The sequence below is a fragment of the Podarcis liolepis genome (genome assembly GCF_965112155.1).
Source record: "Podarcis liolepis genome assembly, chromosome: 14".
NCBI lineage: Eukaryota > Metazoa > Chordata > Lepidosauria > Squamata > Lacertidae > Podarcis > Podarcis liolepis.
In genome coordinates, this window is record NC_139569.1 from 9,888,125 (window position 1) to 10,025,901 (window position 137,777).

General features: G+C 46.5%; 2 protein-coding genes across 7 annotated transcripts; one reads left to right on the plus strand and one right to left on the minus strand.

Annotated features, from left to right (window-relative positions):
- Positions 1-858: 858 nt before the first annotated feature.
- On the plus strand, positions 859-74,129 carry LOC310692819 (multidrug resistance-associated protein 1-like). 5 transcript variants are annotated; one of them, XM_083474129.1, is made up of 33 exons: positions 859-1,404; positions 22,023-22,199; positions 22,713-22,838; positions 23,939-24,076; positions 25,301-25,426; positions 31,109-31,170; positions 32,368-32,499; positions 33,833-34,060; positions 35,695-35,872; positions 37,099-37,260; positions 38,296-38,388; positions 39,073-39,276; positions 41,974-42,120; positions 43,299-43,386; positions 44,034-44,106; positions 44,462-44,588; positions 45,234-45,410; positions 45,769-45,936; positions 46,440-46,617; positions 48,439-48,456; positions 48,555-48,578; positions 51,862-51,946; positions 54,052-54,190; positions 57,587-57,794; positions 58,946-59,256; positions 61,238-61,437; positions 63,021-63,147; positions 64,168-64,269; positions 65,661-65,807; positions 66,973-67,131; positions 68,832-68,998; positions 71,120-71,314; positions 72,772-74,129. In XM_083474129.1, the coding sequence occupies exons 1-33, from the start codon at positions 1,354-1,356 to the stop codon at positions 72,878-72,880; spliced, it is 4,626 nt and encodes a 1,541-aa protein (XP_083330255.1). In that variant the 5' UTR covers positions 859-1,353; the 3' UTR covers positions 72,881-74,129. The 5 variants fall into 5 exon arrangements, with proteins under 5 accessions (XP_083330255.1, XP_083330256.1, XP_083330257.1 ...); XM_083474132.1 differs by lacking the exon at positions 859-1,404 and adding an exon at positions 6,718-6,863; XM_083474130.1 differs by lacking the exon at positions 48,439-48,456.
- Positions 74,130-76,563: 2,434 nt separating this feature from the next.
- Positions 76,564-90,490, minus strand: LITAF (lipopolysaccharide induced TNF factor). Of its 2 annotated transcripts, XM_083474556.1 has the most exons (5): positions 90,235-90,275; positions 86,883-87,131; positions 82,411-82,595; positions 80,708-80,864; positions 76,564-78,105 (listed from the first exon to the last, which is right to left on the minus strand). In XM_083474556.1, exons 1-5 carry the CDS (start codon positions 90,258-90,260, stop codon positions 77,997-77,999), a joined length of 726 nt encoding a protein of 241 aa, XP_083330682.1. In that variant the 5' UTR covers positions 90,261-90,275; the 3' UTR covers positions 76,564-77,996. The 2 variants fall into 2 exon arrangements, with proteins under 2 accessions (XP_083330682.1, XP_083330683.1); XM_083474557.1 differs by lacking the exon at positions 86,883-87,131 and having other exon boundaries at positions 90,235-90,490.
- Between the last annotated feature and the right edge of the window lie 47,287 nt (positions 90,491-137,777).

A 137,777-nucleotide genomic window follows, 5' to 3' on the forward strand; every position in this document is an offset into this window, starting at 1 on the left:
CTTTATAAAGAGTGCAAGCTAGAAGCACACGGGCTACTGATTCAATGCTGCCATCTCCACGTGGACATAAATGCTTTCGTGGTGGGATTTTTTGAAACCGACCTTCAAGCACAACTGAAGGCAGTCTATCCAATCCAGTCTATCCAAGTGTGTCTGTATTTTGGAATTGTTACAATTTTGCAAACAGGGGGCCAACGTGTCAAAATGACTAGATGGGAAATAATCATATCATGGGCAAAATGTCCTTATTATCGCGGCCAAATTAGTCTGTCGCTCGATATCATATAGGCGCTAATTGTATTATTATTATTGAATTATTATACACACACATATATACACACACATTTATATATTCAGTATAGAAATAATTCAATTAGACAGCACCTATTATTGAATTATTATACACACACATTTATATATTCAGTAAAGCAAATAATTCCATTAGACTGTGCCTATTATTATTGAATTATTACACTCACACACACACATATACACACACACACACACACACATATATACACACAGACATTTATAAGCAAATAATTCCGTTAGACTGTGCCTATTATTATTGAATTATTACACTTTCGTAGTGTAGTGTAATACCCGTAGATTTTCACGGGTACAGGAATGCAGGTTTTGGTGTCTTCGGGTGTCTTCCCGTGTAAGAGTTGGGGTGTCTAGGCGACGTTTCGACGAGGTCTCACTCGTCATCTTCAGGCTGGTGCTTTCGGCTTCTTGTTACTGGAACAGAGCAGGATCTCAGTGTTTGAGTTCCTATAAATACTGTTGAGGGGGTGTGGTGTATAGCCTCCAACGTTCTGGGCAGAGAGGAAGTTCCCAGGAATATATATATTCAGGAAAGCAAATAATTCAATTAGACAGCGCCTATAGGATATCGAGACACAGAATAATATTATATTTAGATAGTATATATATAGAAGCCATGACTGTTTAAAGCGGCACCGTGGCGCTTCCACCGCACTGTGCAGACGGGCCCCTATCCAAGAGCAGACCCCGGCCGAAACCAACGGGGCCTGCTGCAGCCCAGGGGGCCTACTCTGAGCAAGGCGCCCGTGGACCGCTACGTCGCCTCCTCCCCCCGGGCAGAGAAGCGGGCGAGGGCCGGGGAGGAGGAGGGCGCGCCTAGGCCGCGACTCTGAGGCAGCTCCTCCCGCGCCGGAGGGGGGCCTCTCCCTCGCCGCCCCCGACCGCTCAGCCCAATCAGCGCTGGCCCGGCTCGGCCGGCGGCTCCTCCTCCCCGGCATACGCTTCCTTTCCCTCGAAGCCGCCGCCGCCGAGCGAGGCAGAGCTTTCGCCGGCCAGCCTGGGCAAGCGCCGACGCCGACGCCCGCCATGGACGTCCAGCGGCTTTGCAGGGGCCCGGCCGGCTCCGAGCCCTTATGGGTGAGAGGGTGGGATGGGGGAGAGATGGGGCAGCAGCCCCGGACCCAGAGGCCGGGCTTTGTGGGGCTTGAGGGGGGTCCCGCCTTGCCTGGCAGCGGCGAGGCAAAGCCCCTTTGTGTGCGCCGCCTCCACCCTCAGCAACTGGGATTCAGTGGGGAAACTGGGAGGGTGAGGACAAAGACACCGACCCCCATATCTTCCCCTTTCTCTTTGCATCTCTCCCTCCCCCGGTTTTATTTTTCATTTGTTTATTACAGAGCTTGGAAAAGGTGCAGGGTTTTTTGTGGGGGTGTTTCTTTTTTTCCTGATAATTTTTTATTTTATTGGTGGCGGGCTGTGTGTTTAAAGGCAAGCAGCAGCGAGGAGGAAAAGCTGCAATGTTTGGGGAGAGGTGATTTTGTGTGTGTGAACTCTGTGCATGCTCTGGGGAAAAGGAGGTCTTTATCCTGGCAGCTGTGAACTGCCCCCAAGACCTACAGAGGAAAGGCGGTATGCAGATTGAACAGGCCAATAAAGAATTGGGAGATGATCCACTTCCTTTGCCCGACTGCACAGTTCAACTGTGGAACTCGCTGCCACAAGCTGTGGCAAATGGGGATTGGAAAAATTTGCAGGGGGATAAAGCTGCCAATGGCTCCTAGCCATAATGGTGGCTGTGCTGCTTCAAGGCTCAGAGGAGGCGCCATGCGTCTGAATTTTAGTCTCTTGAGTTACAGAAGGCCAGTTGCAATTATGTCCTACTTGTGGGCTGTTGGGGTTTCTGGTTGATCCCTGTGGTAAATGGGATGCTGGACTTGTGATGTTCTTACCTTAACTAGGGGAGTAACTCCCCATTGAGGACACAGCAGGGCCTGCTCATGAGTAAGCATATTTAGGATTTGCACTGCTAGACAGCCACACTTCACACTCATTAACCTGGGAGTAAGCACAGTTGCATATGCTTCTGAGTCATGTGTGTGCATTTTGGGCTCCATTACTGTTTTTCTGCTGCCTGCTTTAGTCTGTAATTTACACACACTGTACATGTTTACTTGGAAGCAAGTCCCATAGAGCTCAGTGAGGCTTACTCCCAGGTGCGTGTGCATGGGATCATAGTCTTTCATATAAGTGGGCTTAACAAATTATGTTTAAAATTGCATTAGAACAGTCAGCAGTCCCCCATCCCCCTTCATTGCCATGAATAGACTGTGTTAAACTCATTCCAAGATCCCTGCATTGCGGGGGTTGGACTACATGACCCTCATGCCCCCTTCCAACTCTACAATTCTATGATGTTGCCAACTGCTCACTGAATGCAACCTGGAGCAAAGAAATCAGGTTTGCACCCGCTCTGCTTTTGCCTGCTCTCTTTCAGAATCCTCAGGTGTTCCCCTGGCCTGCTTCTAAACGTGGTACGGTTTTCATAAAGCAGAAAAAGGGAGAAGCCTTTGCAACATGTCTGTTTTTTAAAAATATCTGTTGGATTTGCTTTGCTGGGACTGGCCGCCTGGCAGTTGCTATTGTGGCTAATCTCTGGTTCATCTTTTGTAGAAGTGTTTGCTTTTGTGCTGGTGTCATGTTTAACACGTCACATGGAAGCTGTGTGTTTCAGACGGCATGTTTTACCCTCTTGCAAAACTTCAGAAGACGCCCTGAACTTGTTTTGCATTCCAATTCCTTTTTCTTGTTCTGAAGTGGCTTCTATCCTTAATGTGGTTAGGGTTGTCTTTGTTACGAAGCGATGTGATATGTTACACACACACACACACACACACACACACACACACACAACTGTGTGCACCAACAGCTTATATAACAGGCCCACACCTAAGAGATTGTAATATTGGAGTACAGGGCAAGGAAGTGGTAAATGCTGCTGTCTTAACTCCTGTTGCTTTTCTAAAAAACAAAAACGTGTTTTTGCTGACTTCTGCATCTGTTCCTTTGGATTTAATTTCTGTGTGCAGAAGCTACTTAGGCTGCAATCTTGTGTACCCTTAACAAGAAATAAACCACATTGAACTCTATGAACTCAGACTTTTGTCTGAGTAGACGTGTAGGTTTGCATTCTTAGTGGAAGTTTCTTTATTTCTGACATACGGTATATTTGTTGGCACACGTGTTTTAGAGAGAATCTGACACTTGGGGGCAAATACCACATTTTTGGCTCTATAAGACTCACTTTTTCCTTCCTAAAAAGTAAGGGGAAATGTGTGTGCGTCTTATGGAGCGAATGCAGGCTGCGCAACTATCCCAGGAGCCAGAACAGCAAGAGGGATCGCTGCTTTTGCTGCGCAGCAATCCCTCTTGCTGTTCTGGCTTCTGGGATTCAGAATATTTTTTTTCTTGTTTTCCTCCTCCAAAAACTAGGTGCGTCTTATGGTCTGGTGCGTCTTATAGAGTGAAAAATACGGTACTTTTACTTTTCTGCTCCGTACTGCAATAATGAGTCTTAGTGCTCTTGAGTGATGCAGGTATGTGAAGTGAAGTGGCATGATTCCAGTTCGGTGAAAGTTTGCATGGAGAAATTATGTCTCATCATGACTTTCTCTTTAGAATTTCTTAACCAGTGAAAGCTGGCGGTAGTTGGTTTTACTTGGTTCTTGTCATTCGTGTGTTGTACATTAATAAAGTGGCTTTATTATTAAATAAAGGGGGCCTTATTTGCTTAAAAGCATTTATGCTGCATAATTTTTGTAAGCTGTTTGAGGGTTATTTTTTTAAACAAGCAAGCAGTATATAAATTGCATGAAAAAAAATGAGCGAAAAAATAATTTTCTGAACCTCTAAGCAATGTACAGTCTAAAATAACAAAACTCTGTAATTGAAACAAAAAATGCAGCCTAAAACCAGTAAGCAACAGTATGAAAAGGAAGTAAAACAGAAATTCAGAAGATTCAGACACATGAAACAGAGTCCTATCTTGTGGGCCAGGGAAAACCTGAAAAGAAGTATCCCATAATGTGCCATTTGATTCTTCTTTAAAAAAGAAAACTGGAAAATCCAGGTGTTCAATCTGGCACCTCATATATGCAGAGCTGCCTCCCCTAGCACTGACCCTCCGCTGTCTAAACCAGCTGTTCCCAAACTCTGGATAATTTTGGCCTACAATCCCCATTGTCCCCAGTCACCAGTATCAGCTGCATGCATCAGCTTCTAGTTTAGCCCTCCCCAACCTAATGCCCTCCAGGTGTCGTTCAGCTACCGCTCTCATCCTTTCCCATTGGCCACGTTGTCTGGGGCTGATGGGAGTTGTAGGCCAAAACCACTGGCGGGTGCCATGTTGGAGAAGACTTGGTCTAACTTTTGAATTGGGGCAGAGGCACCTCTCGCAGGCACTTGTGTGGCTCCGTAACTGCTATACATTAATTGCACTGTGTGAAAAAGGAGCCTTGCCACCACCAGGAAGCCTGGCACTAATTTGCATGCACCCATTTGATCTGACGTAAAGCTGGGTGTGTCAACCTGCCTGCTCCTTTAGATCAGCTTCTGATGCCTTGTGCACACATCCATTCTTTGAAAGAGATCAAGTTAGCTTTCGTCAACCTGGTTCCTTCCAGATGTTTTAGACTAAAAAGTTCAAATCATTGGGGAAGGCTGGGTTAAGTTACCAGAGTGGAGCCTTGTCCTGTGTGGCAGGCACCCTGTTTATGAAACTCCCCCCTGGGACATGGCAGTAAATTGATTGCCTGGTGTTTTATGGATCCATTAAAGCATCTGTTGGCAAAGATTCCTGCTTTTTCACGCCTCCAGAGGTTGGCTCGATGTCTGTTTTTCCTCCCTTTGCTGTTTGTACTGTTCTTGCGTCAGACTTTTGTGGGTGTTTTATAATCTGATATTCTGCATGAGATTTAAATTACTTTGATGGAATATTTTTTAATGGGAAATTTGGGATATAAATGAGTTAAATACAACATTTTATAGCTTACCATTGGGGGCTACCATTTTTATGCTTAAGTAAGAACAAAAAAAAGTATTCAGCTGTTAGTAAGATATTGGTGGGAAATTTGAGAGAGTGATTAAAATGGGCATCTCTGTCAGCCACTTTCCTTTTTTTTACCTTGTGTAAAAACTTCCTCCATGCTGAAATTTTAATAATGGTCATAAGCAGGGTGGATAAAAATCAATGATTTTTTAAAAATAAAAAATGGATTTTTTTTATTTAAATCATTTTTTTATTATTTATATTGGATTTTCAAAATAAAATGTTTTTGGAGGAAAAAATATTTCTAAAGATAGTTTTCTGTTTAAGTTATACGTATTATAGTCCAAAGGCTATTTATCAGGAAATAAGAATTTGTTTTAAGTTTTTCATGTGTGCTGAAACTCAGCTTAAGTTGGGTGTTTTGTTTTGGGGTTTTTTTAAAGTTTAACCACATCAGTTAACAAACATGGATGCATATGCTATAATGTTATTGTTTGAGTTAAATAAGTGGTTTAAATTGTTATTAAGGAAATGATTATTTTTCTCCTTCCAATAAAGTACAGCAGAAAAGTTGTCCAAATATAAACAGTTAACTTATTAAACCTCACAATAATTTCATAATGATCTGTCTATGCATTTCTAATAGTATAACCAAATCAGTAATTTTTGATATAACTGTAAAAACTGCTCTGAAAATTTATTATTCCAAAAATGAAACCTTCATCTGGTTGTAAATATTAAGATTATACCAGCAGGAATGTCTTTATGTAAAAAAAAAATGATTTAAATCAAGTCTTACTGACTAGTGATTTAAATCGTGATTTAAATCAATTTGATTTAAATCAGATCCACCCTGGTCATAAGGGAATTTGAGAATATGCCCAATACTGTGGGTTACTGCTTAGGTAACTGGTTTGTCTGTCCTCAGACTTGTGCAAGGGTGTATACAATGGGGTTCCTCTCCCTCATGCAAATATTATGATTTACCACTTGCTGTCTACCTACATCTGAAAATTGCACAGAAGACTCTATATATAAGTGATCTGTCGCTGTTGGCTGAATGAGCGTTCAGAGCACCATTTGCAACAAGAAAGGAGAGAGGCCTGACTTACTGGGATCACAGTGCTCCGTGTGTGTGTGTGTGTGTTCATGGGGGTGCGTCCCTGCCCTGAGGTGCTTGCAATTGCTAAGCCAATAAATAGGTTCTTGCTTTCCTGACTGGGTAAAGAACCAGTGGCTTTGAAGTCTCACTTAGCTGCCCTTGTAAAGTCAGGATAAGTTGTAGCTTGCTATTTTGGCCGAAGGTTTGTGACTAATGAAGGACTTCTGAAGGTTGGAACGCCTTGATAACTGGACCCACCGGCTGGGAAATAGTTATTGCACAAGCCAAAGTTGCAGCGGAGACTTGTTGAAAGGGAGGTTCCCTGTGGAGACTCAGATTTTCCTAGAAGGCACTTCTTGTGTGTTCTGCCTTGCTTGCGATGGCAGTGTTGGTATTACTGGAGGGATGCATGCCTTAAATCAGATTCCAATTGTGTGCAGCTAAACAAAATTGGTAAGGGGTGTTTGTGCAATGCTTTCTAGAATACTTCTGCTATGAGGCAGCTCTGTAAATTAAGCAGGTAAATAGATGTGGGGAAAACAAAATGTCACTTGGAGAAGGATCTGAAATATTTTCCTGGAAGCTTGAATTTGTTTTACAGTCGTACCTTGGTTGCAAAACGCCTTGGAACTTGTATGTTTTGGCTCCTGGATGACCGAAAACTGGAAGTGAGCGTTCTGGTTTTTGAACAATTTTCGGAAGCCGACATCCAGCGTGGCTTCCAATTGACTGCAGGAAGCCGCGCCTTGGTTTTTGAATGGTTCCGGGAGTCGAACGGACTCCCGGAACGGATTCTGTTCGAGAACCAAGGTATGACTGTATTCTGGATTCTTTCCTTTGATGTTTTAACATGTTGTAAACCGCTTTAGGATTTTTTCCTTTAAAATACAAAGCGTAATAGAAATGAAATAAATAAGAAAAAGAAATTTCATTGAGGGGGAAACAGTGCCTATACTTTCCATTGCAGCACCAGTAACCCAGGTATAAGTTGGCCTGGCGCCTGGGGAATTTATAACGCTGCTCCCCTCTAGTAATTTGCTGTTTGCATTCCTGTACCTGCTTTGATTTTGGTGGGAATTTGTGGGTTCCTAGTTCCACTGTAGAGCTGCAGTATTATGCACTCTAGACTAGAAAATATAGGCCTACTTAAGCCAGTTAGATGGGCATGGTGTGAAACAAGTTGTGTCATCTTCCTCAGCCTCACGGTCCGTGCTTTTTTTCTAAAAAAAATGTTTAGGGGTGCTCTCATTTTCCTACTCATATGGAAATACTGCCCCTCAATGAGGCCAAACATTCACAAAATGTTTAGGGGTATGTGTACCCCTGCATCCCCCCAGAAGAAAGCACTGCTAAGGGTAACTATTAGAGTGCCAAGAGCCCAAAGTATTCATAGACAGAGGGGACTGCCTGCTGTGCCTCTGTGTGACTCACTGCTCTGGTCTTCCTTTCTGTGTGCCTCCATCTGGGAAGGGTAATTCTTCCTCCAGCCTACATCCCCTGTGTTTGCATAATTCAGTCACTGCTGACGCAGACAGCGAAACAACCTTTTCTCCGTGGAGGCTACCTGTTGCCTCTCTGTAGCAATTGCTGATTTCAGATTGCCTCCATCTGGTTAGAAAGCATCCTTCAGATGGGTGACTCTTGCAGAGACGGGGAAGGTGGGCCTATCTGCAGATGGAGAATTCTTAGTCTTCCACACAAGTTAACTGTTTCAGGTGTAAGACCATGTCTCTAACATTGATTCCCAAAACACATGAAGGCCTAGATGTTTCAAGAATGCAGTCATCGGAAGAAGCCTTTCAACACTGAGTTGGCTGTGGGCAGAAAGAAAGGGAGTTTATTGTTTGTTGAAGGTCATGCTAACTCCCTGCTAAGTTTCCTTTCTTACAGTTTTTAGCAAAAGTTTCCATCGGTGCAGTATGCAAAGTTCAGCGTGTCTAGTTTTCAATATGTGTGGACGTCCCTTTCCTTATACTGTAGTAATTGACTGAACATCATGCACTCTCTGTCTCGCTTCTGTTTTTGGCTTTTTTCCAGAGTTTGACAAGAAAGCCAAAACCTTTACCCAGTTCCATTTAAGTCCTGCCTTGGTGGCCTTAATTAAAGGAGCAATTACTGTTTTCTGATTCTGCTGTTTTGCCTGCTAACTTGTAGTCGTTCTAGTAATGATTGAAAAAAGAATGGCTTTGTCCTGTTTCTCTTTAGGAATGGAGCTGTGAGGCTGATTGTAACAGCCTGAGTTCCCAGTGAAAACGGATAATTCACCTAAACAGGCTCAACTGAAACAAATTTGAGTTGCAAAAAACTCAAGCCTCTTAGTGCTCTTCCCTTCCTACCAGATTATCTCCCCACGTAGCATGGGTTGCCATCACAGTTTTGGAAATTATAGCTGAACTGCTGGGATTGGGAATAGGGCCAATGGTTAAATCAATAAACACCTCTTCTTTAATAATACTGAAAGTTAATATGCATATGGGGATATGTGCCAGGCATATAGGATTATTATAAGTTATACAAGTATGTTGGAGGCTGAACAGTAGTGATGACTGTGATTTATTTATGGCGAGAAAGATGATTAATTGGAGCGAATGTGCCATTTCTCTAGAACAGGGCAGTCCAACTTTTCGTACCAAGTGGGCCACAAGAGTTATTCAACACAGAACTCTTGGGCCACACGCTTAATTAATTTCCACATCATAAATTAAAAGGGTTCATAATACATTTAATATACACAATATATTTAAATATATGAATTTTTAAAAATATTAAACAGAATTAATACACAAACAGATGGTAAGGGGAGAGAGAAGTTATGCTGGCCACATAGCTGCGATAGCTAGGTTGGTTAGAGCGTGGTGCTGATAACACCGGGGTGGCCGGTTCAATCCCCGCATGGGACAGCTACATATTCCTGCATTGCAGGGGGGTGGACTAGATGATCCTCAGGGTCCCTTCAGGCAATGGCTTTTTCCACCTGCCTTGTCCCACCTGCCTTGCCCCACCCTCTAGCCCTAGGAGCCTGCAGAAGGGAACTGCTGCTGCAGGCATTATGTATATGTGTTGCTGATTTTTTGAAGACCTGAACAGTGTGGAAGATTATGAGTCATGAGGATGGGGAACGTGTTTGTATGAATTCAACAGTGCTTAGTTTACTTTTGGTTGCTGTTTGTTAAAGCTTTTAATGCTGCTTTATAGATTAAGAATGCTGTGAATCCTATAATATGACTTCTATTGTAATTTTTTATTGTAATTATGCCATTCAGCTTTTTTTCGAGCTGCTTTGTAAATAGTGTCTTATAGATTGTAATCATTTTACAGGTGATTTCTTAATTATTCTATATGGTTTATGTTGTATTTGATTTTATATTAGGTTATCGTTTATTGTTTGTAAGACAGTTTGTGGTTCACGTGAATGAAAAGTGACATGGAAATAAAATCAATCAATCAATCAGTGACGCACACACACAAAATATAATTTTAAGGCTTTAAGATGTTTTTCTTTGAATGTTGCCAAACAGGCCTTGAGAGCTGGACCATCCATCTCTAGAGCTTTTGCTTTTTTTGAAACTGCCAAATTCCTGGAGAAAACATTTAACGGATCGGCTCCTATGTGTCTCTGCTAGAGAATATTTTTGCTCCTCAGGGATACCCTCTTCGCTTCTCCCTGGTATTGTTAGTTATATTTATGCTGCCCTTCCTTCGAGGAGATCATGGGGATGCATACGAAAACTCCTCTGCATTTTATCTTATTTGTACCCTGCTCAGGTAGGACTAGGAGACAAGAGATTGGTCCAAGGTCACCTGGTGTGTTTCATGGCTGAGTGGAGATCAGGTTCTCCCTGATTGTACTCTTAATACTCTAACCATTACCCCTTCTCTGGTAAGCCTTGCAAGCTTCAGTAGTTCAACAGGTTTCTCATATAGGCAGAGAGCCATGGTTGCATTTGAACCTCCTTTCCCCCAAAGTGTGAGCACGAGGCACATATTGCTTGTGAGGCATCTGATCAGCCACTTTAGGACTGGGATGTAGGCCTTGGTTCAAGCCAGAACAGCTCTTTTTGTGGATTTGTTTGTTGTTGTTTAGTCATTTAGTCGTGTCCAACTCTTCGTGACCCCATGGACCAGAGCACGCCAGGCACTCCTGTCTTCCACTGCCTCCCGCAGTTTGGTCAAACTCATGCTGGTAGCTTCGAGAATACTGTCCAACCATCTCGTCCTCTGTCCTCCCTTCTCCTTGTGCCCTCCATCTTTCCCAACATCAGGGTCTTTTCCAGGGAGTCTTCTTCTCTTCTCATGAGGTGGCCAAAGTATTGGAGCCTCAGCTTCAGGATCTGTCCTTCCAGTGAGCACTCAGGGCTGATTTCCTTCAGAATGGATGCGTTTGATCTTCTTGCAGTCCATGGGACTCTCAAGAGTCTCCTTCAGCACCAGAATTGAAAAGCATCTATTCTTCGGCAATCAGCCTTCTTTATGGTCCAGCTCTCACTTCCATACATCACTGCTGGGAAAACCATGGCTTTAACTATACGGACTTTTGTTGGCAAGGCGATGTCTCTGCTTTTTTGTGGATTTAGCACCCTCTTTACAACTGTGCCACTATTCTCCTGCATTTTACCTTATATTCAGATAAGGTGCTGAACTTTTGTGTGCTTTTCTGCCTCCGCCCCACAAGGAGAGATCGGAAGCTTTTGCTTCCATTTTCAGTGTTTTGTCTGAACCCTAAACTGTGGTTAATCTTAACTATGGTTTGTTGTTAGCTGGTTTCACTCAAACATACTAAAGAATTGCCACATTTGTCTGGGTTTGGATACAGTGGTAAACTTCAGTTAATTTAAAGATAGAAGCGAGTTTTTCTCCTGATCTTCCCATGACTCCTTCTTCCATGCAGCAACAGACTTTCTACCCAGCTCATCTTTTTGTTTGTTTCCATGGCTTAGTCAGTGCTTTTTTCCGCAGATATTCATGACTCATGATTATGATGAATGCTGTGCAAGGAGAACTAAAGTTTGGAACTGTTACTGCACAGTACTTAAAAAATAATTATTATTATTACTGTGACATAAAAATGCTTGGGCTAACTCTCTTTAGGACAAGGCTGTTCTGCTTTTTGAAGTCGTGCAGGAAACATCTCTTCCTGCCACGAGAAACTGCGCATAGCAAAATTCTACCTTTTGCACCGCTGTTGGAAGGAAAACGTGGGCCTCTTACCTTGCTTGACATCCCTGAAAAAGAGACCGCTGTTTAAAGGGCTGCAGTTTGTTCCAGTAACCCGCTGAAATAGAATGGGAAAGAAAATCTGTTTACTCTGCATTTGTGTGACCAACGCTGGAGCAATTTGTTTGAGGACTATCGCTTCTCTTTGGGCTTTAAATGCTGAGAGGGTGCCTTCGCTGCCTGCTGGTGGGCACTGTAGCCTTCTGACTCTGGCTAATCAATAGCACCGCTGTCAAAGCTGATCTGGACATTTCCCGTGTGTTTTTGGGCTGCTGATCTGGTGCTCTCCCCGTGAATGCCGTTTGCAGGAGAGGAAACGAGAGCGGTGGGGAAAAAGGCATTGTTTGAAAAGGCCAGTGCTTTTAGTATGTGGCACTACACACAGTAGTGTGGCGCGGGGGGGCGCTGTGGGTTAAACCACTGAGCCTAGGGCTTGCCGATCAGAAGGTCGGCGGTTCAAATCCCTGCAACAGGGTCAGCTCCCGTTGCTCGGTCCCCGCTTCTGCCAACCTAGTAGTTCGAAAGCACGTCAAAGTGCAAGTAGATAATTAGGTACTGCTCTGGCAGGAAGGTAAATGGCATTTCCGTGCGCTGCTCTGGTTTGCCAGAAGAGGCCTAGTCATGCTGGCCACATGACCTGGAAGCTGTACGCAGGCTCCCTCGGCCAGTAAAGCGAGATGGGCGCCGCAACCCCAGAGTCGTCCGCGACTGGACCTAATGGTCAGGGGTCCCTTTACGTTTTACCTTTACACACAGTACCGTGGTATCTTGGGTTACAGACGCTTCAGGTTACAGACACTTCAGGTCACAGACTCCGCTAACCCAGAAATAGTACCTCAGGTTAAGAACAGGATGAGAACAGAAATCATGCAGCGGCGGCAGCAGGAGGCCCCATTAGCTAAAGCGGTGTTTCAGGTTAAGAACAGTTTCAGGTTAAGTACGGACCTCCGAAATGAATTAAGTTCTTAACCCGAGGTACCACTGTAGAGGCAACTCTGCTATAAGTTACATTTGAGTCAAGCTTATTGTCCGCATTCTTTCAGCTTAATTTTTGTTTTGTGGAGTCCCCCCCCCCCCACATGCCTTTCATATACCCAGTAAATCTTGCCCTTACAACAAGCTGTTGTTTCATCAGTTGCTTGGCTTTTACAACTAGCTCACTCTTGGGTTCACAACTCCAGTACACCATGACCCTTTCTCTAGGTATTTCCCATTTTTCCTTTCCCAAGAGGTGCCATAAATCAGGACACTTTGTAGAATTTCCGTTCGGCTCAGAAGAGAGGAACTGTGCTCACTTAATAAATGGTTTTCTACTTACCTGTACAGCCAATGTGTCAGTATCTTTGTTACTGACACATCCATGAATTTCCTCTGAATCTTGTGCCTGTTGCTTTTATTTTATTGCCGGTATTATTTCCGCCTGTGGAACTCAGTGCAGCATTTACAAGGGGTCTGTTGAGATACTGAGCCAAACTCAGTTGCTTAGCTTCAGCGTAGTGGCTGGATCATGTGCCTTCAGACTGCTTTTCACAATATCTTTTACTTGTTTTTTCCAGCAAGCGAATTCCCTTGTGCTTCTGAATTGGGCAGGCTGATTTCAAATCTGTTTTATAATGTAACTGCAGGGCTTAATGATGCACGATGCAGATAACAGTGTGATTGCTCTTATTCTGAGATAAGTGAGTTGCTCTGTTAATATGTCCTAATAACCTTGCAGAAACAGATCTGGCCGGATCGGATCAGATAATAATGTTTGCCTACGTAGTTGATGGTTGCTGCAAAGTACATACATGCAGGCTTTCTGATAGTGACTTTTCTGTGTCCAGTGTCTGATATGCAAAAAAAAAAAAAATGTAGTTTACTAATTCGGGTTATAGTTGTCTTCAAAGGATTAAAATTCTAGAAATACCTGTTGCGGTCTCCATTGGTGCACACTTCTGTGGACGGGTGAACAGTAATATTAATTGGCTGTTAAGCGTTTTGAACTCGGAACCGGCAGCTTTGCTTTGTCCACCTTTTTGGCTTGGAATTTTCACCCGACATTGCTCATCTTTTTGAGCCTCTTTGTAGCAACTTGCTTGCTCTTTTCTATTTCCTCTAGTTAAAGCTGCAGATTGCCAGGATCTTTCAATTTGGTGCTAGGAACACAGCAAACTTCTGTGTGTAGTTAACCGGTGTAAAAGCAAAATAACAGTGGCAAAGGTTGTTTTGAGGTGCTGTTTGAGGTAAAATGCATGCAGCAGATGTTCATTGATTTGCAGAGATAGATTTTCCAGGCGTTTTCTTTGCAGAAGACCTGGTTGAATTGCCAGTGGCTGTAATTACCTGCAGGATTTTTTCAGGGAGGGGGCGGCAGTGTTTGCCATAGGGATGGCACACCCTGCCATGAAGTAGCAGCATATTGCAGTAATTTCATTTTCGATGCATTGCATCTCATTGCACAGTTAAGTCATAGAAAATACCTGTGGAAGAAGTTGGTGGGGAGGTGTGTATGGTTTTCTCAAGGTGGTCAAAGTTTTTTGGATGTGCCCTCAGATGACCTTTAAGATGACCCTGTTCAGCTGAGGATTCTTCCTTGGGGAACCTTTCCGCAAATCACCCACCTGTTACTTGTTGCTTCGGCTCCCCCCAAATATAACAGGGGTCAGAAGGGACCTGCTTTAAGAGCCGGTGTTTGTTTTGCTCCCAGGATCCATCCCAGGTCATGGTATTCTAATAGTTCAAAACGTCAGAGGTGGAGAGAAATATACAAGGCTCATCCCACTTGAATAATCTGCTTTGTATGCCAAATAAAAACATTAGTGCCTAGCAAAGCACTGGCACTAGCTAATTAAGGCCACGCTTGCACAAGCAGCAGATAAGGTGGCAAGTCTGTTTCTGGGCAGTTATCGCTTCAGGCAGCAAGTGGGAGTTTGTATGGCTGGATGTTTCCCTGTGAAGAAAATTCCCTTTATGTAGATAAGCAGCATGTTGAGAAAGCTAGTCTAGAACTGTCATCTCCATGATAATCTTATTTTCTCTCTCTGGGATTTTTCTTTCATATATATATATATATATATATATACACACACACACACACACACACACACACACACACAGTGGTGCCCCGCAAGACGAATGCCTCGCAAGACGGAAAACTCGCTAGACGAAAGAGTTTTCCGTTTTGGAGGTGCTTCGCAAAACGAATTTCCTATGGGCTTGCTTCACAAGATGACAATGTCTTGCAAGTTCCTGCTGTTTTTTTTCTCCCCCCCTTTTTCTAAGCCGCTAAGCCGCATATCAGCTGATCCGATCAGCAGATAAGACGCTAAAAGCCGCTAATAGCGCTAATCCGCTAATCCTTCAATGGGCTTGCTTCGCAAGACGAAAAAACCGCTAGACGAAGAGAATCACAGAACGGATTCTTTTTGTCTTGCGAGGCACATATATATATATATATATATATATATATATATATATATATATACACACACACACACACACACACACACACACACACACCTTCCGCTCAGATTTTGGATGAAGGAACATTTTTGTGTGATTTCCCCTGCCATGAACCTCAGTCTGAAGCAGCAGAGCAGAGAAATGGGCTTCCCAGGTTGACGAGCTCCATGTGCCCCTCACTTCCCGCTAGATCAGCCTTTTTCAACTTTGGGTCCCCAGATGTTTTTGGCCTACAACTCCCATCATCCCTGACCACTGGTCCTGTGAGCTAGGGATCATGGGAGTTGTAGGCCAAAAACATCTGGGGACGTAAGGTTGAGAACCACTGCGCTAGATCATGTGCAGAAACTGCCTTCTTGACCGTTGGTCTTGTCCGCTCAATCCACTGGAGCCTGTCTTTGCACGCAGGGGAAGTGCCTACTAACTCACTGAGAGTTTGAGACCCATTGGGACCCCTCCCCTGGTTTAGCTGGCCAGTCAAAGCCGTTTCCTGGAACGTGGCTGCTGTTGCCTGCTGGCAGCTTTTGGGAGCCACAGGCGAGAGCCAAGTGCAGGGTGGGGACCAAAGATGGACAGACTACTCCAGAAGGAGCACAACGTGTCGTCCCCCCACCAGAGGTACTACCCCTCCCCTAACACCCCATAAACAAAATGTTCATGGACTGAGGCTCTAGTCTGCTCCAACTCTCATCAACCCAGCCAACATGCCCAATAGTCATGGACCATGGGTAGCCAATGTGCCCTCTAGATGTTGCTGCACTTCAGCTCCCATCAGCCACAGCCAGCTTAGCCAATGGCCAGTGATGATGGGAGCTGCGGTCCAGCAACACCTTGTACTAGCCCATCCTTGTACTAGCCCTTGAAAGCTTCTGCCACCTGAAGACATCTGAAGGCAGCCCTGTTTAGGGAAGCTTTTAATGTTTAATAGACTATTGTATTTTAATATTCTGTTGGAAGCTGCTCAGAGTGGCTGGGGAAATCCAGCTAGATGGGCAGGGTATAAATAAATCATCATCATCATCATCATTATTATTAATAGTCTGTTGCAACCAGACTGCTGCTGTTTTTGGGTGCCTTTCCAAGGGATGAATAAGCAGGTGTTGACCCTAAGCTCATCCTTTAAATGTGGTGTGAGTTACCAGATTATTGCAGGATTGACAGTGCGTGCAACTGCCCTGAAAGGCTGAAGTACTGATAATGCTAGCGGAAGTGGTGCGAAAGCTTCAGTATCTCTGGAGGGCACAGGAAAGGGCAGGAAGGGCACCTGCCTCGTCTTCGTTATGTTAATTTTTAAAGTAAGATCTGGTGTAGGGGGGGGGTATGTGCATCCTTTTGCAGGCTCAATAAGCTTCCCAGATTGAAAAGGCAGGTGCTCAAACGTCAGGCATAGGCTGGGGTTGAAAGATGCCTTGCTATATTCAGCCCCTGGGAAGGTTATGTGAGGCTTCACTCAGCGCCGGGTTCACCCAGGGTCACCCACCACCAAATAAAATGTGAGTCATGCTTTCACCCCTCCTCTACTTTCCAGAGGCTCCTCTTAACATCTGCAGAGCTGTCAACAAAGGAGTGCAGATTCAGGTCATGCAAAAACGGCTTCCCGTCTCTTATCTTTCCGTTGCCCCAGTGTGCAAATATAGTCCCTTGCATTTGCCCTGCATTTTCCTTCTTTTAGCTCTGAGCATTCCTGTCTTTAAAAATCTTCCCCCGCTTCCTCATTTAACAAAGTCTTTGGTTTCCCCCTCCCCTCTTATATATACTTGCTGCAATCACGTAAGCTGGGGCGTGCTTCTTCTGTGAGAAGGGAGCTCACATTCTGGGCTTAATCTCCCCGTGGATGAATTCTAAGCAGGTTGCTGAGTGACGGGGTCGGGTATAAACTTATTATTTTTAATGAGTTGTATCCTATCTTAGTCCTACCCTGTGGAATCCGATGAACATGGCTAACTTAGGTCTGTTGACTTGAGTGAATCTGAGTTGAACTTGGCTGGACAAACTTGTTTTATTCTCTACTTGATCTCTGGAGTTTTTGTTCAGACCAGGATTTCCTTTTCCCAACAGGGCAAGGGGCGGGGAGCTTGATGGCAAGAGGGTGAAATTGGTACACAACAGAACCAACATTCTTAAAGCTAAGTGTTGATATGCTCTGTAACGTAAGCTCTGTGTTGCATCACAAATCCTGCAAGGAATGCTGTAGGCGTGGGTTAGCAATAGCCAAGAAGCCTTTGCTGCAAAAGACATGCGGTTAGGGGAGTGAAATTCTATACACGCTTTTAAGTCCTGTTGAACACGATGGGATTTATTTCATTGTATGCGTTCTTGGGATCAGGCTGGAAGGCTTGTGAGCGCAGCACCAACCATGCAGTGCAGACTTAACAAAAGCCGCAAGGTACTTTGTACTCCTCGTCCGATGACTGAACTACAACTCTCCACTTAAACCAAAAGCAAAGCTGTCACCTCAAACCTGTGTGTTTGTATAGAGATTATGAAAGCTGCCAGGCTGTATGAGTCTCTGAAAAGGTGGAGATATCAGCCCTGATTTCCAAGAAGAATAAACTCTGTCCTCATTGCAGAGAGGTGATCCTTAAATGCCTTTTGCTAGATGTGCTACGAAACTATGAAATTGTTTTAGAGTTGTTGTGTGTGTTTTGTAACGGTGCTGAAATAGCACACTGTTATTTTGCGTCATTTATATACTCTTCTCAGGTTCCCCAAGAATTTGGAATTTCTAAACAGAGAACAGGAGAATAGGGGAGCTAGGTGGGCTGAAGTGATGGGAACTTGCAGAATATGTGCCTCTTCACCCAGGCTTTTCAGGGTGGCTGATTTTGTTTTGACCACCTGGAATTGATGAATTGCCACCACCTGTGCTGTCCTTTGGCCTGATTTTAATTTTAAATTTTTCAGACATTGTTTTCTTTGTGTTCAGCCCTGGGATTGCACACAATAAAAAAATCAAATCGATATGAACAGCCATGAATAAGGACAAGGAGTTGCATCGGGCACTGAATCCCTTGCCTTGTGCCAGTACATCTCAGTCCCCATCTTGGGCACCAAATTCCACGCATGGGATGGGACAGGAGACCATTGTACACTGCAGGCACAGACATCATGTCCAGAACCCTTATCTTTTTTCATTCGGGAAGGTTTCGTGTACCTTCTTTACCCTGGCTTATAGAAGCCTCGGAAGGTGTCTCCATGAAAAACAAGAGTGTGTGTCGTGAACTGCCCTTTGATCTTCGGATCAAATTTTGATCCAACTTCCCATTTCCTTTGGAAGGTACTTTCTCTATTCTCACCATCCTTCTGTTACGGTTGGCTTGCTGCTCAATTGGTTGGGAGCTTTTTAATCTTTTGTTTTTTTCCATTAAAATAGCTTTCCCTTTGCCCACGCTCTGCTCATAATTAAAAATAGCCAGCAAATCTCTCTCACAGGATTTTGGAGGGGCTACCGGGAGAGCTAAGCTAATCTCGTTAGGGCATTTCTGGCATTGCTGTGAAGTAATCGGATGCTGTGTCATTACAAGCGCCAAAAACTCAGTGGGTGCGATCTGGAAGGCGCTTTTTTTGCTGGGCGTCCTCCTCTTGCTGAAATCAGGCTGGTGCTGTGAAATTCCTTGCAGCCTCTTGCAATGCTGGAAGGACCCCCAGCATAGAATTTGATAGGCTTCATAGAGAGCAGAGCTGCTTACAGGTGAAATCTTGCAGGGTAGGAAGCAACTGTATTATTACAAGGTTGCTGAACTGAGTTGGCTAGAACTTTGATAATATCCGTTACTGCCAATTTGATTAGCACTCTGGCACGGCTTGTAGGTGTGCTTTTGAAGACGCCAGTGTAGGTTTGAAGATGGCTTGCCAATCAGAAGGTCGGTGGTTCAAATCCCCGCAACGGGGTGAGTTCCCGTTGCTCTATCCCAGCTCCTGCCAACCTAGCAGTTCGAAAGCCATTGCAAGTAGATAAATAGGTACCACTGCGGTGGGAAGGCAAACAGCATTTTTGTGTTCTTGTGCTTCCGTCACGGTGTCCCGTTGCGCCAGAAGTGGTTTAGTCCTGCTGGCCACATGACCTGGAAAGCTGTCTGTGGACAAACACCAGCTCCCTCAGCCTGAAAGCGAGATCAGCGCTCAACCCTATAGTTGCCTTTGACTGGACTTAACCATCCAGGGGTCCTTTACCTTTTTTTTTTTTTTTGGAAGATGCAGGGTGATTTTCCCCATGGAATGCACCAACACCAACACTACCCTTCTCCAACTTTGTGACCTCAGCGTGTGTTGAGATTACAATTCCCTGAAACCCTGACCATTTATTGGCTAGGGAAAATGAGTATTGGGCCCAAACATCTGAAGGGAACAGGTTAGGGAAGTCTAAGCTTTGGCACCCAGGTACACACATCCATAAGAACATAATAAGTGTCTGCTGAATCAGGCCAAGGGCCCATCTGTTTCCACATCTGGGTAGTCATCGTGGCTACACAGATGCTTATGGACCCGGGCACCAGAACACTCTTCCCTTCCTGTGGATTCCAGCAAGGGGTATTCAGAAGCATATTGTTTCCAGGTTTGGGGGCAGAGCACCGCCATCATAGCTGCTCCTCATGTTTGTCCAGTGCTCTTTTACAAGTCATCCCAATTGGGGGCTATCACTGCCTCCTGCATGTGAGCGCTCCATAGTTTATGCACTGCCTAAAGAAATATTTTCTTTTATCCGTCTCAGATCACCCAGCGTTCAGCTTCATTGCATGTCCACGAGTTCTAGCGCTATGAGAGAGGAGGAAGGAAACTTCCTTTCTGTCTGCTTCTGTTCTATGCCACGTACAATTTAATCCACCTCAATTGCATCTCCTCTCATTCACATCTGCAACCATTCCTCGTAGGGGAACCGCTCCATCCCCTGTTGCCCTTCTCCGAACCTTTCCCAACTCTTACAAATATCCCTTTTGAGGCGAGGCAACCAGGGAAATGCTGTGAATTGCCATTTGCCCAAATGGCTGCAATAAGTCAGAATCGCTCTGTAGATTACCTAGTAGGAAAGCTTTGCAAAACTCAGTGTTTCGGGTTTTTTGGAGAACAGCTATAGATCAACAACAGAGCACCTGCTTTGCATGCAGAACGGCACAGGTTTGTTTCCTGGCAACCCTATGTATGGCTACCCGAAACCCTGGCGAGATGCTGCCAGTCAGTGTTGACTGTACTGAGCTAGATGGGCCAATAAGCCCACTTGTGTTGTTGATTGTTGTTGCTGTTTTTAAGCGACAAAATAACTCACTTTTATGAGTGGAGCAGTGAACTTTTAGGTCAGTGTTTGGAGACTTGACTTGCACATGACTGGAGGAGCATAATGTTTCTGAGTTGGCATGAACCAGACAGACAGGAAAACCACTAAGCAAAGGGCCTGGTACAAGCACCATCTCAACAATACAGCAGGTGACCCTGTTGCACCCAGTTTGTCTGGCCTCAGGCTAATGAGACAGAGGAACAGGAAGCGAGCAGAGGAGCCTCCCTTAAAAGTTTTCTTGCCCAAAGACCGTGTCTGGTCTCAGTAACTTCGCCTTGATGCTCCTTGCCTGTTACGCCAGAAACATGAGAGTTAAAAAGTGACTTTCAGAAACGGAAAACAAATCTCGCTTCCAAATTCTTCCTCTGTTTCCCTGAGCAGCAGTGATAGCATCAGTCCTGAGTAAAGTTGCAGCATCTCAGTAAAATCTAATCTCTAGATTATCTCTTGTTATTTGTTGACAAGAGTATTGCAGGCAATACAAAGCAGCAAACAGCGTAAATAGATAAGCATTGGCACAGCCGTATCAGTAAACAGTAAGCAATATAAATTTGTCAGTCGATAGAAGCAAAAGCCGTAGCAGACACAACTAGCAGTGTGTGGCACTAGCAGTGAAGGTATAAGCAGCACATGAAATTCAGATATAGTTTCAAGTATAAATAGAGCCAGAGCAAGCTTAAATAGAACAACAGAAGAGGAGTAAACACCTCCCCAGAAACACACAGCCACCCACTTGCAAGGAAATGTAGTCCCATGTCTCCAGCAAAGGCCCAGGCAAGGAAGGAAGAACCCCCTCCAATTGAAATAGAAAGGTGATTGAAAAGAAACATAGGAAGCTGGCTTGTAAGAGCTCATTGGTGCATTTAGCTTCTCTCTACACTGACAGGCAATAGCTCTCTGGGGTTTCAGACAGGGAGGAAGCATGCCAATGCTAACTTAATTACATAAATATATCTGCTAACAAGGAGATTCGCCTTCTCCTGACAGCATCTTTTTTTACCTTTATCACCTACAAGGGAGGTATTCAGTGGGCGCAGCTCTCTCGCTTCCTCGCATTTCCATGCTGGAAAGAAAATCTTCACTGCTTTTTGGGCTTCCTCTTTGCCCTTCAGCCGTTAAAGGCATACATACCCCACCAAGTAACATTGCTTATCAGCAGGACCCAATCCTCAATGTATTTACTTTCATTGACCTTTCAACGTCACCACAAGAGAATAATGCTACTGATTTGTATTACTGTTGTTGTTTATTTGGCGGCGATTGATCGATCGATTCATAAAACTTTTGTCCAAATGGCATTCCTGAGATAGCTCAGTTGGTAGAGCATGAGACTCTTGATCTCTTGGTCATGAGTTCGAATCCCACATTGGGCAAAAGATTCCTACATTGCAGGGGGTTGGACCAGATGACCCCATACGCTCCCTTCCAAGTCTATGATTCTATTCTGCCTTTTGATTTGAAGGCCCTCCAGGTGGCCTGCAAGAAGCGGGAACAGAGGGAACTGTCTTATGCAGAGGCAAACCACAGGCCCATGTAGCCTAGTATTGTCTGCACCGACTGGCAGCAGCTCTCCAGGGTTTCAGGCAGGGAACATTCACATCCCCACCTGGAGATGCTGAGGATTAAACCCAGGGCCTCCTGCAAACTCTACAGCGTGCTAACCCGTTCCCTTCTTTTCTCAGGACTGGAATTTAACATGGTACACCGAGAACCCAGACTTCACCAAGTGCTTTCAGAAAACCGTCCTCACCTGGATCCCTTGCATTTACCTCTGGGCTTGCTTCCCAATCTACTTCGTGTACCTCCAGCGCCATGACAGGGGATACATCCAAATGTCACATCTCAACAAAGCCAAAACAGTAAGTGGTGCATACATGCTCCGATGAAAATAAGGACATCCCATTCCATAATGATAATTTTACTATTTAGACTCCACACATCTTACTGGGTTGCCTGGGTAGCGTCCAACATATATAAAAACATAATAAAACATTAAACATTTTAAAACTTCCCTATACAGGAATGCTTTCAGACGGCTGGGGGGGGGGGCTGTGTCGGATAACTTCCTACCCTCCAACATTTCTCCAATGAAAATAGGGACATCCTAAGGAAAAGCAGGACATTCCAGGATCAAATCAAAAACTGGGATGGCTTCTCTTAAGCCCCTGGAAAATAGGGACACTTGGAGGGTCTGCATGATATATATGAAAGCTAAAGTCTTCAGAATCAATTGTTCCACCAGCCCAGTCCATTTGCGCGCGCACACAAAGCAGCTCCATATAAAATGCTGCTAAGAGAGCCTCTTCTCCTAATTCTATGTTTCATGAGGACTATTTATCTGAAAACGATCTTTTCCCCCCTTCCTGTTTCAGGCCTTGGGCCTCTTATTGTGGATAGTCTGCTGGGCAGACCTTTTCTACTCTTTCTGGGAAAGAAGTCACAACATTTTCCGAGCTCCTGTTTTTTTAGTCAGCCCTACGATTTTGGGCATAACAATGGTGAGTGAAAATGATGTTTTATTCTACTGCAGCTTCATTTTAGCAGCAGAACTTGTTTTGTTTGTAACCAAGGACAATGAGGAACAGCTAAAACGAGCCGTTTCCACCTATAGGACATCTCGTTATGCTTGTGTCCTGATTGCAAATCCGGGCAGTAGCTTGGTCCTGCCTTGGTGCAGCCTTACCAAATCGGATTCCTGCACAACTCCTGATTAGAGAACCAAGGAGGAATGGCTTCAAAAGTTAATGGACTATGTGGAAATGGTAAAATCTAATGGACTACAGCAGAAATGGTGAAATCTACAGTGATAAAAGAGACCAACTGTAGACCCTTTTCGGACTATTTGAAATACTGTTATAGTCAAATGAAAACACGGGCAGGGTTCAAATCACGAGCACAGAATGAAAACAATGATAAGTGAAATAGAAGATAATTATATTAGATTAAAGTATGTCATATAAAGCAGTAGGTATAAGGTGGAAATAAAAACATCACAGGAGTAAGGGTGGGAAGTCAAAATTTTAAGAAAAACATATGCTGAAATATAAGTAAATTTTTAAAACCTGTGAAAATCAATAAAAATTATGTCTAAAAACAAAAACAAAGTACAGTTGTACCTTGGAAGTCAAATGGAATCCATTCCGGAAGTCCATTTGACTTCCAAAACATTCAGAAACCAAAGCGGGTTTCTGATTGGCTGCAGGAAGCTCCTCCAGCCAATCGGAAGACGTGGAAGCCACGTCGGATGTTCGGCTTCCAAAAATAGTTTGCAAACCAGAACAGTCACTTCCGGGTTTGCGGCGTCCGGGAGCCAAAACGTCCGGGAACTAAGCTGTTCGAAAACCAAGGTACAACTGTAGATCAATAAATATCATAAAGTTGGGAGGTACCCTGAGAATCATCTAGTCCAGTCCCTTGCAATGCAAGAATATATGGCTGTCCCATATGGGGATCGAACCTGCAACCTTGACATTATCAGCCCCGTGCTCTAACCGACTGAGCTGTGTCCAAGGGGAAGATTTGTGGCCTTGTTCTTGTTTTGCTTTGCCATCATCGTTCTGATGGAACAGTGATCTCCTGCCCTTTGATTTCTCCACAGCTGCTTGCCACATTTTTGATACAGTACGAGAGGATGAAAGGAGCCCAGTCTTCAGGAGTCATGTTGCTCTTCTGGCTTATTGCGCTCCTGTGCGCCACCGTAACTTTTAGATCCAAAATTATGCACGCCTCAAGTACGGTAAGCAGCCTCCGCTAAGCACAGATGACTCTTTGGAATCGTGAAGGGAATCGGTTGCTTGTTTAATGATTAAACTCGGGATTCTTCTTGGCAATCTCTGTGCAGCCACACAAGTGAGTTAATGACCCATTAAACCTCATTCCGAAGCGTTAAAGGCCACTAAAGCGTGCTCCCTTTCCTTTTTCCCTTTTTGTTTGAAACTCAAATCAAAGCCTGGATGAGCTTGTCAAGGGACTATCAAAACAGCCCTACAGCCTCCTTGGAAGTGCAGTTCAGAGATGCCCCCCCCCCCCTGGACCAAAGCTGTGGGCAGCGGCTGTTGAAAGAGCTGGGGAAATGTTTTGTTCTTTCCCCTGACCATTATGCGGAGAATTTTCTGCGTTTTTATTTTTTTAAGATGTGTTAACTAGTGTGTGCATGCGGTTGCACATTCTAGCACGCTGTAAAACGCAAACACTTCCATTTGCTACAGCTTTTTTACATTATTATTATTATTTATTTCTATACTACCCATCATAAGCTCTCAGGGCAGTTCACAGAATAAAATGCAGGATAAAAACAAGTAAATAATGAAAAACAAAACAAGCCTCGAGGAAATGGTTCGTTCTCAGGTGTGTGCAGAGCTGCCTCTGAACATGGCGAGTCTATAGATCAGGGGTCAGCAAACTTTTTCAGCGGGGGGCCGGTCCACTGTCCCTCAGACCTTGTAGGGGGCCAGGCTATATTTTGAAAAAGGAAAGAAAAAATGAACGAATTCCTGTGCCCCACAAATAACCCAGAGATGCATTTTAAATAAAAGGACACATTCCACTCATGTCAAAACACGCTGATTCCCAGACCATCTGCGGGCCAGATTTAGAAGGCGATTGGGCCGGATCCAGCCCCTGGGCCTTAGTTTGCCTACCCATGCTATAGATTGTCATGGAATAATAGCCATTGGAATCCCCTTATCTTCCTCCTCATTGGACTTTTCTAACCCCCTTCAAAACCTTCTAAAACTGTGGCAGTCAGCACATTTTACGGCGTACCATATTCCATAAATTAGTTACACCCTGTGTGAAGACGCCCTTCTTTATCTCTGCCCTGAATCTCCTGCTGATCAATTTTGTCTGATGCGCCCAAGTATTGATGAGAGAGTTTTCTCCATCTCCTTTCTCTACAACGCATGTTATTTTGCTGGTTTCTGTTAGTCCGCTAACTGCAGCATTCAATGTCTTCTTCTAGGGTTCCGAAGTCGATGTTTTTCGTTATATTACATTCTACATCTATTTCGCTTTGGTGCTAATCCAGCTGATACTATCCTGTTTCCCTGAGAGGCCGCCTTTGTTTTCGGAAACAGTTCATGACCCTGTAAGTGATTTTGCCTTGGGAGGTGCCTCTCTGAGGGACGCCTGGGAATTTGCTTAAGTAGATTGCTTCTAATAATTTTGTGAGTGATTGATTTTCAATTTTATACATTTCAGTAATTTTATACTCATTTTAGCATTTGAAAACTTGTCTTCCTTCCCCTTTTTTCTGTGGTTCCTTAAATGTATTTTTTAATACATTCTGCATATCCAAATTAACTTAATTTGCTCATTTATTCATCCGCTTTAAATATATACGCCTCTAAAACTGCAGGTTATTACAGTCATCCTGTCAATGTTCTTACCTGTTTGCTTCTAATGATTTTGTTTGACCATGCTATATGCAAACAAAATCTTAAAATAAGAATTCTGGAACTCTCTTCTTAGAGTTTCCAGAAAGAAGCAAGTTTATTGGCCGAATTGTTGTTGGTGGTTTTGTTTCTTAAAGGTCATTTTCTTCCTATTTTTCTGGTCCTATAAATACTGCAGCGTGGAAACTTGTGTGTCTGTGTATCCTAAACTGTTGTTCAAAAATCTCTGCAAAGAGGCTCACGAACCGGGAAGCGGTCATTTCTGGTATCTCGTTTGTGCACAGGCCTTCTCTCTGTTTCGTGGGATTAGCACCATTTCCCTGGCTTGACAGTTGTGATTTAGCTCTTAATTAGGTCCAGAGTTGCAAGTTCTTATTTTTAGACGGTGATGTACCTTGTGGACTTAAATGGCCTCTGGTGGTTTATGTATTTGCTTAGCCAGACCATGATACTGATTTTAGTGAACAGGTGAGCTGGTTTGGGAGTTTGAGCTGGGACTGAGCAGCGGGATAAAACTGGAAAAAGAGGAGCAGTCAGCGCTATTCAGCTTACTTCTCCCGATAGTAGACTGGTTGAAATCAGTGTCCCTAACTTAGTCACATTTCAGCAGGTATATAATCGTACCTTGGTTTTCGAACAGCTTAGTTCTCGAACGTTTTGGCTCCTGAACGCCGCAAACCTGGAAGTGACCGTTCCAGTTTGCAAACTATTTTTGGAAGCCAAATGTCCGACGGGGCTTCCACTGCTTCTGATTGGCTGCAGGAGCTTTCTGCAGCCTATCAGAAGCCACGCTTTGGTTTGCGGACATTTTGGAAGTTGAACGGACTTCCGGAACGGATCCTGTTCGACTTCCAAGGTATGACTGTACTTTGAATAAAAGTTACTTGCATAAGTATCTGATTTATACCAAGTCAGGCCCATTGGTCCATCTAGCTCAGAATTCTCTACACTGACTGGCAGCAGCAGCAGCAGCAGCTCTTCAGGGTTTCAGGAAGGAATTATGTACCAGCCCAACAGGAGATGCCATTGAGGGTTGAAGCTGGGATCTTCAGCATGCAAAACAGATGCTCTGGCTCTGAGCTGCAGCCAGCAGGGGCATTCCAGACACACACGAGAACAAACTTTTGGCTTGCATACGCTTCTCCTTCCTTTCACACAGTGGCTCAGTTGAGACGATAATTCTCCTTCCCGCTGCATGCTGGTTTCAGCACACTGTCACTGGGTAGCTCAGTTGGTTAGAGCATGGTGCTCATAACGTCAAGGTTGGAGGTTCAGTCCCCATACGGGACAGCTGCATATTCCTGCATTGCAGGGGATTGGACTACAACTCCCATCATCCCTGAGCTCTGGCCTTGATAGCTAGGGGTGATGGGAGTTGTAGTTCAACAACATCTGGGGACCCACAGGTTGAGAAAGGCTGGACTAGAAGATCCTTGAGGTCCCTTCCAGCTCTACAATCCTATGGTTCTATGATCCTGGCTTTTATTAAGCCAGAGTTCCCTGTTACATTTGAAAAAGGGGAACTGTGGATTAATGTCAATAGGTTAACGAATTAGGAGAAATAAGCCGGGATACCCTGGAATGATTGCCCAACCCAGCCACTGATCGATGACTTCCTGGTTCGGTAGCAATTTCTACTTTCCCAGTTCTTTCAATTAGTAAACTGTGAAACCAGGTTTGAAAAGTTGCTAATCTCGGAGTGCCAAGAAAGAACAGAATATGTGAACCCAAGATTCCTTTGGTTTTATTTTTGTTACGCCCAACCACCACTTGATGTAGTGCTTGAAGAACCCCTGTAATGGGTGCGAATTCTTACAGTAGTCTTGTCCCTGTAGCACTGCTGGCTGATTGCATGCTGCGGTAGAACACTCTTCCGAAATGGAAACGATGGCAAACGATACTCTTAATAGGTAAACAAAACAAGTTAGCAGTTATTCTGGTTAAAAACTGGATAGGACTTCTAGGTTAGAAATGTTCTCCAGAAGGAAAGGCCTGTGTTCAAATCTTACCCACTCTAGGGACTTGCTTTCAGTTCCCTGTTTGTGAGTAGAGAGCTACCTCACCCGAGTGGTTGCAAACCTGACGAGATTATGGTACTTGCTGCTGCTGCCCATTTAGAGTTACATTGTTTAAGTAATATATCTTAATGAAGACTCTAATGAATGGTAATGTAATCCAAGGCAGAATTTGCTTGGAACCTGAACTCGGGTCTTTTTGGTTACAGCGACTGTTTTGCTGTGAATTGATTCATTTCAAAAGGGGGGGGGGGCATTTCTTCCTAATAGGAATGCAATCAGTCAGAAAGAGCAGTCAAAGCCCTTCATCGTGTTTGACCTGTTGCCACTGACTTCTGCCAACATAAATATTTGTCTTCAGCCTATTCTCTGCCTCTTTTGATCTCTGGGGCAGATAAAATCTTGCTCTCTGGCTCTTGCAAGTAGCTTAGTTTTGATAGATAGCAAAATGCTGCTGGTGGGGCTGGCGAGCAGGCGGCCCAGGCTCCCCTTCCCGTTGTGCCTGTTCATCCTTTCCCCAGATCCAGAACTGAGAATCTCACTGCCTTTAAGCCATATTCATCAATGGCCACTGGCTGTTCCGGTAGTTCAGAGGGGTTTCCATGCAGATCTGCTTTCTATTATTTTTGGGAGTTGTCCGTATGGTGTTCTTCCATGGAAAACTTGAGCACACGAAGGAATGCGATAATGCAGGAGGTGCTTGGCTTCTTCTATACTTCACAACAACGCTCTCGGTAACCAAGCGGTGATTGTGCCGGCTGTGCCAAAGCTAGGAGAGGAATCGGGGAGATCCTTACGCCACCCCCTTGGCATTCCTTTGGAAATAATAATCATGGTCGGGTGGGTGGTAGCGGCCGCTTTTCCCCCTTGCTTTTAAATCAAAGCATAACTTGTGCCTGGTTTCATCCGCCTGAGATGATACATAAGAGCATATTGGCTTTTGTTTTTTTAGCTGCTGCTTTCCGCCTTCACCAGAGGGTGGGGACCACCACCATGCCTCAGTGTGTTGTTTTTGACCTCACAAGCCCTGCCATATGTAAACAGGCTTCCAGACACAGATGATTAATAGGGCAGTTGGGGCTCCAGCGGCTGTGTGATAAGTTAGGGACACTCTGGACTGTTCAGCGGAAAGCAAGGACAGAGAGTGCCTTGTCTCCAGCCCGGAGAAATAACTTTATAATGTGTTGTGTTGCTGGGCCAGGAGCAGTGAGTTCTCGCTCAGCTTGGCTCTTTGTGCCCAAAGCAGTCCTCTTCCCTTTCCTGGACCCAGCCGAATTCCTGCAGGTGGTGGTGGTGATAAGAACAGGCCAAGTGAGGTATTCGTGAAGCCAAGAGGCCGAGACAGGTTCATGGTGGCTGGGATTGGGGTGTTGGTGGAGGCTGTCTGGTGGCAAAAGCCAGCCAGGGCTAGAGAGCGGCAGGTTGGCAAAAGCTGGCATATAAGTACAGTGGTACCTCGGGATGCGAATGGGATCTGTTCCGGAGCCCCATTCGCACCCAGAAGCAAACGTAACTAGCGATGGCATGTCTGCGTACACACACGTCGCTTTTCGCCGCTTCTGCATGACGTCATTTTGAGCGTCTGCGTGAGTGGTGAAACCCGGAAGTAACACGCTCCATTACTTCTGGGTTGCCGCGGAGCGCAACTCGAACATGCTCAACATGAAGCATATTCAACCCGAGGTATGACTGTAGACAGCAGTAGAAAAAAGACAGTCACGGAACCGAGAAATTGCACTAAACAAATGAAATACCGTGAAAATCCCTGAAATGAGAAGTAATCGACTAGAAATATTATCTTATGGAAATGGACTAAATAATAAAAATCAAAAGTTTTAAGGGAAAAAATTAGAAAAACCTAAAATTGAACAAAGCCTTAATGGGATGCCGGCTACAAACCTCGTTTCACTGAACTATTCAGTTTCCTCAGAAAGAAATAGGAAAATCATAAACCTTAAACGACCTTTGCTTCACCTAAGTCGAGCTAGGATTACAGTATAATACTTCAGAATTTTTGGGAGTTCTACCCCCTTTCTTTGAATTTTGGTCATTTAAGGTTTATTTAGTCCATTTCCATAAGATAATATTTCTAGTCGATTACTTCTCGTTTCAGGGATTTTCACGGTATTTCATTTGTTTGGGGCATATAAGTAGACAGCTTTTGCAGAACAGAAAGTATAAGCCTTCTCATTCCTGGGGAAAGGAACTTGAGCAGTGCCAGCGTGGGCTTTTGTGCTCACCACTCCAGGAAGTGAGCACCAACCAGGATTGGTGCGAAGGGCTCTCCTCCTTGGGAATGTGCTCTCTGTTGAAGTTGGCGGCTGCTTTTCAGCAGTGCGGTTGGGCGTTGAGCTAGAATGGAAGTGAGGGACTGAGCGCTGTCTCACCACCCGGGAGACTGCCCTTTCCGTAACCCTGACTTAATGTTGTATAATTGGCCGGGCCTTTAATCTGTTGGAAGGAACTGAGACGCCGAATATTTTCTAGTTTGGCTGCGGGTTTCTGACGCTGGGGAAGGGAAAGTTTTTCCTGATAGCTCTAATAAAACTGCTGACATCCTTGCCATATGTGCGCTAAGGTGCTTTTGGAGCCAAGCAGCGCTGATTCCAGTTGACCGGAATATTTTTCGGTTTGTGGCAGGAGGATTTGAGTGAAGGGCAGTATAGCTCGGAGACAGAGTCAGCTGCATTGCATGTAGAAGATCTCAAGTTCGGCCTCTGGCCTCTCCAGCCAAAGGCCCCTGCCTGAAATCCTGCAGGAGTCTTACCTGTCGGCATAAATAATACTAGCATCATCCAGGATTTCGATTGGGGGCCTTTAGCTGGAGATGTCAGGGTCAGCCTTGGGACATGGTACAGGCAAAGGAGGTGCTCTGAGGCAGCTTCCTGTGTTCTCGAACATGTTGTTTAAAACTTAGAGTCTAATTGCAGAGGCAGGGAGTGGGGCCTTGCAGCTGAGAATTAGCTAGTGGCTCCAATTTGGGGGTTCAGCATGATAAAAACTCCCCCCCCCAAAAAAAATCTGGTACTTCTCCCTATCGCTGTTAGAGAGCTCCATTTGAAAATGTTTCTCATGTGTTATATACATACACACGCTGGGGTTTTGTGAGACGTGCCGTCTACGTGCTTGGTTTTAATTTGGCACGCATTATTGAACTGAATTCATAATGTTAAATGGGAACCCCTAGTGTTTGCGTGCAAGTTAGCGTGTGTAATACAACTAAAATTCGGCATGGAAATGAGAAACTAGGTGTGGCAAGCTTTGTTGGGATTAAGAAAAAGCACTTGAATGTTACATTCTGCAGAAAAGCAGAAATATTAAATCTGATTTGTAACAGGTTGAATATTTTTCACTCCTTAGAATCCCTGCCCGGAATACAGCGCTTCTTTTCTGTCCAGGATCACATTCTGGTGGATCACTGGGTAAGAGGACAAATGGTTCACATTTGAGCTCCATCAACCTACTTTCCCTATGCCTGTTTAAGGTTTGCTCGAGGCTCTGTTATCCTTGGCAGTTTGACATATAAGTCATATTGGGTGCTGGCTCCTCCTTAGAAAGAAATGAGAAACAAAAACGGTTGCGTATCAAGAATTCCAAGTGAAATAAACCAATGACCATATGAATAACAGCATATTTGAGGGGTGAAGCATTGAAATTCTCAAAGACAGTGGGCTGGCTGCTTTCTTTCCTTCTTTCTCTTTCATTCTCTCTCTGTTTTCCTTCCTTCCTTCCTCTTTTCTTACCTAAGGCAGGGATGGGGGTGTCATTGACCACTCCCATCAGCCTCAGCCACAATGGCCAATGATCCGGGATGATGGGAATTGTTGTCCAGCACCCATCTAGTGGAGCTTAAGTTCCCTGCTGCTGGCCTAAGGCGTTCACCTATGTTTGCATTTCATATGTTTCTGCTACAGAAATACTGATTATATATACTTGCAGTTCTCTGTAAGTGGTTTTGCCACTGGGCGATGCCCAAAGCAATATGCAATATTATTATTATTAAAAAGCAGCATGAAAACAAATACAGTGGTAACTCTAGTTGCTTTCACCTCCGGTAACATATATGCGGCAAACAAAGAAGTATTTTTCTGGGTTTTGCGCGCGCATGCACAGAGGTACAGAAGCAGCACCTCTGGTTGCGAATTCCTTGGGATCCGACCGGAGCTCCGGAACGGATCCCGTGCGCAACCGGAGGTACCACTGTACTTAAAAAACAGCAGCGGCGTAAATAGAATAGAATAAATACAGTTGTGTAAAACCAGGTAAAAAAGAGTTCAGCTGAATACAGTAAAGAAAGCTTTTTCTATTTTTGTAAAATAGACGCAAGCAGCAAAAAAGTTCCGCTCTAAGGCCAAGCCGATCTTGTTTTGAGGATAGAAGGGACCCTGAGCCACAAGCTACCCATGACTGGAGAAGAATGGAGAGCTTTTGAGGGAGGCCATATTGTTCTAGAGAGAGGGATTATATCACACTATAAAACCATGATGCCAATTGGTGTGCTATTCAGTAGAGGAGAAATTGCAGCTGTTTCTATAACTTTTGGCTTGCAGGGGGGAAGGCCTCGGTTTTCTGATTTTCTATGCACTCTTTGACTAACTGCTGCACATTTTCTAACGTAGGTTGATGATTCAAGGATATCGGCAGCCGTTGGAAGCGAAAGACCTGTGGTCGTTAAACAAGGAGGATACATCTGAAGAAGTGGTGCCTGGTATGGTTCAGAACTGGGCGAAGGAGTATGCGAAGGCAAAAACGTAAGTATTTTAAGTTTACCGTCAGTGTTAAACTACTAAGAATCCAAAGGTGGGGAGCCGGTGGCTGCCAGATGTTGCTAGAGTATCATTCCTTGTGCTGGCTAGGGCTTGTAGGGGGTAGTGCAAATCATTCTCAGTATAAATCCACTGAGGTTTCACCTTTCATTTTCTCTGTAAACTTCCTTTCTACAACAAAGTCTGTAAAACAGAAAGCATGAAGTGGGGGGGGGGAGGGGCTCCTCAACCGTTTCTGTCCTGGCTCTGCAAAAGGCGAGAAACGCTGGGTGAGTCCAGGAGAGGGGAGAAGGCAAAAAAGTCAATGAGTAGCTGAATCGCAAACCCTGCCTTGCAGCTATTCAAAGCCTCAGACTCCGAAACACAGTTGCACTCAGGCAGTTCCAAAATTAACGGATGGTTTACAGCAGGGGTCGGAAGAGTTTTTGTGGCTTGGGCCAGTACATGGTCCCGCAGACGCCGCGTTGGGCCGGAGCTTCCTGCAGCCAATGGGAAGCTGGCCAGCGTCGCGGTAGGCGGTCCCCACTCTGATCTTCACCGATTTAGTGTGGTGCATGGGAGCCGACTGAGCGGGCAGCAGGGGTCCCTGAGCGGGCGGCGGGGGTCCATGGACCGCTTAAACGACCCCCATGGGCCACACATGGGCCTTAGGTTGCCGATCCCTGACTTACAGCATATTTCCAAGGAACGCAGGCCTGCTTCTCTGCCAAGGCATTTTCCGCCTCTTCTTTGACTTTCTTACAGATGCAAGACTTTGCATAACTTTGAAACCCATTTCCCTCTTATTTAAAGCAGCCAGATGCAAAAGAAGCCAGGGTGCACCTTTAACAGATTATTATTATTATTATTTATTGAATTTATATACCGCCCTATACCTGGGGCGTCTCAGAGAATATTTCAGTGAGCCTAGCCTGTCCCGCAAGGTAAAGCTGCTGTAATTCTCTCTTCTATATGGCTACTAAACATGCAGGCAACTTGACTCCTTTTGCATGTGGCCACCGCCCTCGTCTCTCCCTCCACCCCTCACAAAAAGCAGCAGCTAATGGCCAGGTGGAGAACTGCACCTGACCTGCCACCTGTACCTGGGGTTAGAAACTTGCTCACCAGGTGATGTTGGCTTGCCAATTCCTGGCCAGCATTCAAGGGATGTTAGGAGCTGTAGTTCAGCAATATCTGGAGTGGGCGGTGGCGGCGATGAATTCTACACCATTTTTTTCACAGTTGTAATAAAGAAATATGAAAATACCATAAGTACACGTTGTGTGCAAATAAAGTATGCCAGTGAATACAGAATCTCTGGACGCTTCTGTTTCGATAGGCTCTCGACGCCAATGCTGTACTCGCCCAAGAAACCTACAAAATCCAGTGGCTCGAACGGGGATGTGATGGAAGAAGCTGAAGCTCTGATCATTAAACCTTCTCAAAGGGACAAGGAGCCGTCTCTTGCTAAGGTCTTATACAAGTCGTTTGGGCCATACTTCCTCATGAGTTTCCTCTTCAAGGCCTTCCACGACCTTATGATGTTTACAGGACCTGAACTCTTAAGGTAAGCAGAGCGCTGTCTTGCTCCCATCACTGTAGAGTGCATGGATAGTTGCTGCTGCTATCAAACTTTTCCATGGGTGGTTGTTGATTGCTTTTGATGCTCCTCTTCCCTTTATAAAGCAGAGAGTGGTTTACTTGGGTCTCCCAGCCCAGGCACCTCCAAACTCGGCCCTCCAGATGTTTTGGGACTACAACTCCCATTATCCCTAGCTAACAGGACCAGCGGTCAGGGATGATGGGAGTGTAGTCCCGAAACATCTGGAGAGCCGAGTTTGGGGGTGCCTGAGCTAGCCATTTCCCACTTTCACACTCATCAGAACCAGAAATAGATGTCCCCAGATTTCATACAGTCTGGCACGCTTAGGAAAACTGCTGTCCAGGAGTTTACATGGTGTTTCTGTTCCTCCACTTACAACAGCGGTTTTCACAGCATTTGGAGGCACTCTTGGCAATCCGCTTGGAAGATTTTCAAGCATTCCTTGGTGAGAAGGTACAGAACATCTTCCCTGAAGATGGCATGTTAACCCTCTCCTGGCCTTCCCCTTCACTGCAGGGCAATGTGGCTGTGTTTGAGCAGGAACACTTTGTTCACATAAAACTGCAATTGAACTCTAGTACGTTTGCTCAGCGATCCATGTAAATGGGCTGTGCCTCATATGAAAGTCAAGCGGATTTGTTCATCTTGTTCAAAATGAACTTCTCTGGTGCATAATAGCACTCTAGGATCTTCAGCAGAGAGATGCCTTTTGTATTGCCTTCCGCCTTCCGCCTTCTGCTTTTAGCCAGAGCTGTCTGGGATTGACCCTTATAAATGCAATTTTTTTGCTCTTCCATCAAACTCCGGTGCTTCTCTCTTAACATCACACCCTGGAGTTTTAGATAGAGAACACGGGCAATGTGATTTTTAAGGAAATATTTGGGAAGGAGGTGCTGAAATCTCAGTGGCAAGCCCACACCGTACTTACTTTGGAACGCACTTTGTTTTAACTGATTCTAATTTTTATACAATTGTAACCCCTGGAATCTTACTGTGGTGGAGGGCGGGGTAAGAAAGCCAAATAAACAAACCCACAAAAACCTCCCTTGTGCATGACATGCTTGGAAGTCTGTCCGGTCTCATAAGTTATGTATTTTCCCCACTTTAAATCTCCCTGGCTGGGTTATTGCATAGCAAAGGCAGCACTCTGAAATAATCAAGCATCGCCAATGGCCTCTTTAGTGGTGGCTCTGCAGAACGCTTTCCCTAGGCTGCTTGCCTGGTCCATACCATTAAGTGTCAGGCAAGGATATTTTTTAAAAAACAAAAAAACTTTTAATTTGCCCATGCGTTCAAATATATTTTTAGCAGCTATTTAATTGGATTTTAGGAGACCTTACAGCTGTAAAATTGTATTGTCGTCTGTTTCTTTCGTTAGCCACTTCAAAAATATTTGCATTTAAGAGCTGGTTGGAATTCCACCCCCACTCTCTTTAATTGACCTGTTTCACGGCCAGAGTGTTTTCAGTCTCGTTTCCCTGCAGGCCCACACCGCCATCTTTGGACCTGTAGGGAACTGGAGGTAGTGAACGTCCCTCGCTCACTGTCTAACCAGGGCTTTTCGCTGGCTTCCTTTCAAATGCCTGCTTCGTTTGCAGGTTGCTCATCAACTTTGTGAATGACAAGAACGCCCCCAATTGGCAAGGCTACCTGTACACAGCACTCCTCTTCGTCTCCACCGGCCTGCAGACTCTGGTCCTCCACCAGTACTTCCACATCTGCTTCGTGACGGGGATGAGGCTTAAAACAGCTGTGATCGGTGCAGTCTATCGGAAGGTAGAGACCTGCAGATGTATACCCTAACCCCACCTGACATCACTTTATCCACAGGGATTGGCACTCGCAGTGAACTAGACTAAATGTCTCTCTCAATAAGCTTTCATCCTAAACCCCCACGGTTGGCTTTAACTTTAGGCTGGGGTAGCATTGCTGCATTTGTCCCCAGCTGCATAGGGAGCTGTGATGATCCTCGCCCACATCTCGAGACGCTGCCCTGGCTGCAGCTGCTCACAAATGACTTCCAGCCTAGAAGCGTAGCTTAGCAACACTGCCCCTTATCCTTTGGGGAATGGCTTGCTCCAGATGGCAAATGCAGCCGATGTGCTTTAATTACTCAACTGGAAGAAGGGCTGTGGCTTCTTCCCTACCAGTTAGGGCTGAGAACGTTCCCTGTCTGGATCCCTGGAGAGCGGCTGCCAGTCATTAGTGCGGACAATACTGAGCTCAATGGATAGCTAGTCCGGCTACATATTAAGCCAGCTTCCTAGGCTCCCAGTGGCATTTTCATTCCTTTCTTCTTGGTGATGTTTGTTTTGAATGGGATCCAAATTCACCTTAGAGACACTGCCTGCTTCTATCAGAAACGATGACAGGACAGTCTTACACCAGTTCACGCCAGCTGTTCATTTCACCCAGTATCGCCTGTCCTGATTAGTAGTAGCTCCTCAGGGTCCATGGCTAAAAGAGATCTTTCCAGTCACCTTCTCCCTGATTAGTCGAAGATGCCAGAGGTTGGTAGTGGGAGCTCCTCCTTTCAAAAGAATGTTCTCTACCACCAAACACCGTCTGCATACCATCTAGCAAGTTCATAAACTCAACTTGTTTGATGATATATGCTTATTTAGTTAACCTCTCACTATTTAATTGATGTTTCTGGCTTATAGGTATGACCTATCCAAAACCTTTGGAGGTTATTTTTTTTAAGAGGGAAAGAAAAATTCTTTTGATTTCTAAAGCTCTAGGCATGACAGTTTTTCCATTTGAGAGCATTCTGTCCCAAACTTTAAGCCCATGCTTGGCTTCCCTTTAGTTCATGTGTTTATATATGTGTGTGTGTGTGTGTGTGTGTGTGTGTGTGTGTGTGTGTGTTTATCCAGCACCTTTGCTGCCAAACCTCTGCATCTAGGGAAGTAGGATTTTGCCAATCAAAGTTCTTTATGCCCCAGCAAACCTTCCAGCCTCTGGACTTTTCATTTTGTCTTCCTCTCCTCTACCCTGCCAAGGCCTTGGTCATCACAAATTCAGCAAGGAAGACATCTACGGTTGGAGAAATTGTCAACCTGATGTCAGTGGATGCCCAGAGGTTCATGGACTTGGCTACCTACATCAACATGGTCTGGTCTGCACCTTTGCAAGTCATACTGGCTCTCTGTTTGCTGTGGCAGGTAAAAGTACTGTGCGTCCATTGTTTCCTTTACTGCAGCTAAACAATGGTGCTTATTTTACTCAAGGGAAAGCCAGAATCCTGTCATCAAAGGATTAGGGCTTCAGAATCCAGGATGGGATAACAGGGAAGGGAAAGAAGTGCAGGCAGCTCTCTGTCTTGGACTGGTAAGATGCAGAGGAATGGTGGACGGAACCAGCTGGGGAACCATCAAGGGAAGAAGGCTCAGAGCCCAGGGAGTGGCGGTGGGACAATGATGAGTAGTCACAGGGAGAAGGCTGGGGGGAGGAGGTGTCAGAAGCTGAAGGGTTTTGTGAGCAGGGAGAATCTGTGGCAGAGAGAAGTCCAGAATCAGAGGCAGAAACTGAAGCAGGAGAGGAGGGAGGCAAGAAGCAGAGACGAGTCAGGCTTGACGCAGAGCATGGATGTCTCCCCATCCTCCTGTGTTAAGCTTCCCTCCCTGCTGGTCTCCCAGAACCAGAAGAGAGCTGAAATGGGCAGAGCAGTGGCAGGCTCACGCAGGCACAGTCTCTAATTGTTTGGGGAAAGCCCTGGGGAGGCAGGGACTTTCAGTCTTCGCAACTGATTCATGGGGTCAGACCTGCTGAGGATGAGCTGTTGTGCTCATTAGGCCTGACAACCAACCATTAATAAAGAGCTAGCTCCAACTTTGAATGGTGTGATTTACTGCCAGCTCGCTCTTTGACACTCTCATGCTGTAACCCTCAACTAATGACTGGAATCTGAATATGCAAAGCTGCGAATCAGACTCCTGTCTCCTCTGACTGGCAGTGGCTCGTCAGTTTCTTCCACACTCTGTTACTTGAACCTCTTAACTAGAAATGGCAGGGGTTGAATCGGGGACTCTGCCTTCAAGGCAGGTGCTCTCCCACTCATCACTCTTCCCCAGTTTCCTCTGGCTAAAAGGCAGGAAAGTACCTGCTCATTCCTGCAACGGTTCACCTTCTAGGTTACTATTTGGACCGCGGGTTTTTTGTGCTTCCGTTATGCTTCATTCTAAACATGCTCTCTTTAGAATTTAGGTGCCTCGGTGTTGGCCGGTGTGGCTGTCATGCTGCTCCTGGTTCCAGTCAATGCTGTGATAGCAATGAAAACAAAGACCTATCAGGTAAGAGACTTGCTTTCTGCCCAAGAACGATTGATTCCGTCTCTAAGGCACGTGTTGAGACTTCCTGTCTATTGTGCCTCACGGAAGAATGTTGCAAATTACCATACCAGCCAGTAATAGCAAGATCAGTATCTTGTGGTCTGATGTGACGGTCAACCCTGCTTGTAAATCACTATGCACCTCTGGTGGGAAAGAACCTTCTCTAAGTGATCTTGCAAAAGATGGTTCTTTCTGCTTAGACCCCAGATAACTAAACACGTATGTTTAGTGTACTCAAGGGCTAATGACTCCTCTGGACTTGTTTTGCAAGGTTAGGCAAATCACATCGTTAACTAAGATGCTGTTACAAAACTAAGATGTTGCTAAAACATCTACATCTATCAGTGGTGTTTTCAGCCTTCCTGTCTTGTGAAGGAGCTACTCAAGCCAGTCTAATGCTTTCACCTGCAACCATCTCTTTGTTCCTTTCCTATTGATGGCTTGCTAGCACGTGTCAGTTGTAAGTTTTACAAAACACAGTTTCCATTTCTTAAAGCTGCCTCATTTTATAGCTCAGAGCTACAAAGAAACCCAACAACAACATTTTAAAATGACGGCTACTGTTCAAAAGTTTTATCGCAGGCTGACTTGGGGGAGAGAGAGAGCTGCCTCAACTTGCTTTTGTTTTGATTGGGTTCGTTTCAGGTTGCTCACATGAATTGCAAGGACAACCGGATTAAGCTGATGAATGAAATTCTCAATGGGATCAAAGTGCTAAAACTTTATGCCTGGGAATTAGCCTTCAAAGAGAAAGTCCTGGGGATCAGACAGGAAGAGCTGAAGGTGCTCAAAAAGTCCGCTTACCTCTCTGCAGTGGGGACGTTCACGTGGGTGTGTGCCCCGTTCCTGGTGAGTAAAGCAGTGCTTTCAAAAAGCTGCTGGTAGATGGTATTCTTACAGACTGCTGTTTTCTGTGCATAGAACTCTGCTTGTCGCTTGCCACGCATCTGGGCGCTCATTCAAAGAGGGAATGCTGCAAGAATATTAACATACATTGTGTTTTTGTCATGCTGTCGTCATTCAAGCTAGGAGATCCTTGTTGCCCAGTGTTTATTTCATTTTATGCAGCATGCAGTCCTGTGGCCTGGGGAATCCCTGCCTGCTGTGGGAAACTTCAGACACCTTTGCCCAATTGATGTCTGTAGGAACAAGAAAGGTTGCATGCTGGGGGAGAGGGCTGGGACATGGTTTGGGTCCAAAAGATCCAAAGTTCTCTTGGTCCCCCAGAACATCACCAAACCAGAGAGAGAGAGATTTAGACCAGCTTAGAAGCTGGCCCAAATCTTTCCCAGGGATTTCCCTTCCCCTTTTCTTGCTGTCAAAAAAAAGAAAAGGGGAAAGCAGAGCATACAAGGAGCACAAGTGCTGCCCTCTGACCTTACTTCCTCCCTGGTCCCTTCTTTTTGTAAATTGCTTTGAGGTTTTATTACAACCAAGCGGTATATAAGTCTTGTGAAATAAATAAGGGCCCAGCAAAGGCGTTGGATGGGTGTTCAGAACAGAACACCAGCTTTCCCAGCCCTGCCACCACCAATCTTAGGATTGCAGCCATAGTACATTTTTATGCCGTCCTTCAGCTTAAACAAATCCTAGAGCAACTGCTACTAAGAAAGAAAGAAAGAATGTAAAATAACCCAATAGCAAGAAGAAGAAGAAAGCTTTAATGCTGCAGGATCAGCAAAACGAACAAACAAACACAGTTGGAGCAATAACACCAACAGAATTTAATAAAGCTGCTCTTGTCTGAAAGGCTTGGGCAGTTTCAGAAGGTCTTGCATTGAAAAGGAAGTGTTTTAGGTTTAGTGCCAGGCAAGCCTCCCTGGGGAGGACATTCCATGTGCCACCACCAAGAAAAAAATCCCCCTCCCTGGTCATCACCCACCTAACTTCTTGACAGCATCCGTCCTTGGGCAGGTGTTGGCAAAAAGACTTTATGGTCTTTTCCAGCCTTAATCTGTTGCTTAGAGCCAATTTGAGTCTGGGTGGCGCTGTGGGTTAAACCACAGAGCCTAGGACTTGCCAATCAGAAGGTCGGTGGTTCGAATCCCCGCGATGGGGTGAGCTCCCGTTGCTCAGTCCCTGCTCCTGCCAACCTAGCAGTTCGAAAGGACATCAAAGTGCAAGTAGATAAATAGGTACCGCTCTGGCAGGAAAGGAAATGGTGTTTCCGTGTGCTGCTCTGGTTCGCCACATGACCTGGAAGCTGCACGCCAGCTCCCTCAGCCAATAAAGAGAGATGAGCACCACAACCCCAGAGTCGTCCGCGACTGGACCTAATGGTCAGGGGTCCCTTTATCTTTACTATCTTTCCAATTTTTCATGGCAGCACAGGAACCTCCTATATGAAGCCATGTTCTGTAATGCTTACTTTTCACCAGCTGGATTGGGTTCTGATTGCATGAAAATGGTTTGCTGTGCTGGGCTCAAACAAAGGGCGCCACTTGCCTGGCCTGGAGTGTGGAACATTTAGCTCTCAAAATGTTGCTGGACTACAACTCCCATCTTCCTGGGCCATTGGCCACGTTTGCTAGGGCTGATGGGAGTTGTGGTTCAGCAGTGTCTGGAGGACCAGAGTTTCCCCACTCCTGCAGTAGATGATACTGGGCAGGAGAGGCAAATAGATCAGGTCAGACTAAGGCAGCTTCCTGAAATCTTTGAAAACCAGCAGCTCTGCTTAAGCTGGACTCCAGTCATGGTTCACTGTTTGCAATGTGAAACGCCCTTCTGCACGTTCTCTACACAACACTAATATTTGCACAGTCCTGAGGACAATGAGTGACCCAGCCACGGCCATGTGCAGGAAGCCTGTTAAGTCCACCATGGGTGTTCTTAAGAACAGCAAAATAATCAAGAGCTGTTTTGAAAAGGAACCCTTTGATTTAAGTACTTTGTTGCTGAAAGGTCCTCCTAAGATGTAGACCGAAAGCATCTTCTTGAGAGTACCAAAGAGCCCATTGCAAGTGTCTCCATCCTGTAGCTTTTCGAAAGACTTTATTCCAAATATTTATACCTGCTTATCCATCTGCATTGTCTACGCCATGGAGCTGTCATGCCCCAACTGAGGGCTTACCCACACTTTCTCTTGCCTATGCAAGGGGTCTGGCCTCAGGGAGATATGGCAGAAGAAACATGTCTCCTCCCTGGGCTCAACATTTTTCTGAAGACACTGGTTCTTTGGTACCAAAGTGTCATCTCTCTCCACCTCCCCCAAAACCCCCACACATTTCTTTTTACTGAAAAAAATACAGCCTTCCCTAACATGGTGCCCTCTAAGATGCTTTGGACTACAACTCCCATAAGCCACGGGTCTGATGGGAGTTGTAGTCCAAAACATAGAGGATATCAAGTTGGACAAAGGCTGCAGTAAACAGGCAAAGTGGAATCGCTCTTTCTCCCTCCTTTTTATAAAGATGCAATTTGTGTGTGTGTGTGTGTGTGTGTGTGTGTGTGTGTGTGTGTGTGTAGATACACACACACACACACACACACACACACAAAACCAGGCACAACCAGGCACAACATGTCATTGATTTCTCTTTTTTCCAGGTTGCTCTGTCAACATTTGCTGTTTTTGTGAAAACTGCCGACCAGAATGTCCTGGATGCTCAGAAGGCCTTTGTGTCGCTGGCATTGTTTAACATCCTCCGGTTCCCCCTGAACATCCTTCCGATGGTCATCAGCAGCATCGTGCAAGTAAGGGTTTCTTTGCAGGCAGTTGCCTTGGGCCGGGAGCGGGCAGGGGGCAGGGGACTGCAGCCAACTGTACACAGTTAAGAGTCTCATGCATATTCTTTTGCTCCTGTCCTTGCTCACTGCTGGAATGTGGCCCAAGGTAGACTGGCTACAAGGAAACACAACTCCTGGGCTGGAAAACAAGCGAAAGCACTCAGGGTGCAGAACAAGCCAGCGAGTGTTGTAGCCTTGTGGGAATTCCTAAAGGCCAAATAAGAAGGCTGGAGGGGCCTCCTGTGGTTTCCACATTGGCCCACCAGTTGCTTCTGGGCAGCCCTTAATTGGGGCACGAAGGCAACAGCTCCCTCCCATGGTTGACCCAGAGCAGCTGGGATTCGGTGGCCTCCTTCCTGGAGGTAGCACTTGGTTATCATTGTCATTAGTGTTTGATAGATCACACCATAGATTTGAATTGTACTGCTTGGCATCTGTCTGTCTCAGGAGACAATGGAGGAGTGCACCTTTGGGGGTGAAGTCAAACTGTTGGAGAGTCGCAGCACCTGCTGTGGCTGTAGAGACTGATACAGGAGGGCTATATTTTGTTGCAGCTGGGGCACATGAAGGCGTCTGGTGGTTGTGCTGCTGCAGATGCACCATGGCGTTTCTTCTCTCTATGCTCCGCCCAGCGGTCATTCCTCCTCTGGTTGCTGCTGTGGATGCATGACCTGTCTGTCTCCAAGCACTGCAGTCATCTGCAAGGGATTCCCCACAGGGCAGGGTTGATGTTGCCAGCCTTCATGTCCTGTTTGCTTTGGTGGGCCTGGTGCCTAGTGTATTGTACTATTGCTTTAGCATTAATGTATTGAGAGGCGGGGGTTGTACAATGCCTGGAGAATTTATTTTATAAGGCATCACGTAAGTGCCAATGAGAAACTTAATAATCTCATTGCCTCGTGCCGAAATGACGAATGAGATTGTGGCCAGGTGGGTCCTTGTGGGAAGAGCAGTTCCACAAAAGGAGGGGGGAAATTCCTACGGAATACACCTAATCCGCTTCTTAAAGCCACCTAAACTAGTGGCAGCAAGCACATCCTGTGCCATGAGATTCCATGTGTTTGTTTTGCATCGTCTGGCCAAAATTTTGTGAGAGCAAAATTGGCGGACGCCCGAAAACACAACCTCTCGGCTTTGTTGCCTAGGCCAGTGTGTCTCTGAAGCGTCTCCGAGTCTTCCTGTCTCATGAGGAGTTGGATCCAGACAGCATCGTCAGAGGTTCCATCAAAGACTGTAAGTTCAAGGTTTATTAGGTGGATGGGGTGGAGTTTCCCAGTTCATTTGCCTCTGCCACTTCCCACCACCAGATTATCCAGTCAGCATTGCTCAGGCTTCAAGGTCAAGGTGGCTTCTTCTAACTCCCAAGAGACAGCGGTCTACTCACAGAATAAAAAACCAGTAGTGATCTACCCCCGTTTTTCAGGTCAAAGTTGTTGAGCCCCATTTAAGAAGAATAGTGTTTAGCCTCTCTTGCCCGGCTCAGCTCTCTGATGCTGAATGGAGCTTGTGGCAATGTCTAGTTTGCATCCAGGTACAGATGGACCACAAAGTTCTCCAAGTCTTCCTTTCCCTGCCCTATTCAGAGTAGTACTTATAAGCCTTGGACCTGGGAGGTGAAGGTGCATATTCCCCAACACAGCCAAGAAGCTCACTGGAAGACTCCTAGGAACACAGGAACCTGCCTTACATGGAGTCAGACTCAGTATTGTCCACCTGACAGGTTGGAGCTCTCTGGAGCTTCAGGCAGGAGTCTCTCCAAGCCCTCCATGGAGATTCCAGGGATTAAATCTCCCTTAGTTGTTTTTGTATGCATGTAACCTATTTTCGGTTGTGTTCGTGTTTTGACCTGCATGAAAACAACCTCTTTCATTATTTGCTAGCTGATGGAAACAGCATTATTGTGAAGAGTGCCACCTTCAGCTGGTCAAGAAGTGATCCTCCATCTTTGAACAAGTAAGAGTTGCGGCTTTCTTCCTTCTCCTCTCCCATGAAATAGTTTTAATCGCACTAATGCCAGGACAGGGAGCCTGTGACTCTCCAGCTTCCATTGGACTACAACTCCCATCATTTCCTGGCCACTGTGCGTGCTGACTAGGGCTGATGGGATGACAGGTCTGCAGTGGCACCCTCCCATTGGCCACTCCCAGATACAGACTTTTTTCAGGGAGTGTCTTCCCTTTCAATTGCATTTCCAATGCCCTTTGCTCTATCCAGATTTATTCTCTATCACTGCCTCTCCGTGTTGCATCTCAGTCCAGCAAAGCTGAAGTTGTGTTCTCTTCCCACCCTCCCCTGCCCCTCGTTCCAGCATCAGTCTTGCGATCCCAGAACACCGCTTGGTCGCCGTCGTCGGTCAGGTCGGTTGCGGCAAATCCTCGCTGTTGTCTGCTCTGCTGGGGGAAATGGAAAAGAGAGAAGGGCTCATCTCTCTCAAGGTACGACAGCTCCCCTGCAAAACATACTAGATGTAAAATTATAAGAAGAGAATATGCCGGCCCTCAATGAAATGCGTAAAGGACATGTGCAGGCTGTTTGGTGGTACGGCCAAGAAATAGACTCTCTTTTTTTAAAGTTCAGCAGCACATATCTTTGAGACAGCTGGCGGCTGAGTACTGCTGCTTGCTCAGGGGTCACCCTGGCTGGAATTAGGAAGGAATTTTCTCTTGGTTGACTAGTGACCCCACAGGTTTCCTGCTTCCCCTGTGAGCATGTGATACTGCCTGAGCTCTCTGGATGGTCATACTAATCTGTTCTGTACACAATATCACTGCATCCAGGGTGGGGCACCTTACTGGCTCCTGTCCGCTCCTTTCTGCGTGGGGTTGTCTGTTAGGGGCTTGATGTGTCAGGTGAATGTTGTGTTGTCCCAAAGAAGATTAGGGTAGTTTGGGATGAGCCGGCCATCTAACTGAATGAGCTAGCATTGTGAGATGTCAGAATTGACTTGGGAGAGTGATGGGGAACAGAGAACATCATGGAAAGACAGTTCTAGGGATTGATGCATCCTACAGGGTTGTTGTTTTTTAACACCTCTCAACATGGACCAGAATCTTGCACCACTCAACCTCTCTTCTCTGCAGGGCTCCATCGCCTACGTCCCTCAGCAAGCTTGGATCCAAAACGCAACTCTGAAGGAAAACATTATATTTGGAAGAGAAGTGAAGGAGAACTATTACAAGCGTGTGATTGAGGCGTGTGCCCTTTTGCCGGATCTGGAGATTTTCCCATCAGGAGACCAGACCGAAATTGGAGAAAAGGTATTTAACGTGTTATAGTGGTCACTGGCTCCAAAATTTGTTTTCTCACATTTGCTCCTGGGGTGTGAGAACAGATCCTGAATATGTGTAGCACCTCAAGTATAACTCCCAGAGCTCACCTGTCCCGTTTTCTGCTCAAGCAAAGATGGATCTTTGTGCCTGCCTCTTAGGTGAGTGCTGCATGGACTGAGACTCGTCTGTGCACGTGCATCTTTATTCCATTTCTTCCCTTCCCCCGTGAAACTGCTGCTTTTTAAAAGAGCCCTTGTGGAAATGGAAACCAGGCCTTTCACAAAGCAGAAGCCCTTTCCGGTGGACAGTTGCAGGGTCTAATTTCCACCCCCCTTCTCTTCCCCAGGGTGTAAACCTGTCTGGTGGCCAGAAGCAAAGGGTCAGCCTGGCCCGAGCCGTCTACTGTAACGCTGATGTCTACTTGCTGGACGACCCCTTGTCAGCTGTCGATGCTCATGTTGGGAAGCACATCTTTGAGAAAGTCATTGGACCAAAGGGAATCCTCAAAAACAAAGTATGCTTAGAATGCAGGTAGCTTCGTTCTGTTCAGGTGGGGGGGGGGAGATGCTTTGCAAAGTTCAGGAAAGCTGTTTGGAAATGTTTCCATGCCAGTCATAGAATTGTAGAGTTGGAAGGGACCTCAAGGATCTTCTAGTCCAACCTCCTGCAATGAAGGAATCTTCTGCCCAACTTGGGGCTCAAACCCACAGCCCTGAGATTAAGTGTCTCATGCTCTCTACTGACTGAGCCACTCTGAACATATAGTTAGACCAGGCTCTCCCAAGCTGTTTTTGGACTACAATTCCCACCATCCCTGTCCACTGGTTCTTCTAGCTAGGGATGATGGGAGTTGTAGTCCAACAAGAGCTGGAGACACAAGTTTGGGAAACCTTGAGTTAGACAATCTAAGCCATAAACGGAAGAACTGCCAGAGTGTAGCATGTTCAACAAATGTGCAAGTCTCCAGGTCCCCACCCTGGCTCTCTTAACTGTTTTTTCTTTTCTTTGGGCACCTAGACTCGAGTGTTGGTAACCCATGGCGTTGGTTATCTGCCCTTTATGGATACAATCGTAGTAATGACGGAAGGAAAAATCTCCGAGATGGGATCCTACCAAGAGCTGCTAAAGCAAGACAGGGCCTTTGCAGAGTTCCTGCGCACGTACGCCAGTGCGGAACAGAATGTGGACAAGGAAGGTAAGGGTCTCTCTCTCCGTATGTCTGCTTAAAGCTAAATGGGCTGCATGGGGAGACCGTGGGAACTTACCCAGCATGCCTTGCTCCCTAGATGATGCTGATCAAAGAATGGTAGAATTGCAGGGTTGGGAGTGACCCTGGGGGCTTGCGATGCATGATGGGAATGATGATACGAAAAACAGCAACAGAGGAGGAGGAGGAGGCTGTTGTTGTTGACATGTTACTTGCTTGCTACCCTAAGGTAAAACACATTTAAAGGCTCAATGGCAAATCTGCTCATAGGTTGGTGAAAACGTTAATCTTGGAGCAGATTAACTTTCAGACTGACGTGACCGCCTGGAGTAATTTGCCCTGGTTGGGAAGAGGACTTGTTCAGTTTCATAACTTCCTCCCATGTAATCGGCCCCCAACTCCTGTGTATCGCAGCATTGTTTCTGCCTCAGCTTTGCCCGAAATAGGGTTTGTCGTGGCCGTCCTTCTGAGCGTTAAGCTCTGTGGGATGGTTTTGGGTCACAGGGTAAACCTCGTAACGTTCTAGATAAGTTTAGAACCCGTTGCTATCTCCAGGCCTTCAGCTGTTTCTTAATAAAACAACCAGGATTCGCTTTTTTCTTCCATTTGGGGAGGGGGGCATAGCTCAGTGGTAGGGCATCTGCTTTGCATGTGCAGCTTTTCTCAACGTTGGGTCCCCAGCTGTCATTGGGATTACAACTCCCATCATCCCTGACCACTGGCCCTGCTAGCTAGGGATGATGGGAGTTGCAGTCCAACAACCCAATGTTGAGAAACACTGATGTAGAAGGTTCCAGGTTCAATCCCAGCAACCCCAGGTTGGGCAGAGAGAGAGAGAGAGATCTCTATCTGAAATCCTGGAGAGCCACTACCGCTCAGTGTTGGAAATGCTAATCTAGATCAAGGGTGGGGAACCTCAAATCGGGGGACTGAATGCAGCCTCCAGGCTTCTCTGTCCGGCCCTCAAAACTCTCCTCAGGTCACACCTCTTCCTGGCACCGCTCCATGCCAAATGTCTTTGCCCGGCTGGAATGTGTCCTTGAACTGTAGCAATGCCTCTTCCTTCTCCAGATGGAGAAGAGAGGTCTATGTGTGGGAGCATATGTAGAAGCTAGTTTACAACTTGATGACCAGATTACGTTTGTAGGTTTGCAAGAAGTTTTGTGAGGTAAATTATTTGAATTATTGCAAAAATGGTTAAAGAGGTGGATTGTGAGTTAAGATAATTAAAGACAATAGGAATTTAAGAAATGCAGAAGAAATGATAAAAATGGTGGATCATCAGAGGTGCTGATGGAAGTCCAAAAAGAATGTATAAGATGTGAAGTTCTGTGGAATGTATAATAATTAGTATGTTGAAATTAATAAAAATTATATATATAAAGAAGCTAGTTTACAACTGCAAAATCTGCATGAATTGCTCTGCCCCCTATTGCCCCTGGCCCAGCCCTCCGCTGGCATGTGGTCCTCGGATGATTGCCCAGTGGTTGATGTGGCCCTCAGGCAGAAAATGGTTCCCCACCGCTGAGCTAGGTGGGTGGACCAGTGGCCCGGCTCAGTGTGCTGCGCTGTGTTTCTGCAGTGATTTTGGTGCGGTATTCTTTTGAACAGCAAAGCTTAGCCCTCGTTCATTTCAGCGGTGCTTGTGCAGCAGAGCTACCTGGTGCCTTGGTACACTTCCATAAGAAGTACTTGCCATCCAAAATCTATAATTTGCTTTCCCAATCTCTCTCTCTCTCTCTCTCTCTCTCTCTCTCTCTCTCTCTCTCTCTCTTTCTTCTTTCTGCTCACTGTTGTAAAACCACACAGCCTCAGGGAGAGGAGAAGGTTTGTCTCTCTTTACCATAACAGAACAGTTTTCTCTTGAATTCACTTTGTGTTCATTTTTCTTTTTGCTAATTTCTCCTTCTGACATGAATCTGCAGGTACCAGGTCAGATGAGGACGAAGGTTTGTGGTACTGGAAAGGTTTCTGTGCATGTTGTTAGAAGCTGTAGTTCTAAAAAACCCCGCTTCGTCTGAGATGAAAGCAAGCATGGTTTGGCAAATCCAATATGTATGAATGATGAAGTGGTTCTTTTTTGGAACTGGCTATTCTTCCTTTGCCAACTCCTATTACCTAATTCTGTATTGTTGTTGTTGTCAAGTTTCAACCACTTAGGGTCACTTAAGAATTTGGGCGCGCCCTCTGAGACTTCTGACTTCTTTGCGTTTGGAGATCGGCACTCCCAGGTCATATCACAGTTTGCTTTTGCAAAGTCCTCTCAGCCCGACCACGGCTTGCCACGTGACATGGGGATGTTGCTGTTTGAGAAACTCAATCCCAAGTCTCCTTGGGAACATGGAGCAACGATGTGTGCTCCTTTGGATCCCAGCCATTTTCTCTCAGCTGTGAATTCTGCAAGGGACTCGAATGCTATTAACAGAAACCTTGCACGCTTGGAAGAATGGCTCCCCTGCTTGCTTGCTTAGTAGAAGTAGGCCGTGAGTTTGCTTCTTGCTGGTCTGATATCTACTGAACTGGCCGTTTGTGAAGCTAATTTTTTTATTTTTTTAAAAAAATGGCAAAAAAGATGCATGAAAAGTGACAGGATGACCTCAGCAGTTTTAAGCTGTTTCCTATCCCCACAGGGTTTGGGACTGTGTTGGTGAGGTTTATAAGAGAGAAATTTCTGCACTCTGAACCTCCGTCCCCCCCCCCCCAAAAAAAAATCCCACATGGGAGATTCCTGGCAGTGTGAATAGTTCAAATCTGACTTAAGTGGGCTCTGTAATTAGACCTCGGACTCTTGTCTTAATCACGAAAGGTTCAGTTTTAGATCTCACATTCATGGAACAGTTAGAGGCTTCGTCTTGTGAGTCAGTGTCTAACCACTCAGATGAAATGTAGTCAGTTGACAAGTTTAAGTTTTATAGAATATTTATAGAGGCTTGCTTTTTAAGACTTCCTTCCTTCACGTTCAACTCTGGAAGGCTCTTGTTTGCAGTGCGACTGGATCTGACTTAGGCAACGTTCATCCTCCTTTCCTGAAATTCTGTTTAATTTTTCCACTACCTCCATTGCCATCTTGATTCTTGAGGCGTTAGAGAGACCTGGAGTTTGAGATGAAACCAGTGTCTGTTTTGTAGGATCCGAGTTTTTATAGAGGTGGGGGAAATGGTCGTTAGGAATTCCTAAGCAGATCCCCTACTTTTTGTGTTTGTTTGCTTGTTGAGAAAACTACCCCAGATTCTGTCACTTGCATTCCTTCGCAGGGATGGTACTCAGCTGTACAGAAGTCTAAATGGGTGTTCATTGATTAGGCTGAGATTGGCATCTATTTTGGGTAACCCGTGGCCCTTCAAATGGTGTTTGGGCTCAAACTCCCATCAGCCCCATACAGTGTGGCGAATAATGGCCAGGTAAGATGGGAGTGCCTGGAGGACAGCCATTATCTTCTGCAGGTGCAGTCTTAAATAACAGGCATTTATATGTGTAGAGGTTGTTGTGCAAGTGTCTGCTGGGTTGGGGCATGATACCACCATTTATACCCTCATGGACTCTACAGCACAGTTATTTGTACGTATGTAAAGGTTCTAGGGGTCTTAAAGGACCACAAGGTTAACACAAATCACCTGTGTGATGCAGCAGCAAAAAATAGTGGTTCGATTCTGGGCTGCATCAACAGAAGTCCAGCGTCCAGATCAAGGAAAGTCATAGTACTGTTCTATTCTGCGTTGATCAGACCCCACCTGGAGCACTGTCTCCAGTCTGGGCGCCACAGTTTTATGAAGGATGTTGACATGCTGGAACGTATGCAGAGGAGGGTAAACAAGATGATCAAGGGTTTAGAAACCAAGCCTTGTGAGAAACAGTTGAGGGCATTGGGTATGTTTAGCCTGGAGGAGAAGAGACTGGAAGGAGATATGAGCGCCATCTTCAGATATCTAAAGGGTTGTTGCATGGAAGATGGAGCAAGCTTGTTTTCTGCTGCTCTGGGGAGTAGGACTTGATACAGTGGATTCAAGTTACAAGAAAGGAGATTCCAACTAAACGCTTTCTGACAGTAAGAGCTGTTTGACAGTGGAATGGACTCCCTCGGGAGGCTGTGGACTCTCCTTCTTTGGAGGTTTTTAAGCAGAGGTTTGATGGTCATCTGTGTTACTTTAGCTGAGATTCCTGTATTGCAGCGGGTTAAAGCAGTGGGGTGCCTTCCAACTTCCATGAGTTGCATGAAACACCTCCGTAAACAGTATTTTTCAGCAAGAACACCAAGATGTGAGTTGTAAGCTGGAGTCATGCCACCAAAATGCACATTTGCCATGAACCACTCAGGCGGTGGTTCTGAGGGTCCTGCTTTCCCATGCAAAGGTTTTCTTTCATCTGCGTGAACATTCCTTCGAATCCCAAACTTGGCGTCAGAAGAATTTACGCACAGAGAGACACACCATGCCTGACAAGGCTATGCGAAGAATCTGGGGAGAGCTTAGGAGAGGAGAAGGCGCTGTGCGTTGAAATGCATGGGAGCTGTGCAGGAACGCTGCAGAATGCAGCCCCAACTGCTCCACATCCCTTTCCCATACTTTCGTTCCTCTCCTGAAAGCAATAGGGCCTGAAGAAGCACTGGAATAATCCTCTTCCTTGGGGCTGAGATCTTGGACTTCTGTCCCCATCTCCCGGCCCCCACCTCAAGTTTTTAAAATGAGGTTGTTAAAGGTGTCAGAGATGGAGGGGGTGGGCTGCTGGCTGTTTCTCGAACTGCCTAAGATCAGAAATAAGCACTTCTGCTCACTCAAGGAAGGGATAAGTCTCCCCCCAATTGGCTTTAATAATGTTTGAAAAGTGTCTGCTGTGCCCAGCATGCTTTTAAGGAGAAAACAGTGCATTTGGCATTCCTCTCTGTCAGCTTTCTGTACTTGAATTAAAACACTTTGTAGACTGGGTGGTCTCGTGGATTTCCTCGCTCACTTCTAATGAAAACAGACATTTTCTTGATGAATAAAAATGCTAGCCGTGAGATCTAACCTGGGCTTCAGTTGGCTATGGAGCAAAAGTTCTCTGTTCCATGCATCTCGTATCAGGGGCAGGTAGTTGATGGACCTACGTGTGACGCTTAAACCAAACGCATGTGTTTAGTTTAGATGCTAATCCTGGTCGGGGGCAGCAGGTTTCATTTGGGGGTAGCCTTCTGGCACTGGGAACTCGGAATTTGCTCTCACCCTTTTCGTGCTGTTATTCATCTCGCTTCTACAGATGCAAACAGCCCAACCACAAAGGAAGGGAAGCACATGGAAAATGGGGTTCTTGTGAATGAAGCTTCGGGAAAAGAAGTCATGAGGTATGGAAGCTTCTTGGATCTGCATTGAAGTTGATTTGACATGGTCTTCCTGGTGGCTTTGTGGGGAAAGAAACCTCTGCTGAAAAAAGCACCCTTCCCAGGACACTACTGTCATCAAAAGAAGCCCTCTTGGCTGTGATGTGACCTACAAGTATCCATCTCATGACCACCTTGAAGATAAGCTTTCTCTGTGATTGCACCCACTTTGTGGAATGGCCTCTCTCACCCACCTCACCCGAATATTTAGCAGGCGCCAACAGTACTGATGTTTTGTCAGCTGGTAAAAACACATCCATACACTCAGGGTTCCAGAACGGCACAAAGAGGTTAAAGTCGTAGCTCAGTGTTCCTCAGACACGGGTCTCCAGCTGTTTTTTGGACTACAAATCCCAGCATCCTTGACCACTGGTCCTGCTAACTGGGGGTGATGGGAGCTGTAGTCCAAAAACAGCTGGAGACCCAAGTCTGGGGAACACTGTTTTAAATGAATAATATGCCCTGATAATGTTTCTGATCTGAAACAGGAATGGCCCAACATCTGTCTTCTTGGGAGCTGCTCTGACAGTGACCGGAGGACCAGAAGTGTGTGGCATCTGCAGACTGACACCTCATGAGCCCTTAAGTCTCCTTGGTAAAGTTGTCATTGCCTGGCAGAAAGAAGCTTTGTGTCAATGGAGCATTTGCTCTCAGGCTCACATGTGGCACTGCAATTCCTTATAACTTGAAAACAACTTGGAGGTTTTATTCCTTACTAGTGGAATGGTGGGCAAACTGTTTTAAAATCAGTGGGGCTATGGTTATCAGAAGGCCAGGTGAAATTGCCAGGGTGGCCAGTTGAACACCCCAGTCTAAAACTGAAAACACTAAACTAGCAAGTCAAGGTTCTCCCTCTCCTTAATCCCTCTGTAATCCTCCACTCTGAGCAACGCTACTAAGGTTTCTCTGCATGGCAGGTGGGGAAGAATAGTGCTCTGTTCTTACTTTCTGTTGCAAAGTCTGCCATTTCTCCTCCCTACCCCTGGGAGAATTATTTCTTTACCGGCTTAAGTAGTGATATGGCATGCATTTTGCATAGCCTGAACAGAGGAGTACACTTGAGAAAGTAGAGTTGTCTTCCCGGTGTAAGTTTTCACTTTGTGGTCTAAATTAGGGAAACTGATTGCCAGATGTTCACACGCCTCCAAATGACATGTGTGATGTGTGTTAGAACCGCACTCATGGTTTAGGCCTAAGAAGAAACACGGGGTCTTCAAGACCTCGGTTAAGCTCTGGAGAAACTTTGTGAAAGGCTTCAAATATGCTCAGACCCACAGCAGGCTTTTGTTCCTTGCAGGACACTGGAGAGGTGAAAGTGGCTGTTTCTAAAAGTTCAAATTCTTGACTCCCAGATTTTGCAGGGAGTGCTGTGGATTTTCCCAGCCTTGACGTTGATTTTATTAAAAATATTTATATAATTCGTTTCAGCCCTCAAAGGGGACCCCGAGACCATAAACAGGCATCTTAATACAATGAAACGAATGAAACCACCATCAGTTTACTACGGTTAATTGTCCAGAAATACCGTATTTTTCGCTCTATAAGACGCACTTTTCCCCTCCTTAAAAGTAAGGGGAAATGTGTGTGAGTCTTAGGGAGTGAATGTAGGCTGCACAGCTATCCCTGAAGCCGGGAGAACGAGAGGGATCGCTGCTTTTGCTGCGCACTGATCCCTCTTGCTGTTCTGACTTTACTTTGCTGGAGAGGCGCTGTGCAGAGAGGGAGAGAATTTTTTTTTCTTGTTCTCCTCTAAAACTAGGTGCGTCTTATGGTCGGGTGCATCTTAAAGAGCAAAAAATAAAAATATGGTATATCAGCACAGTACACCCAAATCTTAAACACTGGTGTGGTTGTAGTTGTTTTAAAAAGTCATAGCATTGTAGAGTTGGAAGGGACTGTGAGAGTCATCTAGTCCAACCCCCTGCAATGCCGGAATATTTTGCCCAATGTGGAGCTCAAACCTGCAACCCTGAGATTAAGGGTCTCATGCTCACGGGCAGCATCTTAAGCTTGTGCATAAAAGTAACTGGCGTGCCTTGATTTCTAAGCCATCACGCATTTTCTAACAGGCAGCTCAGTAACTCTTCCATGCACAGCGGGGAAACTGGGAAGTCCTTGAAACAGAACAGCACAGCTGAGCTGCAGAAGACGCCGGAAGAAAAAGGTGCCTGGAAATTAACAGAAGCGGACACTGCCAAGACTGGGAAGGTGAGAGGTGAACTGATTATTTCCTTCATTTGTGAAAATCTCTTGGTTTCCAGCAACTTACGATGCCGGCTTGTCGCCGCGCCACACCTTGGCTGCGTATTGTCTACACCAAGAGTAGCTAGCATGGTGCTGCTCCCTCCAGCCACCCAGTTCCCTTCAGCCCAAGCCATAATGTGCATTGGATGACACCAAACTGGCTGCCCTTGGCCTACACTGCTCTGCAGGGGTCAGCAAGGTTTACCTTTCCTGGGCCGGTTCACTCCTGCAGAGATTGCTCCGTGGGCTGGATGGATTTCCGGCATGTGCACAGACATGATTTCCAGCTTCTGCACATGCGCAGACGCGATTTCCAGTGCTATGGAAGCGAGTCCCTGCTCCACGCTGCACCGGTTTAGCACAGCATGTGGGGATTCACCGAGCAGGCAGCTTGGTTCGGGGGTGGTTCATGGGCTATTTAAACGACCCCCGTGGGCCGCTTTTGGCAGAAGGTCCACAGGTTGCCAACCCCTGCTCTTGAGGGTTTCAGCCAGGGATTGAGCCTGGGACACTCAGAATGCAGAGCATGTTTTCTGCCATTGCGTGTCCAGCTCTTCCCCCAAAGGGAACAGCAACCTTTCAGTCAAGCAAATTGGTTCACACACACAAACAAACTGATGATGAGTGTAGCTTCAATTCAAAAAACAAATACAGTCATACCTTGGGTTGAAGTTGCTTTAGGTTGAGCGCTTTCGGGTTGCGCTCCGCGGTGACCTGGAAGTAATGGAATGCGTTACTTCCGGGTTTCGCCTCTCGCGCATGCACAGACGCTCAAAATGACATTATGCATGGAAGCGGCGAATCACGACCCACACATGCGCAGACGTGGGTTGCGTTTACTTCAGGATGTGAACAGGGCTCCAGAACGGATCCCATTCGTATCCAGAGGTACCTCTGTAAATTAAAGCCCTCCTCCATTGTTTTGCTGTAGGAGACACCCGGTTCTGAAGACAAGCGTTGGAGTTTGGAGTCTCTGTTTGAGGGACTGTTTTTAAAGCTCCTAGCATCTGCTCGCCCCGTTTTCAAGCCTTTGAGTTGGGCCTAGCTAAGTTATATGGGGAGTAGACCCACTGATATTAATGAACCTAAATTAGTCATGCCCAATGATTTATGTGGGTCTACTCTGAGTAGGGCTAGCACTGGACACTGCTGGAAGGGGTGGGTGGGAGAGAAAGAACTGCTGCCCAGCTCATCTGTGGCACCCTTTTAATTAGAGAGACTGTTCAGCCAACCAATTAATCAGTCGAACAGCACAGCCTTCATTATATGAGCGCAACTACTTTGAAGCCGTTTCGAGAGTCGTCCGACCCCAGAAATGTTTTAACTCTCTGGATTGTTTTTGTGTTTTGTTTCGTTTCTTTAAAAGATGCCACGAGCTTCTAGCTTGGCTCCTGGAGCCTGGAAGACCTGGAGTCCAGACATCTGGCCCCACTCCAAGTTTCCACTGTCAAGCGCAGGTCCTTAATTCCTGCGGGCCAAGGGCATGTGTATGTTTGTCTTTCCCTGATGGGAGGCCTGCGAACCAGGCTGCAGCTGCTGCTGCTGCTTCTAAAGAAACACTTTTTCTTCAGCAGCCTAAATTTTTACAGTGGTACCTTGGTTTTCAAACAGAATGCGTTCCAGGAGTCCGTTTGACTCCCAGAACCATTCAAAAACCAAAGTGCGGCTTCCAGTTGGTGCCAGGAGAGTCCTGCAGCCAATCGGAAGACACGCTTGATGTTCGGCTTCTGAAAATCGTTTGAAAACTGGAATGCTCACTTCCGTGTTTCCATTGTTTGGGGGCCAATTTGTTTGGGAGCCCAAGGCGTTCGGCTTCCAAGGTACAACTGTACATTTAATTGCACCTCAGCTCTGGAGCTGCAGCCCAGTTCTGAAACACTGTGCAGTCTCACCTTGTTGGATAAACTGCAGAAAAAAATAATAATAATAGTAATAGTAATAGTAATAATAATTTATATATACCCTGCCCATCTGGCTGGGTTTCCCCAGCCACTCTGGGCGGCTTCCAACAAAATATTAAAATACAATAGTCTGTCAAACATTAAAAGCTTCCCTAAACAGGGCTGCCTTCAGAGTCTGTTATAGAACAGGGGCAGGCAACCTGTTGCCCTCCAGAGTAGCCTTCTTCCATCGTGGGTCCACAGATGTTGCTGGACCACGTATCCCACCATCCCTGGTCCTTTGGCCATGCTAGCCGGGGCTGATGGGAGTTGTAGTCCAGCAACATCTGGAGGTTGCCCACCCTTGCTCTCCTTGTGCGTTTGGGTCCTGGAGGCAGGAAAATGCCGCATGGTAATGTGGGATATAATCTGGTGCTGGAGGGAAAGTTTTCCAGTTCAAGCCCCGTTGGAATAAACAGGAGCTATCTGCTTGCACAGCTTCTGTTTACTTAAACTGGGATAGTGCTGGAATATTTATTTTTATTATTAGTTTGTATACTGCCCTTCATCCTTAGATCTCAGGGCAGTTCACAATACTCTTCCCCCAACCGTATCCCATTTGTTAGGCGAGTCTTATCACATTTAACAACACCTCTCACAGCTTTATGACTGAACCACCCCCAGTGTGGCACTTTCAAGGCAGAGACATGTGGCCCTTGCACTCGTCTTACTAGTCTTTTAAAGTAGCTTCTGAGGAGCTGGTGGTGGAAGCCAAAACGGCCGTTTGCTATGATTTGTCCCTGCAATTTAATTATGATTTTAATTATGGTTTTTAGACATCAGGGTAAAAAGAAATGGCACATAAACACACTTTAGTTATTAACTTTGTAAATAAGATTAATTACGGTAATTTGAAGCTTATATGGATTTATACTAAGCCCAAGAACTACAAAATAAGTGGTTGGTTAGTATATGTTTTGCCACCGCCCCCCCCCCCCCATACATTTGATGTTGTGTGCTTTTTGTTGTTGTTGAGCACATTAATAAAACCGCCTCTGCAGCGCTTCCCCCCCAAAAAAAGCACTCTCCTCTCTGGAAACAGGTCTTAGTGACACTTGGAGTATGCTCTTCCTCCTTTTCTGGGTGTTAGAAATCATACCTTCTCGGCAGCTCTTCATGGGCTAGCACAAGCGCTGACTCAGTTTCCCCCTCGAACTTTGAGCCTGTCAGGGATTTGCACTCGGGTCCCGCCTGTGGGTTTCCCACAGCACCTGTCTGGACAGCTGACGGCTTGACAGCACCCAGAGGGGTCGTGTTGGGATAAAGAAACCAAGTGAGATGGGGGGGAGCCGTGGAGGGTTTAGACGACTAATAAGCCTATGCAGAGCAAGAGGGGCGAAGGATTTTGGCAGGGTGGGAGTCAAAGTGGGGAGTTGCGTCCCAAGAGTGGTGTGCTAAGTCCGATCCCTTCTGTGTTTAGGTGAAGCCAGCTGTCTACTGGGAGTACATGAAAGCCATTGGACTCTGCATCACCTTCATGAGCATCTTCCTCTTTCTCTGCAACCACATAGCCTCGCTTGCTTCCAATTACTGGCTAAGCCTGTGGACGGACGACCCTGTTATCAATGGGACGCAGCAGCACACAGACCTCCGGCTGGGAGTGTATGGAGCGCTGGGAACGTCTCAAGGTCTGCTTGCAATCTCTCTTGGTTCTCGTCGCCTTGCTCAGTTTATCCAACTCCTCTGAAGGAGTTCCTCCACCTCCAGTTTGGGCCCGGCTTGCAGTCCTGATTTGGGGATTCTCATAGGTGTAGGGATGCAGGAAGCTGCCTTAAGACAAGCAGATCATTGGTCCATCAAGCTCAGTTCAATACTGACTGGCAGCTGCATTCTAGGGACCTCCTGCTAACAATCGGATGCTCTGCCCCTGAACTACAGCCATTCCCTTATCTGGCTGACCACGGTGAGGACAGGAGGCAGGGATGGATGGTCCTTTGGCCTGATCCAGAAGGGCTCCTGTCACGTGCTCATGTTCACTGCCTGCAGTAGTAACCCTGTCAGTTTCCTCCTTCCCCCCTTGTTTGTGGGGCCTGGAATAGGGTGCCTTTGCACGCAAGTCAGCAGCCTCGAATAGGCGTCAAGGGAGTTGCCCTGGGCCTCCTGGCCGGAGCACCCTTTGCTTGAGGACACAGCGACACTCGATTCTGTTTGGCAACATTTCTCCGAGCTTTTCCAAGAGCTCAGTGGCTGGGAAGGGTTCAGTCCAGGTCGTGGCTCTGAAAGATCACAGACAGGAGGGAAGCTGGGGTCGGACTGCTTCCTGGCTTTCTTCTGCAGAGAATGGTAAACCCTTTAGAAAGAAGTGCATTCTGAGTTGGGGATTCCAGTGGCCTGGGAGGCAAAAGGGCTTAGCCCAAGTTCTAGCTCCTTCTCAGGGCACAACCAGTTTGCTGGCACTGGGTGCTGAGCCGAGGGGCACCACAACAATAACAGAACAGAAGGCAGTAGATGGATTGCCACCCCCCCCCCGTTTAGGGCCTGCACCTCTCTCCTCTCCCCACCCCCCTCACACATGCACACCTTAGACCGCCCCCCAGTCTCTCGGGACATCCCAGACTTTATTCAGCTCCTTGCAGAAAAGAAATTCAAGGCAAACACAAAATGTGAAACCCTGCAGAAGAAAATCCTTCAGCGGAACTGTGGAGTAGTTTTCGACAGCGGTAGGCTCCATTTGCGAGCCCGCTGTGTTAATAAGGTCTTCAGTCCATTCGTTCATAAGCAAAGTTGAAGAGAAAGACACCGTCACTTAAGGGTGTTTGTTGTGCCTGTCTCCCTAAAGGTATTGCCGTGTTTGGCTACTCCATGGCTGTTTCGATTGGAGGGATATTTGCTTCCCGCCGTCTCCACGTCAACCTGCTCCACAACATTCTGCGGTGCCCCATGAGCTTCTTTGAGCGGACGCCCAGCGGGAATTTGGTGAACCGGTTTTCCAAAGAAATCGACACCATTGACTCCATCATCCCCCAGGTCATCAAGATGTTCATGGGCTCCATGTTTAATGTCCTCGGGGCCTGCATCATCATCCTCCTGGCCACGCCAGTGGCTGCTGTGGTCATTCCTCCCCTGGGATTCATCTACTTCTTTGTACAGGTACGCAAAGCTCTTGTCCCTGGTTCCAGCTCTGCCTCAGACTTCCCCCTTAGCCAAGCTGGTTCTTGGTGAGACCGTGTTAGCAAACTCCGCAGTTGGCTGCCGCTTCGAGCGGGAATCTTCATCCAGTCCTTTAAGCCAGTGTTTCTCAAACGTGGGTCCCTACCAGTCGTTGTTGGACTACAACCCCCAGCATCCCTGACCACCGGTCCTGCTAGCTAGGGATGATGGGAGTTGTAGTCCAGAGCATCATGAAGACACCAGGTTGGTGTGGCATAGCAGTGGGTGCCGCTCCTTCTAATATAATCACAACCCCTCTTGTGTGCTCTTCCATCAAAGAATAAACTGGCCACACTTACGCCAGACATTCGCTGTGTGTCTTTCTCCGTCACCCCTTTTAGGAGGTTCGCTCTTCATTAACCAAGTAACCAAAGCTTCTCAGATTGCTTATTTGGTGAAGGAACCAAATAAGAGTCTGCTGGGCAGGCACAAGGTACTTCTTGGCAGAACCAGTCTTGGATCAGTGACGGCTCAACTTAAATATACAAAGCAGGATATCAAAAATAGATGGACTGATGTCAAAGTGCTGCAAGCAAATAAACAAAATCTAACTACAGTGGCACCTCAGTTTTTGAATGTATTCCGTTCTGGAAGACCGTTTAGGTCTGAAACATTTGAAAACCGAAAACTCAGGAGCCAACAGCTAGGCCTTATGATCTTTCACTTGGCGGAAGTTGTCTGGCATCTTTGACTTCTGAGGTGTGTTCAGAAACCAAAGCATTTACTTCCGGGTTTACGGCGTTCAGAAACCGAAATGTTCGTCAACGGAGGCGTTCAAAAACCGAGGTACCACTGTATAATAAAAATTCATAGTTCCCAGAGTCAATTTAATTATGGTGGTGATTTTCTTCCGTAATCATATACCCAGGCAGAGGGCCTTCTCAGTAGTCATGCCTGCCCTGTGGAACGCCCTCTCGTCAGATGTCAATGAAATAAACAACTATCTGACTTTTAGAAGACATCTGAAGGCAGCTCTGTATAGGGACATTTTTAAATGTTTCATGTTTTATTGTGTTTTTATATTTGTTGGAAGCCACCCAGTGCAGCCGGGGTGACCTATTCAGATGAGCAGAAGATAACTCCTACTATTAGTTCATTTGCTAGAGGTCTCCATATTTCTGTTTCCTCACTTGGCCAGTTCATTGTGCCTGCAGCTGCTTCTCCATCATGGAGGAGTTCCAGCTCCATCTTGGAAGCACAACGTCTGGCTTCTAGGGTGAAAATAATATATGTAGAGGTCCTTTCCCAAAAGGCAGCAAGCACCCTTCATATTTATCGATGCCAGAGATACAAATTCACCACTCTGCTTCCCCATCCCCATGCACAGAGACAGCAGGAAATTTAATCCTCGCTTAAACGGCAGGATGAACGGGTGCAGAATTGAAGCGGGTTTCCTGTTGTGGTAGTGAAGCAGTGCGTGTTTGTTGCATGCAGCGCAGTTTCCAGTCCGCTGCAGTTCAGCTTCTGACAACATTATGCATCTTTGTGTCTGCTGCAGCAAAATGTCACATCATTGACTATGTCATAAATTACACATTTCATTGCAGCATTACATTATTCCACACCCAGTCATTTCAGTGCATGGTCATTCATGTCAGTGCAGGGGAAACACAGTGCAAATGGGTGAGGTCGGGAAAGTCAGCGTTTATATATAGTTTATGGGCTGAAAAGCAGCAGCTGCAGCAGCTAAGAGGGATCATATTCCCTGGATTGATTTGCATCCCAGACACAGGACAGTTTCCACTCCTGTTTCCGTCAGGATTCCCTGACATCTCCAGCTACAGCTCCCAATCATCCCTGAGCATTGGCCACACTGAGAGGGGCTGGTGGGAGTTGTAGTTCACATTGGCTATCAGAAGCAGAGTGGATGTGAGCGGCCTCTTACCCATCGCCTTGATTTCTCTGACCTGCCCCTTTCCAGCGCTTCTACGTAGCCACTTCCCGCCAGCTGAAGCGCCTGGAGTCGGTCAGCCGCTCCCCGGTCTACTCCCACTTCAACGAGACGCTGCTGGGGGTCAGCGTCATCCGAGCCTTCGAAGAGCAGAAGCGCTTCATAAAGCAGAGTGACGTGAAGGTGGACGAAAACCAAAAAGCTTACTACCCAAGCATCGTCGCCAACAGGTGGGTGGACGACCCAAGGAACGTTGGGTTTGAGTTAAAGAAATATTTTCCCTGCTACCAGTCTGTATGAGTACAGTTGTACAGGTTAAGAACTTAATTCATTCTGGAGGTCCGTTCTTAACCTGAAACTGTTCTTAACCTGAGGTACCACTTTAGCTAATGGGGCCTCCTGCTTCCACTGCACCACCGCCACACAATTTCTGTTCTCATCCTGAAGCAAAGTTCTTAACCCGAGGTACTGTTTCTGGGTTAGCGGAGTCTGTAACCTGAAGTGTCTGTAACCTGAAGTTTCTGTAACCCGAGGTACCACTGTACCTGGGGGATTTCATACACATTGGTCCTTCAGCTCCAACAACACTTCAGTGGAGCTGGTTCAGAATTTGAGGCCCCCTGCTGGACATTTGTGGAGGCGAGCAGAATCATTCCAGAGTCCCAAACTCCAACCGCTAGTTAAAATTGGGGCACCTTGAGCATGTCAGCTGATCCTGAGGATCTGTTTCCTAAGTGTCGACCAGCTTTTAATTCCATGTGCAAGCTTTTCACTACCAACTACACACCCATATACACTAGTGGCCAAAATTGGGGAAACCTTTTGGGAAAAGTGTATTTCCTTTTTTTTTTCCTCCCACAAAATTATTGATTTTCACATTTCTAACAAATATGACGTATAAACCACACACAAAAAAACACATCACGATACTAAAAGAAAAAAGAAATAAAAATATAAACACATATTACTTTCAAAACCTATTTTAACTTTCATTGTTATCTGACTTCCTCAAATCCCCCCCTAACTGAAATTCATTGTATCATGGAAAAAGTGTATTTCCGAGGTTTGATGGCTTGTAACAATTTTTTTTGGAGTAATACCATAAAATTATGTATCAGTGGAAAGATAATTTAATGAAGAATGTAATGTAAGAATGTTTGTTCAATTATCTGTATTCTATCAGACGTTATAGCCAAATAACCAGAAAAAGGAGTGTTTAGAGAGCCACTCAGGTCTCATCTTGTTTTGGCAATGATGGCTCATAGCACCACTTTTTTAACTTCACTTTGCGCATGTGATTTACAGCTGGTTGGCTCCTGACACCCATCATCTGAAGACCACTGCCCTGTCCTCACTTGATGCACCAAATAAAGCAGGTTTTTGCCTACAGGAGCTCATGGCACTGTAAACGCCCTGGTCTCTTTAAACCAGAAAGATTAATATGGCTGCATTTGCAGAATGATCAATTCCAAAGGGCGCTGATGGGCTTTAAAATTCTGCCTTCATCTGCTGGATGACCACCAGGAAATGCTTGATCCGAGCCTGCAGTACATTTCTCATTAAATTATATTTCCATTGATATATAATTTTATGGCATTACTCAAAAAGAAAAAAGAAAAAAGGTGGTGTTATGAGCCATCAAACCCTTTCCCAAAAGTTTTCTACAATTTTGACCACCAGTGTATACTGCTCCCCCTGTTTCTCTCTCCCCCCCCCCTGCAGGGATCGCTCTCTCTCCCCCCCCCCCCGTCCTCACGCAGGTGGCCTGCAAGGGCCTGGTCGGTATTAAAAGAAGCCCCCTCTTTCCTTCCAGGTGGCTTGCAGTCCGGCTGGAGTACGTTGGGAACTTCATCGTCCTCTTTGCCTCTCTCTTTGCCGTCATCGCCCGCAATAGCCTGAGCCCTGGACTGGTTGGGCTCTCCATCTCCTATTCACTGCAGGTAGCTCGCGGAAAACAGGCTGGGTTTGCTTTTGGAGCAGAAGCCTAATAATCTTTTTAAGAAAACCTTTTTGAGAGGTGCAGCTCTTCATACTTGGTGGCTAAGCGTTTTGTAAAGCTACATAGATAATTCAGCAAGGAGAGAATTGTGCTTTCTAGGTAGCATTTAGCGAAAGGTTAGGAGATGTTAAGGGAGCAATCCTGTTGCTTTCTGGGAAGGCGGCTGAGGGCGCTGTAGGCCCCCTCTTCTGCAAGAAAGTGAGGTCAATCCCTGGAGGCAGTCTTAGTGTGATGAAGGCAGTGGACCCATAGAATCTGTGCAGTCTCGTTCCCTTGGCCCTAGTACAGGAATTGGCCCTCCAGATATTGCTAGGACTACAACTCCCCCCACCCCCCACCAGCATGGTCAGGGATGATGGGTGCTGTAGTCCATAACATCTGAAGGTTCTCCATCGTTGCCCTAAAACCATGCCACTCATCGAGCTGGGATGGTTAATCTGTGGGCAGGGGTGAGGAAAAATAAGCCACCAGACTTCCACCAACTGTGGAATTTCTCTTCTTCATCCCCGGCCGCCCAGGTAAGATACTTGTGTTAAAAAGATAATACTTGCAATAAAACAATTCCAGCCCTCAAACGAGGAGCTGTTCTGTCTGTGCTCTGAGTCTGGGAATTAACATTCAGACATTAGGTCCTTCCTCTTGCAATTCTGAAATTCTGCTTGATCTGAGCCTCTCTCTCTTGCGTTTTCTGCGTGTGCAGATTGGCTCTTAACTCTATAAACAAAGACAGCATGCCTGAGACCTCCTTGTTAAACAAGGCAGTGCTTCATGAAGATGTAGACTTTTTAATGGTTTGCCAAAACCTCCCTGGCTTCAAAATTTTCACCCGGAGATAGAGGAGGAGATAACGTCTGAAACAATACATGAGTCCTCAAGTGTGTTCAGCAGGCAGAACTTGAATGGGCAGCTTGCTGTGATGTATGCAAAACACGTATTTGGGGCCTCTGTTCGTTTTTGTTAGATCACCACTTACTTGAATTGGTTGGTTCGCATGTCGTCCGAGATGGAAACAAACATCGTTGCTGTGGAAAGAGTCAAAGAATACTCCGAGAAGGAGAAAGAGGTAAGTTTAAGACCGCTCCTCTAGCTGCAGTTTTGAGGGCACGTTGTAAGCCTGTAGGTTACCCAGGTACAGGGATCTGCATTTCCTGCTGGTCTCCCAGCAGATGAGGGCTGAATTTTAAAGCCCATCGATGCTCTTTAGAATTGATCATTCTGCAGATGCAGCCATATTTGTCCTTCTGCTTTAAAGAGGCCACAGGATTTACAGTGGCGTGAACTCTGCTTTATTTGGTGCATCAAGTGGGGACTGGGCAGTGGTCTTCAGATGATGGGTGTCAGGAGCCAGCCAGCAGTAAATCACATGGACAAAGTGAAGTTAACTCTTTATTGGAAAAACAGGATCTGCACAGGGGTGACCTATAGAAAGCACCTGAAGGCAGCCCTGTACAGGGAAGATATCAATGCTTTATTGTGTTTTTTAGTGGCTGGGACAACCCAGTAAGATGAGCGGCATATAATAAAATTATATTATTATAAAATTATATATTATATATAAAATTTATATATATTATAAAATTATTATTATTATTATTATTACTACTGCTATTATTACTATGCACAGCAACTCTGTTTCTGAGGCCAAGAATGTAGCATTTGGCTCCAGGTTGCTATGCCAGAGGACTGGGGGTGATATGGTGGTATAAAGTAGTGGTACATTGGTTGGGGATAATTCATATGGAAATTCCCAGGTATCAAAAAAAGAAGAAGAAGGCTATTTATGTATGCCACTACTGCGGCCTGTGTTTCGTTAGCCTGCAAATGGAAAACGAGTGAGGTCCCAACTAAAGAAGAATGGCAACTTAAGCTGGGGAATATGCGCAGCTTGCAGACAATATATAGAATAAGAAAACAAGAAGAAAGTGTGTTTAGAGAAGATTGGAAAATGTTTATTGAATATATGGGAGGGATTTGGGTACACTTAAAAACGCTGGCAGCATTAAGATCAATTCAGCAGTGTAAATAAGTTTTGATGGATGTAATAATGGAAGACTGAATGGTTTGGTTTATGTAAAGAATGCAGGGATTTATGATATGCAAAATGAACCATGGAAAGAGAAGAAGGGAAGTCACCGAATAGTGGAATAGCTGCCCTGCTAAGTCAGACCAGAGGTGCATCTTGAGTAGCATCCTGGTTTTCTGCCGTGGTTCTGGGAAGCTCACAAGCAGAGCAGGAAGCATGAGACTCTTAATCTCGGGGTCGTGGGTTCGAGCCCCACATTGGGCAAAAGATTCCCGCATTGGAGGGGTTTGGACTAGATGTTTATTATGGTCCCTTCCAACTGCATTCTACGGACATGGGTGATGGGAGGTGGTTCTCCCCCATGCTCTTGGGGTCTACTAGGTGGCACATCAGAGGCTAATAATGGAAGCTCCTGGCTTTTTTTCTTTCAGGCAGAGTGGACCATTAAGCAAACAGCCCCACCAAGCAACTGGCCCCACGAAGGCAAAGTGGAGTTCAGAGGCTATGGCCTTCGCTACAGGGACAACATGGATTTGGTCCTGAGGGACATCAACATCACCATAGATGGAGGAGAAAAAGTGAGTGCCGGGACCCATTAATGGACACTGAAGCCGGGGGGGGTGGAGTTAAGAAGGCAGAGAAGGTGCTCTTGTAGGAAAGGGGAGGAGGGAGGGAAGTGGAGCCTCTACAAAGCCTTAAATGGCTCAGGGCCGCAGTATCTCAAGGACCACCTCTCCGCATATGAACAGTCCCTGACACTGCATTCATCATCTAAGGCCCTTCTTCTTGCGCCTCCTCCATGTGATGTCTGGAGGGTGGCAACACGAGGACAGGGCCTTCTCTGTAGTGGCTCTCCATCTGTGGAATGCTTTCCCCAGGGAAGTTCACCTGGCACCTTCGTTGTGTATCTTTAGGTGCCAGGCAAAAACAGTTCCTCTGCAACCAGGCCTTGGTCTGATTTATAAATCTATGGCCTTTCAAATGTGTTTGCAGGAGGGTTTTGATTTACTGTAAATATTTTTGTGTTTTCATTCTGCATTTAATGTGGTAAACCGCCCAGTGATCTCCAGGCGACGTATATAAATTTAATAAATAAAGGAAGAGCTGAGGATGAAAAGAAGCTGTGTGGAAGGGAAAGCTGGAAAGGCAGAATTTGTGGGAGGTGAGAGGAGACAATAAAAGAGCCTTGATCAAGAAGAGTATCGAAGAGAGAGGGTTTTTTTTAGGGCTGCCTGGCATGTTACTTTCTGAAGACATGACGGACACACACACACAAACAAACAAACAAACAAACCCCTTGCCCATTGCCTCTCCGTGTCTTCAGACAACTTGAAACTTAAAACAGCAGTTTCAAGGCTGGGCGTTCCGTTTTCCAAGACTCCCGTGTGCCAAGACTGACTGCTTTGTCCACAAAGCAGGGCCGGGGAACCTGTGGTCTTTCAGCTGTTGTGTGGCTCTTCGGCTCCCATCAGCAGGGATGATGCAAACTGCATTTCAGCATCCAGCTCGGCCGCAGGTGTTCCCTGGCCATGCCATAACAAAAGCAGTGTCTTTTCCGCTTTGCAGAGCTGCAGAGTTTCCCAAGCAGAGCTTGCTAGTCCAGGTTTCACAGTCCGGAGGGGATGGGCAGGAAGATCCCCTTCAGATACTGCCTGCATCCTTCGTCCTCTTGGCTCCAGCCTTGCTTTCCAGAACTAAGAGCATCGTGGCTCCTCCCCCACCCCCTTCTGCCCTTCTCAATAGGTGGGCATCGTTGGGAGAACGGGAGCTGGAAAGTCGTCCCTCACTCTCGGCTTGTTCCGCATCAACGAGGCAGCCGAAGGGGAGATTCTCATTGATGGGATTAACATTGCAAAGATTGGGCTCCACGACCTTCGCTTCAAGGTCACGATTATCCCCCAGGTAAGCGGGAATCTCTGCTCATGCCCATGAGCCGTGCTTTCTAACTCCTTTGGCCGTGTTCACTGCTGATGCCGCCTCGTTACAGGCTTGAGTCCACGGATCTTAATGGGTGCCTGGTTTTATTTGCTTCCTTCATTCATATGCAGCTTCTCTGCCAAAGCATTTCAGGTGGTGCCAAGAGAGAGAACGCAAACGCAGAGGGGAAGCAAATATTTGCAAGGCCGTGTCAGATGGCTGATCAAGGCAGTTTCAGGAGGGAGTTGGTATTTGCTGGCATGAGCAAAGGGCAAGCCCAGCTTTTGTGTTGGCTCAGATACGTTCTTGATGAATTCACTTTCAAATGGTCTCTGCTCTGTAGATGGAGGGTGGAGCCCCATTTTTTTGCACACATGTAAGGGGCAGGTAGGGATGCGGGTGGCGCTGTGGGTTAAACCACAGAGCCTAGGACTTGCCGATCAGAAGGTCAGCGGTTCAAAAACCCGCAACGGGGTGAGCACCCGTTGCTCTGTCCCTGCTCCTGTCAACCTAGCAGTTCGAAAGCACACCAAAGTGCAAGTAGATAAATAGGTACCACGCTGGCAGGAAGGTAAACGGCGTTTCTGTGCGCTGCTCTGGTTCGCCAGAAGCGGCTTAGTCATGCTGGCCACATGACCTGGAAGCTGTATGCCGGCTCCCTCGGCCAATAAAGCAAGATGAGTGCCGCAACCCCAGGGTCGGCCACGACTGGACCTAGCGGTCAGGGGTCCCTTTACCTTTACCTTTTTAAGGGGCAGTGGGCCTCATCAACCTGGGAAGGAAGCCCATCTAAGAGAAGGAAAACTCTGGTCCTAACCTCTGCTGCCTTGCAGGATATCTTTTGGGAAGAGAAGAAGGCTAAGGAGTAAACCCTACACAAACCTGGAGTTGGTTGGACGGCGCCTTGTACGCCTCCTTCCGGCAACTCCCGCATCCATGCTGGTGCCAAGCATCTTGCTCTGCTTTCCTTTAGGCTGAGAGGGGAGTCTGGTCGTCTGGGCAGCCCAGGACCCCCATGCACACTGCCCCGGCTTGCATCATGGGGGGGGGGGGTCTCTTCGGTGCTGCAAGCACAGCAGTTTGACTTCACTCCCAGAGGCACACTCCACTGTCTTATCGAGACAGACGGATGCCAACAGGATATATACATATGAACCTAAAAGGAGATTAAACTTGTGCCTACAAAGGAATGCTCTAGTATCTGTTTGCTCACCTTGTTTCTTCTTAAAGTGCAAATGTGCACATCAATTTCTGAAGGGATTTGGACGCACAACCGGTGGCCTCTGGTTCCTACAGTACACCCACATTGCATCCTTGTTAGTGTGTAACCCACTGGTCCCATGGACATGACCTCTGCTGAGATCTGCCCAGTCCTGCTGCCAAGACTGATTTCTAGATACCCAGGCAGGAAGGAGGTCTCTTGGAGGGCACTTCGCTTGTGGCTCAAGCGTTTTGTGCATTGGAAGCAGTTGCGTGTAGGTAGAGAGAGGAAATGGGGTTCTGGCTCCCATCAGCCCCTCTCCGAATGACCAGCAGTCAGGGAGCATGGGAGTTGTAGGCCAGCAACGTTTTGAGGGCACCATTTTGTCTACCTCTGTTGTAGACTAATGCGCACACCTACCTTATTATAAATTTCTGAAATGTGCACTGCAGACCAGATTGATGGCTTTCGGTTCTCCAAACAGGACCCCATCTTGTTTTCTGGCTCCCTGCGCATGAATCTGGACCCTTTCGACCAATACTCCGATGAAGACGTCTGGACGTCTTTGGAACTCGCTCACTTGAAAAACTTTGTCTCGGCACTCCCTGATAAACTCAACCACGAGTGTTCCGAAGGAGGAGAGAACCTCAGGTATTGTACAGCTTCTGCCCCTTTTTATTTTCCTTTCAAATCCCGTTATTTTAGGTTTCCCCAGCTGTTTGTTGGACTACAACTCCCATCATCCCTAGCTAGCAGGACCAGTCGTCAGGGATGATGGGAGTTGTAGTCCAACAACAGCTGGGGGGGGCCCAAGATTGAGAAACACTGAGCTACAACATTAATCTCTTTGTGCTGTTCTGGAACTCTGAGCATCCGTGTGTGCAAGTCTGGCTGAGGGTAGCAACATCTGAATACCCTTTTCACTCTCACTTATTTTAAAACCAAGTCCCACACTGTAAAAAAAACCCTAAAGTGCAAAACCCACATTTTTTCCACATAATATATTGTAGGGGCACACTCCCTTGGGCTGTAAAAGAGTCCTCACTTTAGGAGCATTGGGTGAGGACACGTAATTGCAGAAAAAGCAATATTAGAAACAGAAACTCAAGCTGCCTTAGCGAGTCACATGGAACCCTGTATGTGAGAGCTGACTCCTCATTTTGTGTGTCTCTGCTTAAGTCTAATATAGTCGTACCTTGGCTCCTGAAAACCTTAGGAGTCAAACGTTCCAGCTCCCGAGCGATCTAAAACCGGGAGTGTTCTGGTTTTCGAACGTTCTTTAGGAAGCTGCGTGTCCGAAGGTGCTTCCGTGGCTTCCAATTGGCTGCAAGAAGCTTCCTACAGCCAATCAGAAGCTGTGCTTTGGTTTCCGAACGTTTCGGAAGTCGAATGGACTTCCGGATCGGATTCTGTTCAATTTCCAAGGTACGACTCTACTGGAATCCAAATCAAAGCGAAATCCTGTAAAATCTGGTTCTTAGGGTTTTGCTCGGCTTTTTAACAGAGGATCTATTTGGTCGTTTTCCTCATGACCACAGAATGCAGGTTTCTGCCTCCTGTGGGACATAGAATAGTAAGGAATGTTAGATATTTTTCGAAAGAGACTGTTGAATTGAGTTGTGCAGTAGCTTTTAAATAAGCTGTTTAGATTTTGTTGTTTTACAAGGTTGGCCTTTTCTGGGTCCCAGATCATGGGCGCACATTTGCAGCTGCTTTTTCTTTTCAGAATAAAAGTGAAAGTGGCTAATTCAAGTATGATCTTTAAAAACATTATTAATTAGCTACCATATTTTTCTTTCTATAACACGCAGATTTTTTCTCCTAAAAAGTAAGGGGAAATGTCTGTGCGTGTTATTGAGCGAATGTGTGGTCCCTGGAGCCGACTGGTGCGAGTGCAGGGGCAAAAATGAGGCAAAAATCAAATCGCGGAGGAGGGAAGCCTGAAGAGAGGAAGCTGCTGCTTTCCTGCATTCTGCCTCAGAGTCTTACTGCCCACCCTCTTCTGTTTCATTGCTGTGTTTCCTCAAACGGAACAAAGAGCAGGGAAATCCCCTCCCCTCCAGGCAAGCAGAGGGGAAAGGAAAGGATCGCGTCCTTCCTTCTAATTCCTCTCTGTGCTCTAATGCTTTCTAGGGACTCACAGGCAGCCGGGAAAGATGCAGGTGGGGGAGAGGGGGCTGGCTTGGGTGGGTGGGTGGAAACTTTTGCCTTCCTTTCCTCCCTCCTGTTAAACCCCTCTCCTGCATTCTTAGCCAGCTGCTTCTCTGCACACCCCTCTCGTGCTCCTTGTCCCTTCTGTGTTTTTCCTTCCCTCCCCACTTAAAACGTGGTTACAAAGCATGGGTCCACATGGATCCTCAGGATCTTTGCATTGGGTCATCCCAAATTCACCATCAGATCACACAGCATGTCCATGGCTACAGCCTGCACCAAAAAAATCACGCACCCACTGTTGCCTGGGGCTGCAATGGTGCAAAAATGTGGTTACAAAGCATGGATCCACAGGGATTCTCAGGATTTTTGCATTGGGTCACCCCAAATTCACCATCAGATCACATGTCTGTGGCCACAGCATGAAGCACAAAAATGATACGTCCACTGTTTCATTCAGAATTCCCCCCCCCCCTGTTTTTCTCCTCTAAAAATGATGTGCGTATTATGATTAGGTGCGTGTTATAGAGCGAAAAATACGGTATTTGGCCCTGAAATGGGCTGTTGTTAGAGATTCAATTTTTAAAGTTTTTGTTGGTGTGTTTTACTTTCTGTCTCAAGTGTTGGGCAGCGACAGTTGGTGTGCCTTGCTCGAGCCTTGCTTCGGAAATCCAAAATCCTTGTTTTAGATGAAGCTACAGCGGCCGTGGATCTTGAAACAGATGACCTCATACAGTCAACAATCCGGACGCAGTTTGAGGGCTGCACAGTCCTAACGATAGCACACCGGTTGAACACAATCATGGACTATACACGGTAAAAGTGGATGAACCATGCGAGTGTCTGTGGAGGAGGGAGTTTGGAAAGGCTCCATTGTGTTAGCTTCTGTGTTGTATACATCTCTCTTTCTCCTTTTTTAAAAAAACAAAACAAAAAACCAACCCATTTGTGTTCTTTCAGCTCTGCTTTACTGAAACCTCTGCTGATGTTTAAAACTGCCATTTTGCTCCTAGTGTACTTCCGGGCTTGCTTTACTTAAACTATTTATGTTGTTTTAAACAGTCACCATTTCCCTCTCAGTGTTCTTCCCTTCCAGCTGTACTTAAATTTCTCCCTTTTTCATTCCTCAGCTGCCTCGTGTGAGAGCATATAGATGGAATTATTATTATTATTATTATTATTATTATTATTATTATTATTATTATTGTTGTTGTTGTTGTTATTATTAATAGTCTATTTATTTATTTATACTCCGTCCCTCTGGCTAAGTTTCCCCAGCCACTCTGGGCAGCTCCCAACAGAATATTAAAAGCACAATAAACCATCAAACATTAAAAACTTCCCTAAACAGGGCTGCCTTCAGATGTCTTCTAAAAGTCAGATACAGTGGTACCTCGGGTTAAGTACTTAATTCATTCCGGAGGTCCGTACTTAACCTGAAACTGTTCTTAACCTGAAGCACCACTTTAGCTAATGGGGCCTCCTGCTGGCCCCGCACCGCTGGAGCAAGAGTTCTGTTCTCATCCTGAAGCAAAGTTCTTAACCTGAGGTACTATTTCTGGGTTAGCGGAGTCTGTAACCTGAAGCGTATGTAACCTGAAACGTATGTAACCCGAGGTACCACTGTAGTTGTTTATTTCCTTGACATCTGATGGGAGGGCGTTCCACAGGGCAGGTGCCACCACCAAGAAGGCCCTCTGCCTGGTTCCCCATAACCTCACTTCTCGTAGTGGATGGGGTGGAGGTGAAAACTGAGGCAAACGGGGCTGCAGAACAGAAGTGGCGGCTTAAGAAATGGGCTGGGGAAGGTGAAAAGTGAGCTCCATAGTTGCATAGGGCGGGGAGCAAAAGCTCTGCAGGGTTAATGTGAGGAGGGGAAACAGCAGGGAAGTCGGTGTGTGGAGTGATCAGGGGCACAGCTCTGCGGAATCAAGCCTGTGGCCCATCTAGTCTGGCATGGTGCCCTCGCATCTGCCAGCCAGATGCCCATGGGAAGCCTGCAAGCGGGACCAGAGGGCTCCCCAGTTGTGATTCCCAACATCTTGCCTCTGATAGTGAAGGGAGAACACAGCCATGGATAGCCTTACCCTCTATGATTTGTACTTGTATTTGAATGGTTATCCCTGTGAGTGGCCAGCGGTGTTGAGTCAGGGATTAGCCTCTGCCCCCTATTTTGCCCTTGGCTCCCATTGACTTCCAGCAGAGAATCAAAACAGACCCTGCACCTCTGAATTCTGACCCACCCCCCTGACTACATTTCTGTTTTGTTTTAGGGTGATTGTCCTTGACAAGGGTGAAATTGCGGAATATGGCTCCCCTGCCAGCCTAATCCAGAAGAGAGGCATTTTCTACAGCATGGCCAAAGACTCTGGCTTGGTTTAACGCCTGGTTCGCGGCTTCTCTCGCTGGGGGTGTAGCTCAGAAGAGGACTGGCGAACCAAACACGGAGGAAGACGGCAGCATCTGCCAAAATCCATTGCCCAAGAAACTCCAGCCAAACAATTCCACTCCTTGCAACGTAATGGAGACACAACAGGCACAAAATCTACTTCTCTCCTCTTCTCTACACTTTCCTGACCTTTTAAAGGGTTAGTTTTCAAGCATAGCAATAGCGATGGACAGGTTGTTTCTTTGAGCCCCAATCCCATCTATTTACCTAGAGCAGGGGTGGCTATATTTTGGCCCTTCGAATGCTGCTGGTCTGAGTCCCCTCTGAACCTGTTGGCCACGACCAAATTGAGTCCTTGGAGGAGGCCTGGCTGAATTTGTGCCTAAAACATTGCTCAGCCATCCTGGTTTTTGTGGCAAGGAGCTCTTGGAGAGACTGGATAATTTCCTTTTGAAAACCCAGCATCTCAATGGGAGAAACCTTTAGGATGGCTAAATAGAGGATGGCTAAATAGAGGATAGGAATAGCACAGTCCAAAACTTTAACACCATGAGCAGAATTGTCACATGCTGGCATGGGGGGAGAGGAGCGAGGGATTTCCCTTCTGTTCTGATAAAACATGCTTATTGCATACATTTATCTAGAGCAATTCTGGCTTGTTTTGAGGATGGAGGGAAAAAATGAAAATGGAAGACCAGGTGGTTTTTGTTCTTGGCCGTAGGAAGATGGGGGTTTGTTTTATTATTCCCAAGAACTTTACCCTATACCTTAAGATACATATATATTTAACCCTGTGGATGAAAGAATCACTCCCAGTTGTAGGCAAAATGCTTTTTTTGTTGTGGTTCCAAAAAGGAAAATTCAGCCTAATCGTTTCTGTCTAAGGTCCTTTCTCCTCTCCCCTGCCCCCCCAGCCGTTGTGTTCTTTTAATTGGAAAGGATCTGCAACAAAAACCCACCATTCTTGTGTTCTCCACAGTCATTTTACCAAAGCGAAGCTGGAAGGAAAATCAAACTTATCAGTGCATCTAAATGCTCACTCCAGGAGCTTGGAACAGCAGACTTTGAATTATGTTGCTGACTTTTTTTTCTTTTTTTAAAAAAGACATGTCTTTTCTTAGAATAAAGTTATTTATTTTTTTTGTAAATACAATTCTCTAAAGTTAAATAGATCGAAATTTACTTTGGTATTTTTGTAATGACTCATGGAAAGAGCTTTCAGTAAAAACCTTTTTGTTTGGAGAACTGTCCTCGTTCTTTGTAAACTTGCAGAAAATAACAGTAGGGTTGCTGTATACAGAGGTGGAAGGTTTTGTCTCCCCAACATGGGAATACTGGACTCACTGTAACTCCTTGGGTGTGTGGTTTAATTTGGGTTTTGCAAGGTGAAATATGTGGGTTTTCTGGACATTTGTAAGTTGCACTTCTGTGTTTACGAATAGGCTTAGGTAACTCTAATAGTTACCTAACTCTAAAGGTAAAGGTAAAGGTACCCCTGCCCGTACGGGCCAGTCTTGACAGACTCTAGGGTTGTGCGCTCATCTCACTCTAGAGGCTGGAAGCCAGCGCTGTCCGCAGACACTTCCGGGTCACGTGGCCAGAGTGAAGAAGCTGCTCCGGCGAACTGGCACCAGCGCAGCACACGGAAACGCCATTTACCTTCCTGCGGTAAAGTGGTACCTATTTATCTACTTGCACTTAAGGGTGCTTTCGAACTGCTAGGTGGGCAGGAGCTGGGACCGAACGACGGGAGCTCACCCCACTGCGGGGATTCGAACCGCCGACCATGCGATCGTCAAGTCCTAGGCGCTGAGGTTTTACCCACAGCGCCACCCGCGTCCCATACCTAACTCTACCTAACTCTAATAATACCTAACTCTAATTAGGTAACTTTAATAATGGTAAGTGGCCATGGGGCTGTAGATTAGATAGCTTTTTCTATGGTCTTCTGACAAAGGTAGCAAAGATAATTTGTTTTGAACCAAAGCTCTGAACTTTTTAGTGTCATGTGAGGAACAGTCCCATGATAGCTGGAACAAACAAACAAAGAAAGCTAGGAAATCCCCTTCTGTGGCAACCCTGAGGTCAAACGTCACATGATTTCAAGAGCATGTGATCAGCATGGGAGATTCTAATCAAAGGGGAAACCCATTCTTAAAAGAGAAGCTGTTGGAAGGGGCCCTAACTCAGCAGGACACACGCTGGTCATCCAAACCTCTTTTTCCCAATTGGGCCTGCATGAAACTTAAGGCCAAGGCTGGAGACACAGAGATGCAAATTGCAGCATCCCAAGTGAAAGGACGCATGAGTGACCGGTTTCATGTGGTGTGGCAAGGAGAATGCTCCTCTGTTACCTCCATTATTCCAGGTTGAAGGCTGCCAGTACCTTTCTGAGCACAATTCAAAGTGTTGGTGCTCACCTTGAAAGCCCTAAACGACCTCGGCCCAGTATCCCTGAAGGAGCATCTCCACCCCCATTGTTCTGCCTGGACACTGAGGTCCAGTTCTGAGGGCCTTCTGGCGGTTCCCTCCCTGCGAGAAGCGAGGTTACAGGGAACCAGGCAGAGGGCCTTCTTGGTGGTGGCACCCTCCTATCAGATGTCAAGGATATAAAAAACTCTGACTTTTAGAAGACATCTGAAGGCAGTCCTGTTCAGGGAAGTTTTTAATGTTTGATGTTTTACTGTATTTTTAATATTTTGTTGGAAGCCGCCAAGAGTGGCTGGGAAAACCCAGCCAGATGGGTGGGGTATAAATAATAAATTATTATTACTGCATTAAGACATGAAAAGGACCATCTGTTCCAGGATCACCCCCCCATCCTTTCCACGCCAGTTCCTCTAGGACACAGGTGGGGAACCTTTTTGGCTCCAGTGATCAGATCTTTATCCTGGTGGCAGCCCAGGTCCAACTTTGACAGGTGGGTGGGGCAGCACACCTGCCAGTCACATGACATCACAATAAAACCACATGTCTGGCAGGTGGGTTGTCCTGCCTGCCAAAATCCCTCCCCCCCCCAAGTGCAAGGTGGAAAAAACCACCTTTCTCCTTATCGACTGATGGGGGGGGGGCCTGCATTTTGCAAGCACCAGCTGCTTGAGGGCAAAGTCCATCTCATAGCAGATATCTGCCCCCCCAAAACAGGGCTGCTTGGCTTCGGCTGTGAGAGATATTGCTGTAGAGCTGCCTTACTTAAGAGGAGATGGGAGAAAAAGTTTGCCACCTGCAGATCTCAAAAGCACACCATTCACCCAATTCTGAAAGCGAAATCTAAAGTAGGAAGAGCGTGCTGGATGAGGAAATCAGTCAGGCATCTGTGAAATGTTTCCACTTCAGGGTGGGTGGGTGGGAGACCTCAGGTCAGAAGTAGCTTTCCAGGCTGATTTTTTGAGGTCTTTTCTGGAAGGCCACGAACCCTCCTCTCTAGATCTGCAATAATGCCAGAACACAATAACAGAAGGCTGCTGGATCAGGCCAATGCCCATCTCCTGCAGCATCCTGTTTTCCCAGCAGCCAAGTGGGAGCCTGCGAAGAGGACTGCAGTGCAACAGCGCTCTCTCCCTTCCTGCAAGTTGCAGCAACTCATCCTCCAAAGCATGCCGCCCCTGCAACACAGCCATCCGAGTTAGGAGCCACTGATGGCTTCATCCTGCACCGAATCAGCATTAACAGCCAATTTACAAGATGCACCTTTTTATTTAGAGGACGAAACCGTTGTTTAATTCAAACTAGATCACGTGTGTATAGCCTATGCAAAATAAAACACACACCAAAAAAACAATGTATTTAAAAATCTCCAGCGGTCTGCTTTCCTTCCAGGCTTAGGTGGGGCAAATCTGGTGTAGATAAACTTGCCCAGATCTGCAGCGGCAGAGCTAAGAGTCTTTTGCAAGCTGCATCCTGCTCGTTAAAAGAGAAATAAAAGCATATATCCAATGCTACTACCCACAATTCCTGCAGGCGAGTCTTCAGCTCTCTACTGCGTTGTACTTTTAGTTCAGAATAGAAGTAGGTTTCAAGTATCTCCATCATTGTTGCATCTGCTTGCGATGAACTCGTTTGGCAGCTGCTCGCCTGGCCTGCAACTTGCCCGTGGGGACGAAAGAAAAGCAGAGGTTTTCTCCTATCGGGTCACTGGGGCAGGAAATTTCCGATAGCTGCCCCAACAGAGAATCCAGCCTCAACATTCACAGCTTTGGTTTATCTAGATCACCTATCTGGACATTATTTTCCCTAAGATTTGCTCTATACTCTATGGATACATCAGAAGCTGGTCCTGTTCTAGCCAAACGTAAAGAGGAGGGAAGGATTTGAGGCACTGAGATCTTTGACTCTTAGCAGAAAGATGATCATTTGGGTCAGAAAGACAAAATTCTAGGCCTGGAACCTATTTCCTCACATTTACTTTGCAGCAGTAATTTAAAAATGCTTCAGAAATCTCGAAGCACTTCTATAAAGCTCCAAATGAATACAAAAAACAGATTTTGGAGCGCCTGGGTAGCAAACAAGGGCACTACCAGGGGGTCTCTGAAGTTGAAGAGGCAAGCTGAGGTTCTGAGGACCCCTGCAAAATAAAATTTAAAAAACCTGGCCACCAACTTGAAATCAGTTGCTACAGAAGCCCTGAAGTGCCTCATTTTGTTAGAAGCTACCTTTAAAAAAACGGGATTTATTTTTTCACAGGGATCTCATCAACATTCCCCAGGGAGAGAGAATTTTGGAACCAAGTGTCTCTTCAGGCTGCATAAAAGGCCTTAGCAATTTACACACACAAACAGAGAGAAATATCATTGAGGTTTCCAATTGCAACGCTTCCTCTTAATGCCAAAATAGGAGGAGAATGGGAGAGAGTGCCAAAGCGCAAAGATGAATTAAGATGCTGCACCAGTTCGACACTTTTCCGTGGACAATGCAGGCATGATTTTTGCAAGAAAGAACATGCACTTGTTGGACGTGAGGCTGGAGAAACATATCCCACTTCTTGGCCAAAGGTTCTTCTTGCACCCAAATCTTCAGAGGCAAAAAAAGGCACAGCGGAAAAAATTATTTCCATGAACTCCAGAAAAGGAAAAAAAGCATATATTTTAAAAAGCGCACGCCTAATGTTGCTCAGAGACGCCTGTAGGTGCCGACAAGAGCGTTGCAGCTGGGACAGTAGTGGTCAACGTCTTGAAGCGAATCCATGCAGAAGGGGATGAGGCAACAGCCGGCTACACACCTGTCGAGAGAAAGCAGGCAGCCTTCAGAACACAGACTCTTGCCCCAGGTACTCTGTGACTGCCGTTTCCGGATAAGATCAGCAACACGGCTACAGGTGCTAACAATACTGAGCAAGGCGTATGGACCTTCCGGCTCGGCTCAAGGCAGTTTCCTAATGCAATACAGCACCATCGCATCTTACTCCTGCTCTGTGGATGGAGCGTCTATGCAAACCTCGGCGCGCATAAGCATCCCTGGTCTTCTGCAGCTGGTGTATCAAAAGGGCCTTATCACTCGCTCACCAAGCAAGGCAGAGAGCTTAAGAATGCAAGAAGAGGTCTGCTGGATCAGGCCACTAGCCCATCTGCCAGTACCTTTCCGAGCATAATTCAAAGTGTCGGTGCTGTCCTTGAAAGCCCTAAACGGCCTCGGCCCAGTATACCTGAAGGAGCGTCTCCACCCCCATCGTTCTGCCTGGACACTGAGGTCCAGTTCTGAGGGCCTTCTGGCGGTTCTCTCCCTGCGAGAAGCAAGGTTACAGGGAACCAGGCAGAGGGCCTTCTCAGTGGTGGCACCCTCCTATCAGATGTCAAGGAAATAAATAACTATCTGACTTTTAGAAGACATCTGAAGGCAACCTTGTTTAGGGAAGTTTTTAATGTTTGATGTTTTACTGTATTTTTAATATTTTGTTGGAAGCTGCCCAGAGTGGCTGGGGAAACCCAGCCAGATGGGCAGGGTATAAATAAATTATTATTATTATTATTATTATTATTATTATTATTATTATTATTATTATTATTTAGTCCAGCATCCTGTTCTTGCAATGGCCAACCAGGTGCCTGCGGGAAACCGGGAAACAGGACTCGCCGTGGTCTCCAGCCACTGTTTGGAAGCACTGATGCCTCCAACTGTGGAGGAAGGGCAAAGCTATCATGGCTGGGAGCCACAGATAGGCTTTTCCTCAATGAATTTGTCTAACCCTCTTAAGTGGTTAGTGTGTCTGACTAGAACCTGGGAGTTCAAATCCCCCCTTGCCCCTGATTCCTGCATTGCAAGGGGTTGGAGCGGATGACTCTTTGGGGACCCCCTTTTTTTATTCATTCTTTTATTTATATTTTATACCTTTACAGTGGTACCTCTGGATGCGAACGGGATCTGTTCTGGAGCCCCGGTCGCATCCTGAAGCGAACATAACCCACGCCTGCGGGTCGTGATTCGCCACTTCCGCGCATGCAGGTGATGTCATTTTGAGCGCATGCGCGAGCGGCGAAACCCGGAAGTAATGCGTTCCGTTACTTCCAGGTCGCTGTGGAGCGCAACCCAAAAATGCTCAACCCAAAGCTACTTCAACCTGAGGTATGACTGTATTTACATTAATTTTTACAAAGTTAATAATCATAAATAAATAAGAATAAAAATGTGCACCCCACCATCGAGACTCTTCCATTGTAACTATCCAACCTCCCAAAATTTCAACACCTCTTGCAATGGCTTTGACCCCTTTCCGTTTTAACAGTACAAATTCTACAAACGCCCTCCATATCTCCTCAAAATCATTTCTCCCTTACCTTAATGGCACGTGTTAATTTATAATTAATAGCTCTATCCCACACCTCTCTATACCATTCTTCCATTTTATATTCTGCTTTCCCCTTCCACTTCCTAGCTACAGTGGTGCCCCGCAAGACGAATGCCTCGCAAGACGGAAAACCCGCTAGACGAAAGGGTTTTCTGTTTTTGAGCTGCTTCGCAAGACGATTTTCCCTATGGGATTGCTTTGTAAGACGAAAACGTCTTGCAAGTGTTCCGATTTTTTTCGCTCCCCCCCCCCCTTTTTCTAAGCCGCTAATAGCCTTTTAGCCGCTAATCCACTAATCCTTTAATAGCCGCTAAGCCTTTAATAGCCGCTAAACCGCTAAGCCACTAATAGGGTTGCTTCGCAAGACGAAAAAACTGCTAGACGAAGAGACTCACGGAACAGATTAATTTCGTCTTGTGAGGTACCACTGTATCATAATTCAGGCAGCTGTCAATAAATTTGTGAGTGAGGCCTTCATAGCCTGCGAACCTTCCATCCCATCGTAAATTGATAACAGTACTACCTCTGGACTCTCGGTCAGCTTTAACCTAGTGATTTCTGTTATCTCCTTGAACACCCTTTGCCAAAAAAACTGTACATATTTACACCCCCACCACATGTGAACTTAATTCCCTGTTTCCTGGCATCCCCTCAAATGGGACCCCTGACAACTCCCAGGATTCTGTGAAACTCACTGGGTGATCCTGAGCGAGTAACTCCCTCTGGGCCTAACCTACTAAACAGGGTTGTTGTGGACATTACATGAGGAGTGGGAGAGCCCACATACGCCACTTGGAGCTCCTTGGAGAAGGTGGTTGATATATGCATAATAATAATGATGATGATGATGATGATGATGGTTGTGAACGTTCCCCCGATGTAATGTGGGAGCAGCCAACCTGCGGCCCTCCAAGAAACTGCAAGGCTCCTATCTCCCATCGGCCACAGCCAGCAAGCCCAATGGTCACAGCTCAGCAGCCCCCGGCTTAATGCATACAAGAGATCAGCATACAAAGGCAGCTGGCAAGGACCTACTTACCCCACCAGGAAGAGGCCGCCACAAGCCAGCCAGGTCAGCGCCCCAGAGGAGTACGAGAGGCGCGTCAAAATTGTTTTTTGACACGCAGGGCAGTTCATCTGGACGGGACGGTCGTGGAAGACCAGCGGTGCCTGGACGTAAACCGCCTGAACGGTAACTGGGGCAGCAGAGGAGGCAAAGAGACAAGGGCGAGAGAGTCACACTCCTTTCCTGCTCAACCTCGGACTCCCTCTTCCTCAACACCCGGGCGAAAGTGCCTTGCAAATTGCCGTCTGGCTCGCCAGAAGCTCAGATCCGCCGGGAGAAAAACCACCCCAATGGGAAACCAAAACGAACCATCTCAAGGAAGATGCAAGAGGCTTCCTCTTCTGTCTAGGCTGCTGGCTTTCAGATGCCAACATGGCTGAATCCCCGAGAAGGGAACAGGGGATGTTGCTGGCCTCAGCTCAGCCTGGGCGACAGTCAGAGACCATGATGGGAGTTGCAGTCCAGCCATGTCTGGAGGGTTATGGGGCTCAGTCTGAGGGTAACATACTGATGCTATAAAGGCCTGTTTGCACTGTGCATTTAAAGCACTACGCTTCTGTCGCTTCAAGGAATCCTATCCCTCCCATGGTGGCAGCCAAGTAGAGAAACAAGAAGAGTTCTTCCTGAGTCTTTTACAGTGGTACCTTGGTACTCAAACGGCTTGGCTCCCAAACAAATCAGCTCCCGGACGCCACAAACTTGGAAGTGTGTGTTCTGGTTTTCAAACATTTTTCAGAAGCCAAATACCCGACGCAACTTCTGCTTGAGTGCAGGAAGCTCCTGCAGCCAATCAGAAGCCGCGCCTTGGTTTTCGGATGGCTTTGGGAGTCGAACGAATTAAGTTAGTGAACCAAGGTACCACTGTATTTAATATTCACAGAGAGAGATGTAGAAATGTCATCTCTCTTAGACAATGGCGTTGCTCCAAGTAAAGTCCCACCCCCTCCGTCTCTCCTATTCTACATCACCCCTGTGCTGGCTGATCTGTGCTTTCTGCCTCTGAGTTTTCTGTTCTCCTATTCTCAATGCCCGCTGGGTCCTGGGAGAGTGAGGGGTCAGGAATGCTCTCCAAAGACACTGAGTCTGTCAGCTGCCTCTCCCCTGATGCTTCTTCTTCCTCCTGCCCCTCTCCCAATATTTCCCAGCTTCTCCCCTCTGCAGCCTCTGAACGATGCCCTTCTGCAAACCACTGTTCTGAATCTATACTGTCCTCCTCAGGAAGGTTCAGGAGGGGAGGGCGGTCTCCACCATTCCTCCTAAGTCCAGTCCTTGATCACTACTTCTTTAAACAGCCACGACTCCCCCCAAGGAATCCTGGGAAGTGTAGTTTGTTGAGGGTGCTGGGAGTTGTTCGGAGGCCCTTGTTCCCCTCATGGAGCTACAGTTCCCAGAGTGCTTTAAACACCAATCCCAATTCCCAGGGAACCGTAGCTCTGTGAGGGGAACAAGGGCCTCTGAACAACTCCCAGCACCCTCAACAAACTACACTTCCCAGGATTCCTTGGGGGGAGTCATGGCTGTTTAAAGAGGTATCGTAGAGCTGTTGATTTAGAGCACTGGTGGGCTCCAGTTCTGCTCAGAGGGTACCGGGGGACCTTATATTTATAGCCTTCAATCTTCCAGACGGAAGGAAAGTGGGGTGTAAGTGGACCAAGATGGTGCAGTCGAAGGCTTACCTGGTTGGGGACCTCCTATGACTCCAGGTTGCATGCCATATGGCGGTGCCTGTTGGCCTTTCATATGTGGTCCAGGCCCCGGGACGGGATAGGGCTGGGGGTACGGAGCAGAATGGATGCCGGTTGTCTCAGTGTAAGGAGGAGGCTGGGCCCCCTGAAAGCCAGGAGCGGATGGATCCATTTTTCTGGGAGACAGAAAACGAAAAGGCATGCATGTTATTATTTCCTCCATATCTCGCCCTTCGTCCCAAAGGATGCAAATGCATCAAAAACACACCTTTTTTTAAAAAAGCATTCTAAACGTAAGCTAGTGTTAAAAGCTTATCTTTCATATATAGATATATTATTAAATAAAATGAAGAGCATAAATAAATGTTTTTACAGATTGAAAGCAGCAGAAAGTATTCGTTCGTTCATTTATTTATTCGTCCATTCTCCACCTTTTCCCCTGATGGGATTCAAGGCAGCATGCAGATAAAACCAAGAATTGCTTAAAAACCAGAATCGCTGCAGAATTGTTGGATATTGATAAAGTTATCACTGATCTGCTTGTTACAAAAAACACCCATTTTCCCATAAATCTTAGGCTGGTTTATATGTATTCTTTTAGCTCAGTCATAGTTACCACGGACCACATTTCCTCAATCCATTCATACAATCACAGATATGCTCCACAAAGGGGGAGCCACCACCCAAAAGGCCCTGTTATGCATCAGCACCAACTAGGCAGCCCCTAGTGGTGACACCACCAGCGAGGTGGGCATAGAATGTAGGTGTTGTGCTTAGTAGCCATTTGTCTTATCTTCCACTGATTGTCTTAACTGAAAGAAGGAACTTCAGAATTAAAGCGAGATATGGATAGAGGAAGAAGGTGGTCTGAAGAACATGTGAGACCTTTGGGTATAGGGCGGTATAGAAATAAAATAAATAAAAATAAAATCAGACAAGCCATGTTGGAGCAGGCCAAAGGCCTACCTGCTGTCACAATGACCAATGGTGCTGTCACAATGGGAAACCTGAAATATGGGAAACCTGCAACCAGGAGCTTAGGCACAACCACAGTCTCCTCAATTGCGAGTCCCAGGAACTGTTCAGAGGCCTCCAGCAAGGCTCTGAATAATCAGAAGGAACAAAGGCAGCAGCATTAATTTTAAGGCCAGCTAAAAATAGTCATGTTCTTAACTGGCTTTTGACATCATTGTTAACGCTGCTGCCTTTGTTAATTCTGATAAACTAAACAGAGCGGTACTTTGTACAGTAGCTCTGCAGAAAAAGCCATAAACAAAAGATTATTATTTTTTTAACCGCTTTCAAAAAGCCTAGAAAGTGGGTGCCAACTTAAAGGAAGAAGACGGACTCGCCGGGTGACCAGTCACAGCCTCCCAGCCTAATCTACCTCACAGGGTTTTTTTGAGGATAAAAGGGGGAAAGGGAGGGGCAGAGAACCACCTTGACCTGCCTGCTGGAAAGGCAATATGTGAATGTACTACTAATCATAGTGAGAAGTATCCCAAAAGGAATAGAAGGGATTTCTCCTGTTCTGACAAGACTCTTAAAAGTGAATGCATTGCTGGCCTACTAGACCCAGGAAAGGGAATCTGTGGCTCTCCAGATGTTGCCCCATCATCTCTGGCTACTGGCCATGCTGACTGGGGCTGATGGGAGTCCAACAACATCTGGAAGGACACAACCAGGGCTAGAAAGTCATACACAGGCACCCCCAAACTCGGCCCTCCAGATGTTCTGAGACTACAGTTCCCATCATCCCTAGCTAACAGAACCAGTGGTCAGGGATGATGGGAACTGTAGTCTCAAAACATCTGGAGGGCTGAGTTTGGGGGTGCCTGGTCGTACGTATAAGCTAATCGCCAAATGCCATCTTAAACCTAGGTTGTGCTCGCCACAACGGAAAACCAGGCACCATGTTTTCCTCCAGTGGTGTTGTTGCTGTTGATTTCATTTCTATATTTTAAAGAAAAAAATCTCAAAGCGCTTTGCAACACATTAAAACATCAAAGGAAACAATCCAGAATAAAACAAATTCAAGCTTCCAGGAAAATGTTTCAGATCCTTCTCTGAGTGAGATTTGGCTTTCCCTATTTGCCTACTTAATTTATAGAGTAGCCTCATAGCAGAAGAACGCTAGGGAGCCAGTGTGGTGTCGGACCAGGACCTGGGAGATCAGGGTTCAAATCCCCACTCGGTCCTGAAGCTGACTGGGTGACCTTGGGCCAGTCACAGCCTCTTAACCTCCCTCACAGGGTTGTTGTAGGAGGGGGGAAAGCCCTGTACTCCTTGGGGAGAAAGGTGGAGTCGAAACGCAATTAACAGCAGACACTCACTCTTGAGAAGAAGAAGAAGAAGACGACTTTGGATTTGATATTCCGCTTTATCACTACCTGAAGGAGTCTCAAAGCGGCTAACATTCTCCTTTCCCTTTCTCCCCCACAACAAACACTCTGTGAGGTGAGTGGGGCTGAGAGACTTCAGAGAAGTGTGACTGGCCCAAGGTCACTCAGCAGCTGCATGTGGAGGAGCGGGGAAGCGAACCCGGTTCACCAGATTACGAGTCCACCACTCTTAACCACTACACCACACTGGCTCTTGAGATGTTGAACTGCCAGCTAGCTGTCCATGGGAGATTCAGAAGCAGAAGCAGCTCCTAGCTGCTTCAACATCCAGTGGTTAACACAGACAAAAATATGACTTTCCACTTCCAACTATTAGCCAACCACAATCTTTGCACGCCCCACATCTTGCATTAAGTCAATCTTTCTCCAGAAAGAAACAAATGGCTACGTAAGCACACTTGCGGCAACGAATTTCCCCATCCAGTTGCGCAAAGCATTGAGCTGTCTTTGGGATCAGCGGGTTCTTTGATTGCTCATCGGTTCCCTGGTATTTTATCTGCAAGTATATCTTACCATCACTACCCAACAGCTACATGTGCAATACTACCCACAAAACCCACGTAGGAAAAATAACAACCCACAAGCTGCAAGATGGAGCAGGTTGGACCCACCAGCCTTCAAGAGATCAGATCACACATGCAGGCCAGAAGACCCCACGGTGCCATAAGCAGAGTGAAAATGTGTTGCAGGAAGAACTGGGAGAGAGAATAAGGATCTCCTTATGGGAAAACCCTGTGCCAGCAGCACCAGTGACTTCTATGGGGCACAAAGCTAGGCAATGCGTATGGAAGTCCTGGGCTACCCAGATGACAAGAACCCGCCCCGCCCCCCGCCTCACTGATGATATAATACAGTGGTACCTCGGGTTAAGTACTTTATTTGTTCCAAAGGTCCGTTCTTTACCTGAAACTGGTCTTAACCTGAAGCACCACTTTAGCTAATGGGGCCTCCTGCTGCTTCCGCGCCGCTGGAGCAAGATTTCTGTTCTCATCCTGAAGCAAAGTTCTTAACCTGAGGTACTATTTCTGGGTTAGCAGAGTCTGTAACCTGAAGTGTATGTAACCCGAGGTACCACTGTACAGGCACGTCCAACAGGTAGATTGTGACCTACCGGGAGATCACTGAACTTCTGTGGTTGAACGCTGGTAGATCAACAACTTTGGCTCCCCTAAAAAACAGGCCTTCCTTGTTCCTAAAAAACAACTTTGACCTGAACCCCAAAAAAGCGGGTCGATCACTGTCAGTTTTTAACTCTGAGTAGATCACACAGTCTCTTGGGAGTTGGCCACCCCTGATATAATACAATCATACCTCGGGTTACAGACACTTCAGGTTGTGCGTTTTCGGGTTGCACACCACGCCGAACCTGGAAGTACCAGAATGGGTTACTTCCAGGTTTCAGTGCTTTGCGCATACGCAGAAGCGCCAAATCACAGCCCGCACATGCGCAGATGCAGTAATGCGGGTTGCGAATACTGCAGGTTGCGAACGTGTCTCCCACGCGGATCACGTTCTCAACTCGAGCATCCACTGTAAATCCACATACAAATGATCTTATAAAGCTGTAATGTTTAACCAGCTGTATTAGTAAACCAAAATGGGTTTCTTCCCACCAACCAAAGGACCCCACAATCAAATGAAGCGGCAGGTTTATTTTTAACCACTGAATCTTTAAAATACAGTGGTACCTCAGGTTACATACGCTTCAGGTGACAGACTCCGCTAACCCAGAAAGAGTGCTTCAAGTTAAGAACTTTGCTTCAGGATGAGAACAGAAATTGTGCTCCAGCGGCGTGGCAGCAGCAGGAGGCCCCATTAGCTAAAGTGGCGCTTCAGGTTAAGAACAGTTTCAGGTTAAGAACGGACCTCTGGAACGAATTCAGGTTAAGAATGGACCTCCGGAACGAATTAAGTACTTAACCCGAGGTACCACTGTACATAAATGTAAAGGGTGCCATTCCCTTCAGAACCACATGTAACCAAATAAACACCCCGTGTTTCTTTATCTGGGAAGCAGGCTCAGTCGTTTCCGGGAGGTGGAACAAAAAGAACAAGTCTCACCGCTTGGCCTGGCAAGCCGCCTGCAGGTGGTTTAAGTCCTCGGCGGTTCCGGCTTCCAAATGTGAAAAGGGGGTTTGCAGAGCACAGCCATGCGGAGCGAGGAATAAATAATGCAGATGGCACCCAGCTGCTTTCAGCAGCCCAAAGTACACAGTATGATAAGAGGATGGAGCTTCCTGTCCAAGCTGCTGTGTTTGCTCAGGGAACAGCTCTATTATCTTTCCAAAGATACTCTTCCACCTACCTGGCCTGCAATGAAGCATAAACTTCCGTGTTGTAGACATTGCATATATATAATTTATACATGCAGGCTGAAAAGGCCTTTTTTTTTTTTTTACAGTACGCATTTAGCATCTCTCTAAGAAATTGCCAGTCTAATCAAGCTGCTTGATGACACAACTGCATTGTACTAAAAAGCATATGTCAGGGATACCAGCCTCACTTCTCTATGTTTTTTTAAAAATTATTTTCTTCCTCCAAACCTTTATTAGGCATTACAGATGTAGACCATCTTAAAACATCCATATGCAACATTTTAAAAAACATATACAAAGAAGCAGCCATATAAGACATATGGTAACAGAAATTGTCAGGGGAGTGTCTTCCCAGCTAAATGGTGCCAATAGGAGATACTATTGACAGAAACTCAGCCACCTCCAGCTTAATATCAGACAGGTGGAATTTGATATCTTCATTGTGCCATGATGCTAAGCTACCCAAAAAGGGGGATAACACGTGTTTACGTAGCTGGTTGTATAGTGGACAATAGAAAAGAATATGTTCTACTGTGTCCGGCACATTCAAATAACTTCCACAATGTCTATCATTTCTAGGGATGTTTAAATATATGCACTTAACAAAAGCTGAGGGAGAAATGTTCAGCTAACATAAATGCCCTGCGTTGGGCTGGAATTACCATACTTTTCCGTATATAAGACGACCCACAATTTTGAACATAATTTTTAAGTAAAAAAACCTAGTCTTATACACGGATACAATCCCCCCCCATTTTCTCAGTTTGGAGTCCCCCAAAATTGGGGGCATCTTATACATGGGGGCGTCTTGTACACGGAAGAATACGTTATTAACTTTGAGACATAAGTCATCCTGTTATTGGTTGTATTAAAACCACAGAACTTGGGGGAGCAGATTTGATTTACAGCTGACTCAATGTTCTGTTTTTCAATATCCCTTATCTAATTTGGATATTGCAATAAATGTATTGCTCACTAGAATTACACAATAATTCCAAGTCAACACCAATAAATTGAATTTTGCTGTGTATGAGTTGGAGCCATCTGGATTTATAGGAGTCCTTAAGTAAGTCAGAAAGCAGACTCAACGGTTGGGAACGGAAATGGCAACGAAGTCAGTATTTTATAGTGCTAGTCCACACTCAATATTCCATCATGTGTATACCTCATTCTGTACACATTGACTCATACTTGATTGAATTTGGGACTCATACTTGATTGAATTTGCCCAAGGACAGGTCTCAAGAAACTTGAGTGTATCTTATCTAAATCACTATTATATAAAGGTAAAGGGACCCCTGACCACTAGGTCCCATCGCGGATGACTCTGGGGTTGCGGCGCTCATCTCGCTTTATTGGCCGAGGGAGCCGGCGTACAGCTTCTAGGTCATGTGGCCAGCATGACTAAGCCGCTTCTGGCGAACCAGAGCAGCACACGGAAACGCTGTTTACCTTCCCGTCAGAGTGGTACCTATTTATCTACTTGCACTTGACGTGCTTTCGAACTGCTAGGTTGGCAGGAGCAGGGACCGAGCAACGGGAGCTCACCCTGTCACGGGGTTTCGAACCGCCGACCTTCCGATCGGCAAGCCCTAGGCTCTGTGGTTTAACCCACAGTGCCACCCACGTCCTCCATCCATATTGGGGTCCTAAAAAGTAGCTGCGACAACACTTTAGCTTGAAAAATCTGAACGGCAGCTGGTATAAACCCATTACATTTCTGAGAATAAAAGTGGGGTACGTTTTGCCTGTTTTATAGCACTTGTGCGATGGTTTGACCAACTGGAGTTGCTCTGGAATAAAAGTCCGAGATAAATCTGCATCTTTACTTGCTGGATTTCTTATCCTCTTACTTTCCATTTCTCTAGTGTCCGGAAATTAGAGAAGACCAGATTTTTTTGTCTTCTCATAATTTAGAGAGAGTCTGTTAATTTCACAGTAAGAAACCAAGGAGCGTAAAAGATGATTCAAACCTATCCTTATCTGTGATAATAAGGTCGTATCATCTGCATACAGTAAAAGTGGGAACGGGTTTTGATTGGTTTTGGGGGCATGTGATTCTATTTTGTGGATGTGCTCTGGAAGATCTGATGGGGGGGAATTAAAGAGAAAAGGGGCAAGAATGCACCCTTGCTTTACACCTTTCATGTTAGGGATATCAAGAGAGGTGACCTTTGATATTGAGTTTAATTTAGCAGATGTTAAAAGGTAACTCTCTAGGTGCCTGCAATTCTTTATTTTTCTCCCATCACCAATTCACTCAGAATACTTTCAAAACTAGCACGGTTAGTAGGGCCCTGGAGTGAAATGGACACCAATGTTAAGAGAAGCAGGATGAACTTCAAAATAAGCTTCTTGGTTTATCAAAAGGATAGCACCAATCCTTTTTTTCTGATGCTTTTGCTCTTATCTTGAAAATATGTCTACCCCCATTCTGCAAATAAAATAAAAAAGATTGATACTACACTACACACTGAAATGTTTAAATGTTTCTTCGGCTGAATCTTCATGCCACACTTGCCATCCTCTCTTGCCACACCCTTTGAGAACCACTGGAATAGGGACCTGGGAGCTCAGCCTCACCTTTCCATCCCAAATTTCAGCCACTGTGGAAAGGGAAGCGGGGATGCGAGCTCTCCTCTCTAACCTTCCTATGGAGTAGAGAAGCTTGATGTGGCTGGGGAGGGCTTTAATCAGCTTGTGTGGGGAGAAGGCTAATAATAAATAATAATAATAATAATAATTTATACCCAGCCCTCCCCGGCCAAAGCCGGGCTCAGGGCGGCTAACACCAATAAAATTACAATAAAAACATAATAGAAAATAAAATAAAATAAAGCAATTTAAAATACAGGTTAAAATGCAATTTAAAATGCAGCCTCATTTTAAAAGTAGCCCATAGGTCAAAACCATAAGGGGAGGGAAACATAAGGGTCAGACTGAGTCCAAACCAAAGGCCAGGTGGAACAGCTTTGTCTTGCAGGCCCTGCGGAAAGATATAAGAGGCAGCAGCGACTGAGCAGCACCCTGAACAGAAAGCTGTTACCTTTCCATCCAGCCAAAGGCACTGCCTTTGCAGATAGGAGCACAGAACTCACCGCGACCAACCCTGCTGTCTCGACATTCCTGCAAGGCAAGAGTGTCTCGCAAGCGAGCTCACCACTCCTCGTCTTAAAAAGCTTGGCGGGACAAGCAGGGGAACTCGTTGGGACGTCCTCGCCACTGCGGAACTCCTTATTCTGCTCCTAATTCCTGAGCCGTGACTCCTGGTCCCTGCTATGCTGCTGCCCAGTCTGCCTAAAGGTCACTTCCTTACTCCTGAGTAAGAGCCTACGGCCAAAACCTAACTTCCTGCCACAATGACAGTTAACTCCTAACTGAGCGGAACCCCCAGCCAATCGGAACTTGCTCTCACCCAGACCAACCGGGCTGAATTTACCTGGTCCAGGCCCTGCCTTGTAATATTGTAAAGTAACAGAAGGGAGAGAAAAAGAGAGACCCTCAGAACCTGTCACCAAGGACCTGGCTCTATGTAGCTTTCCAACCTCACAATAGTGCAAAACTTCAGAGCCGATGGGTGGGGTATAAATAATAAAATTATTATTATTAGTATTATTATTCAGACCTTTACAGTCACAGAAAATTCCTTAACCTCAAAGCATGAGCACAAAATAAACAGCTTTTTTCCCCACACGGAGGAAAGAATAGCTAACTCAAGTGCTTATGAATGCAGATCTAGAGTGCTCTCTGTAAGTCATATATGATCCTCTTTTGCATGCAGAAGGTCCCAGTTCAACCTTGGCAACACCCCCAGTAAAAAGGACATGTCGCCATTAAGAAAAAGATGTGTGGTCTATCCCTGGACCAAGTGACTTTGGTTCTTTCAGTTCTCAGAGTTCTTAACCGAGCTTGAGGTTGTCATATGAGCCAGCCAGATATTTAACTGATCATCCATCACAGCCAGTCCATCATCTGAACAATAAGACTTGAGAGCTGTCCTGCCCAAACATGGCAACTAGACATTCCGTTTTGGCAGTGCTGTATTAAGTATATCCAGCACCGTGGTGTAAAGATCCCTCTGGCTCCCCCCTGCCCCGTTTCCCAGAGTTGCTGACCTTTTTACGGCACTGCTGGCAGCTTTGCGGGGCTGGAGGAGGCGGGCAGCAGCAGCTCCGGTGGGGAAAATGTGAAGGCTCTGGGCGCAGTGCTGCTTAAGCGAGGCGGGAGAGGGTGGCGAGCTGATGCTGGGAGCCGCAGCACTCAGCCTCTGCCTCTTCCCTGGTGCCTGTGCCATGATGGTCACGGCAGGCAGAGGCCCCAGGCGTGGCACTGCTTTGGCGCAGCCAATGGCGTAGCGTGGGGGGTGCAGGGGGGCCCGGCCGCACCGGGCGCAACATCTGGGGGTTAGGGTTAGGGGGCGCAAATCCACGGGTTATGGGGCGCAAATTACTTGCCTTGCCCCGGGTGCTGACAACCCACGCTACGCCACTGGGTGCAGCATGGGAGAGGTGGGCGAGGGCAGTGAGTTGATGCCAGGAGGCGCCGCGCCCAGCCTCCGCTTCTTCCCTGGCACCCTCCAGAACTTGGCGCCCCAGCGCCCTGCGCCACTTGCCTCTGTGGGCAAGATGCCCCTGCATTTTGGCGACTGCAACCCTGGTTTAAGTAGCCATTTGGTGCCTGGCCTATACAGTGGTACCTTGGTTTTTGAAAGTAATCCACTCCAGAAGACCGTTCGACTTCCGAAACATTCGAAAACTGAAGCATTTGCTACCGGAAAACTCAATACGGAAGCCGCATGGCATGTTCGACTTCCAAAAAGCGTTTGGAAACCGAAGCAGTTACTTCTGGGTTTTCGGCGTTCGAAAACCGAAATGTTTGACTTCTGAGATGTTCAAAAACCGAGGTACCACTGGATCTGAGTTTCTAGCGCTGACCAGGAGCAGTGCAAACTGAAATGTTTTTTGCCAGCCTCACTTGTCAGGGATTCTGAACCCAAAGCTCTAAAACGAGCCCGTAGAATTTCATAGGGCAGCCCTCAAATGCAACCACTGAAGAGAGATGTTTTGCCAGGAGAGGCCAGATAAGCGATTAGCATCTAGCCAGCCGTGGCAGATGCGCATGCAATAATTTACTTGTGGTTTTATTCTTAGAACTGATGGAAGCCAGAGAACTCTCCACTCTAATGACTCGGCCTGCATCAGATTTTACGGTTATCTACGCTGCTTCCTTTCCCCCTCTCTTTCTTTGCTTCCCATAATTCCTGGAAGTGTTACTGGAAATATTAACACAAACACACTTGGGATCTTTCTCAGTGGTTCTGGGATTTCATGTGCCAAAGATTAGGCAAGAAGAAACAAGGCCACAAACCACCCCCCCCCCCAGTGTTAAGCAACTTGACATCCTCACGTGCGATCTGACGCTCAATTATTTTTTAAGGATATGTTTACAGATTTTTTTTAAAATGCAGGTGCAAAAAGTCAGTAAGATGTATAGCTCAATAAAAAGAAAAGTGTTAGCTATAACTGTGACCAAGCAATGTCTTCAGTACAGTTGTACCTTGGAAGTCAAACGGAATCCGTTCCGGAAGTCCATTCGACTTCCAAAACATTCAGAAACCAAAGTGCGGCTTCTGATTGGCTGCCAGAAGCTCCTGCAGCCAATCAAAAGCCACGGAAGCCCCAGCAGACGTTCGGCTTCCAAAAATAGTTCACAAACCGGAACATTCACTTCCGGGTTTGCAGCGTTCGGGAGCCAAAATGTTTGAGAACTAAGCTGTTCGAAAACCAAGCTACGACTCTATTAGGAAATAATTATTGGTGGTATTCTGTGGTATCTGAAGAAGTGTGCATGCACACGAAAGCTCATACCAATAACAAACTTAGTTGGTCTCTAAGGTGCTACTGGAAGGAATTTTTTATTATTTTGTTTCCAAAGTCTATATAAGGGCTTGCGCACCATTGTTCTGCTTGTGGTGAGTGAGGACCCTGTTGCAACAGTTTAATAAAGTTCAGGCTTACTAGCTGCTTTGCTTCTCACTATTCTCTGGTTGGCCTCTGTTATTTTCTCCTACCGATAGGGAACCCACTTAAGGACTCTATAAGGGCTCTTAGATACCCCATAAGGGAAAGGGGGCAGTTTTTTCTTATAACACAAGGAAGGTGCAAGAGAGGAACTGAAAAGAGTTCCTTCCACTTTGACAATGTCATCGGACTAGAAAGTGAACATGGGAAGAAGAAGACAGCTGAAGCATCACGCTTTCAAGTTCCTCCCCATCAGTTTCTGGCTAGCGGTTCTTCTTTGGGGACAGGCAGCCATGCACAATCCTGCTGAGTCCACGGCCGATCACAGAAGTATAGACACAACACGTAGGCTAATAACTGTTTAATCATATGTAATAGAATACTAGTATCATTCAAAAGGTAGAAATAAATCTGTTGGAGTTCATATCTACAATGTAACAGACTAGTGGCGCAGAACATCAAGCCATGTGCTGAAGATAGGCGTCAAAGGTCAGTCTCACCATGGTTATTCAAAGGTTTCCACAAGAGACGTCTCAAAATTCTAAAAAGTAAGGTTTTCTCAAATGTTTTTCAAAAGTTCCAACGGAAGACGTCCCAAAGGTTTCAAGGACAGTGTTTCCGAAATGATACTACTGTTTCGTGATAGTCTTCATCAGCTGAAAATACAATACAGTGGTACCTCAGGTTAAGTACATACTTAATTCATTCCGGAGGTCCGTTCTTAACCTGAAACTGTTCTTAACCTGAAGCACCACTTTAGCTAATGGGGCCTCCTGCTGCCGCCACGCTGCCAGAGCACGATTTCTGTTCTCATCCTGAAGCAAAGTTCTTGACCCGAGGTACTATTTCTGGGTTAGCGGAGTCTGTAACCTGAAGCGTATGTAACCCAAGGTACCACTGTACAATACAATAATGCCCTTGTTATATTTGAACGCATTTTCTATAAACACCAACTTTGTTTGGATACTGATTTGGATGGGGCAGATTAATCTGTATGTGTAAATTAAGATGGATGCAGATTTATTGTACTCTGATGTCTTGTTTTGTTTTTTTCTTTCTTTCTTTCCTCAATAAATTTGCAAAAAAAAAAGGAGAGAGAAGCAAATGAAAAGCTAGCTTAGCCCAGGGCAGTTTTGTACAACTTGACCTACCTTTACAGCTTTCTGGTGATGTCACATTCTGCAATTAAAAGTCAAGTCGGTCATACCTACACCAACCAGACCTCATGGAACATTTGAGAAGGCAAGTTTCCTACAGTCATGTTTCTGAGGCTTTTATTAGCATGAAACCAGCCTCCACCTAGGAAACTGCCCTTTCAAGGAAATAAAGGGCAGAACTCTTAGACAAGGTTGGTAGTGTATGATGCAATCCTGGAGCACCCAGATTCCTGAAAACCTCACCTTTCATTAAGTTGCTAGTGTTAAGTTGTGGGTGAACATATCAGAAGACACAGCGATTCTTCAAACAGCTCTTGTTTATTCACAGGCCAGAACAGAACTGAACTGAAGGGTTCAGCCAGCCTGCTTATATAGAGCTCCAGAACAACGTAATTGTAACAACTTTCTGTAACTATCCAATCACTGAACGTCACTTTCAATTTCTTATTTGCATATGTGGACTTGAACCATCTACAGTATCCCCCTGCTGTCCCAGGGTGAGAACTTCAGTACATAACACCTAGCTGTCACGGAAGTGTCAGAAGCCTAGCGCAGTGGCTGGATGACATTTCTGGCAGTCGAGAGGAGAGGGAATTCCATGTTCCAGCTGAACTGGAATGAAATACATCTTCGCTCGACTTGCAACCAACAAGCAAAGGCAGTAGAATAGCCTATGCCAACGTGGTGCACACCAGACATTTCGGACGACAAATCCCACCAGCCCAGTGGCGTAGCGTGGGGGGTGCCAGGGGTGCCAGCCGCACCGGGCGCAACATTTGGGGGGGCGCGTTTGGCCGGCCCTCCTTGAGGAAGCAGGAACCCCACTGTCCAGGCGGAGAGACCTCCTCCCGCCGCCAGCCTTCGGAAGGCTGCTCCGAAGCCTGGCGGTGGGGCAGAGAGCAGTGGCGTAGCGTGGGGGGTGCAGGGGGTGCACGCCGCCTGCCATGCCGCCCTGGCTGCTTCAACCGCGTCCGACAGCCGGCTCGAGGCTCCTTCCGGCCGGGTCTCCCGACGGGGCGCTGCGGGCGGAGGCTCCGGCACCAAGCGCCACGCCGCCCAGGCTCGGGTCGCTGTCTGGATGCGCGCAGCCCGCCAAACGCACCATTGGCGGCGCTCTAGTGCCTGCGCGCCAAGACCACCCACCCGCCCCGACGGGCCCCCCCTCACCCGCGCCGGAGGCCGGCCGACGCACTGGCCCCCTCCCCACCCCCTCCCCGCGCCAGAAAGAAGCCCCCTCCCCGCGCCAGAAAGAAGCCGCGTCGGGACTAGCCGGGCCGGGGAGGGAGACTGAGAAGGCTGCGCCGTGACGCCCAAAGATGCGCGTCTTGGCGCAAAGGGGCCCGCGGCACCCAGACGCGGAAGGGACCCTCTCCCCCTCACCCGCCACTGAACTGCAATTTCCAGCTCCCTTGGCAAACCCCAGTCCCCAATCCCCAAGATGCTTTATTTGAGGCAGGGGTCCTTTAATTGCAAAAACAACACCACGGAGGGCAGTAGTCACCACGACGTTTGCCCCAGAGTAGAGCCGTCAGTATTAATGACCATGGTTAGGGGTTAGGGGGCGCAAATTACTTGCCTTGCCCCGGGTGCTGATAACCCATGCTACGCCGCTGCACCAGCCTGATGGGAGTTGTAGTCCAAAACATCTGCAAAGGCTGCTGCAGGATTCCCAAGCATGCACAGGCCAAATAACACCCAGGAGCAATTGCAACCAACATAAGAAAATCTTTAATAAAAACTCGGCGTTATGTATTCAGTGATCTGTGTCTGCCTGAGCTTGAGTCTGGACTAAGAATTCCGAGCTCATGTGTTCTGATTCGATATGTGATGTCCAATCACAGAACATTTCAGGATTTGGGCCTCTGCCATTGGCCCTTGAACTCGGAGTCGCAATTCGCAGCTTGGAAGTTTAGACAGCCAATCACGTTGGGAGTGAGAGTGGCCCAGGCTTTCAGGAATATATATAAGCAGTTGCTTTGCCCGTGTTTCCCAGTTATGTAGTTTAATAAGGGTTCTTGCTGTTATCCCTGTGTCTTGCCTCGTAGGAACCCACCTATGCTTCAATTAGTTCCTGGTTTTTTTGTAATGTCAAAAGCATCTGTGTTTGACTCTCTCTCCCTCCCGCAGTCCCCAACAAAAAGCAGTCCTATCTCATTACAAGTCCCTGAATCAGGAAGTGCTAACTACAGGTATCGGCAATAGCCGCCATGACTCAGACCTGAAGAGGAAGTGGCAGAAATGCGTGGTTCATTGCACTTTCGCCAAACTTTGCAAAGCATAAGAACAGAGCTCACACCAGGACAGCCTTGTGAAAATTCTCATGCAGGGGTGGGGAACAGGATTGAGCCACATTGGTTACTGTGAATCGAATCTGACAGGCAAACAGAGCTGTCAGTCACCTGACATCAGGCGACATTTCTTTGCAAGACCTTTGTGGTTAAAGTGCCGCGTTAAGCCCTCAAGAAAGCACTCGGCGTAGGATTTTGCTGTCTTGGCCCATCCAAAATGCCTACACACCTTTCTTTGTCTGAGCCAGGTTTTCAGCCTGGCATTGACTGTGACATCAGGTGTTGGGCAAACAGGTGTGGCTCAGGTGAAAAGGTATCACAGGCCACACCTGGATACATGGAATGCAGTTTGGTTATCAATGCGGTAGGAAGAAGGAAGAAGGAAGCGGAAGAGAAAAGCGTCATTCATAAAGTGGTGGGTATTTGCATGGTTATCTTAAAAGGAGAAACATTTCTGCCGGAGATCAATCCAGAGGCAGGCACAATTGTTTCCAGGTTCCCAGGTAGCTAAAGGAGTCTCTCAGAGGCAGCGTGTCCCAACAAGGAAAACAGAGAGGGAATCGGCAACTAGATATTGCTGGATGCTCAAGGATGCCATCCATTTGGCATGCAAATCCAGCCATGATTGGCAGGAACCCAAATGCTCAGACATCACACACTCGTGCCTCTCTGAAGCAATTTATCAAGCAGCTGTAAAAGAATCACTTCTCCCAGTAAGTTACAAGGCAGAAGATTCGAGAAGGAAGCTGGAATTCCCCGAAGCGAAGTTTTAAAGAATGGGCCAAAGAAACTGGCCACAAAGCAAGGTCCAAATGAGCAACCCACCCCAGAAATAAAAAAACTGCCCCAGCCTCTCCTCGCCGCCTGTTCCTCAAAGTGAAAATTGTGGGTTTCGTTTTTGCTGTTGGATGTATGTTTCCTCCAAATCGGGCTCTCACCAAGACAATCATTTCATTCAGGCAGGGGCCGGTCACTCCCCACAGTAACCGCAAGGGTGAAAACTATTTTCAGAGATGAGTTGCGTGTTGAGCACGGGGGCTTTTTAGTGGTGGCTCCTCAATTCTCGCTTGGTGTCGAATTCTCTTTCAATGCCGTACAAAGTCCCTCTCCCCATAACCTCCGATACTTAAGGCGTTTATATACTCAGTGTTTCTAAGTGGCCTACATGACAATAAACCGTGCTGGGAACAAAGCAATTTAAAAAATCACCATAAAGCCCAACGCAAGCCTGAACGCTTCAAAAAAATAGCACAAAAAACTATTTGTACAGTTCACACATTGCTACTTGCAGTTTCTGTTGCTCCATCTGCCTGCTTACGGTGGAAAGTCCCTACACCTGTCCTCACTAACTTAAGAACGTAAGAAGAGCCTGTTGGATCCGCCCAATGGCTACTTTAGTTCAGCATCCTATTCTTGATGCGGCCAATCAGATGCCTCAATGGGAAGCCCAGAAGCAGAACCCAAAGCACAAGCGTTCTCTTGCCTCCTGTGGTCTCCTGCAATTGCTATTCAGAAGTATTGATTCCTCCAGCTGTGGAGGCGGAGCTTAGACATCCTGGGTAGTAGCCATTGATAGTTTTCTCCTCCACGAAACTGCCTTTTGAAGCCACCCAAGTTGGTGACCATCACCATTTCTTACTGGAGCAAGGAGGAAAGGTGGAATATAAAGGAGAAACAGCTGGGATAGCTCAGCTGAGAGAGAGAGAGAGACTCTAAATCGCAGAGTCCTGGGTTTGAGCCACTCATTGGGCCAAAATATTCCTGCGTTGCAGGGGGGTTGGGCTAGATGACCCTAGGGGTCCCTTTCCAACTGGATGATTCTGTGGTTCATAAGCAAACAATAACATAGGGAAATGGTACTCTGGGGGCTAGACGGGTATGCAAAGCAGACGTGCCTCTTCTCCATCCTGACAAACAGCCTTCACCAAGGACCTCAACAGGAAAGCAGCTCACATGGAAGAGACAACCATCCTTTTTAAAAAACTATGGTTCCAAACCAAGTTACTTATCATTTATTTGCTGTATCAATTAGGTACCTCTTAATTAAGCAAGTCCTCTTTGGGATCTCACAAATCTGTTAAAATGTAATAGATTGTCTTATTGGCAAATCAGATTCCTTATATTTACATTACAAAACATTTCAATTCAAACCTACAAATGTTTTCAGGTGTTTGCAGTTTTCTTTCATATAAAATATAAATCTGTTCCTGTCCTTTTGAAACAGTTCGTCGCGCTGATGGTAAAAAAGTAATTATAGAAATGCCAAGAACTCAGAATGATGTTTGGAAGTCAGAAAGAGGGAGGGAAGGAGGTTGATGCTCTGTTAGAGCGATGTATTAAGTTATAGATTTATGTACAAAATGTGAATATGACAAAGATGGAAAACTTAATAAAAATTATTTGGGGGGGGGGATGTAATAGATTTTAAAATCCAATCCTTCAAACCCTAGCAAACGCAGGAGTGAAAACACAAGGGAATAGCCTATAGCTCACGGGCAGAGCAACCGCCCTGCGCCCAGAAGGTCCCGGGTTCAAGCCCCACAGCAACCACGAGGTGGGGCTCAGAGATGCCCTTATCTAAACCCCTGGATTGCCGCCAGCAAGTCAGCATAGAAAGAGCTGAGATAAATGGATAAAGTGCCTGACTAGCGAAGGCAGCTTCCTGAATAATCATATTTAGACATCCTGCCCTTCCGTTTAACTGGAAATGTTACAATGTCTAGTTTATTGTACAGTTATATGGAGGGGGGGTTAAAATAAAATTACAGACTGAAGCAGCCCAAGTGTCAACAGGCCTAGAAGAATAAGGCAAAAGGTGCCGTTTGTAAGTAAAATAATTTCTTCCCAACTGAGATTAGATAAGCCCCCTCCCGGATGGACTTTCCTCCAGGCATTTTAAAGGCAGCGTTCAGGCTTCCGTTGGGTTTTATGGAGATTTTTTTTAATTGCTTTGTTCCCAGCACGGTTTATTGTCATGTAGGCAACTTAGAAACAGTGAGTATATAAACGCCTTAAGTATTAGAGGATATGGGGAGAGGGACTTTGTACGGCATTGAAAGAGAATTCGACACCAAGTGAGAATTGAGGGGCCACCACTAAAAAGCCCCCGTGCTCAAGACGCAACTCATCTCTGAAAGACTCGCTCAGAGGAAGACTTGGAAAGAAGCAGCTGAACGTTTGGGGAAAGTGATAACACACCCACCAGCCCATCAGCCAATGTCAGTCGATGGAGAAGGTTTAATCCTGCTGGGTGCTTATGTATGCCACTACAGCAGCAAGAATGTTGATTGCGCAAAATTGGGAGACTGGAGAAATACCAACTAAAGAAAAATGGCAAGAGAAGTTGATGAACAATGTAGAACTGGCAAAAATGACAGATGGACTAAGAGAAAAAGACAACAGAGGCTTTGAAAAAGAACCATTCATATTATATTTGCAGAAACAAAGAAAGTCAGTAGACTTGATGGCAGGATTTAAATAAACATTCACATTATTAGCATTAGAAAATGTTTAGAAGATAGTGAAATATGATGGTGTATTTACTGTTGGGAAGTTGGGGGAAGCCTTGGAGGGGAGGGAGGGAGGGAGGAATATATAGTAAATGTTAAGAATCTGAGATGTATGTAATGAATGAAAAAGAAAAATGAATAAAAAATTAGGGGGGGGGGGAATCCTGCTGCTTGCTGTTCTGCCAGCATGTTCCGTGTGTGAAATCTGCTAGCAACGCAAATCACTTCAGGGATCAGGGCTGATGCCTCCCTTCCTCAGCTTGTGAGCAGAGTGCTACCCCCATGGATCAACTTCTAACAGGTGGGCGGGATCGCTCACCTATCAGTCACCTGACATCGTCATGACAACCAGTGACTGGCCGGTAGGTGACTCATCCCACCTGTCAAAGTTGGCCTGTGGGTGGGGGAAAGCTAAAGATCTGCCCGGGTGGGCCAAAATATTCCCCACCCCTGAGATACGGGGAAACTCTTTTGACGCAGAGCTGTTCCTTCGCCCTCGTCATGAGCAAAAGTCATGAGGACGTCATATGATAACTTTGGCCAAGGTGAGCCACACCCAGGCCAGTAGCAAGATGCAGGATCTGCCCCACTGATAAGGCGATTGATCATTAACCCCTGCAGCTTTGCCCCAGCCTTGACAGCTGCGAAGGAGGCAGTTAAAGGAGAGCAAAGGTTCATCTCCCAGAGCTGCTTAGATACCTTTATCTTTAAGGGCCAGGTGAAAATATATCTCTCTAATTCGATCTTGAGATGACTAACATCCTATGCCCTTTTAAATGTGTTTGTGGGAATGGGGGTTATTGGTTTGCTTGTATTTTATTATGTATTTCGTGTTCTCATTTTGTATTTTTCTGTTGTGAACCGCCCTGTGATCTTTAGATGAAGGGCGGTATACAAAGTTAATAAAAATAGCTGTTTTTCTAGAAAAAGAGGTGCCGGAACTCACCATGAACACTTCCCTTGTTCTCTTTTAATGGCAGTGGTACCCACCTGAGAGGTGCCGGAAATGAGTTCTGGTGAGTTCCAGCTTTCAAAAAGCCCTAATAATAATAATAATAATACTAAAGTTCTCATCAGCCCTAGCCAGCATATTGGCAAAGGCTGCTTTTTTGACATTTAAATCAGTGGGGATGCGGGTACCGCTGTGGGTTAAACCACAGAGCCTAGGACTTGCCGATCAGAAGGTCGGCGGTTTGAATCCCCGTGACGGGGTGAGCTCCCGTTGCTCGGTCCCTGTTCCTGCCAACCTAGCAGTTCGAAAGCACATCAAAGTGCAAGTAGATAAATAGGTACCACTCTGGCGGGAAGGTAAACGACGTTTCCGTGCACTGCTCTGGTTCGCCAGAAGCGGCTTAGTCATGCTGGCCACATGACCCGGAAGCTGTACGCCGGCTCCCTCGGCCAGTAAAGCGAGATGAGCGCCGCAACCCCAGAGTCGGCCACGACTGGACCTAATGGTCAGGGGTCCCTTTACCTTTACTAAAGCTCTTATGGGGTGTTAGTGGAGAGGTAGTACCTCTGGCAGAGGACACATCGTGCTCCTTCTGGGGTAGTTTGTCTACCTTTGCCTCCCCCCCCACTGCACATTGCTTCAACTAGCTGGCTAAACCAGGTGAGGGGAGCTGATGGGTCTCAAATCCTAACTGAGTTAGGGACTCCTCTGTATGTGAAGACTGGCTCCAGCAGACTGAGTGGACAAGACCCATAGCGGGTCCGACGGTCAAGGAAGCTGTAAGCTCTTCTGGTGACCTGCTTAAGAAAGCTGGAGGACTTCTTTAAACAAACAAAGAATTTATTTATGTATGCTACAACAGCGGCAAGAGTCTTGACAGCACAAGGATGGAAGAATGAGGAAACCCCGACGAAAGATCAGTGGCAAGAGAAATTGATGAATTATGCAGAACTGGTTAAACTGACTTAGAAGTTGCGAGACAAGGACAACTGTGACTTTAAGGAGGAATGGGAACTTTTTACAAACGATCTAAAAAGACAACAAAATGAATTGGACTCCTTGGCAGGTTTTGAATAAGCATCCAACATTTTGGATTTGGATTTGATATCCCGCTTTATCACTCCCCTTAAGGAGTCTCAAAGCAGCTAACAATCTCCTTTCCCTTCCTCCCCCACAACAAACCCTCTGTGAGGTGAGTGGGGCTGAGAGACTTCAGAGAAGTGTGACTGGCCCAAGGTCACCCAGCAGCTGCGTGTGGAGGAGCGGGGAAGTGAACCCGGTTCACCAGACTACGAGTCCACCACTCTTAACCACTACACCACACTGGTTAAATAAATCCACAATTTTATTGGTTGATAACATGATGAATAGATAAGAAAGGATATGTACAATTTTATAATATGCAGAGAAAGTATGTGAAGAGAAACCAGGGAGAGGATCTGAGGGAAGTCCTTGGTTTGGGGGGGGGAGGGGGAAAAACAATGTATGGTTTGATAATTTGTTATGTGGAAATTGATCAATAAAAAATATTTTTTAAAAAAGAAAGAAAGCTGGAGGAGCCTGCCAAATGGAGATTTCCACTGCCAACCTGGCATTCAGAGATCTCCGCACGGTTGCAATTGGACCCCTGCCAGTCTCAAAATGCACCTGGCGCCTGGCTAATTTCTAACACTGCCTGAGATGCCCCAAAAGGGATCAGGGTTCTGGATGTGGATCCCAGCCCCTACTGATTAGTGGCAATGCCTTCCTAACTGCGTCCCTCACAAACATGCTCCCCATCACTCGCATTTCCGGGAAAGCTCATTTTTGGGAAGTGGATCGGCGGCGGCAGTGGGAACCATTCTTGTTTTTAAAACACAGCATTAATATCCCAGGCACCCAAGACACAAAAGGAGCTTTCAGAGCAGCATGAATGCAGGCCTATCAACAAACACAGAACTGGCACAAGCGCCAGGATAGCCTCTGAGTCTCAGATGACAGCAGATCCACTCGGGGCCAAGCAGGGCACAGATAAAGCTTGCCTTCAACTAGCTGTGCCAATCTCAGCTCAGCAGCAAAAAGACAAGCCCAAGGAGGAAAAGGAACAGGACTCCAGTGCTGGTTGTGTCCAGCTGTGGGTCTGCAGAGCATCTGTTTCTGATGAAGAAGCATAGAACTGTAGAGTTGGAAGGAGTACCCGAGGGTCATCTAGTCCAACCCCCTGAAATGCAAGAATCTCAACTCAAGCATTCATGGCAGAAAGTCCTGGGTTTAATCCCTGACATCTCCGGGAAGGGCTTGGAAGAGGCCCCGGCTAAAATCTCTGCACAGCTGCTGCCAGTCAGTGCGGGTAATACTAAGATAGATGGGCCAACGGCATGACTCAGTTTCAAGCAGCACCCTCTGTGTTCCTACCCACAGATGAGATATGCCAACCTTACATCTCAGTCCCAACCCCATATCTGCACAAACGTATTATCCCAAAATACAGACGTGCTTTTACACTTGCAAGACTGGATGTTTTGCCATCTGCAGTACTTGAGGGTCGGTTCCAAGAGATCCTGCCTGACAAACGTCTTTGCCCCTGCGGAGATGGTAGCATCGAAACAGCGGCACATGTCCTCCTGTCTTGCACTCTCAGCAAAGACCTGAAGAACAAGATCATCACCCCACTCGTACTAGCCATCCCAGGGCGCTCAACCACTGCCACAATGTCCTTTCTTCTATCAGATCAAAATGAGCAGATAACAGCAAAGGTTGCTAGGTGCAGAGCAGGGGCAATCAGAATAAGGGCCACTAACTGATTGCTGATTCAGGACTTTAATTTGTGCTCTTATATCAAATTTCCTTTTCCGCATATACTGTAATGTTTTACTGTTGCTATGGCCATTGCCTAATGAGAATAAAGTTATATATATATATATATATCTCAGTCCCAAGCTCCTGTCCCCCCCTTTCACCAAGAGCATTACAAAATCTGGATAACCAGCTACCAAAAATAATTACAGCTTGAAGCTTTTCGCAGTTCAGTGCTCTACCGTATCCAAGCTAAATTGGCTGCATTTTTAATTGTTGTAGCTTTTCATAGGCTGTGTTCCGTCCATACTCACTGTACAGTGGTACCTCTGGTTACGTACTTAATTCGTTCCAGAGGTCCGTTCTTAACCTGAAACAGTTCTTAACCTGAAGACCACTTTAGTTAATGGGGCCTCCCGCTGCCACGCGATTTCTGTTCTCATCCTGAAGCAAAGTTCTTAACCTGAGGTACTATTTCTAGGTTAGCAGAGTCTGTAACCTGAAGCGTATGTAACCTGAAGCATATGTAACCCGAGGTACCACTGTACTGGAAAAGTTCCACCCAAAAATAAAGTTCGAAGAAGCAATCCTTTGCTAACAATTACAATCTGGGTACTGACGTCTAAACTTTCACAAACTGTTCTGCGCTTTGCGACACAAAAAATTGCCACATCCTTGAATACGCAACAGGAAGATTTGAATGTAACTCACAAAGCGTCAGTGAACTTCATTCTTTATTCAGAGAAATAAAACAGCAACTCTTCCCAGGAAATCTCAGCCTAATGAAACAGTTGTGAGGACTGAAGGTCTCTGCCTTTCCTTTGCTCCCTGAAGCTCCTCCTTCTCCAGGGTTTCCCCCAAGCAATCTGAGACTATGCTAGCATGTTTGTCTTTGCTTCTCCCTCTTCATACCTCTGATGGTACTGGGAGAGCTGGCCACAGCGGGGGGGACGGGACCCCATGGCATCTTCAGCAGCCTGCATCTTCTCAGCCTTTTGGCCTTCCTCCTCTCCAGCTTCGACTTCTGCCTCTGGTCCTTGACTGCTCTCTGTCACAGCCTCTTCCTGCTCACTAAGCCCTGTTACGCTTTCAGCTTCCAACACCCCCCCCCCAGTCAGCTTCCTCTTCTTCCTCTTATGACATTGTTGTCCCACCAACACTCCCCGGGCTCTGAGCCTTCTTCCCTTGGGGGGTTCCCCAGCTGGTTCCCCCCACCCTTCTTCTGCGTCCAAGCAGTCCATAACATCACCTTCCTTAATGGGTCATGCAAACTGCTAATTTCAATACTGCTTTTCATAGGGTAAGGGGCACTGGGGGTGAGTTTACGGAACCAAGGGGGTGGCGGCATCAAAACATTTGGGAGCCGCTGCCCTAAGCTGTTCAGCCTGTTTGGTAACCAGAGGCATTCAGATTTTGTTTCACCCTTGAACCGATGACCTGTGGAATTTGGACATTTCTCAAGTCAAGCCAGGGCTGGACAAAACTGTCTTTCCGAACACAAGGCACCTGCTGCCTACATTGGTTACGAGAACCGGGTGGACGGAACTGGAATGATTCACAGCAGCACAACCGCAAATGCTCAGAAGAGATTGCAAGAGGCAGCTCAGGACAGAAAAGGTTTCTGTTGCACAAGGCTCCTTCGGAAATTACATATGACTCAGCTTCCCTCTGCCCATACTTATTCGGGGGTTGGTTTTCCAAGGAGCAGCACCCTTCCCTCAGCCCACAAACGGGGGGGGGGGGGAACCGACAAGAATTACAATGGGGAGGAGGCTGCGCTTCAAGAAAACGGGTTCCTTCGTTGCTCAGCTTCTGCTCATCAGTGTGAATTTCTAAGGCTCAACCTTGGGCTAAAGGCCAGAGCAGCAGCGTTCGAAATTTGCCAGGCGCATTTTGCACCTGGCTATCAGACGCTTGCAACCAAGTGAGGATGCCCGAGTGCAAGGATGGTGCCTGACGTCTCTCCACCCTCTGGAGGTGCATGCCTGGGGATCCTTGGATCGGGACCATTTTCACACACTAATTCCTCATCCTGTAGAATTCCATCAGTTCTGTTTTATCTGCACAATCAGAACGAATTTCAGGAATCGAAAAGTCCCCTTGGACCCAAAATGCCATCTGGACATTCAGTTTTGGCGACTGTAACCCTGGTTTCAGGAGCCATTTGGCACCTAGGTTATATATCCGAGTTTCTAACACTGCTTTTAGCACATGAGTAGGTTTGCACACAGAAGGTCCCAGATGTGATCACTGGACACCTATGGAAGAAGAGTGTGCTGGATCAGGCCAGTGGCCCATCTAGTTGAGCATCCTGTTCTCACAGTGGCCAAGCAGATACCTGTGGGAAACCCAAGGCAGGATCTGACCGCAAGAGCATCTCTCCCCCCTCCAGCAGCTAGGATTCAGAAACATTGCGGTCTCCAACGGGGGAGGAAGCCCAGGCATCATCATCATCTTCATCATCATCATTTTATTTGTATGCCACCTTTCCACAGTTAAAACAATGCTCAAGGAGGCTTACAATATGAAAAGATTTTCATAGTTACAAACATAGCAAAGTAGTCATAAAAATTAATAATAATATTTTTTTATTTATACCCCGCCCTTCCCAGTTCAGAAAACCGGGCTCAGGGCGGCTAACAACAAATTTAAAACACTTAATTGATGCAACAAAAAAACAGCATAAAATACAGTATAAAACTTGAATAACAATAAATTCAGAATTCAAAAATCAATTTAGGGGGGAAATCCATCCAATAAACATTAGATGATCACCAGGGCTAGATGGCTAAATTAGTCCTATTTGGGCCAGCGAGGAGACCAGGGGAGAATTAGCTGTGGGATCCCAGAGTGGGTAATCTTCATAAAAAGGGGAGGGCGAGGGAAGGAAGAGGAATAAAAGATCAGGCTAAGTTCAAGTTGAAAGCCAGGTGGAACACATCAAAAAACTACATAACCAAACTGAACAATTTTCACATAAAGATACAAAAAACTAATATCAATAACAGCAAAAACTCCCGACAAAACTTTTCCCCAAAATACCCCAGTCCTTGCTGGGCGGCAGCAGCAGCAGCAGCAATTCTTATGGCTTCTGGGCCAGGTGGAGAGAGGCAGGAATGGGGCCCTCAGGCTCCCAGGGGGTCAGGCATCCTGGCTAGTAGCCACCAACAGCCCTCTCCTCCATGAATTCATCTTTTTTTAAAGCCATCAGGGTTGGTGGCCATGACTGCCTCCTGTGGGCGGGAGTTCCACAGGTTAACTCTGCCCATGAATTGCCTTGAAAACACAAGGGCGCCACTGCCAATTGGCAGTATGGAGTCAGACGGATCAACGGTCCAATTAGATGGGTCAATGTGTACATTTCATACATTTAAAGCAGCTCCCTGCCCTCAAATCCTGGGAACTGTAGCTTACCCCTCCTAGAACTACAAATCCCAGCACCCTGAACAAACTACAGTTCCCATGGTTCTTTTCTTGCTTTAAAGACGTGGTGCGTGGGCAGCCTTGGTTTCTAAACAGGCAGCTTCCTTTGCTGGGAAACATGAGGAACGTTAGCCAAGAGGAGAGTCACCCTTTGAGAAGAAGCCAAGTGCACTCTATGTACCACATATTGCAACGCCACATGGGGCAAGGGCTGCCAAATCCCCAGAGCTATTGCGTATCAGAGCTTAGTTTCACAATCTCCCCCTTCCCCTTGTTGCTGGAGAGAAAGCAGAGCGTCTACCAAGAGAGTGAGAGAGAGAGAGAGAGGAGTTCACCTGCCAATCTTCGTTTCACACCCCCCCCCTCCAACTCCTGCTGAGGATCCCAGAGCCTGTCCAAAGAGAGCCACTGAAAGGTTGAGGTCAGGTTTTCATTATTCCCTCTAATGAACTCCTCGCTGCCCCCAGAAGCTACTCGCAAACCGCCTGGCCATCTGGCATCCATGACCAGATGCAAAATTGGAGAGGCTAGCAGCCTAGACACACACACACACACACACACACACACACACACGACCCCATCTGCCGCTGCTGGGCTTGGGAGGAGCCCCCAAAGTCGCCCCCAAACGCCCTCCTAAGTTGGGAAACAAAACAGAAAAAAACCCCAATCACCTCCAGCTGCCTTTGCCAATTTGGGTCCCTCCATGTCTTTTGGGCTAAAACTCCCAGCGGACTCAGTTTGGCAAAGGGGCCCCTTAAACTTCCAGGTGGGTCCCATTCCGCAGAAAGCTAGGAAAGGATCGAGTTTCTCTGCCCCGGCTCTGAAAAACCCGACGGGGGATGCTGCCTCGAAGTACCCAAACGCGGAGTCCAACCCCGCCCTGGTCCGGGTGCGTGGACTTGTCTTGTCTTCCACATTTAGAGACCCCCTCACCCCCCAACATCCCCCTCCATCAATTTCATCTCTGCAAGCCTCTTCTCCTCCGCGTCCTCCTCACCCCCAAGCCTGGGACTCCTCGACGCGCCTTGAAGCTTCGGCGAAGAAGACTCCCTGACGCAGCTTTTTGCGGCCACTCCCGTCTAGGGGGCTTTGTAGCTGAGGCTGCTCCGACCCACCTGCCCCAAACCCACGGGACCCCCAGGGACAGAACTTGGCAGAAAGCGAACCCGGGAAGATCCCGCAGTTTTGTTAGAGAGTGGACAGAAAGAAACACGCAGCTGCGTTGGCGTCCGCCACGTCTGAACTTACCTGCCCTAGTTGGGTGGAGCTGCTCTGCTGTGTCCGCTGGGCTTGTTGAGCAGTCGAGGAAGCGCCGGGAGGTTTTGGGTGCCTTCGTGGGGGGGGGGGCGGGGGCGGCGGTCAGCCACACCCGGTGCTGAGACCGCCCCGGCCCGCCCCTTCGTCGGTGGAGAAGGAAAAGCGCACGACGGATTACCGCTTGCTAGGCTCCGCGCAGGATGGCAGCCGGGGGGGAGGGGTCCTGCAAAACTTGTCTACTCGGGAGTCAGGCCCGGGGAGAGCTTGCTTCTTTCTCGGATTGGGGCTGGCGGGGTCCTCGAGCAGTCTGTTAGACGGTGGAGGCGCCGTCCCCCCGGGGCTCACTTTGGAGCCTGGCGCGCCCCTCGGACCAGGGCGCGTTGCCTCGGAATTCTGACCCGCTGTGGATTGTTGTTGTTGAGTCGTTTAGTCGTGTCTGACTCTTCGTGACCCCCTGGACCAGAGCACGCCAGGCACTCTTGTCTTCCACTGCCTCCTGCAGCTTGGTCAAACTCATGCTGGTAGCTTCGAGAACACCTTCCAACCATCTCGTCCTCTGCAGTCCCCTTCTCCTTGTGCCCGCTGTGGATTAGCTGAAAATATATCCAAGCATCCGCTCTTGCCAAAGGAAGGGCGCGCAAAGTGAGATGCTGGCGCCCCTGGAACTGTTAAGAGACTTAAATTTTAAGAACACAACCGCGGGATCAGCCCATGAACCCCGATGATTTGTGTGCTGGAAAACTTGCTATAACAACAACAACATCAACATCAACAACAACAACAACAACAACAACAACAACAACAACAACAACAACACAGTGGTACTTCGGGTTAAGTACCGGTACTTAATTCGTTCCGGAGGTCCATTCTTAACCTGAAACTGTTCTTAACCTGAAGCACCATTTTAGCTAATGGGGCCTCCTGCTGCTGCCGCGCCGCTGGAGCACAATTTCTGTTCTCATCCTGAAGCAAAGTTCTTAACCCGAGGTACTGTTTCTAGGTTAGCGGAGTCTGTAACCTGAAGCGTAGGTAACCCAAGGTACCACTGTAGTAGTAGTAGTAGTAGTAATAATAATAATAATAATAATAATTTATTATTTATACCCCACCCATCTGGCTGGGCTTCCCCAGCCACTCTGGGCGGCTTCCAACAAAATATTAAAATACAGTAATGCATCAAACATTAAAAGCTTCCCTAAACAGGGCTGCCTTCAGATGTCTTCTAGAAGTCAGATAGTTGTTCTACTCTTTGACATCTGATGGGAAAGGCGTTCCACAGGGCGGGCGCCACTACCGAGAAGGCCCTCTGCCTGGTTCCCTGTAACTTGGCTTCTCGCAGGGAGGGAACTGCCAGAAGGCCCTTGGTGCTGGACCTCAGTGTCCAGGTAGAACAATGGGGGTGGAGACCCTCCTTCAGATATACTGGATCGAGGCCGTTTAGGGCTTTAAAGGTGAGCACCAACACTTTGAATTGGCTTTTGAGTCAGGTATCTACACTTCTGTTTCTAGCTGTAGCGAATATAACGTGTTAAGTGCATTATACAAATGTGACACTAGATGGCGAAGGTGAGCTTATGGCAAATTCAACATATTTTTCAAAACGCTTTTTTTAAAAAAGGATTTTCACAGTGCTTTTTTAAAAAATATGTGTCTAGATTCCACATGTGTTTGTTGTATTTCTTATGCTGGTCATTTAAAATAAACCAAGAGGTTTCTACTTTTGTGCTTGCCGTTTTCCATAGAATCCGGTGCCAGATTACTGAGTAGGCAAAGTAGGCCCTGGCCTATGGGCTCCACACCTTTTAGCGGCCCTGCAACAATGGATCTAAATTGATTTATTGCAATTGTTGGTTGGTAAAATAAAAAAATGTCTTAGGAGATAATTTGTGAGCCCCCCCCCACAAGATTTCAACGGCCTAGGGGCCTCCCCAGGGTTTAATCCAGCACTGATAGAATCATAAAATTGTAGAGTTGGAAGGAACCACGAGAGCATCTAGTCCAACCCCCTTCAATGCAGGAATCTTTTGCTTGAACCCATGACCCTGAGATTGAGTCTTGTTAGCAATTGGGTGTGGATGTATCAGTGGTTAGCCTTGTCTAGGGTACAAAATCACTAATGAATTGGGGGGGATGTTTACCGTATTTTTCGCTCCATAAGGCGCACCAGACCATAAGGCGCACCTAGTTTTTGGAGGGGGAAATCAAGGAAAAAAATCTTATTTTGCTATGGCAATACCCCCACCTCCCTCAAAAGCCCACAGGAGCCGCACACCCTTTAAGGACTGTACGGCTCCTGCGGGCTTTTCTACGAGGAGGGAGAAGGGACTGACTGACTGCGTCAATCTGTTCTCCCTCCTGGGGAAAAGCCCGCAAGAGCTGTGTGGAGCTTGTGTGCGGCTCTTGGGGGCTTTTCCTGCCTGCCTCCCCCCTTCATTCGCTCCATAAGATGCACACACATTTCCCCTTACTTTTTAGGAGGGGAAAAGTGTGTCTTATGAAGCGAAAAATATGGTAAATTGAAATTGGCAGGTGTCAAAAAGGTTATTTATGTATGCCACTACTGCAGCCCGTATTTTGTTAGCCCCAAAATGAGAAATGAGCGAGGTCCCAACTAAAGAAGAATGGCAACTTAAATTGTTGGAATATGTGCAGCTTGTGGATCTAACATACAGAATAAGAGAACAAGAAGAACATATGTTTAAAGAAGATTGGAAAATGTTTATGGAATATATGGGGGGAATTGTGTACACTTGAAAATGCTGGCAGCATTAAGATAAATTCAACAGTGTAAATAAGTTTTGATGGATGTAAATAATGGAATACTGAATGGTTTAGTTTATATAAAACATGCAGGGATTTATGTTATGCAAAATGAACCATGGGAAGAGAAGAAGGGAAGTTTTTGATATTTTAAGGTTGTTTCAATGAATAGTCTAAATTGTAAAACAGAAAATTTAATAAACATTATAAGAAACAAAACAAAATCGCTAAGCACCAGCATTGTGTATATGCAGTGTGTGCTTCGAGAGCACAGGTCTCTGCCTGCAAGGAGCCTACACACCAAACCTTTAGAGCATATGATTTCTCCCTCAAGGAATCCTAGACACTTTGGTACTTTAAAGGCTGCTGGGGTTTGTAATTCTGAGGAGTAAACTACAGGGTCCGGAATTATTTGAGGAGCTTAGGCTGAGAGGCAGTGACTGGCCCAAGGTCACCCTGGCTTCTCTCTCTATAATCTTATCTTCACATTTTTCTCTTGCCCTTCCTCCCAAGTTGCTCAGGACAGTCCAAGCGCCCCACTTTTTAAACCTCACAACAATCCTGTGAGGTAGAAGAGGCAAAGAGATAAGTGGTTCAACCCAAGGGCACCCAGTGTGATGGTGTGATTTTAGTCAGTTAATTTACATGCCACTTTATACTTCAACAGGAATCTCTAAGCTGTCTGCAAATTGCAACAAAAAGGTATCAATATAAGAAAAGGAAAAGCCCAATACAAATCCCACATTCAAAATGCAACAAAACTGCTGCTACCGTTCCAACATATTGCCACATTTTAAGTACCATAATTACACATAGCTAAACAATGTTACATAAGCAAAACGTGTAGGAGCCGCAAGGAAACAGAGATCCTGGGTAAAATAGCAAAACGTATCAAGATACATCAAAATGCAACATCAAATTACAGTAGAGCACATACATTTCTTAAAGAATAACCCCGAAAGGCACATAATTCAGATTTCCCCCAGTCACAGTTCAACATTCTCTAGCCACAGTGCTCCGAAGTGAAGGCATGATGGAAAATTAGGGGAGGGGAGAGCCAGGATATATGTAATCCAGTACACCCCTAGTCCTCCCCACCCCCTGGTTTCAGTCTTGCTCCAGCCTCTTTGGATGGGATTCCCCCCCCCCCATTCTCCCCTTCTCCTATAAGTGGAAGGCCAAGGTCCCTTCTCCCCCCCTTAAAATATTGGGGGGGCCACATACCCCCCCCAACTTGATGGGCATTGCCATTCAAATGGTGTGTGTGATTACTATTGATTTTGCAGGGCACTGCTTACCCCCACCCAATATTTAATTCAAGTTGGCACCCCTGCCTTCCTAATAATAATAATAATAATAATAATAATAATAATAATAATAATTTATTATTTATACCCCGCCCATCTGGCTGGGTTTCCCCAGCCACTCTGGGCGGCTTCCAACTGAATATTAAAAACAATACAGCATCAGACATTAAAAACTTCCCTAAACAGGGCCGTCTTCAGTTGTCTTTTAAAAGTAAAATAGTTGTTTATTGCCTTGACATCTGGTGGGAGGGCGTTCCACAGGGCAGGTGCCACTACCAAGAAGGCCCTCTAGCCTGGTTCCCTGTAACCTCATTTCTTGCAGTGAGGGAACTGCCAGAAGGCCCCTGGAGCTGGACCTCAGTGTCCGGGCAGAACGATGGGGGTAGAGACGCTCCTTCAGGTATACTGGGCCGAGGCCATTTAGGGCTTTCAAGGTCAGTGCCAACACTTTGAATTGTGCTCGGAAACATACTGGGAGCCAATGTAGGTCTTTCAAGACTGGTGTTATGGGGTCCCGGCGGCCGCTCCCAGTCTCCAGTCTAGCTGCCACATTCTGGATTAGTTGTAGTTTCCGAGTCACCTTCAAAGGTAGCCCCACGTAGAGTGCATTGCAGTAGTCCAAGTCCCATTGAGCCCAGTGGGGCTTAAAAGGGGATGGGCTATAGCTCAGCAGTGGAGACCTCTTCTGCATGCAGACAGTCCCAGGTTCATTCCCCAGTGGCAAATCCAGGTTAGAGACCTCTGGCAGAAACCACAGATAACCACTGCTGGTCACTATAGACGACACTCAGGAGGGTGGACCACTGGTCTGACTTCCTAGGTTTCTATGGGAACAGGATGAATCGTAGAATTGAAAAGGGACCCCAGGGGTCATCCAGTCCAGCCCCCTGCAATGCAGGAATCTCAACTGAAGCTTTCAAGACAGATGCATGACCCAACCTCTGCTTTAAAACCTGGGCTGCAAAGTGGATTGAAAAGAAGACTTGCCTAGGAGTTGGTCATGGGGCTGGGATTCCTTTAATACTTCCAGAGACCAGCAGAGGTCAGTTCAGCTCCAGAGATGAGCCAGAGGAGGACCTGCTTGGGGTTTTTTTTTGCAAAGGGAGCAAGCCACTTGGTGAGCTGGCTGAAGCCCAGCCCTCAGCCTTTATGGATCTAGCAAAAGGCCTGCTTCATTTTAGCTCTAATCGTAACCTTCTTTACCCGGGGGTAAATCCCAGTGAGTAGACATGGTTAGGAATGCTCTGCACATGCATTTTTATTTGTTGCATCGTTCATTTCTTCCTCTGAGCCTCACTATGACCCTCCTGCTTTGGAGACAGAAGATCCTAGCCCCCCCCCCAAAGGCATCTACTGGTGGGGTATCCTGCCTGAAAACCTGGAGAGCTGCTGCCATTCAGTGTAGGTGACACTGAGTGCGATGGACCAAAGGTCTGACTGCGTGTAACACAGATTCCTCTGTTTCAGCTGGAACTTCCAAAGGGAAGCTTGTAACTCGCTCTACGTGGGGCTGCCCTTGAGACTGACCCAAAAACTCCAGCGGGTGCAGAATGTCGCAGCGAGACTCCTTACAGGGTCCTCGCCAAAGGATCACATTCACCCAGTGCTATACCAGCTGCACTTGGGCCCCCCCCCCAAAAAAAAATCAAAGGGGAAAAAACTGGATGTACATTTCCAAAATATAAGATTAAAAAAATAAAAAATAAAACCTACATACAGCAACAGTGTTTTGTGTTGTGTAGGCTCCTCAGATGGAAGTAATGGGCCCCACCTGCTAGCCTGCTCCCTCAAATATCACTGGTTTGCTCATTTCTATATATGATAAAATACATATTTTGTTATGTGCAAATGACTTTAGATACCTGTTAGGTCCATCAATTACCATAGGGCATATATTCAACACAAAAAACAGGGACAATTTGTTGTTCTTTGCCTCTTTTTGGCCCTGTGACAACATGAAGTCACCCTGCCCTCCCCACTCTTTCTGGCGCCTCTGTTACCTGCACAAACTGTTAAGTGGAGGGGAGATGCCTGTCTTTGAAAGAGAGAAGATTTCGCTGCACACAAAAACAACCTTCCACGCCCACCTCCCTCGCAGTTCATTCACTTAGTAGCCCAGGGGGCCAACAGCAATTTCGTTGTTATTGCTGATTGACGCAAATGGCATGTTGGAGGGATAAAGAAGATGGGTTTGTGCTCCACGCCTCCCCCACCCCCAGCCCAACACATGCCACGTTTTCCTCTAAGTGGAAGAGGTTGCAGCCGAAAACCTCATTGTGAGGCTTAATGGACATCTGACTCACAGCAAAAATGGAGGTCTGTATGTCAATGGATCTTGGATTTTTATGAATGAAAACAGGGTGAGAGACGCCCAGGTCTCTTTGCCTAGCCCTTCAGACTCTCACCTGGGTTTTTTGTTTGCTTTTTTGTTCGCTTGAGATAGTCTATTTATTTGTTATTTATTTATTGCATTTATATTGCACTTTTGCCTCTAAGGGGCCCAAAGAGGCATACAGTCATACCTTGGGTTACAGACGCTTCAGGTTGTGCGTTTTCGGGTTGCACCGCTCCGAACCCAGAAGTACCGGAACGGGTTACTTCCAGGTTTCGGCACTTGCACATGCGCAGAAGCACCAAATTGTGACCCGTGCATGCACAGACGTGGTGCTGTGGGTTGCGAATGCTGCGGTGAAGTGATGGACATTGAGGCAGGAGCTGATAACACAGGTGAGCTGCGCACAGGTGAGCTGCATGTAGGCTGCCGGCCAGCCCTGTGGAGCCTCCTTTTATTGAGACAAATATACAAACAGGCAGATACATTTTGGGCTGTGACCTTTACACATCTTCCACCCCAGTGGGGTGGTACAAAGTTATTTTGGCACCTGTTTCCACCGCATCATTTTCCCCTTGCACAGTGTATGACGAAGGAGACAAAAGGTCTCAGAGACAAAGCTTACAGACAGGACACCGCAGACTACTGAGACCGCAAAAGGTTAGACAGAGGGAACGATGTTCAGACAGCTGTGGCTTTGTCTGTGAGGGGGGTGCCCCACCCCCCAAGGTCACGCGTACAGGCAGACTGTGGCTGCCTGTGGGTGGGAGTGTGCTCCCTCCGAACCCCACTCCCCACTCCCCGATCATCCCTACACTGCGGGTTGTGAATGTGCCTTCCACATGGATCACGTTCGCAACCCGAGTGTCCACTGTGCATGCTTCTCCCTCCCCTCATTTCGCCCCCACAACAACCCAGCGAGGTAGGTTAGGCTGAGAGGCAGTGACTGGCCCAAGTTTGACCCAGTGAGGTTTGTGGCTAAGTGGGAGAGAGGAGGGGACCTAGGCAGCTGTAGGTGGCAAGGAACCTTCAGTCTTGGCATCTACTGTACTTTTCCTTGTATAAGATTAGGTTTTATTCTTTAAAAATTATACTAAAAAGTGGGGGTTGTCTTACACATGGATAGGGTGGAAGTTTGATTGGTTGCTGCCGCGGCTGTCAACAGCGATTGGGCGTGTTATTGGTTGCTGCGTCAAGGGCTGTTGTTGATTGGCTGGCGCTGCGGGAATTGGGCGGCCGATTGGCTTCTTCTGCCGGTGAGAGGACAGACGAGAGGCAGATTTTGTGCCGTGTGTGGGTGAGCGATTTTCAGCAATCCCCAGTAAAAAAGCTCAACAGCCCAGTGCAATCCTGCCCCCCCCCAAACTCAACAACTCTGAACCATCTCCCCCCATTTTCCTAAATTTGAGTCCCCAGAAATAGGGGGTGTTTTATACATGGGGGAGACCTATACACAGAAAAATATGGTACTTCATGGAGGCAAGACCTGCCAGAGTTGAGTTGCTCTGCTCATTAGGCCTGGCACTCCTATGCAGATCCTGTTTTTGCCAATAAAGAGTTAATTCCAACTTGCTTGGTGTGATTTACTGCTGGCTCGCTCCTGTCAGCAGCCCAGATCCACACCCTTCTTGGGTGTTTTTGTCTGGCTGGGGATGTGTCCTTGAACTCTCTTCCTAATTCATTCATCTTGCATGGCAAAGGATGCAGAGAAGCAATGATTCAGAGTGTGGACAAGTATCTCACTCGTCCAAGAGGCAAGCCGGCCTCAAGTAACAAAACCGCCATGCTTTGCAATAGCCATCGCTGGGCTCGTCTTGGCCTAGAGCAGAATTTCCCCCGGGGAAACAGCCAGTGACGCAGCAGTCCTGGTGCGCATTTGAGGAGTGTTAATCTTCCTCAACACGACTTTCAATTCCAATTCATGCAAAGAGGAGGACAAACAGAATGAAGAGGCTGAAGTAATCCCCAGGCATTCAGTCGCATAAAATATTCTGTGGAAAAAATTTGATTTATCCTCTGCGATGCTCGTGGAATCCAAATGATTGCTATGAATATAATTACCTTGATTAATCTAAGTGCCGTAGCTGATTTCTTGGAATCTGGCCTAATATGTAACGCTGTACTGTTTCTAACACTGATTGGGAGCCGCCCAGAGTGGCTGGGGAAACTCAGCCAGATGGGCGGGGTAATAATAATAAATTATTATTATTATTATTATTATTATTATTATTAGAGGGTGTTGGGTAAATAATATCAACTGTCGTGACATGATTTAACTCAGGCTTCCTCAACCTTGGCCCCCCAGATATTTTGAGACTACAGTTCCCATCATCCCAGACCACTGGTCCTGCTAGCTAGGGATCATGGGAGTTGTAGGCCAAAAACATCTGGAGGGCTGAAGAGGAAGCCTGATTTAACTTGTCCCCATCCCCTATCCACCCCCACCTGCACAACAAACCTCTCCCTTGCATTTACAGATCATAGATGGGCCCAGGGGCCAGTCCAAAAACATCTAGAGGGCACCAGGTTGGGGAAACCTGGCCTAACCCACTATAACTACATGATAAACAACCTGGATAGCTCAGCTGGTTAGAGCAGGCACAGGCAAACTCAGCCCTCCAGATGTTTTGGGACTACAATTCCCATCATCCCTGACCACTGGTCCTGTTAGCTAGGGATGATGGGAGTTGTAGTCCCAAAACATCTGGAGGGCCGAGTTTGCCTGTACCTGGGTTAGAGGGTGGTGCTGATAAAGCCAAGGTTGCAGGTTTAATAATAATAATAATATTCATACCATGCCCATCTGGCTGGGTTTCTCCAGCCACTCTGGGCAGCTCCCAACAGAACACTAAAAACAGAATAAAACTTCAGACATGGAAAACTTCCCTAAACAGGGCTGCCTTCAGATGTCTTCTAAAAGTCAGATAGTTGTTTGTTTCCTTGACATCTGGTAGGAGGGCATTCCACAGGGCAGGTGCCACCACTGAGAAGGCCCTCTGCCTGGTTCCCTGTAAGCTCACTTCTCGCAGGGAGGGAACCACCAGAAGGCCCTTGGCACTGGACCTCAGTGTCCGGGCTGAAAGATGGGACAACTGCATATTCCTGCATTGCAGAAAGTTGAACTAGATCCTCCTTGTCCCTTCCAACTCCAAAATTCTATTATTCTAATAAGACTGCATGAAAAAGAGCTCGCAATGTCCCTGATTCTGCATCGCTTGGTTGGAGAACTGCATCGCAAAATTCAGAGAACTGCAAATCTGAAAACATAGCTATGCTTCTATTCACATATTGGTTCAAGAAGTACAAGTTAGGTAAGGTAAAGGTAAAGGGACCCGTGACCATTAGGTCCAGTCGTGGCCGACTCTGGGGTTGCGGTGCTCATCTCGCTTTATTGGCCGAGGGAGCTGGCGTCCAGCTTCTGGGTCATGTGGCCAGCATGACTAAGCCGCTTCTGGCGAACCAGAGCAGCGCACAAAAACACCGTTTACCTTCCCGCCAGAGTGGTACCTATTTATCTACTTGCACTTTGACGTGCTTTCGAACTGCTAGGTTGGCAGGAGCAGGGACCAAACAACGGGAGCTCACACCATCGCGAGGATTCGAACCGCGGACCTTCTGATCAGCAAGTCCTAGGCTCTGTGGTTTAACCCACAGCGCCACCCGCGTCCCACAAGCTAGGTAGTTTTCCATTAAAATATCCCATCCTAAATTGCTTGGGAGAAAGCATGCACACACGCAAGGGTCATGTTGGGATCACACTTATGACTCTTCCGTCGCAGCCTTGAGAAACGCCGGTTTTGCTTCTCTCCTCCAGGCATGCCTCAGCAGCAGCTGCATCAGGCAATTAAAATAAAAAATGAAAACCCTATTTACAGCTTAGGTATGTTAGCGTCATCCATGGGCTGGTTTCTGGCTGTTTTAATATGACAGCGGTAGCGTCGTGATTTGGCTAGGATTTGCGATGTCTTTCACGCTAAAACATTCAAGCTGCAGCCTCCACTCTGGGAAAATGAGGCCACATGCATGCCTCGGCGTGAAGGATTTGCCACTGACCCGGAAAAGATTCCTTCCATTCCCAGCCAGCCATCACCCCAGAGCCATTGAAACAGCTCCCTGTGCCTCCTCTGTATACAGAGCTGGCAAGACTGTCGGGGGGAAATCTGAGACCAGCGAGACCAACAGAAAAAGACTGGAGTAAATTTATTATTTACTTGAAAGAACATTGTAAACACTTGACAACACTAACAGGACCGGCTTAAAGGTTTGTCGGTTAAAATTAGAAACTTATTTACAATGATAAGGAATTTCAAAGGAAAAGGAAAGGTAGATGAAGGAAATGAGAGATGCGGATATTATAATTGGAAGTTAGAAAGTCAATTGGGAGGCATGGGGGAAGTCGTTGACTTGAGAGAGTCAGAATACAGTGGTACCTCGGGTTACAGACGCTTCAGGTTACAGACGCTTCAGGTTACAGACTCCGCTAACCCAGAAATAGTACCTTTGCTTCAGGATGAGAACAGAAGTTGCACAGCGGCAGCAGGAGGCCCCATTAGCTAAAGTGGTACCTCAGATTAAGAACAGTTTCAGGTTAAGAACGGACCTCCAGAACGAATTAAGTTCTTAACCCGAGGTACCACTGTAAAGGTAATGTAAAGTTATGTAAAATCACACAGTGTTTTTTGAAAATGAAAATGCCAATAAATATAATAATAATAATAATAATAATATAATAATAATAATTAATAATAATAATAATAATAATAATAATATAATTAATAATAATAATAATAATAATAATAATAATAGAAACAGCTCCCTGTTCCTCATTTGGGCCTCCAAACTTCTCTTTTGATCTCGTAAAGAGCAGGAAGCTGCGTCCTGTGCTATACTGAATGCTGGAGGTGCAGCTGCTTCTTTTAACTGATCTTGCTCGGTGTCCTTAACTGATTTATGCAGACATGTAGCCAGAGAAGCGCTCTGCACATGGAACAGGGGAACAGGGCGGGGCCAGCCCAAGACATTTCGGCCCTTGAGGCGAACCACAAACCACACCAGGGAATAAATTACATTTCACAGTTTTTTATCATCTGTATTTTGAATTAGATATATATGGGTGCACCAAAATCTTTTAAGGGTTTAGAGGCTCTAGAGGTCTTAATCTGGCCCTGGGAGAAGTTATGGGCTTTCTAGGTATGTACACAGCTTTTGTGAGTGGTGTGGGTGTGTTTGTCAGGTGGTGAGATGAACAAGGAAAATTGGGCTCGCTGTGCAAGACGGTGGAGGGGTGGCGAGCGAGGAATTCGGAAGCCGCACGCCAGCTCATGTCGCAGCAAATGGAAGGCAAACATGGCTTGGTCTCTGAGGACTGGATTAGGCCGTCCTTAATCCCCTCATTAGCTTGGAAGCCATGCGCCTGCCATCAGCCCCGTTCTGTCGCCTGACAGAAGGCCTGCAGAAGAAGAAGGCTGGTCTTGCTTTGCCATCTCAGCAGAGGAGCAGATCCAAACCAGACATTCAGAGCACATCCAACACACTTTGAGAGCACCTGGCTCTCCTCCCTCGAGAATCCTGGGAAATGTAGTTTGTTAAGGATGCTGGAGGGACGCGGGTGGCGCTGTGGGTTAAACCACAGAGCCTGGGACTTGCCGATCAGAAGGTTGGGAGTTCGAATCCCCATGACGGGGTGAGCTTCCATTGCTCGGTCCCTGCTCCTGCCAACCTAGCAGTTCGAAAGCACGTCAAAGTGCAAGTAGATAAATAGGTACCACTCTGGTGGGAAGGGAAATGGCGTTTCCGTGTGCTGCTCTGGTTTGCCAGAAGCGGCTTAGTCATGCTGGCCACATGACCCTGAAGCTGTACGCCGGCTCCCTCGGCCAATAAAGTGAGATGAGCACTGCAACCCCAGAGCCGGCCACGACTGGACCTAATGGTCAGGGGTCCCTTTACCTTTAAGGATGCTGGGAATTGTAGCTCTGGGAGAAGTGAATTGTACACCTGGCGCCCTGCTCAGTTTCGTTCCCCGGCTGCACCCACCCCTGGCTTGGCCTGTGTCCCTCAGGAGGCTCTGAAGCTCTTTCCCTGCCTCAGATCTCCTCTTTTTGCAAGAACACCCAGTTATATCAGCACCCCCATCCTTTCTTGCGCAGGGCTGCCATTCTGAGCTCCTCCAGGCTCTCCTCCCCCTGTTCCTTTCACGCCGCCTGAGTTTGCTGAGTGCGGCATCCAAAAAAAGAGCACCCTTCTAATTAAAGCTTGCTGGTTTGGCTCCAGCATCACTCCCTCGGCAGCCAGCATTTTCTGACCCATTTTTTTCTCTTTTTGCATCTCGCCCTGCAAGGACAGTTTCAATTGCTTGGTGGAAAGAGATGGGAATCTTCCGGCTGCTCTGCGTTGGAGACTGCATGCTGGCCTGGCATTCCTTATAAATAATAATAATAATAATAATAATAATAATAATAATAATAATAATAAATTTATTTATACTCGCCCTCCTCAGCCAAGACTGGGCTCAGGGTGGCTAACACTAAGTATAAAAACAATTGATTAAAATACAACTTAAAAACAAGATTACAATACAGCATTAAAATGCGGCCTTGTCCTGAGTCAGACCATTGCGACCCTCACAGGGGTCAGCAAACTTTTTCAGCAGGGGGCCAGTCCACTGTTCCTCAGACCTTGTGGGGGGCAGGACTATATTTGGAAAAATAAAATAAAAACGAATGAATTTCTATGGCCCACAAATAACCCAGAGATGCATTTTAAATAAAAGGACACATTCCATTCATGTCAAAACATGCTGATTTCCGGACCGTCCGCAGGCTGGATTTAGAAGGCGATTGGGCCAGATCTGGCCCCCAGGCCTTAGGTACTATTTCTGGGTTAGCAGAGTCTGTAACCTGAAGCGTCTGTAACCCGAGGTACCACTGTATACTGTGTCCTTGTGTCTTTCTTAACCTCAAGCGGGTGGCGGGTCCTCGACTCACAACTCCCTGCTGGCTGAGGCTGATGGGGAATTGTAGATGGAAACAGATGGAGGGCTCCAGGTTGATGAATGATGCCTTAGTCCACATGTGGCTGCATATATATTGCAATTTCCCATAGAGGTGGTCGCGTAAGTGTGGGGTGAGTGCCCAGCGAACTCTCGGCAATGTTAAAAACAACAACAACCAACCCGCAAAAGCTTTCCTCCCTCAAATGTGGGAATTCAAGGGAGCCGGCTTCCCGCACAAGCGCTGTCGAACTGCCACACTCAATATTCATCATGCAAGTTTAACTTAATGAGGGTATAAGCTCTGAGATGCTCATGACAAAGGCATACCTCTGGGCAAAGCTGATGAGTTTAGCATCTGTCATGCTTCGGGAGCAAAGCTAATAAGGAGATGGGGACAGGCATCCAATCTGTTTCCGTGTTTTCGCTTGCCACGATTATTAGAGTCCCCAGATATTCCGAATTGCCCTGATCCGATTTGGCACGGTGCCGACTGCTTCCGCGTAGAAGAGGCCACACTGTGCCAAATGGGGAGACTGGGCTCCCATTTTCCTGGCTGCTTTTGCTTCTAGCAAAAGTACACTGCTGGTCCTGCAGCCCTCTGGAAGTTGGCCTGGAAGGCAGTGTGGACCCCAAGCTGAAAAAGGTTCTCTACCACCCAGGGCTGGATGAATCGCAAGCTGGAATTAAGATTGCCGGAAGAAATATCAACAACCTCAGATATGCAGATGACACAACCTTGATGGCAGAAAGTGAGGAGGAATTAAAGAACTTCTTAATGAGGGTGAAAGAGGAGAGTGCAAAATATGGTCTGAAGCCCAACATCAAAAAACTAAGATCATGGCCACTGGGCCCATCACCTCCTGGCAAATAGAAGGGGAAGAAATGGAGGCAGGGAGAGATTTTACTTTCTTGGGCTCCATGATCACTGCAGATGGTGACAGCAGTCATGAAATTAAAAGACGCCTGCTCCTTGGGAGAAAGGCGATGGCAAACCTAGACAGCATCTTAAAGAGCAGAGACATCACCTTGCCAACAAAGGTCCGTGTAGTTAAAGCCATGGTTTTCCCAGTAGTGATGTATGGAAGTGAGAGCTGGACCATAAAGAAGGCTGATCACTGAAGAATTGATGCTTTTGAATTACCTCTGGGAGATTTGCCAGCATGAGTTTGACCAAACTGCGGGAGGCAGTGGAAGTGCCTGGTGTTCTCTGGTCCATGTGGTCACGAAGAGTCGTACACGACTAAATGACTAAACAACAACAACCACCCAGGGTATTAGGGCCTCGTTTTGGCTTCCTGTTACCTGAAAGCGCACCCTGCTGGAATCACTCAAGCTGGCATCTCCGTGTAAAAGGATCTTGTAGCATGCTGGCAATGGGGTCCTCCATGATGGTGCCATTGTTGTTGTTGGCATCTGTCTGCCTTTGGAGGCAATGGAGTGCGCCTCCACGGGTGAAGGCATACTATTGCGATAGCAGCACAAAAGTGGCCTTCCTACGGCACAAGCTTGGGCAGTGTTTACGGAGGTTCTGGACTGCCCAGACAATAGGACATCCCTCTCTCTTTTTCTTTTCTTTTTTTGTTTTGTTAGATTGTTTATTAATTTTCCAATAAAAAACATCCAATTAACATATCAAATCACAGTCCAATACAAATAAAAAACTAAAATAAAAAAATCAAATTGTCTTCCAAATTATAATCTTAAACTTACTGCTTCCCGCAGTCTGAATTTCGAAGGTATCCAAATCTCAGTCCTGCCTCTCATCTCTCATCGATGTTTTCATATTTCCATATCTCGATTTTATCTCTCCAAGCTTGTCTCTGGCTCTACGATCCTCAATCATATATATATCCGGCACCAGCTTGGCTGCAGAGGTTGCAGGAAGGAGGCTTACAAGGCACCATCCAACCGTCTTAGGGACTCCACTCTGGATTTGTGTAGTTTACTCCCGAGCCTTTTCTTCTCCCGAAGATATCCCAGGAGGCAGCAGAGGTTTAGAATCAAAGTTTCCCTTCTCCTAGATGGGCTACCTTCCCAGGTTGACGAGCCCCATCTGCCCCTCACTCCCCTCTATGGCACGTGCAGAAACCATCCAAACCGAAACATTCATCCAGAGGCAAAAATGACATGGCTGGGAAACCATATTCCAAAAATTCATAGAAGTGTGAATTTCAAAGGAAGGCTTTATTTCAGTTGTGTCTTGTTTCTGAAAGTACAGATTTAAATGCAAACAGGTCGGATTTCTCTCCGCACCCCCATTCCTACATCTGAGCAGTCGTGGTTCGGATGGTGCTGTCACAGCAGGGCTGGGGAACCTGTGGGGCTCCAGATGTCACCAAACTACAACTCCCACCAGCCCCAGCAAGCATGGCCAATGCCCATGGATGATGGGAGTTGTAGTTCAGCCACCACTGGAGGTCCACAGGGCCAACACGCCTGTTGTAGATGCACCCTGCGTTCCGACTATTGCACACATGACAAATTCACCTTTGCACACAGCGGCAGAAGAGAAGCAACATTTGTGCGCACTGCCTTCATGCCCACGTAGACTCACTCCGTTAAACTTTCATGGCATCCAGAGATTCTTCTTTAATGGAAGTTTAAATTATTTATCTTTTCCCCCCTTGGCAAGCCAGGCTGGGTATCACTCCCCCTCTGAGTCCATCTGCCACTCGCTGCTGGCGATGGAAGTTATCTAGAGAGTTGCAGGGGGAATCTTTTGTCTGGGAAACAGATAAGCAGGAAAGCTCATGGGGTTTCGGGGAAGAAAGATCACAGAAGTTTGAACGGCTCCTTAACTAGAGACAGTCTTCTTTGGAGCTGATTCCCAGATTCTCTTGCGAGGGCAAAATCCATTTGCCGAGAGCAGATTTCATGCACAGAAATGGGGATTTGGAATATTTTTAGAGCCTATTAATATGTAATGACTCTCACAGCCTAGACAACCTGTCTGAGCTTCTGCAAAGCAGAGCTTTTCATTTCCTTTTGATGTGGAAAAAGTGTAAAGGAGGCAGTGGCTTCCTTACATGCCTTGGCCTGGTCTGGGAGCTGGAAGGAAGCTCTTGCCTGCCCTTGTTTCTTGGGCAAGCGTTCGCGTAGTAGACCAAGCCTGGGAGAATTGGTCCATTTCGGTTTTCTCTCCCTGGCTCATTTTTCCAATCTTAAGTTCATTTCTCCACATTTTCACGTCAGCTTGCAAATTTGTTTTTCTAAAAAGCCCCCCGTGAAAATCCACCACCGTTTTGGTGCAAATGTCTCCTAAGAAACACGTTTTTGGCAAGCGATTTCCCCCTGATGTGCATTTTGAAATGGATTCATCGCTAAGAGATGCAGTTCCCTAGATGCACACCTTAAACAACTTTAGTGCACAGTACACGGCTGGAGAACTGGATTGCAAAATTCAGAGAAGTGTGGATTTTGAAGGATGGCTACGTTTCAGCTCATCCCTTGTTTCTGAAAAGGCAGGTTTGCCTTCAAGAACAAACTTACGAGTTTCTCCCCCACTCCTCGTATAGTCTTACTGAGCCCCTCCAGGCTGGTGTTTATTTGCAAGTACTCTGCCACATGTCACTTACACAATAATGATGTATTAGTATTGTCCAACCACATATACTTCCTCTTTATTAGTTTTTCTGTCATGCTTCTCCAAAGTTACCATCTTATTGTAACCTGGAGGGGCACCTTTGCACTATAGCACAGCAAAAGAGGGGGAATATCTTATATCTTATATCTTATATCTTATATCTTATATCTTATATCTTATATCTTATATCTTATATCTATCTTATATCTTATATCTTATATCTTATATCTTATATCTTATATCTTATATCTTATATCTTATATCTTTTATATCTTATATCTTATATCTTATATCTTATATCTTATATCTTATATCTTATACACACTGGAAGATCTATGGTATGAAAAGTTACAGTACTTCAACAGGAAAGTACAAAGCATGCACTAACTGGAAATGAAACAGAATGGTCTCCCCAGAATTTTTGCCAGGGCGATCAGTATTGAAAGCAGAATAGCATATAAATGCCCATTAGCATCATGAACACAAGTTATATTAAATGCACCGTAAAAAGGATGTCTGGAAGGGCCCATGACACGTCTCTATTTACCTAACAACAGGGGTTTCAGGGGATCTAAAAAAAGGGACGTGGGTGGCGCTGTGGGTTAAACCACTGAGCCTAGAACTTGCCAATCAGAAGGTCGGCGGTTTGAATCCCCGCGACGGGGTGAGCTCCCGTTGCTCGGTCCCTGCTCCTGCCAACCTAGCAGTTCAAAAGCACGTCAAAGTACAAGTAGATAAATAGGTACCGCTCCAGCGGGAAGGTAAACAGCTTCCCCGTGCGCTGCTCTGGTTCGCCAGAAGTGGCTTAGTCCTGCTGGCGACATGACCCGGAAGCTGTACACCGGCTCCCTCAGCCAGTAAAGCGAGATAAGCGCCGCAACCCCAGAGTCGGCCACAACTGGACCTAACGGTCAGGGGTCCCTTTACCTTTACCTACACTCTTGACTTCCCCCAAAGCATCCTGGGAACTGCAGTTTGTTAAGAGTGCTGGGAAGTGTAGGTCTATAAGGGGGAAACTACAGCTCCCAGAATTCCTTGGGGAAAACCATGTGCTTTCAGCATGTGGTGCAGGTGTGATGGACATTGACCGTTGTCTATTGTGTATTAGGGTCACCGTGTACACCAGAAAGCGCTGCGAGTGCAAATCATGTACTTGAAATGTTCTCTGTTTCCACAGTCAATAATTTGCCTATCTGAACCAGACACAGGGAAATATGAAAACGGGGGGGGGGGGGAGTTTGAACCCCTCTTTTTGTCTTTGGTATTCTCAGGTTCCCAATGACATCCTTCCTGAACCTTGGTTCCGAGATCGAAACGCACTCCATGCTGCTCCGAGGGCAGAGCATCTGTCTTGAATGCAGAAGGTCTCCGGTTCAGTATGTGGCAGTGTGTCCAGACAGGATGGGGGAAACCTAAGTCTGAAAACTTTGACTCTGTATAATGCAGCTCCCGGCATTCCTATGTCTCGCAAGCGCTCAACAGACAGCAGGAGACTGCTCAGACTTCCCTAAGTTACTTATTTGCTTTTGGGGAGAGGAAAAAAATTCCTCAGTTTAAAAAATAAAAACGTCTGCACACCTAAGTATGGAAGATGCTTCTTACTGAGTCACCCGCAACAGAAATCTGTAACTCATTGGGGACCGATTAACGTCACTGCTTTTGGCTGACAGCGAGTCGCGCATCTGCCAGAGTATTGGAAAGCGATTGATTTTGCAACGTTAGAGGCCTGGAGAGACCGAAGGCTGTTATGTGACTGCGAAGCAAAAGTCAGCAGACGCCTTTGTGGAAGGAGGCAATAGATTTTTACCATGTTCAAAAGAGGACATGTAGGACATGTCACTGTAAGGGACATTGGTTTAATTATTAAACCAGTGTGGTGTAGTGAGCCAGTGTGGTGTAGGGGTTTAGAGAGGTAGACTCGTAATCTGGGGGACCGGGTTCGCTTCCCTGCTCCTCCACATGCAGCTGCTGGGTGACCTTGGGCTAGTCACACTTCTCTGAAGTCTCTCAGCCCCACTCACCTCACAGTGTTTGTTGTGGGGGAGGAAGGGAAAGGAGATTGTGAGCTGCTTTGAGACTCAAGGGGAGTGAAAGGCGGGATATCAAATCCAAACTCTTCTCTATTAGCTCTCTTTCCCGTGCCTAGAATCAGGCGGATAAGGGCTCTGTGCAGGCGGGACTCCTTGAGACATCGAAATTGAGCTGGCTGTTGGTGGCAAGCTGTGGGAGCAGCAATGGGCATACCCAGTTATTTCAACAAAAGAGGGGTGAGAATCCTCAGTCCTGTGAACAAAACACAGCCCTTGGTCCCTTTCTATGCAACCCAGGTGTCAGGGTTGGAGTCATACACAGGTCAGCACAAAAGATGCAAGACTCTGTTGTCAGTGAAGTTAGTACTGTGTTCAAGGAAGGTAAAAGTAAAGGTAAAGGACCCCTGGGCAGTTAAGTCCAGTTGACTATGGGGTTGCGGCACTCATCTCCGCTTTCAGGCCAAGGGAGCTGGCGTTTGTCTGCAGACAGCTTTCCGGGTCATGTGGCCAGCTTGTCTATTTATTTATTTTTTATAATTTTTATTAGGAATTTAACCAAAACATATTTCCTTAAAACATATCATCCTTAATCCCCCCCATTTTTCTCCCTCCCCCTCCCTCCCATAAAACAACCCCCCGCCCTGCCTCCCCAGCTTCCCTCAGTTCCAATCTCTGGTTTCTCTATAATGCTGTTCTCTGCATGTTACAAAATTGTATAAATCATTTTATTATCAATAAAAAGTTGGTGAGTGTTTATTCAAAACCTGCCAAGGAGTCCAATTTACTTTGCTGTGTCTTTAAATACTTTGTAAAAGGTTCCCGTTCATCTTTAAAGTCACAGTTATCCTTGTCCGTAGCTTATGTGTCAATTTTGCCAGTTCTGCGTAGTCCATCAGTTTCTCTTGCCATAGTTCTTTAGTTGGGATTTCCTCAATCTTCCATCTTTGTGCTGTTAAGGCTCTCGCGGCCAATGTGGCCAGCTTGTCTAAACCGCTTCTGGCACAACAGGACACCGTGACGGAAATCAGAGCGCATGGAAACGCCGTTTACCTTCCCGCCACTGCAGCATCTGTTTATCTACTCGCGCTGGTGTGCTTTCGAACTGCTAGGTGGGAGGAGCTGGGACAGAGCAACAGGAGCTTACCCCGTGGTGGGGATTCGAACCGCTGACCATCCGATCGGAAAGCCCAAGAGGCTCAGTGGTTTAGATCACAGCGCCACCCGCGTCCCTGTTAAAGGAAACAGCGTAGAACTCAGCAACACTCTCCAGCAGGTCATGTCCCTGTGGAGCAGATTAGTAGAAACATCCGAGCTCCTTCTACCTTACCTCTTCTCCTTTCCCTCCCAGGAACCCACAGTAGCCCACCTGCTGGGAAGCTAGCCTAGGGGCCCCAACCTATTTGGCGAGCCACTTATGATCCCATGGGAGCAGGTGGGTTCCGTTTGGGTTCTGTGCCGGGAGCCTGAAACCTCTGGCATGACCTTCTCACAGAAGTTCTCCCTCAACTCCATCCACTGTGGAAGTTTTCCCTGAGCCCAGGAGGATCTTCGTTCCTTATTATGAATTCTGAGGACGTCCCTCCTGCAGCTCTTTTTCTGCTAACTCACCCAAAGCAGCCGAGCTCGGGAACCTGAAGTGACCCCTCTCTCAAAACAAAAGCTCCTCTGAGCAACTGTGGGCAACTGAACAACAGCCTTTGAGCAAGGAACCGGATTCTTTTGGAAATTGCTCTCTGCCACAGTCATCCTCTTCTGTTCTCTCTCCAGCCGTCCTTGCGCGTTAATTTATAAAGTGCAAAGGGAGTTCATCGCAACAAAAGCCCTCCCAAGTTTCTAGAACACAATCATGCTTTGTTTAGCTGCGCCACTTTTTCTGGTGGGAGAGCGACGCCTTTTCCTCCCGCAGGAGTTTTAAATGGTGTCTTCGACCTTCATTCATTCCCTCTCTCTGTGAGGTTCCCCCTCACAGTCTTCTTCAGAGGATCAGATCAAGGATTCGGAGTCAGAAGGAGAATTGAACTCAATGCCAGCTCTGGATGCAGGCCGAGTCCATGGTAGCGGCGCCCTTTCAGCCTGAAGGTGTCAAACTGCCATGTTCTGAGTCCGAGGACTCCATGGCAGAAGCCACACAACAACCAGAGTCTCTCCCACACTCCATTGGAGTAAAAGATGGCTGGAGCAGGCTGGAGCCCTTTGACTGAAAAGGTACCTTTCAGTGAAGGTAAAGGTAAAGGGACCCCTGAATATTAGGTCCAGTCGTGACCGACTCTGGGGTTGCGGTGCTCATCTCGCTTTATTGGCCGAGGAAAACAGCGTACAGCTTCCAGGTCATGTGGCCAGCATGACTAAGCTGCTTCTGGTGAACCAGAGCAGCACACGGAAACGCCGTTTACCTTCCCACCGGAGCGGTACCTATTTATCTACTTGCACTTTTGACGTGCTTTCGAACTGCTAGGTTGGCAGGAGCAGGGACCAAGCAACAGGAGCTCACCCCATTGCGGGGATTCAAACCACTGACCTTCTGATCAGCAAGTCCTAGGCTCTGTGGTTTAACCCACAGCGCCACCCACGTCCATTCAGTGAAGGAGGAGCTGGCAATTGGGACAGAGGAAGGAAGGAAGGAAGGAAGGAAGGAAGGAAGGAAGGAAGGAAGGAAGGAAGGAAGGAGACTGTCGCTGAAACAATGTCAACACTCTGCTCACGTTTAGTATTCAGCCTGAGTCAGGCACAAGGCTGCTTTTCCTCAGAGGAAGGTTCCAGAAGGACTGAGTTCAAGGCTCTCTGCAGCTACATACTTCCATGTGCTGCATGTTGGTGTAATGTGAACAATGGGTTAAATTACACAGTGCTTGGCTCATGTACTAAGCCAGCACCCCCACACCCCCACAGAAGACCTCTGCAGGTGACTGCATGCTCACACTGGCGAGCGATGGCACGCACTACATCCCATGCTGCAAATTCAAACACGCGCATGTGGTTGTTGGAAGGTCAGGCAAGAGAGCGCATGCGCCTCCAGATTCCTGCAGGGTGAGTGGGCAAGCTCAGCGGTGAAGGCTCTCGTCCCGGGCCCAGCCCCCAAGCCAGCACCATCAGATCAGATTGTGAGGACAGTTGCCTTCAGCCGAGATTTTCCAAAGCATATCTGCATGCATCCATTTCGCAGAGGAGCAGAAATCCATCAATCCTGTTCTGTCTGTAAACAGTACTCTTCCATGAATGAGCTCCAGACCTGTGATTGGCCTGTGGGAGACCACCTGACTTTAGCAAATGGGAAATGAGAATGGAGAGGTGCGACCTACTTCTAAATGTGTCTTCAAGCCCCAAGGTAAACATTGTGAACGCTCCAGTGAGAGGGCAATGTGGTGGCATCTTCTCTCCCTCCCCCTCCTGCTCCCATTCCTGATTTTTCATCTCAATTCCGGCAGCCACAGAAAACCACCAGAGGTTGCATCTCTAAGGGCCAAAAGCAGACGACAGGTTTTTTAAAGCTACAAAATGCTGCTTGGCGTGATGTGAATGTTCTCTTCCAAGAAAGCTTTGAGGCTCAGAATAAAAGAGACCTGTTTTTAGGAATGGAGTGGGGGAAACAGTCGGTTTCTTTTCATTTCTCATTTTCCCATCGTAAAGTTCAGTCTGCTACATCTCTGCAACACTTTGTGAATTCTTATCTTTTTTTTTATGTCCTCATGAAGGTTTATCAACATTTTAGTGCAGTTTTCTCCCAATAGACACATTTTCGTATGCAGTTTTGCCTATTGTACACATTCCCCCAAATATAATGGTATTTTTGTGCATTGTTTTTCACTATTATATGCACTCTTATGCACAGACTACCCTAGTGTATGCACATTGTGTCAAATTACGTGGCTGGAGATGTTCATTGCAAAATTCAGAGAAGTGTGAATTTCAAAGGATAGCTCTGTTTTAGTTTCCATTATGATTTAGAAAGTGCCAGTAGACAAGTTTGCCTTTAAATGAAAATAGAATCAAATTTCTCCTCCGTCCCTGATTTGCTGCCTTACTCTGGTCTGTCCAGCTGAGGAAAAAAAACTAACTAAAAACACGTCCTGAACTTTTCTGAATAGCCTCCATTCCTCAGGCGGTGAAATTCAGAATGTGAATTGATTTTCTTTTTTTAATAGGACAGCTATTGTGTCAACATAGAAACATCACATTAATAAAAAAAGGCATATCAAAACAGTGGAAGGCATAAAGAGAAAAATAAAATAAACACATCGATGTTATCGATTCCAGAGAAGGCTGGTTGATTAGATGCTGTGTGTGTGTTCTTCAAAATGATGACACCAGCATACCACTTTGAAAACGTTTGCCAAGAAAACCTCACTGTGATTCCACCTCTCTCACACACTCCCCCCCCCCAATTTTTTTTATTCATTTTATAACAAAAATAAACAACACAAACAGAAAAAAACAATACAAACAAATTCTTGTCTTATCCTTCTTTTTTCTAAACATTGTTAGGTGAGCTTCCCCAAGTCCCCCCATCTGATTTTCATTTTACCTCATCTTTAGCAGTTTACATATATCATAATTTTAAACCATTTTTTTTTAAAATCACACTTACTTTTACCATAAAAATCTTCACATTTTATCCCTTACATATAATACTATGTTAAAATACACTATCTTCTACTTCTAACCCTACAGCCTATATCCACTTCCAAAGCTATTCTAAGATTTAAATATTAACATATTTTTTCAAATAATCTTTAAACTTCTTCCAGTCTTCTTCCACCGTCTCTTCTCTCTGGTCCCGGAGTCTCCCAGTCAGTTCGGCAAGTTCCATATAGTCCATCATCATCTCTCTCACACTTTTAAGGCAGGGTTGGGGAAACCCATGGCTCTCCAAATGAATTTTGGTAAACACTTTGCATTCTGGTTCCCATCACCCGCATCCAACATGGCCGAGGGTCAGGAATAATGGGATCTGTAGTTGCTGGAGTACATGAACTGGTTGGACGCAGAGGAACAGTGAGAGGAACCCGCTGGGGACTCCACAAGGGAAGAAGGCTCAGAGCCCAGGGAGTGATGGTGGGATGACGATGACTGGTCAGAAGAAGAGGAAGAAGAGGAGTTTGGATTTGATATCCCGCTTTATCCCTACCCTAGGGAGTCAGTGGAAGCATTTCTCCTTGCCAGATGGAACAATCTCCCTCTCCCTCCACTGTGTTCTGGGGGGTTCTCCTGACAACTCCACCACAGCTTTTTTTTGGGGGGGGTGTTGTCACATGGGGAAGAAGATGAATCAGGCCCTGGAGATGTAATTATTCTTTGCTTTTAAAGGATTATAGGCTTAGGCCATAAACAATTCAGTTACTGTCGCTCCATCTTCCCCAAAGAGGGCAACTTGCCAGCCGCTGCCTTCCTCCCACTCCGAGCCCAATTAACTGCTGTGTAAGCAGAACCGCAGCCTTTTTCTTTCCCAGAGCACAGAACCAGCGCTTTGAGAATTAGGGTCACTGCTGTAATTAACAGCTGAGCTCATGGAAAAGGTGGCCAAGCGTTGCAGGCAGCTTTTGAAGGCTGCAAGCAAACGAAAAAGAAAAACAGGTCATTTTTTGCGGCTATCAGGTGGCAGCCCTGATGGCACAAGGTACGTTCAGTCCCTTTTGCCACCCCCTACCTCCTGCAGCTGGAGGAGAGTCCAGCGAGAGCGTGCTCTGGTCCAGGGGGTCACGAAGAGTCGGACACGACTAAACAACTAAACAACAACCACCTCCTGTAGCAGCTGCAAAGGCTGCACATTCTCTGGACATTAACAAGCACCAGCAAGCACCCAGATTTTTTCCATTCAGCATTCACGTTTATGTTCATAGCTGGTGGCCATTGCCATACATCCATACCTTCCAAGTGTTCCTATTTCCCAGGGACAGTCCTGGAATTACAGAAGCCATCCCAGTTTCTGATTTGATCCCAGAATGTCCCAGTTTCCCTTTTTCCTCCTGTCCACATCTCGGAGAACAATTAAAAGTGATGTTTGTGTGTGTGTAGAAGTGCAAAAACAGAGTCCTGTTTATCCTGAAAATAAAATTCCTGCACCAAATGAAGGAAGCTGGCATACGAAACCCTTCCTATATTTTTGAATGAAAGCCTCACCAAACCAATTCTTCCATTGCAATGCTTCCGCAGCCAGCAAGAAGTACGTTTCCGAGCACAATTCAAAGTGTTGGTGTTGACCTTTAAAGCCCTAAACGGCCTCGGTCCAGTATACCTGAAGGAGCGTCTCCACCCCCATCATCCAGCCCAGACACTGAGGTCCAGCTCCGAGGGCCTTCTGGTGGTTCCCTCCCTGCGAGAAGAGAGGTTACAGGGAACCAGGCAGAGAGCCTTCTCGGTAGTGGCACCCACCCTGTGGAACGCCCTCCCAGCCGATGTCAAGGCAATAAACAAATATTTTACTTTTAAAAGACAACTGAAGGCGGCCCTGTTTAGGGAAGTTTTTAATGTCTGATGCTGTATTGTTTTTAATATTCGGTGGAAGCTGGGGAAACCCAGCCAGATGGGCAGGGTATAAATAAATAAATAATAATAATAATAATAATAATAATAATAATAATAATAATAATAATAAATTTATATTTGTAAGAAGCTGAACCTACGTTTGGACAAGCATATGATCATGAGCCACTATTTGGGTGTAACATTTATTGTTTAAAGTCTGTTTGAAGAAAGGTCTGTTGGTAAAGCTTTGGAACAATATTTATTCAAAGAGGAGTTGGTTTTCATTCATCCTATTGCTTCAGGCTGTGCGATATTAATATCTGCACTAAGATCTACGGAAGGAACAAGGGTGGGAGCTGCCTCCTATTCGCTGAGAGTCCCGACTGTGGAGGCTGCTGAGGAGGCAGCAGCAGTGAGCAATACATTCCTGGGAGGCCAGATCTGCTGCCCCTGTGGATTCAGTATATCTGAAGGAGCGTCTCCACTCCCATCATTCTGCCTGGACACTGAGGTCCAGCGCCGAGGGCCTTCTGGCAGTTCCCTCGCTGCGAGAAGCCAAGTTACAGGGAACCAGGCAGAGGGCCTTCTCGGTAGTGGCACCCGCCCTGTGGAACGCCCTCCCACCAGATGTCAAAGAGAAGAACAACTACCAGACTTTTAGAAGACATCTGAAGGCAGCCCTCTTTAGGGAAGCTTTTAATATTTAATAGGTTTTGTATTTTAATAATCTGTTGGAAGCCTCCCAGAGTGCTGGGGAAACCCAGCCAGATGGGCGTGGTATAAATATATTATATTATTATTATTATTATTATTATTATTATTATTATTATTATTATTATTCTGCTGCCTGAGATGCTTACCTCATAGGTGGGCCGGCCCTTCTGGGAGAACACAGTCGTGTCTGGTGTAGGTGCTTCCATTGCTGGTAAAAGGTAAAGGTAAAGGTACCCCTGCCCGTATGGGCGAGTTGTGACCGACTCTAGGGTTGTGAGCTCATCTCACTCTATAGGCCGGGAGCCAGCGCTGTCTGAAGACACTTCCGGGTCACGTGGCCAGCGTGACGAAGCTGCTCTGGCGAGCCAGCACCAGCGCAGCACACGGAACGCCGTTTACCTTCCCGCTATAAAGTGGTACCTATTTATCTACTTGCACTTGGACGTGCTTTCGAACTGCTAGGTGGGCAGGAGCTGGGACCGAAAGACGGGAGCTCACCCCGCCGCGGGGATTCGAACCGCCGACCATACGATCGGCAAGTCCTAGGCTCTGTGGTTTTACCCACAGCGCCACCCGCGTCCATTGCTGGAGGAGGAAGCAAACCGCAGGCAGCAAAACAGGCACAACTTCAGAACAGCTCGGCTCCCATTCAGAGAGAGCCCTACACAGAAAAGGTATTCATACATCCAAACAGCAAACACATCTCCCTTTTCCTGCTATTTCAGCACTTTCTCAAAATACCTTATGCACCCTCCAGCCCAAAAAGGGTGGCAAGCCAAATAAATGCCCAAATCAACAGCAGAACCTTTCGATCCACCAACCAGAGCCAGGTGCAAAATCATGGCTCGTAATTAAGGACCAGGGTGCCTCAGTTCCAGATCCAGCCTCACAAGTCTGTTCCTGCAAAAATCCGCTCCTGGTTTTCCCCATAAGCATTATTTCCCCTGCAATCTAACTCACAGAGGGAAAGCCTGTCAGCTGTTGCCATTGATTGCATATGCACTGTACATTTAGTTCTTTCCCCAAATAATTCTGGGATCCATAGTTTGCTCAGGGTGCTGGGAATTGTAGCTCTATGAAGGGGGAACTACAGTTCCCATGATTCTTTGAGGGGGGTTCAGGTGTTTTAAATACTCTATGATGCCCATCCATTCTATTTAAACCACCTTTAAAGCACATGGCTTCCCCCACAAGAAACCTGGGACCTGTAGATTGCTGGGAATTATAGCTCTATGAAGAGGAAACTACAGTTTCCAGGTGCTTTAAATGCAGTGCTTTTTTCTGGGGGGATGCAGGGGGATGCATACTCCTAAACATTTTGTGAATCTTTGTACGTTTGTCCATTTACTGTATTTATTTCCCCTGATTTGAACTATAAAATGGTGATTTTCTTGAGTCAAAATGAGTCTAAACATTTTTTTAAAGAAAAAAAGCACTGTTTAGATGTATTGTGCATACACAGCCATTGGTAGACAACTGGGAGTCAGAAGCATAGCTGTCAACTTACAGATTTGAAAATAAGGGACCAGCAGCCTCGAAAATAAGGGATCAGCAGCCAAAATAAGGGATTTTCCAAGCACAGGTATGTTCAAATTCTGAGCCCCTCCAAGCCAAAGGCAGAAAACCCAGCCAGCAGCCAAACGAAGCCTCAAGTGGTGGTTCCCACAGCGCAGCAACCTGGCAAAGGGGATGCAGCAAGGAAAACCACCGTCACCTCTCTGCTGGGAAGTGCTGAGCAAAGGCGAGTCCCCAGGCAACGCGGCTGATTTGATCGGCACAAGGCATGCAAGCTCCACCCCCCCAGTCGTTCTTAGACTCCTTATTGGCTGAGCAACGCAGCCAAGCAACACAGTTGGAGCCTCCCTCCTCCCTGGCCAGCAGGGAGGGAGGGAGAGGAGCTGCTTCCTTTGAAACCCGGGAAGTTTAAGGGACATCATCAATAAGTGACAGCAGTGGGACACAGTGCTGGGATAAGGGACTTTCCCACCAAATAAGGGACGGTTGACAGCTATGGTCAGAAGCCTATCCCAGTTTGCTGCAAATCACTCAGAGATTTACCAATAGATACTGAGATCTACTAAAGAGGACAGCGGTTCTCTTCTCTTGTCATCCTGCTAGTTCCCCACAGGGCTTTTTCTAAATCCAGAGTGGCTTTAGGAAGAGCCAGTTTTCCCTCGGCCATGAGAGTCAGAGTTTGAAATATAGTTCATGTCCAGAATTAGGGACAATAAAGCAATCTATACTAGACGGATGTCAACATTATTAAAAGTTGTAATTCAAGCAGCGTGGATTAACTACTGCTGCTATTAGCAAGCCTACAGTTAATAAATACCCCTGCAGATCCGGTAATTACTTCCAGCCCAACGCCTTTACACTTGGTAGATTATTTATACGGCTTCTCTTTGCTGAAAGACTTGCTTCTGTCCAGAGATAATGGGAAATGCAGAACGCAATAAGATGAGGGCGGGTGTGTTTGTGTGGCAAGGTACGTTGTGGCAGTGCTTGCAACAAAGTTTGTGAAGTTACACACAGGCAGCGGAATCGGGATTTCCATCAATTCCCAAAATTTACACCATTTTCCATGGTGAAATTCATCCATGGTTTCTTCCATCCAAATCTTTGCCCCTTCAAGAACTCGTTGTGTCACAACTAGGGACTCGCCAATATTTGCACTTTGGTTTCTTTATTTTCTCATAGTTTCCATTTTAAGTTCGGTTTCCTACATTTTCTGGATCAGTGTGCATTAAAAAAAAAACCTCACCTTTTCCTAATATAAGCATGTACGAATTAAGTTTTGCCTAATATGCACATTTTTGCAAACAACTTTCCCTAAAATGCCACTTTTTAATGTGTCATTTTCCTCGATGGCCAGGGTTAATGGGAGTTCTAGTTCAATCACATCTGAAGGGCAACAGGTTCCCCACACCTGATTTTTATGACTGCATTATGTCTTTTTGGGTGGAGGGGGGGGAATAATATGAATGAAAGTGTTCTGACCTATTGTAATTACGATGCATTTTGATGTATGTTGATATATTTTTATGTTTTGCCCCTGATTTGTTTTCCTGATTTAGTTGTTCT

Excerpts from the sequence above, each read along its gene's own strand:
- LOC310692819 (XM_083474129.1), top strand. The coding sequence starts at position 1,354 with ATGGACGTCCAGCGGCTTTGCAGGGGCCCGGCCGGCTCCGAGCCCTTA. Across the intron at positions 32,500-33,832 it reads GAGTATGCGAAGGCAAAAAC|GCTCTCGACGCCAATGCTGT; the intron begins GTAAGTATTTTA and ends CTGTTTCGATAG. Across the intron at positions 44,107-44,461 it reads GATCCTCCATCTTTGAACAA|CATCAGTCTTGCGATCCCAG; the intron begins GTAAGAGTTGCG and ends CCCTCGTTCCAG.
- LITAF (XM_083474556.1), bottom strand. The coding sequence starts at position 90,260 with ATGTCGAGACAGCAGGGTTGGTCGCG. Across the intron at positions 82,596-86,882 it reads GCGGCTTGCCAGGCCAAGCG|AAAAATGGATCCATCCGCTC; the intron begins GTGAGACTTGTT and ends TCTGTCTCCCAG. Across the intron at positions 80,865-82,410 it reads CATAGGAGGTCCCCAACCAG|TTACCGTTCAGGCGGTTTAC; the intron begins GTAAGCCTTCGA and ends CTGCTGCCCCAG.